This window comes from Bufo bufo, chromosome 5, assembly GCF_905171765.1.
Source record: "Bufo bufo chromosome 5, aBufBuf1.1, whole genome shotgun sequence".
NCBI classification, from domain to species: domain Eukaryota; kingdom Metazoa; phylum Chordata; class Amphibia; order Anura; family Bufonidae; genus Bufo; species Bufo bufo.
In genome coordinates, this window is record NC_053393.1 from 350,001,678 (window position 1) to 350,145,856 (window position 144,179).

The 144,179-nt window shown below is 44.9% G+C and overlaps 1 protein-coding gene across 1 annotated transcript; it reads right to left on the bottom strand.

Moving 5' to 3' along the window:
• Positions 1-10,149: 10,149 nt before the first annotated feature.
• On the bottom strand, positions 10,150-103,652 carry MARCHF11 (membrane associated ring-CH-type finger 11). Its single transcript, XM_040432440.1, has 4 exons — positions 103,426-103,652; positions 39,723-39,878; positions 23,655-23,847; positions 10,150-10,477 (listed from the first exon to the last, which is right to left on the bottom strand). Exons 1-4 carry the CDS (start codon positions 103,594-103,596, stop codon positions 10,152-10,154), a joined length of 846 nt encoding a protein of 281 aa, XP_040288374.1. The 5' UTR covers positions 103,597-103,652; the 3' UTR covers positions 10,150-10,151.
• Between the last annotated feature and the right edge of the window lie 40,527 nt (positions 103,653-144,179).

Here is a 144,179-nt window from a genome sequence, read left to right on the forward strand (position 1 = left end):
GTTTTTTTAATAACAGAATAGAACAGCAGTATCTAACGCATGTATCTCACATTGACAGATGCAGCCAAGGCCGCAAATTTAGTATTGAGCCCAAAATGGGTGTTTTTTTAATAACAGAATAGAACAGCAGTATCTAACATGTGTATATCACACTGAAAGATGCAGCAAAGGCTGTAAATTTAGTTTTTCGCCCAAAATTGGTGTTTTTTTAATAATGAAATAGAACACCAGTATCTAACGCGTGTATCTCACAATGACAGATGCAGCAAAGGTTGCAAAATTCTGTATTTTGCCCAAAATAGGTGTTTTTTTTATATTACAGAATATGACAGCAGTATCTAATGCTTGTATTTCACACTGACAAATGCAACAAGGGCTGTAAAATTTAGTATTTTGACCAATAAGGGTATTTTTTTTAAAGGGATTCTGTCATGACATTTTTGGCATATAACCTAAACATATGACCAGGTCCGTACTAATAACCTGAATACGAAACTGTCCTTATTAAATCTGCCTGTGGCTCTATTAGCTCATAAAACTGGTTTTTATAACCTGTTATTCACCTACCTAAGGTGCCCAAGGGGACGTTGCTTCATACAGTGTGCCCGGCTGCACCCATCTCCGTCTGGTGCCCAGCGCCACCTTCCCAGTTGAAATCGCCGCCTTCCTCACCTCAGCCCCGCCTCCGCAATCGTCCGATCCCTCTTCCAGATCCCGCGCGTGCGCACTAGGCATAACCTGAGGGACCGGATGATTGCGGAGGCGGGGCTGAGGTGAGGAAGGTGGCGATTTCAACTGGGAAGGCGGCGCTGGGCACCAGACGGAGATGAGTGCAGCCGGGCACACTGTATGAAGCGACGTCCCCTTGGGCACCTTAGGTAGGTGAATAAGAGGTTATAAAAACCAGTTTTATGTGCTAATAGAGCCACAGGCAGATTTAATAAGGACAATTTCGGATTCAGGTTATTAGTACGGACCTGGCCATTTGTTTAGGTTATAGGCCTAAAATGTCATGACAGAATCCCTTTAATAACAGAATATGACAGCAGTATCTAACGCTTGTATTTCACACTGAAAGATGCAACATTGGCTGTAAAATTTAGTATATTGCTGTATTTCAAGCTTGTATTTAACAATGACAGATGCAGCAAAATTAGGATTTTGCCCTAAATGGGTGTTTTTTTAATAACAGAATATGACAGCTGTATATAACGCTTAAATTTCACACTGACAGATGCAGCAAGGGCAGTAAAATTTAGTATTTTGCCCAAAAAGGGTGTTTTTTAAAACCCAGAAAATTATTGCAGTATTTCAAGCTTAAATTGCACACAGACAAATGCTGCAAAGGCCACAAATGTAGGGTCTTGCCAAAAATGGGTGATTTTTTTAAACCCAGAATATATTTGCAGTATTTCAAGCTTCTATTTGACTGTCACAAATGTACATATGCTGTGCTGGTGCACAGAACTTGCATAAAATGGCCTCCGCCGCCCACCTAACTAACAGACGGATAAAAGTTATTTTTCTGGGTCACTGGGCTCAGGGCAGGGTAAAAAGATTGTGCACTGCACCCACAAAACAAAATCTAGGTAGATCGCTGAGTTAACAAGCACTTCAGTTTAAAGATTCTGTCCCATAACTCTCCCTCACAGCAGCAGCATCCTATCCCTACACTAATCAGAGTGACGTGCAGCGCTACGTGACTCCAGCTTATATAGAGGCATGGCTGTGATGGCTTCTAAGGGCATACGACTTAAACGCTTGTTGATTGGCTGCTCTGCAGCCTTTCAAAAAGCGCCATTAACTCGCTGAACACCGACCCCGAACTTTTACTGAAAAGTTCGGGTTCGGGTCCAAAAATCCTAAAGTTCGGTACGAACCCGAACTTTATACACTGCGTGCAGAATTATTAGGCAAATGAGTATTTTGACCACATCATCCTCTTTATGCATGTTGTCTTACTCCAAGCTGTATAGGCTCGAAAGCCTACTACCAATTAAGCATATTAGGTGATGTGCATCTCTGTAATAAGAAGGGGTGTGGTCGAATGACATCAACACCCTATATTAGGTGTGCATAATTATTAGGCAACTTCCTTTCCTTTGGCAAAATGGGTCAAAAGAAGGACTTGACAGGCTCAGAAAAGTCAAAAATAGTGAAATATCTTGCAGAGGGATGCAGCACTCTTAAAATTGCAAAGCTTCTGACGCGTGATCATCGAACAATCAAGCGTTTCATTCAAAATAGTCAACAGGGTCGCAAGAAGCGTGTGGAAAAACCAAGGCGCAATATAACTGCCCATGAACTGAGAAAAGTCAAGCGTGCAGCTGCCAAGATGCCACTTGCCACCAGTTTGGCCATATTTCAGAGCTGCAACATCACTGGAGTGCCCAAAAGCACAAGGTGTGCAATACTCAGAGACATGGCCAAGGTAAGAAAGGCTGAAAGACGACCACCACTGAACAAGACACACAAGCTGAAACGTCAAGACTGGGCCAAGAAATATCTCAAGACTGATTTTTCTAAGGTTTTATGGACTGATGAAATGAGAGTGAGTCTTGACGGGCCAGATGGATGGGCCCGTGGCTGGATTGGTAAAGGGCAGAGAGCTCCAGTCTGACTCAGACGCCAGCAAGGTGGAGGTGGAGTACTGGTTTGGGCTGGTATCATCAAATATGAGCTTGTGGAGCCTTTTCGGGTTGAGGATAGAGTCAAGGTCAACTCCCAGTCCTACTGCCAGTTTCTGGAAGACACCTTCTTCAAGCAGTGGTACAGGAAGAAGTCTGCATCCTTCAAGAAAAACATGATTTTCATGCAGGACAATGCTCCATCACACGCGTCCAAGTACTCCACAGCGTGGCTGGCAAGAAAGGGTATAAAAGAAGAAAATCTAATGACATGGCCTCCTTGTTCACCTGATCTGAACCCCATTGAGAACCTGTGGTCCATCATCAAATGTGAGATTTACAAGGAGGGAAAACAGTACACCTCTCTGAACAGTGTCTGGGGGAGGCTGTGGTTGCTGCTGCACGCAATGTTGATGGTGAACAGATCAAAACACTGACAGAATCCATGGATGGCAGGCTTTTGAGTGTCCTTGCAAAGAAAGGTGGCTATATTGGTCACTGATTTGTTTTTGTTTTGTTTTTGAATGTCAGAAATGTATATTTGTGAATGTTGAGATGTTATATTGGTTTCACTGGTAAAAATAAATAATTGAAATGGGTATATATTTGTTTTTTGTTAAGTTGCCTAATAATTATGCACAGTAATAGTCACCTGCACACACAGATATCCCCCTAAAATAGCTAAAACTAAAAACTACTTTCAAAAATATTCAGCTTTGATATTAATGAGTTTTTTGGGTTCATTGAGAACATGGTTGTTGTTCAATAATAAAATTAGTCCTCAAAAATACAACTTGCCTAATAATTCTGCACTCCCTGTAGTTCGGGTTCGGTCAACCCTAACAGAGATGACACGTGTTGGAAATATTTGCATGTCTTCTGTGTTTTGGACCCACTCCTGCTATTGGCTTCCAAATCATTACCAAATCCTAATGCCAAATACTGACAGAGGTCTTATAGATGGTCCAAAGACAGGATCTGTTTTGCGTTTTTAATTTCTTCTGATGGATTAGGAGAGTGATTAAATAAATTGTGATGTCAAGAAGGGCAAACAGAGACACTAGTATCCCCAGAACAGACTGGTGAGGGTGGCACCAACATGAGGAGTCAACACAGTGGCCCAGTCACAAAGTGGTGAGGGTGGCAACAGCATAAGGAGTCAACATAGTGGCCCAGTCACAAAGTGGGGAGTTGGGGAACAACAGCAGTGGCAGTAACAGCACAATATGGTGGTAGTAGGAGTAGATGGCAGCAGAGGCAGCATCAGAATAGTGGCTAAAGCACATGGTCAGAAGTAATGGGCCATTTTTCATAATGTTCTGGTGTGGCACACTGCAGTCCCCCGCCACACTAAACACCCGCACTGATGCCACACTACTGGCCAGGCAGGAAATCTTGTCCAGGGCAAACTCGGCCAGTTGCGGCCATAATTCAAGTTTGGCTGCCCAGTAGTCCAGGGGATCTTGGGTGGCAGGGTGTAGTCCAAGTATGCCACCACCTGCTGGTTCAGGTTCTGCTCCATGTCCTGCTGCTGCTGGCTGGTTTCTTCAGTAGGCGGGTGAAGAAACATGCTAATCAGAGACTGGAGACTGAAGTTACTGCCGACGGATCTGCTGCTGCTCCTGCCGTCCCTCCAGCACTCATTACAATGGAGTGTGAGCACAGAGGGTCCCCTGGGTCAGACCTTCATGAGGATGTGCGCACATAGGCAGTGACCAACTGACTACATATCCTTACAGTAGTTTAGTTCATCATCCCTCTCAGCAGGTGTTGAAAAGGCCCCCATTTTCGCCTGGTAGTAAGGGTCTAACATAGTGGAGAGCCAGTAGTCATACCTCTGCCAAATGCTGATAATGTGGATGTCACTACGCAAGCAACTCAGCATACATCTGGCCATTTGCGCAAAGGACTCATAGGGACTCCCTGCCTCCATTTCCACTGCATATTGTCACAGTGTCACAGTCTGTCAGGGTCATATGCTTGGTCTTCCTCATCTCCCTCCATTTCTGTATACATTTCCACTGCCAGTTTAGCCCCCACAGGACTCAGGTGGCCATGAGATGTAGACGCCATGTCTTCTGTCCCCTGGCCAGCCAGTCACATAGTGGGGAGGTTGGTAACAGCATGAGGAGTCAACACAGTAGCCCAGTCACAAAGTGGTGAGGGTGACAACAGCATAAGGAGCCAACACAGTCGCCCAGTCACAGAGTGGTGAGGGTGGCATCAGCATGAGGAGTCAACATAGTGGCCTAGTCACAGAGTGGGGAGATGGGGGCAACAGCAATGGCAGTAACAGCACAAGATGGTGGCAGTAGGAGAAGATGGCAGCAGAGGCAGCAGTTGTGTGGCATCAGGCGGATTTATCAGCATTTGCTACAGGAGGTGAAGGAGTGGAATTACATCATTCATCACATAGTCCTGGAGACTGACAAATAAAGTGGCCTCCTCAAATGGCCCGAGCAAACGACATGTGTCACCCCAAGTTGAGAATCAAAGTGTAAAAGAATTGTTGATCTATTAACAAGGGGGGCATCCCAATAACAGTTAAATTACACAGCGTATTCTCCCGAATTTGAGAAGCAAGGAGTAATGGAATTGCTTATCTATTAAGCAAGGTGGACACTGTTCAATTAGATAGCTCTGCGGGCTGTCTCCTATGGATCCCTTCATCTTCAGACTACACAGCCTGCACTGTCCCTATGATCTCCCTACAGTGTGTAAAAACGTTCCCAATGATTTCCCTCCACTGTCCCTGCAACAGACTTGTTGGCAGAGGCGGCTCTTCCATTAGGCCACTTAGGCCACCGCCTAAGGCCTCGCGCTGGTGGGGGCCTCGCTCTGGCTCCCACCCGACACCGCCACAAGTACTTGCGGCGGTGTCGGGTGGGAGCGTCCTTAGGTCAAAACATTCAAGGCCCCGAATGCTATTCCCCACCCCCCCTTGTACTTGTCTGTCCACTAATCTGCTAGGCTGCTGCGCTGCGCGGTCATGAATTCAGTCACTTGACAGCGCAACCCAGTCGTGCGGTGCGTAATCCCGCGAGACCGGCGGGAGGTCACGGGTCTCGCAGGATTACGCGCCACAGGATGGGGTTGCGCTGTCAAGTGACTGAAGTTGAACTCATGCCCGCGCAGCAGCCTAGCAGATCAGCGGACAAGTACAAGGTGGGGGGGAAATTTCATAATATGAAGCAGTGTGTGGGCAAATTTGTGAGGCAGTGTGGGGGGACAAATTACTTAATGGGGGCAGTGTGGGGGAGACAAATTACTTAATGGGGGAAGTGTGGGGGGACAAATTCCTTAATGGGGGAAGTGTGGGGGGACAAATTACATAATGGGGCAGTGTGGGGGGACAAATTACTTAATGGGGGAAGTGTGGGGGGACAAATTACTTAATGGGGGCAGTGTGGGGGGCAAATTACTTAATGGGGGAAGTGTGGGGGGACAAATTACTTAATGGGGCAGTGTGGGGGGACAAATTACTTAATGGGGGCAGTGTGGGGGGACAAATTACTTAATGGGGGCAGTGTGGGGGGACAAATTACTTAATGGGGCAGTGTGGGGGCAAATCACTTAATGTGGGCAGTGTGGGGGGCAATTTACTTAATGGTAGGACTGTAGGGGGCAGTATTACTAATGAGAGCATTCTAGAAGGGAATTACTATTGGTGGGACTATGAGGAGTACTATTACTATGGGGGGCACTAATATTTCTTCAGGATAGTATTTGGGGGCACAGCAAGCAGCAGGATAACACTGTGGGGACTCCAGTTGAGGGATAATGATAGAATGTGAGGAAGCTAAGATGTCTGTGTGTCACACTCTGCAGAGACGAGGCGACTGAGAGAAGTGTCCGAACCGAATGGAGAGGATGATGACAGAGAAGATCTACATCCGAGGAGACGTCACCTGGAGGCTCTGGATGTGACAGGTATGTGCTGCTGTATAGCAAGTACAGCACAATGCGGTGTGTGGGGGGAGGGTCGATTTAGAGAACTGGGCCAGGGTTAATGCAAAGTGTTAATATGCACTGTGAATATAAGCCCTGTACTGTGTTGTCACTGTGCATATTAACCCTTTACTGTGATGTCACTGCATATTAAAGGGGTACTCCGGGATAGGAAAATAAATCCCCTATCCAAAGGATAGGAGACAAGTGTCTGATCAGGGGGGTCTGGCCGTTGGGATCCCCCACGATCTCCTGTATGGTACTCCGGATCTCCTTGTGCCCAAAGCGGTGGTCAACACTCCCTCTCCATGTATCTATGGGAGAGCCGCAGATACAACACTTGTGTATCTCCGAGTCCTCCATAGAGATACATGGAGGGGGAGTGTAGACCACACCACCGCTCCGTGCGGTGGTTGACACAGCTTATTTCTTGAGGATTGAGGCGGGGCGCCGTACAGGAGATCACGAGCATCCCAACAATCTTTGTGGGGGCCTCATGTTCGAGTTTCGCCTAAGGCCTCACAAAGTCTAGAGCCGCCTCTGCTTGTTGTGAATCAAATTTTTCTTAAACTTTGGATAGAATTCCACTTTGGACGCTTTGTAAATGCTCAAAACTACCAACTGGGCAAGGTGGTCAGTAGCAATGGCAGACACATTGTAGTTGTGCTGCATTGGGGGGAAATAACACATGGCTCAAATGATCAATTTAATAGTGCAAAACTAAAGTACATTGGCTTGCAGAAGGTGCTGGCAATGTCCAGAAGACATTCTTACATGCCAAGGAACACACTCCTGGACTTTCAGGAACAGAATAGTCTGCCGTTACAGTGCTTAATCTGTGACATTCCAACTTTCTGGAATTCCACCTTGCAGATGAATCTGTACGAGCAGCATAAAGAGGTGAATGATTTTGTTATAAGCCAGGCCACCTGTTGTTTCGATGTCAGGGAGAGGCAGCTCATCAGAAACATACTTGTTGTGTACTGAAGCCCTTCAAAGAGGCCACAAAATGTGTCAGTAGGGACAACTGAGGCATAAACTATGTCATCCACTTTATATTTATCTTAGAGTAGACGGGCACGCTGATGCAACAAAGGACAGTGAATGAAGGACAGCTTATGCATTTTGCTGGCGGCTCTGTAACTGTTGGGGACCCACATGGAGAAAGTCCCATGGAGGTGGAGGATGAGGAGCAGGTGGTGGAGGAGCAATAGGTTGATGATGATGATGACAACGACACCGACCACAATGATCAATCATCTCAGTGGGAGGCGGAGCAGGAAAGAACTGGGTCTTTCGGCAACCTGGCCAGAATGGCAAGCTGTGCTTACATGATAAAAGACGTATAATTTACATGAAGCAGTTTGATTATTACTAGATAGCCATGCTTTTAGACCCTAGCTATTAAAGCAAAATGGGGGAATGTTTTCCTGTTGCTGAAAGGGAGGTCAAATTACATTTTTAATAGGAAAACTGTATGTAGCTTGCCACAGCTTTCGGCAAGCAGGCACCATTCGGCAAGCATGTGTCTGAGGCCACTCTCCACCTCATTCAGAGTCAACCCCCTCCAAGTCTCTGCTACCACAAGCAACAAAAGCCAGCTCAATATCATCAACATGATAGAACAATTCTTTCATGTGCAACAAAAGGCTGACACAAATCAGCAAACTGAGGTGTACAGCCTCAACACCCAGGTTTGGTCCTACCTGGACACTGGCCTTTTTCCGGCGCATACAATGTTCCCAGGCCCCATGAACTTGTGACAGGCAGACTGGACAAGTGGCGCGGGAGCGTTGTGACACCCAAACAGAAGTTCTTCAGTGTACAAAACATCACTTTTTTCAAAATGAATGAGGCAAGGATTTTCACACTCCTCTGGCAGAGGCCAATGAATACATCTGCCCTTACTGACAGTATCCCAACATGCCACTACCGCTGTCCGCCTGCCTACATCATGTTCCGTATTGTATGGCTGCTGCTGCCACCACTACTACAGATGCTACTCCCTGCTGCTAATCCCCTACTACCACTAACATTACAACTATACAGTCCCCACTACTACTAGTACTACTGCTAAACACATACATAGTAGTGCTGCACCCACTCATGTATAGTGTGCAGACACGTAGCATGCGGCACTGGGACGGCAGTAGCGCGGCCGCCCGGTGCTGCTACTAAAGAAGAAAAATCCACGCCCCCTGGGCCGACCAAAGCAGCGTGGGAACCAATAGATCAGGGACACTGCCGGAGATCGGCATGCCCCTACCCCGCCTCTTGACAACGCTGGAGGGAGCGCAGGAGGTAAGTACATAAGGAGTAATCAAGGTGATTACCCTGGTCCAGGACAAAACAATAGCCCTTAATTATCAAGAATGGACCCCAAACAAGGAGGTGGATTAACAAACAGCCTGGCATGATGAAATAATATCAATGCCAGGACAGCCCAAATAGAGATACAGGGTCATAGAATGTCACATAGAAATACAACATAAAGTCACAAGCCGTGACAATATGGGCAGGAATCACATCATACGTTTTTAACTATTTTTATAACCAAAGAGGTTGCGCAAAGGTTATCCACCTGTAGCACTAGCACAAAGAATACCTTTGTTTGGACAACTGGTTGAACTTGGGGAGTACAGATTGGTGTCCAGAGTAAGTGTTAAGTGCTTAGAAACACAAGCTATCACTGAACGTGTCGAGGGTGAGAACGGTATACCACAAAACAATATACACTGAGGAAAGAGTTGAACTTTGTTTAATTGAGACTAGTCAATAGTGTGGCAGAAGATGGTAAACAGGATATTGCTCCATTAACTCCTTATGTCCTATCAAGGATGTCTAAAACGTTTTCTTGCTATTTAGTTGTCATTCAGCTCCAGAAGATGCTTATATTTTTGTCTATGTATATTGCTTGAATTGTAAGGGATCGGGATTTCTGTAGAAGCTGTTTTAGGCGTCAATGAACCCTATGATTTTATCAGATCATGAGTGAATATACTATATAGCCCCATTGGTGTCCCTGAGTAATATGAAGAGGAAAGCAGAAATACCTAAAGGGGTTATCCAACCCCTATAATGGCCCCTCTAATGTCCAGGCACCTCATATACAGTAGATTATACTTACCCCGCTCCCCGGCACCCATGTCGCTCTGCAATGCAAGGAGGCTCATACCCGTTGTGGCCGGAGATGCAGTGGTGGATGTGAGGGGATCAGGAGCGACATGGGTGCCCGGGAGTAGGGTAAGTACCTATATGAGGTGCCCGGGCACCAGGGGGATCATTATAGGGGTTGGATAACCATTTAATTGTAAAAATAGTATAATTAATCAATTATACTTCAACCACATATAAAAATATGCAAAAAGCCAAATAATGCAAAAATATGTTGTTTCTGAAAACTGTATTTTTAATATAACAGCTCCTATAAAAAAGAATTTAAGTTAGAAAATGTTTTTTTAATATATATATATATATTATTTTTTTTAAATACTTTAAAAGTGCTTTGGGTTCATTGCACTAACATTCAAAAACACTGTTCACAGCTAAAGGAATGTTTGTGGTCGTCCTGACTCATTATACGGAAGTCACTCTCATGACAACCTCGCCTGATGTACTGTCCTCTATGGACTCTTCAGGAGGAGTTCTCATTCTGTTGAACAAATGTAGTAATACATATCCACATTGCAGCCTGGGAGAGCTTAAACGTGTTGGATGAACCAAGGTCCTGGGTCGGAAAGCAGTTAATGGTAGCCACAATGTCCTACTGTTTGAAGGCACTGCACGGCTGCTTTCTTCTATGTCTGTTGCTTTGTCATAATTTAACACATCCCAGTGCAAGTTCACTGCTCTCCATCTCCTGAAGACCTTATAAACAGCTGCTCCTTCATGGATAATTAAACCTGGAATCACACACATTTACATATTAATAACTTCTGAGAGACATTTAAATAACCAGTGAATAAACAATTACAATGATTGAGCTGCTGTAGGTCAAATAAACAATAACGATTACAAAAAAATCATAAAATGCAGCTTGACACAATTAACGATGCACAAATCACTGCATAAGACATAAAGGACTGTTTTCACACATGCAAAACTAACGTTGTGGTAAACCTTATTATCACTTATAAGTATCTGAGTGGAGGTGGGGGCACTTCTGGGATTCCCAGCAATCAAGAAAATGGGGTCCTAGAGTCCCATATCGGCTGTCTCATAGAGAATGCATGGAACAGCAGTATGGATATGCAACTGCTGCTCTATTCACTTCAGTAGTGGTTGGATGCCCACCACTGAGACCCCTTATTATCTATCCTGTGGATAGAGTTCTTATGGTGGGACATGATTACAGGGGGATGCCTTCATTCAGGACCCTTATTTATCAGTCACAGCGTCTGCAAAGAGCGCCTTTCACTTTGATGGGAACCTAGTATGTCCATTCCTTACTTATGGCTCTTCTGTTCTCTAACACTGTGCAGTGATTTATATTTTGACCACTGTACGTGGAGGAGACTGTAACTCCACAGAAAAATAGTTTATAGTACCAGTAAAACGTAACGTTTAATTGTACTGTTTGAAAACAAAAGCAAAGTCATCAGTATTTGATCGTGGGGTTCTGATACCTGCAGAGCTGTTCAGCTAGTTATCATTGTTACTCAGGGAGTTGTTACTACTGTTAGTTAGACATGTAGTCCTATGTTAGGCAGCCGTTTTACCATGTGCTTTTAGTGTTAATGCAAATGTTACAGTACATGCTATTCTATACTTTATACTTATACATGTTATTTATATTCTTGTAGTTTTACCAAACGATCCTGTTTTGCCAATTAAACAAACCTGCTGACCAATAAACAAGTTAGACTACAAAGAACAGTCCTCTCATTTGGAAGACAGGAATGGGCTATTCTGAAGCAATGGGCTATTCTGAAGTAGTGTTGGGCGCGAATATTAGAATCGCGAATTTTAATCGCAAATATTGCCACTTCGAGAATTCGCGATTATTTAGAATATAGTGATATATATTCGTATTCTCGAATATTCTAGATTATTTTTTCATCAGTAACCTCCCTTCTTGCTTGTGGGCCAATGAGATGGCTGCAATGTCTTTTTCTGAGCTTAGCAACATCCCTAGCAACCAATAGGAAAGTTGTCTACCCCTTACTAAATAAGAACCTCCCCAGCAGCCCTTGTATGCAGTATTTTGCAGATCTGAGAGACAGCAGTGTCATTGCTGTGCTCTGTGCTTCACTGTTTAAAAACATTAGATAGTTAGTTAGTTAGCTTATATATATATATATATATATATATATAAAAAAGGGAAAGTAGCGGCGGCACTGGAAACAAGCAATATGGGTGCTATGTCCAGGGATATTGCTGCTTACCCCAGATGTACAGGAACGAAGAAAGGACAGCACTCCAAGTAAAAATATACTGGTCTTTAATCACCCATGCAGATGGCAACGTTTCAGCTCCAAACAAGAGCCTTTTTGAAAAAGGCTCTTGTTTGGAGCTGAAACGTTGCCATCTGCATGGGTGATTAAAGACCAGTATATTTTTACTTGGAGTGCTGTCCTTTCTTCGTTCCTATATATATATATATATATACACAGTACAGACCAAAAGTTTGGACACACCTTCTCATTCAAAGAGTTTTCTTTATTTTCATGACTATGAAAATTGTAGATTCACACTGAAGGCATCAAAACTATGAATTAACACATGTGGAATTATATACATAACAAACAAGTGTGAAACAACTGAAAATATGTCATATTCTAGGTTCTTCAAAGTAGCCACCTTTTGCTTTGATTACTGCTTTGCACACTCTTGGCATTCTCTTGATGAGCTTCAAGAGGTAGTCCCCTGAAATGGTTTTCACTTCACAGGTGTGCCCTGTCAGGTTTAATAAGTGGGATTTCTTGCCTTATAAATGGAGTTGGGACCATCAGTTGCGTTGAGGAGAAGTCAGGTGGATACACAGCTGATAGTCCTACTGAATAGACTGTTAGAATTTGTATTATGGCAAGAAAAAAGCAGCTAAGTAAAGAAAAACGAGTGGCCATCATTACTTTAAGAAATGAAGGACAGTCAGTCAGCCGAAAAATTGGGAAAACTTTGAAAGTAAGGGCTATTTGACCATGAAGAAGAGTGATGGGGTGCTGCGCCAGATGACCTGGCCTCCACAGTCACCGGACCTGAACCCAAATCGAGATGGTTTGGGGTGAGCTGGACCGCAGAGTGAAGGCAAAAGGGCCAACAAGTGCTAAGCATCTCTGGGAACTCCTTCAAGACTGTTGGAAGACCATTTCAGGTGACTACCTCTTGAAGCTCATCAAGAGAATGCCAAGAGTGTGCAAAGCAGTAATCAAAGCAAAAGGCTACTTTGAAGAACCTAGAATATGACATATTTTCAGTTGTTTCACACTTGTTTGTTATGTATATAATTCCACATATATTAATTCATAGTTTTGATGCCTTCATAGCCATTAAAATAAAGAAAACTCTTTGAATGAGAAGGTGTGTCCAAACTTTTGGTCTGTACTGTATATATTATGAGGTGGTGACAGTCATGTATGAGGGGAGATATGTGTCACCCAGAATGTTGCAGGAAGCATTTTAAAGCGGCTTGCTCACCAGGAATGTGCCACCAAGGTGTCTGGCCTTGGTGGAGTAAAAGCCCTAGTCTAGGTGTCCACTAAGTTAGCTAGTGGACTCAGAAAATAGATAGTGTAGCTGGTTCAGCTAGTTCAGGGCAGGCTTTTACTGGGAACAGGCAATGTGTTGGGTGGGTGCCTGTTCCCCAGGTTCCAGTCCGGGACTTGAGGCATGCTCATGTCCAGGGATCCAATTTAATCCTGCTGCTGGATCTTAGGTGTGTCTCAGTCTGGAGGAAAGGCAGACAGTGTGAAGTAACACTGTCAGAGCGTGCTACAACTGTTTGACCCAGCTGCGATCTGGATGTACTGGCTGTACTTTTGATGAAAAAGCCTAAATAAAGAGGACTTTTGTTGAACGTTTTGGTGTCCACTGGTCAAGTGAGTACGGTTCCCCACAAGTGGTGGAGGATGCGTGCAAGTGACCAGTGAGGCAAACACTATTGTGCATGCCCTTCATAAAGCCAGCTAATTTTTGCCATAAGACAGCGGATCAAATGGAGGCAATACTACAGCAGCTGGTCCGGCTAATGCCCAACAAGCCGAGTGCAATGCACAACAGCAAACAGCAAACGCCCAGCAACAACAGACAAACAGCCTGTTGATTCAACAGATGGCGGCCATGCAAGAGACCCTACGAACATCCCAGCAAGGAACCCTACCTGCAGTGACCCCGTTTCCGTCTGCTGCCAGAGATAAAGTCTGGTCAGCACTGAGGAAAATTAGTCCTGAGGACGACGGGGAGGCATTCCTCGCGGTATTTGAACGGACAGCGGATCGGGATTACCAGCCGTCTGAACAGTGGGCTGAGGTGGTGGCACCATTTCTGGTAGGAGACGCCCAGAAATCTTATTTTGACCTCAGTCGTGAGGACGCCCAGGACTATGAGAAACTTAAAGGTGAGGTCTTGGCTCGGATGGGGGTTAACACGTATGTGCGTGCACAAAGGGTGTACCAGTGGGCTTTTTCAGAGACCCGGCCAGCCAGGTCTCAGGCATATGACTTGCTGCACCTGGTGAAGAAGTGGCTCCAGCCAGAGACCTTGAGTCCCTCACAAATGATTGAGCGGGTGGTAGTGGACCATTTTGTGCGCAAGCTGCTGAGGGCCATACAGAGCTGGGTAGGCCAAGGAGACCCAGGCAACCTTGATCAGTTGGTTAACCTGGTCGAGCGGTATATGGCGACCCAGGACTTGATGCGGGACTCTGCTCAGTTGAGAGAGACATGCCAGCCCACCTCCCAGCCTAGGGAGCCTGAAGCAAGGGTCCAGCCTTCGATGGGGGGGAACGCTACCAAAACTCCTGTGAGGCGAGTCCCGGGGACCCGCGAGGCCACTGTGATTCGGTGCTGGCGCTGCCAAGGCCCGGGACATGTTGCGGCTAACTGCCCTATGACTTCTGAACCCATGGACTGCGGGTTCGCTCGCCGATCCTCGTTCTATGCACGGCCTGTGTGTATTGCTGACCCCCTGCTGGTCGCTGATACGCCTCCCTTGTGCCAGGTCTCTGTTATTGGGTACCCGGTCAAGGCGCTGCTGGATTCTGGGAGCCTGGTAACCATTGTGCATGAGTCACTGATTTCAGAAGAAATACCAGGAAATCAGAAAATAGCCATAGTCTGTATCTATGGAGACCTCCGGGAGTATCCCACAACGAGGGTTACCCTGTCCGCATCAGGCAGGGAAGTACAACATGTTTTCAGGGTGGGGCGTCATCTCCCTTATGATGCCATTTTGGGAAGAGACTTACCCATGTTCTGGACACTGTGGAAGAACGGTATGCATTCTCTTAGGGGGAAGACTGTCCGGGACCTGAACCCGACGACCCCGATGCTGGGGTACCACCACAGATATAGAGTGCAATCCCGATAGGTTTCTCCTAGAGGTGTTGGCCGGTGAGACGGTAGAGACCCCATTCATCCCGGACCTGGAGGTGTCCCGAGAAACGTTCTGGACAGCCCAGCTCCAGGATCCTACATTGATGCGGGCGAGAGAAGGGGTAACCATAATCAATGATAGCTGTAGAAAAAGTCAGAGTGGCACTGCATATAAACAAAAAACACCCCTTGTCTTATGTTAACACCTTGTCAACTTGGGATAAAGCAGGTAAACTTGCATGATGTGCGCTGCCGGCGGTGCTCTGTTCCACATGTAACCAGACAGTTACGCTTCAATGAACTTGTATATGGGTAGAGATAAAAGGACGGCACTCATCACTTTGCGCTGAGACAATTTTCTTTTATTCTCGGTAGAGAGCGGACAACATATATGAGTGTGTTCCAGCTGAATAGGCGACGGCCGTTTCGCACCTTAGTGCTTCATCTGGCACACTCATATACACTCACCTAAAGAATTATTAGGAACACCTGTTCTATTTTTCATTAATGCAATTATCTAGTCAACCAATCACATGGCAGTTGCTTCAATGCATTTAGGGGTGTGGTCCTGGTCAAGACAATCTCCTGAACTCCAAACTGAATGTCAGAATGGGAAAGAAAGGTGATTTAAGCAATTTTGAGCGTGGCATGGTTGTTGGTGCCAGACGGGCCGGTCTGAGTATTTCACAATCTGCTCAGTTACTGGGATTTTCACGCACAACCATTTCTAGGGTTTATAAAGAATGGTGTGAAAAGGGAAAAACATCCAATATGCGGCAGTCCTGTGGGCAAAAATGCCTTGTGGATGCTAGAGGTCAGAGGAGAATGGGCCGACTGATTCAAGCTGATAGAAGAGCAACGTTGACTGAAATAACCACTCGTTACAACCGAGGTATGCAGCAAAGCATTTGTGAAGCCACAACACGCACAACCTTGAGGCGGATGGGCTACAACAGCAGAAGACCCCACCGGGTACCACTCATCTCCACTACAAATAGGAAAAAGAGGCTACAATTTGCACGAGCTCACCAAAATTGGACTGTTGAAGACTGGAAAAATGTTTCCTGGTCGGATGAGTCTCGATTTCTGTTGAGACATTCAAATGGTAGAGTCCGAATTTGGCGTAAACAGAATGAGAACATGTATCCATCCTCTGATGGCTACTTCCAGCAGGATAATGCACCATGTCACAAAGCTCGAATCATTTCAAATTGGTTTCTTGAACATGACATTGAGTTCACTGTACTAAAATGGCCCCCACAGTCACCAGATCTCAACCCAATAGAGCATCTTTGGGATGTGGTGGAACGGGAGCTTCGTGCCCTGGATGTGCATCCCTCAAATCTCCATCAACTGCAAGATGCTATCCTATCAATATGGGCCAACATTTCTAAAGAATGCTATCAGCACCTTGTTGAATCAATGCCACGTAGAATTAAGGCAGTTCTGAAGGCAAAAGGGGGTCTAACACCGTATTAGTATGGTGTTCCAAATAATTCTTTAGGTGAGTGTATGCTGTCCTTTTATCTCTACCCGTATGTAACCATAATCAATGGCGTGGCTCAGCACCCAGGAGCAGAATCTGTGTTTCCCCACCTGGCTTTTAACCGAGACCTATTGTACAGGGTGGACAAGGTGTAACAAGAGGTAATAGAGCAGCTGGTGCTACCCCAGACTTACCGCCGGATGGTGTTAGACTTGGCCCACACGCATGTACTGGGGGTGAAAAAGACCCAAGAGAGAATATTGCAGCGTTTTTTTTGGGCCGGGAATATATGAGGAGGTTAAGAGGTTCTGTCAGTCCTGTCCTGTGTGTCAGATAACCAGCCCCCAGCCCCATTACCATAGTCCATTAGTACCTATGCCAATCATAGAGGTACCATTTGAAAGGATAGACATCGATCTGGTAGGCCCTATAAATAAGTCAGCCAGAGGTCACCAGAATATCTTGGTGGTCTTAGATTACGCTACCAGATATCCTGAGGCAATTCCACTGCGCCATACATCGGCTAAGCTTATAGCCAAAGAATTAATGGGCATGTTCTCTCGGGTAGGGATACCTAAGGAGATCTTGACAGACCAGGGGACTCCCTTCATGTCGAAGGTCATGAAGGAACTCTGCCGGTTGTTAAATGTTAAACACTTACACACGTCTGTTTACCATCCCCAAACAGACGGACTTGTGGAAAGGTTTAACAAAACTTTAAAGACCATGCTCAAGAGAGCCGTGTCCAAAGATGGGAAGGACTGGGATCTTTTGCTGCCGTATGTATTATTCGCTGTGCGAGAAGTGCCCCAGGCCTCCACTGGGTTCTCGCCCTTTGAACTATTGTACGGCAGACATCCTCTGGGGTTGCTTGACGTAACTAAAGAAGCATGGGAGCAACTGCCCACCCCACACAAGGGTGTTATCGAACACATAGAGAAAATGCAAGAAAGAATAGGGACAGTTCTGCACAACTGGCCCAGAGCTGGGTATACAACCGGGCCGCCCAGGTAAGGACTTTTAACCCGGGCGACCGGGTACTGGTACTTGTGCCCACGGTCGACAGTAAATTCCTTGCTAGGTGGCAGGGACCCTACGAAGTGATGGAGAAAGTAGGACCAGTGAACTACAAGGTATACTAGCTGGGTCGGCGAAGGCCAGAGCAGGTATACCATGTTAACTTACTAAAGCCCTTGAGAGATAGGGAGAGTATCTTTGGGGACCGCCCACTCTCTGTCTTGACTGCGGGGAAGGCTCAGGTGCCACCAGTAATCCCGCAGAAAGTCTCCTCCGTGAAGATAGCAGATGGCCTGTCTACTAAACAGATTCAGGAAGTCAGAGAGTATGTGAGTCAGAATAGGGATGTATTCTCTGAACTTCCTGGACATACCTCCATAGTCCGACATGACATTGTCACCGAGCCCCAGGTCAAAGTTCGCTTAAAGCCAAATCGGGTGCCTGAGGCTCGGCGACAAGCCATCTCTGAGGAAGTGAAGTTGATGTTGCGACTAGGGGTCATTGAAGAGTCTCGGAGTGAGTGGGCTAGTTCAATAGTCCTTATACCAAAACCAGACGGAACGTTACGATTCTGTAACGACTTCCGGAAGCTCAATGAAGTATCAAAGTTTGACGCCTACCACATGCCTCGGGTCGATGAATTGATAGAACGCTTAGGGCAAGCTAGATACTTTTCGGTCTTGGACCTCACAAAAGGGAACTGGCAGGTGCCCTTAAAGGAGGCTGCAAAGGAGAAAACTTCCTTTGTCACCCCCGAAGGGCTGTTTCAGTATAAGATGTTGCCCTTTGGCTTACATGGCGCTCCGGCCACCTTCCAACGGTTATTGGATATCATCCTCCGACCCCATCGTCAGTATGCTTTGGCCTATCTCGATGATATTGTAGCATTTAGCACGGACTGGAAGAGTCACTTACCCAAACTGCAGGCGGTGGTAGACTCTCTCCGGAAAGCGGGGTTGACCGCTAACCCGAAAAAATGTACAATAGGGTTAGAAGAATCTCGGTACCGGGAGTATGTAATTGGACGGAGAGTCATTAAACCTCAGGTAAATAAAATAGAAGCTATACAGAACTGGCCCAGACCCCTTACGACGAGGCAGGTAAAGCTTTTTTAGGGTTAGTGAGATATTACCGGACGTTTATTCCCAATTTGCCAGGTTGTCTTCTCCATTAACGGACCTCCTGAAAGGACGGAAGTCTGTGATGGTCCGCTGGAGTGTTCAGGCACAGGAGGCCTTCAGGTCACTGAAGTCGGTGTTGTGTGGGACCTCGGTCCTAGTTACACCTAACTTCAATAAAGAGTTTATTGTACAGATAGACGCCTCTGAAGTAGGTCTAGGTGCTGTACGGTCTCAGGAGGTTAACTGGGAGGAGCATCCCATTAGTTTCCTGAGCCGCAAACTAATGCCAGCCGAATGCAGGCATAGTGTAGTCGAGAGGGAGTGTCTCGACATCAAATGGGCACTTGAATCGCTACGCTATTATCTGCTGGGGAGGACGTTCCGCCTGGTGACCGATCAATCACCTCTCACGTGGATGAGTCAGGCGAAGGAGAGGAATGCTCGGGTCACCAGATGGTTCCTCTCCATGAAAAATTTTAAGTTTATAGTGGAACACAGGTCAGGGACGCTGCAGGGGAATGCGGACGCCCTGGCCAGAGTCCACTGTATGGCATGTGTTCACCCCCACAGGTTTGAACAAAGGGGGGGAGTATGTGAGGCGGTGACAGGAGTCATCTATGAGGGGAGATATGTGTCACCCAGAATGTTGCAGGAAGCATTCTAAAGTAGCTTGCTTACCAGGAATGTGCCACCAAGGTGCCTGGCCTTGGTGGAGTAAAGGCCCTAGTCTAGGTGTCCACTAAGTTAGCTAGTGGACTCAGAAAATAGATAGTGTAGCTGGTTCAGCTAGTTCAGGGCGGGCTTTTACTGGGAAAAGGGAATGTGTTGGGTGGGTGCCTGTTCCCCAGGTTCCAGTCCGGGACTTGAGGCATTCTCATGTCCAGGGATCCTATTTAATCCTGCTGCTGGATCTTTGGTGTGTCTCAGTCTGGAGGAAAGGCAGACAGTGTGAGGTAACACTGTCAGAGCATGCTACAACTGTTTGACCCGGCTGCGATCTGGATGTACTGGCTGTACTTTTGATGAAAAAGCCTAAATAAAGAGGACTTTTGTTGAACGTTTTGGTGTCCCTGCATCTGTACACTGGTCAAGTGAGTACGGTTTCCCACAATATATATATATAATACAGATAGTTAGTGGGGGATAGTCAGTGTAGGTTAGATCGGGATATAGTTTAGCTGATAGGTTCCAGTGCAGGGTGTTAGGTAGTGTGACAATATTTAGTGCACCAATCAGTAATATGTAGTCAGACCTGCTAAAATTTGAAGTTGCACGTATATGCGCATCATTAATTGCCGATTTGCGCAATCGCGAATATATTGGAGCACTCTATCTGCATATAAAGCTATTGTAATGTTCTGCCGTTCTAACCATTGTCTCCAGTCTCAGGAAACTTCTAGCAGCTTGAAAAATATAGCAACAGTGACCACGCCTGTATTGCGCCCGCAATACGCGCATATTACATTGCCGATTTTCGCAATCAAGAAAATAATCGCAAATTCTCGAATATATGACAAATATTTTCCCAAATATTCACGAAATATCGCAAATTTAAATATTGTCCATGCCGCTCATCACTATTCTGAAGTTGCCTTCTATGAGCCCTGATCTAAATTCTGTTGAACGTTTATGGAAGGAGCCGAAACATGCCGTCTGAAGAAGGCACCCTGCAAACCTGAGACACCTGCAGCAGTTTGTTTACAAGGAGTGGGCCCAAATCCCTTTGGACAGATGCAAAAGTCTCATTGAGAGTTACAGAAATTGCTTGATTGTAATGATTGCCTCAAAAGATTGTGCAACAAAATATAAAGTTATGGGTACCATCATTTTTGTCCGGGCCAGTTTCATCAGTTTGTTTTACAAATTATTCTGTTGAACCACAATTCAAGAGCAATGTCTAATTTTCATTAGTTGATAATTTCTTTAAATTTTTATTTACTTTTGTCAGTTTCAAATTATTTAATTGACAATTGTGGGTTTTTCTTTCTTTAATGGAAGGGTACCAACAATTGTGTCCACATGTGTATACCCTGTTTCCCCGAAAATAAGACATCCCCCGAAAATAAGACCTACCTCTAGTTTTGCCTATCGCTATAATATAAGGCATCCCCCCGAAAATAAGGCCTCCCCGATAATAAAGCATCCCCCGAAAATAAGGCCTCCCCGATTATAAAGCATCGGCCGAACATACCGTAATGCCTCCCCGATTATAAAGCATCCGCCGAACATAATGACTCCCCGATTATAAAGCATCGGCCGGACATAATGCCTCCCCGATTATAAAGCAAGCCACCCCAGAATGTAAGGAGCTCACTGATTGGCTGCAGCCGCCGCCAGGACAAGCTGCCGCCTTCTTCCGCCTGCTGCTCGCTCTGCCCTGATGGAGTCTCACAACTTGGCTGGCACGGACACACAGGGGATGGGGTGACAGGTAGGGGGGGGAATATCTGATGGAAGGTGGGGGATGTCTGGTGAAGATGGGGGGGGGAGACTAAAAACGGTAATTAAAATGACACAGGGTGATCAGAGGGGGGAATCAAAATGACACAGGAGGATCAGAAGGGGGTACTAAAATGCTATAGTAATCCCCCCCTCTGATTCTCCTGTACCATTTTGATTCCCCCTTCTGATCCCCTTGTGCCATTTTAAGTGAACCCCCTCCCCACCCTGATTTCCTTTTTTTTTGTTCAACAATAAATGTGTACCGTATTTTTCTTCATGGAAAAAAAAGACATCCCCTGAAAATAAGACCTAGCGCATCTTTTGGAGCAAAAATTTATATAAGACACTGTCTTATTTTCGGGGAAACAGGGTATATATGAGTATATATATTGTGGGGTTTCGCTCTGGTAGACAGGATTAGTGGATGCAGTATAGAGGCAACAACAAGTTCTTTGGATCAAATAGTTCAGTGTTTTATTCACACTTTAGGCAAGTGACCAAACAAGCAGTCATATTAAAAAAAAAGTCACCTTGCGGTGTTGGTGTTAATTCACGCCATGCGGCAATTCTGCCTCAAAGAGTCCTTGCTGATAGCAGCACCAACTTGTTTTCACGCTAAACAGGTAGCAAGCCTTCATCCAGACACAAGGCTCCCAGATCCCAACACAGAGACCTCACTTCTGAGCTCAGCTGCCTATTTAAGGACAGCCAGGTGCTGCCAAAACCCGGACTAACACTTAAAATCCGGTCCGGTATTTGACCTCACCTGGCTGTAAATCAGCCCAGCAGCACATGCTGGGAGGAAAATACCTGTTTTCGCAGACAAAACCTCTCACTGTGTTTCCCCGAAAATAAGCCCTACTCCAAAAATAAGCCCTAGATAAAGCCGTAATGGCTCTCGAGCTGCCATGGAACTATGGGTGGGCGGGCAGCGCAGGCTTCAGTAAATTATCCTTCAGTGAAGCCGCCAGCCCGTGCATACATCGCGGGACTAAGCAGCACCTGACGGGCGGGCTGGCGGCTTCACTAAATGCTAAATTATGCCGGCAGCCTGCGCTTCCCTTCACTTTCACATTCGGCAGGCTGGTGGCTTCTCTGCATGCCCTCTACTGCCGCCAGCCCGCACGTTCCTATTTACATTAAGGAGGCAGCAGGAGGATCTCCTTCTCCTCTCTGCTGCCTTGAGGAGCTCTCCCTGGTACCGTAGATTGCTGCCTAGGTCCCTTGGGTAAGGACAGCTCAGGGGCAATATACGGTACCAGAATGAAAAATGTGTGGCAAATATGACTATAACCCCCCTCATCCATAGGAATGCACCCATGTACTGCAGTATATAGGTGCATTCCTATGGATGAGGGGGGTTATAGTCGTATTTAATATAAACACTGTCCAGGGACTGTTCTATAATTGGCATGTGTCTATATAAAATATGCTCATGGAGCCAAAATAAGCCCTACCCCAATAATAAGCCCTAACCCTTTTTTTGGAGAAAAGAACAAAATAAGACCCTGTCTTATTGTCGAAAAAACACGGTATATATATATATATATATATATATATAGAGAGAGAGAGAGAGAGAGAGAGAGAGAGACAGAGAGAGAATATTTTAGCATTTCCTAATTTTTCCCTTGATCCATGGTTATTTATTGACTTGCTGTACTAAATGTGAAGCATTACTTGAATGCCCTGCAGTGATCCATGCCCTTCTCATAATGCTTTTTGGTTAGCCTGCCTTGTAATTACTAACAATAATAATTTAATGATGTATTCACTGCCTGGAAATGTCAATAAATGTCAAGCATTGTCTTCCCAGTCTTTTTTCTAATTAATTACATGCATCTACTGAAGTGAATGGCACTGCATAGCTCTCAGCTCATTTATATTAGCATTTCTAAATATTATGCACCAAATAAGCCATAAATAAGATTAAATAAGCTATTCCTTCATATTTTTGATTCTTTTATTTATTTATTTTCAAATCAAATAATGAACACAAAGAAGCTTAAGAATGTGCTTACTGTCATAATATAATATTACCAATTGCAGGTGTTATATTCATACTCAGCAGCTGAAGCAATGATGCTGTCACATGTATACACTCCAATATATTCTAAAATAAAAAATGGAGTCTACAGCTGAAATACAGACCTACTGTATGTGTTTCCAGACTAGAAATAAAGCATGTGCGTCTATTCTTATCTTCCACAGGTTAGAAAGAAGTAGGGGACAGATGGAGGATATGACTGCAGGAACAGACAGGGTATCTTTGTAGTGTGTCACCATGGAAACGCATAATGATTTTGAGATCTTAAAACTATGACTACTATAGTTGTTTTAAATGCATTTGAGTAATAAAAATGGTTGCAAACCGGGACAAAGCCAACATAGGAGGCTAAGCCTTGTACCTTCTAAATCAATATTAAACTAAAATGGGTAAAATAAATCTCAGTGGGAAGATAAATAAATGACTTTAGAAACTTACCTATACATACTAGGTCCATAAAACCGTACATGCCATAGCATATTTGAAAAAGGATGTCTCTTCTTTGCCACACTGCAAAAGGGCTAAAGGCTGACCACAGAAGCCATGTCACACTTGATACTAAGAATAAGGATCCCAGAATGACTGCGATCATTTGAACTTTTTCCACCAGTGTCACAGTAATGCGCTGCCACTGAAATACAAAGAATAATGACCACTTATATAGCAAAGTACTGATTCTACAAATTTTAAAATATTGTTTTTTTATTAAGCTTATAAGGTGTTCTGCACAACGCCAGCCAATCAGAAACAGGCTTACCGGTTCAGGGATAGGGTAATATGGACCAGACTACACTTTAGACATTTTATGCGTAACTTAAAGGGGTTGTCTGGGTTCAGGGCTGAGTCCGGATATCACCTCTTCTGTATATCCTTACTATGCATGAGAGGAGCACTGGAGAATTTCCTTGCTCTGATGATCCCTTTTCGCTTACTGCGTCCCGCACAGCCACTGTTTGTTGTGCCGGCTTCACAACACTATGCTAGGTGATGACTTCTGACTAGCAGTGACACCAGTGACGTCACTGGTACAAATGGGTTTTGCTGATAGAAGTAGTGCTATGTCTTTTGCACTAACTACCTCCACTCAAGGGCTCATGAATTGTTCTATGTAAACTGAGTGTGCCTTTACCAAAAGATAAAATGTAACTTTTATTTAGATACGTTTAAAAATCATTTAGGAAAGGTAATAACAAAAAAAAAAAAAGGACGCAAGATATGGTTGAATAGCCAGGTCTACCTTTTTTGTGTATCAGACGGGGGTCAATATAACTGGCAGTATTCATAAATTACTCCAGTCCAGAACTACTTTCCCTGTCAGTCCCTGATCTTAGGTTAGGGAAACGTAGTATGGCTGTATGTCGGAGCACTCGCCCTGAAAAGAGCGACCCCCAGCCTCAGGATACCTCGGGCCTGGTCTAGAACTTAAACCTCACTTTCTCTTGCTCAAATATTTCATGCTGGATTGTTTCTGCTAGATTGCTTCTACGCGTTTCGCCTAACAAATAGGGTCACTCAGGAAGCGATGAATCTAGTCGCAGCATAAGAATAAGGCAGTGGCAACACGATCGGTACATTACCTTTCTTTTAAAAGGCATAAGTCCTCCCCTTTCTCTGTACGTCAAACATGACTGGGCGGGCAGGGGCGGATCCGTGAGTGCCGTTCTCATTGCGATCTTGCTCCATGCTCCCGCCTCTAGGCAGATGAGACGCATAGGGAAGGCAGATTCAACTCTGTCAGATTCAACTCTGACCCGATCATCAGAGCGATGGGTATATGGGCAGCGCAGGAGCATTCACTATTAAAGGATAACTGTCATATAGTATTTTTTTTTTGCTAAAGTGTAGGGCAAGTGATAGGTAACAATTTTGCAATAGACTTTATTTAGCCAAAACGTTTATTTTTGGTAGAAAACTGGGGCTGAAATGGCCCTTGGCAGCACTCTTCAAAAGAGCGTTGCTAAGGGCCTTCCGTCTCCTATTAGAAAAGGGGAGACGGCCTGTGCAGACGCTCTGCTTCTGCCTCCCGTGCTTCCCTGGGAGACAGAAGGCTGGGCATAGGAGCCTTAGGAGTTAAAATTACATTTATATTCCCCCTTTCTATGCAATCTAATGCTCCGTTACATTCACTGACCTGCGATCCCTGTGATAATTCATGAAGCAGCAGCTGGCTCACTGCGCACAGTGCTTTTACTTCCGGCGGCTGATTCATGAATTATTATCACAGGGATAGCAGGTCAGTGAATGTAACGGAGCATTAGATTGCATAGAAAGGGGGAATATAAATGTAATTTTAACTCCTAAGGCTCCTGTGCCCAGCCTTCTGTCTCCCAGGGAAGCACGGGAGGCAGAAGCAGAGTGTCTGGCTGCACAGCCCGTCTTTTCTAATCGGAGACGGATGGCCCTTAGCAACGCTCTTTTGAAGAGTGCTGCTAAGGGCCATTTCAGCCCCAGTTTTCTACCAAAAATAAACATTTTGGCTAAATAAAGTCTATTGCAAAATTGTTACCTATCACTTGCCATACACTTTAGCAAAAAAAATAAAAATATGACAGTTATCCTTTAACCGTTCCCGCACAGGATCACTCACACTGGATGTCAATGTACTATCACATCATGATCTGTATAGGATGTTCTAGCAGCCAAAATGGTTATTGCAGCGCAGTCCATATTGAATGTTCAGGCAGCCCACCTGGCCGACTCATCATTCATTTCTTTGGGACATTAATGATATTCTGTCAGCATTTGGGGGTCTGTATTCACATATTCATCATCCCACATGTGGTTAAACCACATATGTGGGAGGATGGACCCACAAAAATCGGCATCTTACCAAAAGGACAAATCAGTATTCATGCATACAAACTGCTATAGATCACTGGTAGAGATATCAATAGTACAGCTGTTGTGCACTGGGACTTCCTAGGCCTTGGGAGTCCAGTTGCAATTACTCCTCTTTTCTGAAATGCCATGTCCCCATGATTTTAATGGGTATTAAATGCTATTGTTATATTTCAGAGGAACATATTTATATTTCTGTCTATTAATGATAGAGAAATAGTCTCCATACTCTATCTTATTAACACTCATGTAGACAGGATTATAGAAATGGATAGCATCTCATTCAGTCCATTTGGTACAGTGGATTGCATTGTAAAGATCCATCTTGCCTCCTTTCTCAGGATTCAATTATCCCAGTTACCTCCTCTCCACATCTGCAGAATATGTTACAGTTTTTATCCCCTCCATGTATCATATTTATGTGTCTTGCCACAGACGTGTCCTTTTTGTTTACAAAATCATTATAGTGGTCCAAGATGCTTCTTCTCAATTCTCTTTTAGTTTTCCCAATGTAATCTAATGGACAACTACATTGTGCCAGGTAGCAGTGATGGTCAGTTCCCAGTGTTCGCCTGCGAACACATGCGGGCTGTCATCTTGACTCACAAGTCCGGCGATGCACAGGTATGCCCTTACCTGTGCGCGAGCCGGTCTGAAATTCAAATGCGGTCACCGGGAGCAGGCAGTTCCGAGAACAGCCGCCGGGGACCTTCATCGGGCTGTTCTAGGAACTGCCTGCTCCCGGTGACCGCATTTGATTTCAGACCAGCTCGCGCACAGGCACAGGTAAGAGCTTACCTGTGCATCGCTGGACTTGTGAGTCAAGATGTGAACTCCTTTGTTGCCCTTACTTGGCTACACATCACACATTTACCGCATCTAAACATTAGTTATTACCTTTCCTAAATGATTTTTTAAACGTATCTAAATAAAAGTAAAATTTGATCTTTTGGTAAAGGCACACTCAGTTTACAATGGTACAAATGGGTGTTGTATAGAGCTGCCCTAGCGTGTTGGTCACACATACACTCTACAGCTCAGTTCATATATGGGGCTCAGGGGTCCTTGTTCTTGTGATGTTGAGGGTTTTTAGCTGTTGACCACCAATGATCATACATTTATAACCTATCCCGTAGAGTTGCATTGTTAGATCTTTGCTCACTTACTTCTGGATATTGTTTGAATGAAGTTCAAAGATTAATCTGATTTCAGCATGTTAAAAAATGATAAAAATGTACAAGGGGGTCCTCAGTTTTTTATGTAATATCTAACGTAAATTAACTTAAATTAACACTAATAGACTGTTACTCTAGCCCCCTGCTGGACTTTCCATCAAGGGTGCACATCTGAACACTTGAAAACGATATAAAATGTATACTGCATTGGGTACATTTGCTTCAGTTAGCCTGGAATAGCCTGGAAATGAACAGCAGGCAGAGTCTAATGGTGAATCCTTTGGACTCCACTTGTATCACTGAAGCAAATGTACCCAATGTGGTATATCCCAAGTGGAAAGCCAGGGCTAAACAAGGCCTAAAATGGTTTTCCTGCCAATACATCTCATTTCCATGTGCATGGCATCTTATTCTGCATTTAAAGGGAAACATCTAAATCTGAAGGTGTCGGCCCTTTACAGAGTAATGAGGGGGGAGTTGTAGAGAGCGATGAGGAGAAAGCAAAGCTATTTAATATTCTTTTCTCCACTGTATTCAGTGAGGAAAATAAACTGTCTGATCAAATGCAGAATCTAAAAGTAAATTTCAAATTTAAAGTGCGCTGACCCAGGAAGAAGTACAGAGGCGTCTTAAAAAGATTAAAATAGACAAATCGCTGGGACCAGATGGCATAAAGCCCCGTATCCAAAAATAATTAAGTAATGTCATAGACAGACCCTTAATTCTGATATTTAAGGACTCTATATTGACAGGGAGTGTTCCACAGGATTGTCGCATAGCAAATGTGGTGCCAATATTCAAAAAGGGGTCAAAAACAGAACCTGTAAAACTATAGGTTGGAAAGTTTAACATGTGACATGGGTAAACTGAAGTTTTTCTAAGAGATGCTATCTTGGAGTACCCTCAATGAAAATAAGCAAATAACGCCATATCAGGATGGCTTTATGAGGGATCAGTCATGTCAAACTAATGTAATCAGTTTCTATGAGGAGGTAAGTTCTAGACTTGACAGCGGCAAATCAATGGATGTCGTATATCTGGACTTCTCCAAAGCATTTAACACTGTACTACATAAAAGGTTAGTATATAAAATGAGGATGCTTGGACTGGGAGAAAATTTCTGTATGTCAGGGCTCCAGATGGCGACCAAAATGGTCGCCAATGCGACTTGGAATTGCAAAATGGCGACAAGACTTTGTAGTCTTGTCGCCATTTGCGCCTAAACCCTCCGCTGCTCTGCCTCTAAGAAAAAAAGGCTTTCATCCAGCAGAGACACGCTGCAGCCGTCTGCTGGATGAAGATCCGCTCGCTCACACTACTCGGCATAGAGGGTGGGCGTGGCTTGGGTTCCCGCATCTTGTGCTTCCGCTTCCAGCAGTCTGCTTCTGAATTCACATGACGTCTGTGAGATCCCGGCCCGGAGTCCTGCTGAGTGCAGGAGCGCACGGCGTCATTGGTTGCTATGACGCCGTGCGCTTCTTGCTGCCGCCGCAGTACAGTGATACACTGGTTACCAGTGTATTACTGTACTACGGCGGCAGCAGGAAGCGCACGGCGTCATAGCAACCAATGACGCCGTGCGCTCCTGCACTCAGCAGGACTCCGGGCCGGGATCTCACAGACGTCGTGTGAATTCGGCACTCCTACATCGCAAATCCTGTCAAGCTCCTAGCAGACCTTGGACTCCAGTTTTCCCTCACAACGAACTGATGTGACTAACAAGTTTCAAATTTTGCCGCTTACCCCCTCGCTGCCGGGTTCCTTGGTTTCCAACACCTCAAGTGCCTTTGAATCCAGCCCCATCCACAAAGGCCCCCCTTTTCAGGGACCAGTCCATAGTGTCCTTCCTCCAGACACACCACCTGATCCCCCAAGAACAGACACATTATCCCATCAATAGACCCTTCTGCCTCAGAAACAGAACCAGAGGCGTCTCCACTGAAAAAGTGCAGACTCCTAACATTCCCTCTGAGATCCCTAATGGAGCTTCTCCAAACATTCTCCCCTGGATGGGCTCCCCTCACCCATCCAGCAAAGTAAATCATCCTGAATCAATGGATCTTTCTAAGGGCAAAGAACAGAGCTACAGGTTCAATGGTCGCTCTCGGGCTGAGAGACCTTATAGTCGTAGGTCACGTGGTGATAGGTTATCCAGCTCCAGACACTCAGACTTCGGCCTCTTGCACACGACCGTATGCATTTCGCAGTCTGCAAAAAATGGTTCTGCATAAAATCCGGATGACGTCCGTGTGCATTCTTTATTTTGCGGAACGGATCAGCCGGGCCCCTAATAGAACAATCCTCTCCTTGTCCGTAATGCGGACAATAATAGGACATGTTCTATTTTTTTGCGGAACAGAAGTACGGACATACAGAAACAGAAAGCACACGGAGTAACTTCCGTTTATTTTGCGGACCCATTGAAATGAATGGTTCTGTATACGGCCCGCAAAAAAAACAACGAATGGAATGGACATGGAAAGAATATACACGTTCGTGTGCATGAGGCCTTAGATGTCTTATATGCTCCTAAGCATCCCAGCTATATATATATTTTAAATTTGGCGACTAAAAATTTCATTTGGCTCCTAAATTTTTCAGGTTAGGAGCCAATGGCTCCTTCATATTTTTTTTAGTCTGGAGCCCTGTATGTGGGTAAGTAACTGGCTCAGTAATCGAAAACAGAGGGTGGTTATTAATGGTACACACTCAGATTGGGTCACTGTCACTAGTTGGGTACCTCAGGGGTCAGTTTTGAGCCCTATTCTCTTCAATATATTTATTAATGATCTTGTAGAAGGCTTGCACAGTAAAATATAAATTTTTGCAGATGACACTAAACTGTGTAAAGTAAATAACAGGGAAGAGGACAGTATACTGCTACAGATGGATCTGGATAGATTGGAGGCTTGGGCAGAGAAGTGGCAGATGAAGTTTAACACTGAAAAATGTAAGGCTATGCACATGGGAAGGAATAATGCAAGTCACCCGTACATACTAAATGGTAAAACACTCGGTAACACTGACATGGAAAAGGACTTAGAATTTTAGTGAACAGCAAACTAAGCTGTAGAAACCAGTGTCAGGCAGCTGCTGCCAAGGCCAATAAGATAATGGGTGGCATCAAAAGGGGCATAGATGCCCGTGATGAGAACATAGTCCTGCCACTTTACAAATCACTAGTCAGACCGACCACACATGGAGTACTGTGTACACTTCTGGGCTCCTGTTAACAAGGCAGACATAGCAGAGCTGGAGAGGGTTAAGAGGAGGGCAACTAAAGTAATAACTGGTATGGGGAGACTACAATACCCAGAAATCAATTATCAATTAAGGTTATTCACTTTAGAAAATAGAAGATGACTGAGGGGAGATCTAATAACTGTGTATAAATGTATCAGGGGTCAGTACGGACAGTGGCGTTGCGAGGGGGGTGCGGCCCGCACCGGGTGACACGAGTGATGAGGTGACACCAGTCTGATGGCGGCAGCAGGGCACAGGGAGATGAGCGCTTCCATTGCGCTCTTCTCCATAGTCATCTGTATCGCCGTCCTCAGGACAGCGATACAGATGGATGCTGCGGCTGGGCAGGGGAGGGGAGGGAGAGGTGTGTCCCTTCCCTGTTCCTCTGATAGGCTGCCGGCACTAGGCCGGTGCAGGTGGCGCGATGATGTAATCGCGCCACCTGAGCCATACAGTGCGGGACACAGGCCGGAAGAGGCCTGCATCGCATTGCTGACATGGAGGTAAATATAACAGTTTTTTTTTTTATATATGTACAATACTTTTACTGGCACATGATGGGGGGGGCTCTTGTTACTGGCAAGTGATTGGGGGCATCTATGGGGGCACATTTTACTAGCACATTATTGGGGGGGGCATCTACGGGGGCACTTATTACTGGCACATTATTGGGGGCACTTATTACTGGCACATTATTGGGGGTACCTATTACTGGCACATTATTGGGGGCACCTATTACTGGCACATTATTGGTGGGCACTATAGGGGCATCTACTGAGGCCACAAAGAAGGGGGGGCTCTGTACAGTAGAATTTTACAATGGGACACATTATGGTGGGTACTATGGGGAAGGGGGGAGAGGAGCACTATGGGGTCATCTATAGGGGGCACTAAGAAAGGGTATTTTATACTTGCAAATTATGGGGGACACTGAGGGCATTTACTGGGGCACTATATATGGGGCATTTTATACTGGTACATTATAGGGGGCACTAGGAGGAAGGGGGAGAGGAGCACTATGGGGGCATTTACTGGGGGCACTATATAGGGGTATTTTATACTGGTAAATTATGGGGGCACTATGGGGACATTAGCTCAACTGGGGGCATTACAAGGGGGTATTTTTTGCACTGTCACATTATAAGGAGAATTATTTCTACTGGGGGGGGGGGGGGGATTAGGGTGGGCTTTATTACTCCCCCATGGTATGAGCTCCCTAGTAGCAGCACCAGCCTCTCCCTGCTCTGCTCAAATCCTTATTATAAAATCTTTCTCATTAGGATAAAACACAACATCAGCTCCACTGAGCCCGCGGCCAAAGTGTTGAAGTGGTGTCTGACATCCCCAAGGGCCAAGCCAAGTAATTGTAAGTTTTCATGTGAAATATGTTTATGTTATACACAGATAGCATACACTGTGCCACACAATATACAGCATACCGCTACACTGTGCCACACAATATACAACATACCTCTACACTGTATAGTCTGTTCTATAAGCACCATTGTTTTGTGGCGGCGGACAGAAAATAATCTGGAAGTGCCCCTCCTGAGACCAGGCTCTGGATCCGCCACTGCCCGGTAAGCGATCTGACTGCTAGCACTGACCCCCTCCGTCGGCGATCTGTCTGCTAGCACCCCCACCCCAGTCGGTGAACTGTCTGCCTAGCCCCCCCCCCACGTCAGCGGTCTGTTTACTATCCAATCCCCCCCGTTACCGCTTGGGTCAGTCGGCAGGCTTAGTGAGGGACGTGAAGGGACGTCAGCGGCGCCGCGACGGCAGGGCAGAGCTTGATTGACGTCCCCTACGTGACTCGTCCGCACAGGTCAGATCAAACAAAAAAGCGGTCACTAGAAGAAATTGAACAGCATTTGGTGTCTCGGTTAGTCAGCCAGCGAAAGTGGGGTGCACCTGACCTAGGGGGGGAAAGGGGGTGCTGGGGCTCTAAGCTTTGGGGGGGATCTGCTGAGCTAACAGATGCCCCCCTACGGCAGTAGCACCCCCAAAGCCCCCATATATGGCTAAAAAATTATTGCTTCGGGCGGGGGGCTTGGGGGGGGGGTGACACCATTTTCTACCGCACCGGGTGACACCAGCCCTAGCAACGCCACTGAGTACGGATATCTCTCCCATCATGTGTTTATACCCAGGACTGTGACGAGGGGACAACCTTTGCGTCTGGAGGACAGAAGGTTTGTACACAAACATAGAAGAGGATTCTTTACAGTAAGAGCAGTGAGACTATGGAACTCTCTGCCTGAGGAGGTGGTGATGGTGAGTACAAGAAAGGAATTCAAGAGGGGCCTGGATGTATTTCTGGAGTGTAATAATATTACAGGCTATAGTTACTTGAGAGGGGTCGTTGATCCAGGGAGTTATTCTGATTGCCTGATTGGAGTCGGAAAGGTATTTTTTCACCTAAAATGAGGAAAATTAGCTGCTACCTCACATGATTTTTTTTCCCTTCCTCTGGATCAACTTGCAGGATAACAGGCTGAACTGGATGGACAGATGTCTTTTTTCAAAGTTACAAACTATGTTACTATGTTACTTAACTCCTTAATGACCAGGCAGACCAGGTTTGTCAATTAAAGGGGTTCTCCAGGTATTATTTAATATGCCTGCAAGCAACCCATCCTAGAATCTGACTAGAACTGATTCTGTACAGTGGGGGTGGGGTAACTCTACCCATGCGCCTGTCGCCTCACTACACACTGCCTTTACATTCCTGAGCATTCCAGGATGGCATCATTACAATCTATTGTAGGGCAGGAATTCTACAGTACAATAGCATACATAACAACATTCTTGGAAAATTTCAGGCTGCTCAGCCATGACTTACATATCGCACACTGGACGTCTTCATTACTATCTATTGTAGTGCAGAATTCCTGATCTACTATAGATAGTAATCATGCGATCCTGGAAAGTTTTGTAATAAAAGTTCTGTAATGTCTCAAGGATTAGGGCTGTTTCACACGAGCGGATGCCGTGCGTGACATCCGCTCCGTGAATGACAGCCAAGACCCAATGCAGACTGCAGAGGCACGGAGCATTAACATGATTGATAATGCTCCGTGCCTCTCTGTGATCTCTTTACTTCGAAATCACAGTGACAGTCGTAGTAAAGAGATCACAGAGAGGCACGGAGCATCATCAATCATGTTAATGCTCCGTGCCTCTGCAGTCTGCATCGGGTCTTGGCTCTCATTCACGGAGCGGATGTCACGCACGGCATCCGCTCGTGTGAAACAGCCCTAATAGTTTTTATTTTTCTGTCTTCCTGTATGAGGGCTTGTTTTTTCAGGATGAGTTGTAGTTTTGATTGGTAACATTTTGGGGATCATATAATTTACTGAGTCATTGTTATAATATTTTTCAGGGTATATGCAGTTCGGTATAAATAATACATTATCTTTAATCTGCAAGTCACTACAATCGTGCCAGTATCAAATATGTATATTTCTTATAGTAAAACTGGCAGTGATATATTTACAGGCAACTTATGAGACCATGCCAGAAGCAGATACCCTTGGTAGGCTTTGAGCCTTTGTAAGGTCCCTGGCTGTCACAGTAATGCATCAATACCCTGTGACTGTGAGCCTGTGTCAAACACTTTAGATGCCGGAGTTGCTATTGACCTCGGTATCTAAGGATTGCCATGATCCTACCTCTGATTCTAGAAGTTGAGGCAGAGGCCTGGCTGGCTAATACAGCAGAGCTCCTGCAGCAATCTCGTGGGGACATTGAGCAGTGCTCATAAGATCATTGACTGGTACATCCATCTTGGGTGTGTAATCTAGCACCTGCTCATGACTGATATATCCATCTTGGGTTATTAAGAAGACTACTAAACTGTTTTCAACTAAAAAACAAAATACACATATAATACTGCTACACTTAAAAATCCACTTAGGCCAGTGGTTCTCAATCTACGGTACTTGTACCCAGGCTCGGACTGGCCCACAGGGGTACAGGGGAATCCCCCGGTGGGCCCCTGAGCAAGGTGGGCCCCTAGTCTCCCACCCCCCTGCACAAGTGGTACATAACCAGGGGCGTAGCTATAGGGGGTGCAGAGGTAGCAGTCGCTCCCGGGCCCAGGAGCCTGAGGGGCCCAAAGACCCTTGTGCCACATAAGACACTGGCATTATAGAAAGTGCATGCTGGTCAATTTACACCTCTGGCTGGAGGGAAGGGGTTAGGTGAAGAATTTGGCATAAGGGGGTGCCCTTTCAATGTTTGCCTCGGGCAGCAGGAAGGCTATGTGCTCCCCTGCCCCTTGCCAACAAGCACTAAGAGAATGGGGGCCCAAGCTGAACTCTTGCACCAGGGCCCGTAAGCCTTTAGCTACGCCCCTGTACATAACACAGTAGACTTACTGCACTACATACATATATTCAATGTACAGCACCTCAACCAGCCTAGTTTCATATAAAAAAACTTGTTAGATTATTTATTATATTTGAATGTATCCGTACAGTGGGCCCCCAAAATAAATTTTACTGGTCGGCCCTAGGCTCCCCAGTCCGACACTGCTTGTACCCCAAGGGGTATGTGTCACAAGATGACTTACGCATGATTGCCCTAGCAGCCAGCAATATTTCATTGATGGTTGCTAGGGCCTCTCGGAATTCAACTGTATTGCCATCCACTGGACAGCGATATAGCTAAATGCTATGGCGGGGCATAGGAGCTGATTTCCTTCTGCACCATTGTTCACTCTCATAGGCTACAGGCACTAAGCCTGAACCCTATCAAAAAATTGTGCAGGTGAAGTGATGACGTCATCATCATTATCCCGCTCGAGCTGGGCTGCAAGAAGCCTAGGACGCAGTATAGAAGAGGCCTGTGTCCTGCTCTGCGTTGATGACAGTGTCATGGAGGTGAGTATTTCTGTTTGTTATTTTCATTTGCCACCTTGGGGCAGTACTATTGGGCCTCTATAGGAGGGGTCATTATTATAACTGGGGCAGCACTATTGGGGCACTGTAGGAGTGGGGGAGGGGTCACTATTATAACTGAGGCAGCAGTATTGTGGTACTATGGGGGGGTCATTATTATAACTTGGGCAGCACTGTTGGGGGGGGTCATTATTTTTTTACTGGAGGAGCAATATGGGAACATTAGTAATACAGGCAGAACTATAAAGGGGCATTATTACTAGTAATGGTGCTTTATTACTTCTGGGGCACAATGGGACACATTATTACTATTGGGGGCACTATGACTACTAAGGGTACTCTGGGAGAGAATTATTACTTATGGTGGGACTTTTGGAAGCACTATTGGTGTGGGGCACTCTGGTACAGTATCAGCTTAGTACAGTTATTTTTGGGTGATACTATATTTACAGCACTTTTACTGTGTGGCAATAATTATTGAAGGGGCACTGTCTTTGTGCTACTAGTAGTCTCCCTAAAAATATCTGTTTCTGCAGTACAGTATTGGAGAGCACAATGGGCACAGTATTAAGGCTGACAGTATGGGGTGTTCAGAAGGTGGGTAGGATGATGGATACTAAGATGTCTGTGTGACAAACTCTGCAGAGAAGAGATACAGTATGCCTGAAAGAAGCCATTATGGTGGTGTGGTCCGTATGGAGAAGATGAGAAAAGAGAACATGTATATCACAGGAGACGTCACTGGAGGTGATAGGTATGTGGTGCTGCATTATCCTGTATGTTTGGTAGGTCTGAATGTAATTAAAAAAAAAATAGTCATCCATCATGGGTTCTAATAGGTGACTGTCATTTTGATAGAAAGAATATGAAGGAGCTGCCGCCAGATACTTAGAACAGAGCCTAGGACAGTGGTGTTAGAAAACCCTTACACTTTGTTGTCAGGCAACATGAGGTTAATGTGTATTTGTTGTGCAAAGTATGTATTGCCCACTATGTAATGAGGAACTTGATGGGGTCACTAATGTCAGGACATGGAAGTCTAAATTGATAAAACCATACACCTCACGTTAACAGTAACTCCATCAACTGCCTCCTCACATAGTGGACAACATGGAGTTATTGCGTGTGGTACATGATGGGGTTACTTACTGTTAATGTGCTGCACGTGATGTTATTACTTTAGTACCTCCACATGCCTCACATTAATAATAAGTAACCCCATGATGTACCTCACATTAAACCCGTGTTGCACATTATATGAGGAGGTACATGATGGGGTTACTTACTATTAATGTGAGGCATGTGGAGGTACTAAAGTAATAACATCACGTGCCTCACATTAATACAAAGTAACCTCATCATGTACTTCACATTAACCCCATGTTGTCCATTATGAGGAGGTACTTGATAGAGTCGCTGAAGTAATAACATGTACCTCACATTAAGGGTCCATTCACACGTCCGTTTTTTCTTTCCTGATCTGTTCCGTTTTATGCGGAACAGATCTGGACCAGTTCTGTACCCATTCATTTTCAATGGGTCCTGGAAAAAAGTCAGTTTCCGTTGTTCCGTTCCGCATGTCCGAAAAAATATAAAACTTGTCCTATTCTTTTCTGCAAAAATCGGATCCTGGACCAATACAAAGTCAATGGATCCGCAAAAAAACGGAAGACATTCGTATGTCATTACGTATGTCATCCGTTTTATGCAGATTTCGTTCCTGGAAATTAAATGGCACCTGAGGTAACACATAACTAGACTTTTATTCACTTTTTTTGAAAAAATTTTTTTTAAAAGAAATCCAAACAACTTTATTTGCTTATTGAAATTTATACATGTTTCCGTTTTTTGCGGATCCGCAAAAAACGGATGACATAAGGATGACATACGGAAACATTTTCAGGAACAGCAGATCCGCAAAAAACGGACCGAAAATCGGGATATAGAAAAATACTGACGTGTGAATGTAGCCTAATAAGTGACACCAAGTACCTCACAGTGACACCATCATTTATCTTACCTAACGGCAATACAGGGGTTAATGAATCACATAAACCCCAATGTTCCTCTATGCTGCTGCAGATCATTGGAGAGAGGCACTTGCATACTGTGGCATGCAAAGTATATAAGATGGAAAGCACACAGAGGATATAGGGCATGGGGCACTGATCACTACAGGGATGTGGAGGACACCTTGTCAGAGTCCAGGTCTGGCTCCTCCTGGCACAGTGGTACAGGAAGAAATTGGGCTCCTGGCACAGTGTCTGCTTTGTGCATTAGAAATACCTGCCACCTATGTTAAGTTGGACTTTCCTCATGTACTAGCAGCGTTCTCCTGCCGACTAGGGTTGCACAGGGCACAGCAGGAGAGGCTGGGGCTCGGGGGTCCGTTGCGGTGACTGGGGATAGTCAGGCTGTGCACAGTCATCAGGACTCCCAAAGGCTTCGCTGGTTCCCTCTGTAGTTCAGACCCACACTCAATTTTTTTATTGGTGGCAGTGGCCAGCTGCGTCACAGTGGGAAAGGAGGGATGCTGATGAGAACAATGTGTGCCCCCTGCTGTGCGCGCACCATGTTCTCTGATAGGAACGGATGCTACAAAAGCATCGAACCGAAACAGGTATCAAAGTATCTAAAAAGTGATGAGACGTCGATACCTGGTGCAACCAGTGGGTTGTGCGCATTATGAAACTTTTTGGGCTTGTCCCACCTCTGCTCGTCATAATGACGTCAGTGGATAGTTCCTGCTCCTTGAAACCATCTAGTATCTGCTACATAGTACTATATATAATAGGTTATATTATATGGGAAATGGACACCACTGTATGGAATCTATCATAGGAATCCGTTAAAAGAATAAATTATGAGCTTTTCAATATGGTGTTTATGACGTATCGGTTAAACAGATGCCATTATAACCTATGGGTGATGAATGAGTTAAACACATGCCTAACAGTGGCATCTGTCACCCATAGGCTATAATGGCATTGTTACACAGATGCAGCATAAAAGGCTATTGAAAAGCTCATGACACATATGTTACACTGATGCCATAATAGTCTAAGGGTGATGCCTAGGTGTAGTACTTATCACTCGTGGGCTACAATGGCATCCATTTACGGGATATGTTATGAAAAGCTATAGAAAAGCTCTTGATGTACAGTACAGACCAAAGGTTTGGACACACCTTCTCATTCAAAGAGTTTTCTTTATTTTCATGACTATGAAGGCATCAAAACTATGAATTAACACATGTGGAATTATATACATAACAAACAAGTGTGAAACAACTGAAAATATGTCATATTCTAGGTTCTTCAAAGTAGCCACCTTTTGCTTTGATTACTGCTTTGCACACTCTTGGCATTCTCTTGATGAGCTTCAAGAGGTAGTCCCCTGAAATGGTCTTCCAACAGTCTTGAAGGAGTTCCCAGAGATGCTTAGCACTTGTTGGCCCTTTTGCCTTCACTCTGCGGTCCAGCTCACCCCAAACCATCTCGATTGGGTTCAGGTCCGGTGACTGTGGAGGCCAGGTCATCTGGCGCAGCACCCCATCACTCTCCTTCATGGTCAAATAGCCCTTACTTTTAAAGTTTTCCCAATTTTTCGGCTGACTGACTGACCTTCATTTCTTAAAGTAATGATGGCCACTAGTTTTTCTTTACTTAGCTGCTTTTTTCTTGCCATAATACAAATTCTAACAGTCTATTCAGTAGGACTATCAGCTGTGTATCCACCTGACTTCTGCTCAACGCAACTGATGGTCCCAACCCCATTTATAAGGCAAGAAATCCCACTTATTAAACCTGACAGGGCACACCTGGGAAGTGAAAACCATTTCAGGGGACTACCTCTTGAAGCTCATCAAGAGAATGCCAAGAGTGTGCAAAGCAGTAATCAAAGCAAAAGGTGGCTACTTTGAAGAACCTAGAATATGACATATTTTCAGTTGTTTCACACTTGTTTGTTATGTATATAATTCCACGTGTTAATTCATAGTTTTGATGCCTTTATAGTCATGAAAATAAAGAAAACTCTTTGAATGAGAAGGTGTGTCCAAACTTTTGGTCTATACTGTATGTGCCAAACAGTTGCCATTATAGGCTATAGGTATCTGTCACAGCCTCTATTTAATTTATACATAGGGAGCTTTTCTTGTCATACACATTAAACACAGGCCAAAAACACAATGTGAACGCAGCCTTACATGTAAAAGAGTCAAGCAGGAGTGTTTGTTTCATCCTTGGAGGCAGCTTATCTCCTAGAGAACAAATGATGGGGTGTGGTGATGTTCTAGATGGTATGGACGTAGCACCACACCGTCCATACATTCTGTAAAGATTCCCTACCTGACACGGTTTCTTCATTTTGATCGCTATGACGTGATATCTATAGCAGCATAGTTCACAGGTCCACGATCCCCTTTCACTGATCCATTTTAATAAGCAGAGTTGATGTGTATATCTCACAGATCCATCACAGCGACAAGGATTGAGTAACTCACCCTGGAAGGAGAATCAGCAAGAAATCAATATGTCTGTTGGTTCAATACACGAGCATATATGAAAGAAGTAACAATGTTTCACAAAGTCAAAGAAAGCAAATGATGTGGAACAAGTACGTGTGGTTGCTCACTGTAGAAACCTGAGATTTCCATAACTGCTGTTCCTTTCAATAGCAATATACTGTACTACATAAGAGCAACCAGCTCTCGACCAAAAATGGTGAGGGACTGGTTCTGGGCCCAATGACTAGAATTAACTGATTACACTTTATAATACCTGATTGCCATGTCATAATACTGTAGTTAATAGAAGGACAACATCTCACACATCTTCCTATTTTCTATAGTTTGTGATAAAATCAGCAAGGAAGCCGACTTACTTGTAGAGCTCTGTATCAAAAAGAACACAAATTTGAATCTAGGATTAAGTCTATTTAAAGTAACATTAGGGGTGACGTGCCAAGTGCCAAGTCTCCACAACCAGATTTATTACGGTAGCTAATGCAGGCTGATAAACCGAGTGCATCTTTAGACTGCCTAATCTTAGTTTTTACCACCTATTTGGTGGGTCTACCTTGCACCAGAATTTTGAGCTAATCCACACCCCTTTACTTCCCGTTGTCGGTCAAGGCAAAAAAATTGTCCTCGACACTTAATAAATGAGGCGCACAGCCTCTGTGCCGAATTCTGTTGCATTTGCAATAGTAAATCTGCCCCAATATTTTTGTTTTCAAAGGTTAATCTAAATTCAAATCTAAAAAGAAAAAGAATAATATATAAACCAGCTTCCAACTGCCATGCCTGAGATAATCACAGGAAAATCTTGAAAATTCAACAGATGCCGTATTATGCTGATCTCCTGTAGAATCTCCTGCTTCAGGAAAGAACATTGTGCCTTGTGGAGGCACCAAACAATGGCATACAGTCAGGTCCATAAATATTGGGACATGGACACAATTCAAAATTTTTGGGCTCTATACACCACCACAATGGATTTGTAATGAAACTAACAAGATGTGCTTTAACTGCAGACTGTCGGCTTTAATTTGAGGGTATGTACATCCAAATCAGGTGAACGGTGTAGGAATTACAACAGTTTGCATATGTGGCTCCCACTTGCTAAGGGACCAAAAGTAATGGGACAGAATAATAATCATAAATCAAACTTTCCACTTTTAAATTCTTGGTTGCAAATCCTTTGCCGTCAATTACAGCCTGAAGTCTGGAACGCATAGACCTCACCAGACGCTGGGTTTCATCCCTGGTGATGCTCTGCCAGGCCTCTACTGCAACTGTCTTCAGTTCCTGTTTGTTCTTGGGGCATTTTCCCTTCAGTTTTGTCTTCAGCAAGTGAAATGCATGCTCAATCGGATTCAGGTCAGGTTATTGACTTGGCCATTGCATAACATTCCACTTCTTTCCCTTAAAAAACTCTTTGGTTGCTTTTGCAGTATGCTTTGGGTCATTGTCCATCTGCACTGTGAAGCGCCGTCCAATGAGTTCTGATGCATTTGGCTAAATATGAGCAGATAATATTGCCTGAAACACTTCAGATTTCATCCTGCTGCTTTTGTCAGCAGTCACATCTTCAATAAATACAAGAGAACCAGTTCCATTGGCAGCCATACATGCCCACACCATGACACTACCACCACCATGCTTCACTGATGAGGTGGTATGCTTAGGATCATGAGCAGTTCCTTTCCTTCTCCATACTCTTCTCTTCCCATCACTCTGGTACAAGTTGATCTTGGTCTCATCTGTCCATAGGATGTTGTTCCAGAACTGTGAAGGCTTTTTTAGATGTCATTTGGTAAACTCTAATCTGGCCTTCCTGTTTTTGAGGCTCACCAAAGGTTTTCATCTTGTGGTGAACCCTCTGTATTCACTCTGCTGAAGTCTTCTCTTGATTGTTGACTTTGACACACATACACCTACCTCCTGGAGAGTGTTCTTGATCTGGCCAACTGTTGTGAAGAGTGTTTTCTTCACCAGGGAAAGAATTATTCCGTCATCCACCACAGTTGTTTTCTGTGGTCTTCTGGGTCTTTTGGTGTTGCTGAGCTCACCGGTGCATTCCTTCTTTTTAAGAATGTTCCAAACAGTTGTTTTGGCCACGCCTAATGTTTTTGCTATCTGTCTGATGGGTTTGTTGTGTTTTTTCAGCCTAATGATGGCTTGCTTCACTGATAGTGACAGCTCTTTGGATCTCATCTTGAGAGTTGACAGCAACAGATTCCAAATGCAAATAGCAGACTGGAAATGAACTCTGGACCTTTTATCTGCTCATTGTAATTGGGATAATGAGGGAATAACACACACCTGGCCATGGAACAGCTGAGAAGCCAATTGTCCCATTACTTTTGGTCACCTAACAAGTGGGAGGCACATATGCAAACTGTTGTAATTCCTACACCGTTCACCTGATTTGGATGTAAATACCCTCAAATTAAAGCTGACAGTCTGCAGTTAAAGCACATCTTGTTTGTTTCATTTTAAATCCATTGTGGTGGTGTATAGAGCCCAAAGTGTTAGAATTGTGTTGATGTCCCAATATTTATGGACCTGACTGTATGTAATGCCAATGAGTCTGTAGTATGGCCTGAAGAAAGTGCAACCATTCTGTTTACAGGCCCTGAAAGGTTTTCCGGAACCCATCAACTCACCTTTATTAATCCTCACTTGCCTGCAGAAGAAAGTTTCCAATATACAATAATGCTGCGGTTTGCTCTCCAGTATAAGAATGGAACGGAATGCATTTTGGAGTATTCTGTTCTGTTCAGTTGCATTTTGTCCCTATTGACAATGAATGGGGACAAAACGGAAGCGTTTTATTCTGGTATTGAGACCCTATGACGGATCTCAATACCGGAAAATATTAACGCTAGTGTGAAAGTAGCCTAAAATGATTAGTAGAGTTCTAGAAAACATACCGTACATATACCGTACATATCCAAAATTTCCTGTCGATTTGTGGGGCAATCTGGATTTGAAAAATCTTTTTTATGTCTATATTCTCACAGTTGAATGCACTGTTCAGGGTACAGCATTTCTAAAAAAGGATTTGGGACCAGTAAATTTGACACCCGATAAAAAAAATATGTAAATATGTAAAATAAAGTATCAAACCATTCAAAATATAGAACCTTTTGAGAAAAATATGCTGAAAATAAAATTTGCATTTATACAAATACATGCTTTAAGGCAGATAAGTGGAAATTCTTTAAAGGCTATGTGCACCTTTGGGGGCAATTTTTTTAATGATTGCATTTTACTCCTTTTGGGTTAAAAATATTTTTTTCAATAGGTCTTTATTAAAAATAATGAGCCGTTCTGTCAAAAAGGGTTAACTGTTCTAGCTGTGTGAATCCCACTTTCACTTTCTGCTGGTCAACTAATAAACCTTATCTCTAAGGGTGGGTTCACGTTTTATGCCTTAGTTTGGCGTATACGTTAGAAAAAAAAGATACAAAAATGCAGCACACCACGTTCTTGTATCCTGCAGAGTCTGGTAAAAAAAAAAAGGTATCCTTTTTTTTACAATGGTAATGTTTTTTTTAACGATGGAACTCTATGGTGAACGGATGCCACTGTATGGCATCTGTCTGAGGCATCCATTTAAAGGGGTTGTCCAGGTTCAGAGCTGAACCCGGACATACCCTTATTTTCACCCAGGCAGCCCCCCTGAGGCTAGCATCGGAGCATCTCATGCTCCGATGCTCTCCTTTGCCCTGCGCTAAATCGCGCAGGGCACAGGCTCTTTTGCTTATCATAACACACTGCCGGGCGGAAACTTCTGCCCGGCAGTGTGTTTTGTGATGTAACCGGCTCTGATGGGCGGGCTTTAGCGCTGCCCTAGCCGTTTTACTGGCTAGGGCAGCGCTAAATCCCGCCCATCAGTGCCAGTGACGTCACCCTGGCAACCCCATGGAGAGCCCTGGTACGTCACCAGATCTTCAAAAAATGTCTTTGCCTGCGATTTTTACCGCAGGGCAAAGGAGAGCATCGGAGCTGCTCCGATGCTCAAGTCAGGGGGGCTGCCGGGGTGAAAATGGAGGTTTAATGTATACTTTTTTGTGTACGGTAACCGGATGGGAAAAATGTGATGTGAACCCAGCCTTAATTACTAAAAGGTCATAAACACTTATTTAAGCCACATTCTTATCAGTAAGATAAGAACTGAGCTATAATGAGTGTTTATAATGTCAAAGATAAGGAGCCTGTCAGCTGAGCTACATGACCGAACAGAGTGAAAATTCAGAGCCTGCTACTAGAGTAAACTCAAGGCTGCACAGAGACAGTGGTTCAAAATTTTTAATAAAAAACTATTTAGCTCAAAATGAATGCAATGCAATAATAAAAAAGGAGTCCATAACCTTTAAAGGGCTTCTGTCACCCCACTAAAGTCATTTTTTTTTTTTGGGCTAGTTAAATTCCTTATCCTGCGATATATGAAAATATAATGGTCTCTACCAGCAAGTAGGGCGTCTAATTGCTGGTAGCCGCCGCAAAAAACCGCCCCCTCGTCGTGTTGATTGACAGAGCCAGCCGCGATCTCCTCCTCTGACTGGCCCTGTCAGCATTTCAAAAATCGCGCGCCTGTGTTGATTCGGCGCAGGCGCTCTGAGATGAGGAGGCTCGCCTCCTCAGAACTCCCTCAGTGCGCCTGCGCCGATGACATCACTGAAATAGAAGACGTCATCGGCGCAGGCGCACTGAGGGAGTGCTGAGGAGGCAAGCCTCCTCATCTCAGAGCGCCTGCGCCGAATCAACACAGTCGCGCGATTTTTGAAATGCTGACAGAGCCAGTCGGAGGAGGAGATCGCGGCTGGCCCTGTCAATCAACACGACGAGGGGGGCGGTTTTTTGCGGCGGCTACCAGCAATTAGACGCCCTACTTGCTGGTAGAGACCTAATTTACATATTATAAAAGTTTGTTTTTATAAGAAACTGCTGAAGGAAAGTAAGTAAGACCATTATATTTTCATATATCGTAGGATAAGGAATTTAACTAGCCCCAAAAAAAAAAAAAGACTTTAATGGGGTGACAGAAGCCCTTTAAGTCAATTTACTGTGAAAGCACCTAGCAACATATCTTTGTTGGAAAGTTAAAGTGCAAATAATATAGAAGAGCCGCCTGGATGCTGGTAAGTACTGAATGTGCACTTTGGTCATATTTTTTTTTTTTACACTAAAATCATTTTATGTACAGTACGTATTTATAAAATATTCATTTATCCTCCAGTTAATCTAAATATCACTACATGAGTCACTGCCTTTTGAGACCAAAGCTCTATTCACACCTTGTTTTTTGTTTATGGCGCATACAGAGGGAAAATGTCCAGAAGTATGTGCTGCACCGTACACAATACATGAGTCACCCATGGTCGCCCATGTTAAAGATATATTTACTGTGCAGTATACAATTCTTTACAGATGTCTATTTAGTGAAAAGTGTAGTCAACTATCCTTTTCAAAACAGCAGAAAAAAGGTATGCCGCCAAAAGGACTGTCTTCTGGCAAACGTAGGGTTAATAGGAGACTTTCTGTGCTTCTGGCACAAATGAAAAATGTTACAGTATGTGTTTTTCATATGGTTATTCCCCAAACCTGCTGTGAGCTATAGTAAGATACATGCCAACATTCATTCAGCCCCAGTGATCTGTACTGTGGAGACACCATTATAAAACCACTGCTCCAAGACAAAAAGCATCAGGCAGAGGAACACAAAAACGGCAAAGCCATAGCAACTATGAATGATGTGTAAGAACGTTTCCTATATCACCCTATCATACAAATAGACTCATATTTGCAGATACTAACACATAGGAAGCAGCAATTTAAAAGACATCAATTCAGTGCTTACAATTCAAAGATGAATCTATGCCTATTCTCATGTTATAAAGAAATAATGGGGGAGATTTACTAAGATGAAGCGGTCAATAGCGCCCACTGCATTTAAAGTGTAATTGTCATGTTTTCATTTTTTTTAAAAAGCATTATGCACAAAGCAATCTTTAGTTCCTTCGCATACCACTGTTTTCCTTGAGCTTTTCCCTTAGTTACCGCAGTTTTAAACCCTACAATATGAGGATCTTCTGAAGATGGCTCCTCTGCCAGTTCTCTGAGGCCAAAACTGCTTTTCCTCTCACATACACACTTGCTGTAGCCAGCAGCTTCCTGCCAGCCAATCAGACTAGATTACTGAGAGACACGTCTCCTCACTCTGAAGCCTAATGCAGGCATGCAGTGTGGAGGACCGTCCCTCTGTCTTCTGTTTATACTAAAGGGAAGACAGACAAGCCATAGCAACAGTCTTTTAAGGTACCAGTGGAAAGAGACAGGGGACATTAATGAAAGCTGTTATTTAAAGGTAATACAGATCTTTTCTCAATCATTGACAAACTTACTCAGGTATACACACCTAGCTCTGATAAACTAGCAAAAATATGACAGTTACACTTTAAGTGGTTTAGAGACAGGGAGCTCTCTCTGTCTCCCATTAAAGGAAAGAAACGCTGAACTAGAGCGCATGGACCACAAAGGGCGCACAAAAACAACCGGTCATGGGCAATGTTTTGTTTTCGGCAGTGTTCAATTTATTCGTAAGACAACGCGTTTCGGGGTGTTAAAGTTCCCTTTATCAAGTCTGAACTGGATGAGCAGGGCGAGTGCCGCGGTCATTCACAGAGGCACGTGTAGAACGCTGACCAGTCAGCGGCACTCGCCCTGCTCATCCAGTTCAGACTTGATAAAGGGGACTTTAACACCCGAAACACGTTGTCTTACGAATAAATTGAACACTGTCGAAACCAAAACATTGCCCACGACCTTTGTTTTTGTGCGCCCTTTGTGGTCCATGCGCTCTACGTAAAGTTCAGCGTTTCTTTCCTTTAATGGGAGACAGAGGGAGCTCCCTGTCTCTAAACAACTTAAAGTGTAACTGTCATATTTTTGCTAGTTTATCAGAGCTAGGCGTGTATACCTGAGTTAGTTTGTCAATGATTGAGAAAAGATCTGTATTACCTTATAATAACAGCTTTTCATGGTGGTCCATGCGCTCTACGTAAAGTTCAGCGTTTCTTTCCTTTATACCATTACCCGAGTGGCAGGGTGGCCCCTGCCCAAGGCAATCGGACGAATCTAGGCTGCACCAACCGTTACTCATCCATATTTGACCTTCATTGCAGTTACGTCCAATTGATGCAACCTCAATAGGTGAGCAAACTATTTTCTTTCAGTAGAAATTTGATTTGCTGAACTCACTCACCCTATGAGCGCCTTCTCTATCCCATTGGCCACTATTTTCTGTCTCACATTGGCACCCCACAAATGAGATCTGTTACAATCTGCTGGTGTCTGTTAGTATATCATTAACAGTATAATACAGTGTATTATAGAAGCGATCAAAAGAGCGTCTGTTAAAGTCCCCTTTTGGGACTAGTAAATGGTAAAAAAAAGTTTTAAAAGTTAACCCCCCGTGCCGTACATGTATGGCGCTGGTGGATGTGACTTAAGGACCAGCATCGTACATGTACGGCGGGCTGATCAGCAGCAGGGGTTTGGCAGTTGCTGATAGCTGGACCCCTGCTGTATGCGCCGGCTAACACCGATGCCGGATCATTAACCCTCACACTGCTGCGGTCAGCGCTGACCGCGGCACGTGCGGGATCCTGCCGGGTGAGGGGTGGCCATCGGGTCCCTGCGCTGCTGTGACGGGGACCTGATGCCAGGGAAGGCAGCACAATGCCTTCCTTAGGCATCGTGGCTGCCTTCCATGACAGCCTGTGAGATCCAGCCCCCTGGATCTCACAGACAGGCAGGCTGAAGTGTATTACAGTGTGTAATACACTTACAGCCAATGCATTACAATACAGAAGTATTGTGATGCACTGTAAAGGGGATCAGACCCCCAAAAGTTGAAGTCCCAGAGTGGGACAAAAAGTAAAGTGAAAAAGAAGTTTTGGGGGGAAAAAGTGCGTCTTATGGGGCGAAAAATAATAAATGTAAAAAAAAAAAAGTTGACATATTAGGTATCGCCGCGTCCATAACAACTTGCTCTATAAAAATACCACATGACCTAACCCCTCAGGTGAACACTGTAAAAAAGATAAAATAAAAAGGGTGTAAAAAAAAACATTTTACATCACAAAAAGTGTAATAACAAGCGATCAAAAAGTCATATGCACTCCAAAATAGTGCCAATCAAACCGTCATCTAATCTTATTATACCCTACCTAAGACAATCGCCCAAAAAATTAAAAAACTATGGCTCTCAGACTATGGAGACACTAAAACATGATTTTTTTTGGGGGTTTCAAAATTTTTATTATTGTGTAAAACTTAAATAAAAAAAGGATACATATTAGATATTGCCACGTCCGTAATGACATGCTCTATAAAAATATTACATGACCTAACCCCTCAGGTGAACACTGTAAAAAAATAAAAATAAAAACGGTGTCAAAAAGGCATTTTTTTGTCACCTTAAATCACAAAAAGTGTAATAGCAAGCGATCAAAAAGTCACATGTATCCCAAAATATTGCCAATCAAACCATCATGTCATTCCACAAAAATGATACTCTACCTAAGACAATCGCCCCAAAAAAAAAACTATGGCTCTCAGACTATGGAGACACTAAAACATGATTTATTTTTTTGTTTCAAAAATGCTGTTATTGTGTAAAACTTAAATAAATAAAAAAAGTATACATATTAGGTAACGCCACGTCCGTAAGAACCTGCTGTATAAAAATATCACATGAACTAATCCCTCAGGTGAACACCGTAAAAAAAATTAAATAAAAACGGTGTAAAAAATGCAATTTTTGGTCACCTTACATCACAAAAAGCGTAATACCAAGCGATTAAAAAGTCATACGCACCCCAAAATCGTGCCAATCAAACCGTCATCTAATCTCATTATACCCTACCTAAGACAATCGCCCAAAAAATTAAAAAACTATGGCTCTCAGACTATGGAGACACTAAAACATGATTTTTTTTTGGGGGGTTCAAAATTTTTATTATTGTGTAAAACTTAAATAAAAAAAGGATACATATTAGATATTGCCACGTCCGTAATGACCTGCTCTATAAAAATATTACATGACCTAACCCCTCAGGTGAACACTGTAAAAAAATAAAAATAAAAACGGTGTCAAAAAGGCATTTTTTTGTCACCTTAAATCACAAAAAGTGTAATAGCAAGCGATCAAAAAGTCACATGTATCCCAAAATATTGCCAATCAAACCATCATGTCATTCCACAAAAATGATACTCTACCTAAGACAATTGCCCCAAAAAAAAACTATGGCTCTCAGACTATGGAGACACTAAAACATGATTTATTTTTTTGTTTCAAAAATGCTGTTATTGTTTAAAACTTAAATAATTAAAAAAAGTATACATATTAGGTAACGCCACGTCCGTAAGAACCTGCTGTATAAAAATATCACATGAACTAATCCCTCAGGTGAACACCGTAAAAAAAATTAAATAGAAAACGGTGTAAAAAATGCAATTTTTGGTCACCTTACATCACAAAAAGCGTAATACCAAGCGATTAAAAAGTCATACGCACCCCAAAATCATAGCAATCAAACCGTCACCTCATACCGATAAAAATGAGCCCCTACATAAGACAGTTGCCCAAAAAATAAAAATAAAATATGGCTTTCAGAATATGGAGACACTAAAAAATATTTTTTTTCAAAAATGCTTTATTATGTAAAACTGAAACAAACAACAAAAAAATAGTCATATTTGGTATTGTCGCGTCTGTAACAATCTGCTCTATAAAAATACCACATGATCTAACCTGTCAGATGAACATTGTAAATAACAAAAAAAAAGGTGTCAAAACAGCTATTTTTTGTTACCATGCCTCACAAAAAGTGTAATATAGAGTAACCAAAAATCATATGTATCCTAAAATAGTACCAACAAAACTGCCACCTTATCCCGTAGTTTCCAAAATGGGGTCACTTTTTTGGAGTTTCTACTCTAGGGGTGCATCAGGGCGTCTTCAAATGTGACATTAAAATTATCCCAGTGAACTCTGCCTTCCAAAAACCATATGGCATTCCTTTCCTTGTGCGCCCTGCTGTGTGCCCGTATAACAGTTTACGACCACATATGGGGTGTTTCTGTAAACTACAGAATCAGGGCAATAAATATGTGTTTTGTTTGGCTGTTAACCCTTGCTTTGTTACTGGAAAAAATTTAATAAAATGGAAAATCTGCCAAAAAAGTGAAATTCTGAAATTTCATCTACATTTTCCTTTAAGATTTCCTTCTAAACGTCTAAGCCTTCTAACGTTCCAAAAAAAGAAAATGTAATTTACAAAATTATCCAAACATGAAGTAGACATATGGGAAATGTAAAGTAATAACTATTTTAGGAGGCATCACTCACTATCTGTTTTAAAAGCAGTGAAATTTTGATAATTGTGAATTTTTCCAAATTTTGGGTACATTTCGTATTTTTTATGAATAAAAATGTTATATTTAGACTCAGATTTACCACTGTCATGAAGTACAATATGTGATGAGAAAACAATCTCAGAATCGCTTGGATAAGAAAAAGTGTTTTAAAGTGATCACCACATAAAGTGACACATGTCAGATTTGCAAAAAATGGCCTGGTCCTTAAGGTGAATAATGGCAGGGTCCTGAAGGGGTTAAAAAGTGTATCTTTTCCATTGAAAAGAAAACTTTCAATAGGAAAAAAAATTGCAAACAAAAAAAATACCCTCCACATATTTTTATCGCCATACCCACATTACACAATTATCATGTAATTTATCCCAAAAGGTCTAATAGATCTGCAGATGATGCTGTAAACATGTTTATGCATTATGTACTAGAACATCTAGACTTCCCGGGAACCTATGCCAGAATTCTTTTTGTGGATTTTAGCTCTGTATTTAATACCATAATACCATCGCTGCTACACAGCAAGCTCTCCCACCTACGCATACCTGAATCCATCTGCCAATGGATAACCAATTTCTTAACCAACGGTAGACCGCAGACAGCAGGTTAGACTTGGGAAAACACACCTCAAGCTCTTTGACTGTCAGTACTGGAGCTACCCAGGGCTGTGTGCTTTCCCCACTGCTCTACTCACTGTACACCAATGACTGCATCTCTACAGACCCATCTGTTAAGGTTCTGAAGTTTGCAGATGACACAACCGTAGTTGGTCTCACACAAAATGGGGATGATTCTGCATATAGGCATGAAGTGGGACAGCTTTCCTCCTGGTGCAGCAACAACAACATGGAACTTAAAGGGGTTATCCGAGTTAATAAAAAAAAAACACTTAAAATCCATCAGGATATACATATAATTTGGTTAAGCTTGATTTCATCAAGTTAAAACCCATATTTGCACCTTTTCATGGTTCTGTCATTGCTTTGTTTACATGCTGCAGTACAAGGTGAGGGGGCGTGTAACAACAAAGCCTGAGCTCTGCCTCATGAATATTTCTGGGCGTGAACAACCTGACCTTCCCCTCCCCCTGCTCTGCACTTTGCATAAAAATAAATAAATACACACACAGGGCAGAAGATCTTCCTGTCACATTGCAGCTGTACAGTGTAAGTTAAGTTATTTTACATACATTTCTTTCATGTTTGGTTTTGTTTCTAGTCTAAAAATTTTCTTTCTGTTATTACAGTATATCAAGGAGGACGTATTTGCACTAATTCCAAATTCCGTCACCATAGAAAATGAATGGGTCCGCACCCGTTCCGCAAAATTTCAGAACAAATGCGGACCCATTTGCGGATGTGTGAATGGAGCCTAAGGCTACTTTCACACTAGAGGCAGGATCGATCCAACAGGCGGTTCACCCTGTCGGATCCGGCCAGCCGCTATTTTGCCGTGCCGCTGGACTGCCGCTCTGTCCCCATTGACTATAAAGGGGACAGTGGTGGAGCTATGGCGCAGCACGGCAGTGCACAGCGAGCTGCCGCTTGACTAAAAGTCCTGGATTTTCGACTTTTTAGGGTACTTTCACACTAGCGTTAGTGTGATCCGGCAGGCAGTTCCATCGTCGGAGCTGCCCGCCGGATCCGCCAATCAGTGTGACAACTGACAGCATTTGTAGACGGATCCAGGTGCGGATCCGTCTAGAAATGCATTGCAATAACGGATCCGTCTATCCGCTTGTCATGCGGATGGACGGATCCCTCTGTCAGTCTTTTTCACAGTTTTCATGTTCTGTGCATGCGTAGACCGGAAGGACGGATCCGTCTATCCGCTTGCCATGTCGATGGACGGATCCCTCTGTCAGTCTTTTTCACATTTTTCATGTTCTGCGCATGGGCAGACCGGAAGGGCGGATCCGTCCTTCAGTTGTTTTGCAACGCCGGATCCGCACGGCAGCTCCGTCGTCGGAGCTGCGTGCCTGCTGGATCCGCCGATCAGTGTGACAAGTGACAGCATTTGTAGACGGATCCAGGTGCGGATCCGTCTAGAAATGAATTGCAATAACGGATCCTTTCAGCGGCACCGTCAAATAGCGGCAGGGCGGATCCGACAGGGTGAACAGCCTGTCGGATACGTCCTGCCGCTAGTGTGAAAATATCATTAGCATTATCTGTATCTAAGCAATATCTATATTATTCAAATATATATTCAATATGGATATTGCTTAGATAAATCCATATATTGGTGGCAGATAAGGATTTTATATAGCTGAATAATGATGATGGTGATAATAATAATGATGGCCAATAATTTATTTATATTTCCCAGGGGGTGTTCAATGTGTACTAGTGTGGGGGGGGGGGGGGGGGGGCGCGACCCAGGGCTGTAATAACGATCCCCAGATGCAGAGGGGAACGTTTACAAACTGCCACCTCTAGCCCCAGTGAATGCAGGAGGGACAAACATACCCTGTGCTGCTGGAGATCACCTCGGCTCTGGTTTGTACTGCACATGAGCGATCGCATAGCAGAGCCGAGGCAGTGACAAGAGCTGGAGGGGGGAGGGGGGAGGGCACCAGAGGCTCTGGTCTCGTTTACACAGCCTGGACACTCCCTCAAGCAGAGAGAAGCTTGTAAACGAAACATCAGCAGCAGAGCAGAGCCGAGGCAGTGTGAGGAGAGCTGGAGGGGGGAGGGGGGAGGGCACCAGAGGCTCTGACGTTTCGTTTACACAGCCTGGCCACTCCCTCAAGCAGGGAGAAGCTTGTAAACGAGACGTCAGTGCCTGAGCAGGCTTACTGACGTCAGGTGTAACATGACCCTGAACTGAACTGGCCAAACAGTGATAGATAGGTGATGAAAGTGATTTTAAGAATCTTTCACTGGTCTACAATAAATGCAATTAGAATAGATTTATTTAAGTCGGATAACCCCTTTAATGCTCTTAAGATCTCCCCCCCAGCACCTCCCCCTAATCATAAATGGTAACCCGAGGAGAGTCATTCAAGTTTCTTGGGACCACAATTTCCAACAACCTAAAATGGAACAACAATACTGTCACTATCATCAAGAAAGCGCAACAGAGGATGTACCATTTACGGCAGCTGAAAAAGTTTGGCCTACCACAAAAATTAATGGTGCAGTTCTACACCGCGATCATCGAATCCATCATGACATCATCTATGACTGTATGGTTCGGTTCCTGCTCAGTATTAGAAAAGGTGAGACTGCAGCGCATCATCCGAACAGCGGAAAGGATAATTGGCTGTAGCTTACCTTCCCTGCAGGATCTTCACGCTAGCAGGTGTAGAAAGAGAGCGGCTAAGATTGCCTCAGACCCCTCTCACCCTGCTCACTCCATCTTCCAGCCTAGGCCGTCAGGAGTGAGATACTGTTCAGTGGCTACTAAAACTTCCAGGCACAGGAACAGCTTTTTCCCTCAGGCAGTTGCCTAGCTTGAAAGCATTACAGCATAAAACTGAAAACGAACAGTTCTCCCTGTTTATTGCCACTAAAACTTACATACTGTCCTTGTCCTGCACTATCCATACGGTCTGTCCTTGTACTGTTTTGTTTGTGTCTGTCAAGCAACTGCCAAGTTAAATTCCTTGTAAGTGCAAACTTATTTGTCCAAAAAAAAATTGATTCTGAAAAAAAGGGCCCTATTTGCTGTTTTTTGCTTACACACCACCAAAAAATAAAAAGCTATCAAAAAGTGTTATGTACCCCAAAATGATACTAATGAAAACTACAAACTCACGGTCAGTATTGCTGTTCTTTTCCCATCCCCCAAAAAGAGTTAATAAAAATGTATCTTTATGTACATCAAAATGGTGCCATTAAAAATTGCAAGTTATCCCGCAAAAATCAAGCCCTCCTGGAAAAAAAAAAAAACAAGTGAGGTGCAAAAAGTGTCTAAAACACATAATAAATATGGTATAAAGCAAGGACACCAGTTTCTTGGCATGAATAAAGCCAGAATTCTGGCACATTTAGCTTAGTAAATCTCTGCTATATATTTAATATAAGTTAAACTTAAAGTTTTCAACAATGAATTTTATACAGAGATAGTATTAGACATATACAATAGTAAGCCCATAGTAAGACCCCATCAGACCTCAGATCAGCCCACATAGTGAGACCCCCATCAGACCTTATATCAGCCCATAGTGAGACCCCCATCAGACCTCAGATCAGATTAAGGCTCCATTCACACATCCGCAAATGGGGACGGAATGGAATGGATGCGGACAGCACACAGTGTGCTGTCAGCATTCGCATTTGCGGAGCGCGGCCCTGATCTTCAGGTCCGCAGCTCCGCAAAAGATAGAACATGTCCTATTCTTGTCTGCAGCTTGCGGACAAGAATAGGCATTTCTATAGGGGTTCCGGGCGGGTGTGTTTTGCGGATCTGCAATTTGCGGGTCCGCAACACACCACGGACGTGTGAATGGAGCCTAAAATAAAAACCATCTCTTACCTGTCCTGCGCCACGGCTCCTCTCCACCTCCGGCAGAAGACGCGCTCCCCTGTCTTCCCGACCTGCGCTGCTCTGTCACCTGACTGTGTGCAGCGTCAGGTCATAGTGCGCGCACTACGTCCTGATGCTGTACTCGGTCAGGACAGTGCAGCGCCGGCCCCAGGAATGAAGACCGGGAGGGTGAGTATTACAAGTGCTTGCAGTGCTTCACTCCCTACTCCCGGCACCTAAAGCACACTTCCATTATGGAAGCGCTCACTAACATTCGCTTTATAAGAGAGTGTTTCTTATTAAGCGAAAAATACGGTGTATGTATATATATATATGAGGTGAAAAAAAAATCACTGCAGCTCTCACCTGCCACCTCCCAGTGGAGCACGGAAAATCAGACCCAGACTGAGTCAGGTGCAAACTGTGAAAAAACTAATGGAATCCAGCTCCTCTTAATAAAAAATGCTTTAATCGACTTCCATAAAATCCGACATCAAATAAGACACTTTGCTGTGACGCGTTTCAGGCTACAACATCTTAGCCCTTCATCAAGACAAACAAATAGACTAGCAAGAACAAACCCACTTGATTGAATAATTCTCACCACCTGGAATCAGCACCTGATGGCTAGTCGAATCTGACAGAAGGGAAATTCAGCCAAGTGGAACGGAGGCTCAATACAGATGAAAAATGTGTCATTTATATTGTAGGGTTAAATCATGCTTTTTATTCAATCCCTTTGGTATGCATGTTCCAAGATTAAACATCCAGTATGTTTCTGCAATCTCCCCCCCCCCCCCCCCCCGATCGGTGTGGTAACTCTTTCAATACCCTGCATAAAAAACGCAGAGGTATCGTCTTTATGAACTATCGCAAAGTGTGAAGTGGCTGCTGATACATTGCGCGTTGAAACATGCGGGACATCACTCAAATGTTTGCGTATTCTCACCTTAAGCTGGTTCATGGTACATCCCACATATTGCAATGCGCAAATTCGACAGGTGATGACATACACTCACCTAAAGAATTATTAGGAACACCATACTAATACGGTGTTGGACCCCCTTTTGCCTTCAGAACTGCCTTAATTCTACGTGGCATTGATTCAACAAGGTGCTGATAGCATTCTTTAGAAATGTTGGCCCATATTGATAGGATAGCATCTTGCAGTTGATGGAGATTTGAGGGATGCACATCCAGGGCACGAAGCTCCCGTTCCACCACATCCCAAAGATGCTCTATTTGGTTGAGATCTGGTGACTGTGGGGCCATTTTAGTACAGTGAACTCATTGTCATGTTCAAGAAACCAATTTGAAATGATTCGAGCTTTGTGACATGGTGCATTATCCTGCTGGAAGTAGCCATCAGAGGATGGATACATGTTCTCATTCTGTTTACGCCAAATTCGGACTCTACCATTTGAATGTCTCAACAGATCGAGACTCATCAGACCAGGCAACATTTTTCCAGTCTTCAACAGTCCAATTTTGGTGAGCTCGTGCAAATTGTAGCCTCTTTTTCCTATTTGTAGTGGAGATGAGTGGTACCCGGTGGGGTCTTCTGCTGTTGTAGCCCATCCGCCTCAAGGTGTTGTGGCTTCACAAATGCTTTGCTGCATACCTCGGTTGTAACGAGTGGTTATTTCAGTCAACGTTGCTCTTCTATCAGCTTGAATCAGTCGGCCCATTCTCCTCTGACCTCTAGCATCCACAAGGCATTTTTGCCCACAGGACTGCCGCATACTGGATGTTTTTCCCTTTTCACACCATTCTTTGTAAACCCTAGAAATGGTTGTGCGTGAAAATCCCAGTAACTGAGCAGATTGTGAAATACTCAGACCGGCCCGTCTGGCACCAACAACCATGCCGCGCTCCAAATTGCTTAAATCGCCTTTCTTTCCCATTCTGACATTCAGTTTGGAGTTCAGGAGATTGTCTTGACCAGGACCACACCCCTAAATGCATTGAAGAAACTGCCATGTGATTGGTTGACTAGATAATTGCATTAATGAGAAATAGAACAGGTGTTCCTAATAATTCTATAGGTGAGTGTACACAACATATTCTGTATTGCAGTTAATGTATTGTCGCAATTCATGTGTACTACCATTCGATGTGGATACAATGTTTTTACTAACTGACATATGAGAACAGCAGATGCACTTTTTACGTCCACATTTAAAATTACCCTTTGTAGTCAGCCAAACTGGTTCGCAAATGATATTCTCCGAAAATAAACTGGGACTCACTTTTTGTCCAATAGTCGGTGCTTTCTTTGCTATACTGTACATTTAATACCTGCCTCTGCAATGTCTCCCCAGCCTTCATCATAACCTATGACTGGGAAGTGTTTGCGTAAGATGTTGCAGATAAGGGGATACTGAGCACTATAATTTGTGACAAAAGTCACAGGTTCACTCAAATTTCGAACACAAATTCGATCACGTTTTCTTTTCTTGTATTTTTTCTTATGGATTTGTTTCATGCTTCTAGTTTGAGTAAACACAAGAGAATTCCTATCCATTATTTTCGCATATTTTCCATCGAGTACCCCCTAATCTGCAACCTTGCTGAGATATCAGAAGCTTCCCTTGAAAATAAATCTAGGGTAGAACAATAAGGCCTCATGCACACGACCGTATTTTTTTGCGGTCCGCAAAACGGGGTTCCGTTTTTCCGTGATCCGTGACCGTTTTTTCGTCCGTGGGTCTTCCTTGATTTTTGGAGGATCCACGGACATGAAAAAAAAGTCGTTTTGGTGTCCGCCTGGCCGTGCGGAGCCAAACGGATCCGTCCTGAATTACAATGCAAGTCAATGGGGACGGATCCGTTTGACGTTGACACAATATGGTGCAATTTCAAACGGATCCGTCCCCCATTGACTTTCAATGTAAAGTCAGGAGTTAATATACCATCAGATCGGAGTTTTCTCCAATCCGATGGTATATTTTAACTTGAAGCGTCCCCATCACCATGGGAACGCCTCTATGTTAGAATATACTGTCGGATTTGAGTTACATCGTGAAACTCAAATCTGACAGTATATTCTAACACAGAGGCGTTCCCATGGTGATGGGGACGCTTCAGGTTAGAATATACTAAAAGAACTGTGTACATGACTGCCCCCTGCTGCCTGGCCGGCCGCACTGGCCACCAATGAGTTAACTACAGGGGGGGGGGGGCCCACTGGCCACCAATGAGTTAACTACAGGGGAGGGGAGGGGCAGCACTGGCCACCAATGAGTTAACTACAGGGGAGGGGGGGGGGCCGGCCGCACTGGCCACCAATGTGTTAACTACAGGGGGGGGGGCTGCCCCCTGCTGCCTGGCAGCACCTGCCAGGCAGCAGGGGGCAGTCATGTACACAGTTCTGTTAGTATATTCTAACCTGAAGCGTCCCCATCACCATGGGAACGCCTCTGTGTTAGAATATACTGTCGGATTTGAGTTTTCACGAAGTGAAAACTCATCTCTGAAAAAGCTTTTATGCAGACGGATCTTCGGATCCGTCTGTATAAAAACTAACCTACGGCCACGGATCACGGACACGGATGCCAATCTTGTGTGCATCCGTGTTCTTTCACGGACCCATTGACTTGAATGGGTCCGTGAACCGTTGGCCGTGAAAAAAATAGGACAGGAAACATGGCTCACGGATGCGGCTGCCAAACGGTGCATTTTCCGATTTTTCCACGGACCCATTGAAAGTCAATGGGTCCGCGAAAAAAAACGGAAAACGCCACAACGGCCACGGATGCACACAACGGTCGTGTGCATGAGGCCTTACATCGAGCCCTCAGCATTTCCCCTCTAGGAATGTTTTTGGCTACATGAGGGGGATGGCAGGATGATGCATGAGGCAAAGTGTTGCCCGTGGTAATTTTTCGATGTGTGCAAGTACAAACCCTATGGTCCTCTGGATCTCCCCACAATGAGAGATCCAAGAATACAATAGAGGAAAAATAACTGACCATAGAGAGTTTAATGGAGGGGACGCAGTTATTTAAGTACTCCACAAATGACATCAGATCTTTTACATCACCCTGCCATACCCACAACATATCTTCGATAAAGCGCCCATACAATTTCATGGATGTAGAATATGGGTTACTGTCCGAAAATAAAAAGCAATTCTCCCACCACGCCATGAATACATTGGCCACAGAAGGAGAAAATTTCGTGCCCATTAAAACTCCGGATAGTTGTAGATATCAACACTATCCCCTATAACAGTGACATCTACAGCACCCCGCCCTCAAAACAGTGACCTCCACAGCCCCCCACCCCTTAACACTGACCCCCCCCCAAAGTGCCCCGTCCCTTAAAATTGGACCTCCACCCCAGCCCACCCCTTAACTTTGACCTTTACAGCAGCCTTCCCCTTTAACAGTGACTTTCACAGCATACCACCCCCTTGACAGTGACCTCTACAGGGGCCCGCCCCCTTAACAGTGGCCTTTACTGGATCGGGGGCATGTCTTTTTGAACAGCTCACTCTAAGACAGCAGCACTGTACTGTCTGAGTGTGAGCTGCAGGGAGAAAGTCACCCTCCCTCCCACCTCTGCAGGCAGCTGACAGAAGTTGATTTTTACCTTCATTTTTTCAATCTCTGTCGGCTGAGGTTTGGGAGGGGGCGTGGCCTAACCGGATCAGGAGAGTAGCTTAGACCGGGGGCAGGGTTTTAAATCTTTTGAGGATGGACACATTGTGGCAGGGGGCGTGTCTGGGCTCCTTCCTGCAAGAGTGACGCCCCTCTGGGCACCTTACTGGATCATTTGCATAACAAATAAACTGGATTTTCAGAGGATAAAAACATCTATTACTGGAACGAAGACACATCTTGAAATAAGGTACTAAGTGCTATTAGGCCATGGCTTTACTTCAATAGCGATTATCCTTGTGACAAATTTCTTTTAAAGCTCTCCTACAGCAGTGAAGATAAATGGCTGGGTTGTTATGGAAACCTGGAGTAAAACTGTGTATGTGGAGGCTGGAGGACCTGCGAGCTTCTATTGGCTGATAAGGGTCATGTGACCAGGCTTCTATTGGCTAATGCATTTTTTGGGAATATCTCAGGAACGGTACATCCTAGAGAGCTGAGACCTGGTCTAAAACCTTCCCGGACACCTGATGTACCTGTGTGCCAAATTTAGTGATTGTAAATGCGACGATGCGGATAAGTTGTGTTAAGTCTATTTTTTCCAGATCTTGCGATAATAAACAGTTTTGTATACTGCCACTGTTTGTTTACAAACTGCAACTGTAATATGCCGATACAAATTGCAGTGACCGCTGCAGCCAAACACTGTCTGCTGCAGCGGTCATGTGCCATACACCTGCATCTCTCTATGCATGTCAGGTGTATGGCTACTGCACACCGGTAGAACAGTACACCAGCACGTCTCTATTCACGTTAGACCGGTAGACCTCTAAGGACAGTGTCTTGTGCTGTATACCATCACATCACTGCTGCCGTTTGTAAACAATGAGCAGCAAGAGGACTTTATTTTGGACCACTCGGGGGATTGTCCAAGATTTTTAATTAACTTGAACAACACCTTTAATATGAACCTGAAGGACTGGGAAATAGAAATTAGACTGTATTCTGTCTACAGAATGTATTTGAAACCAATATAGCTGGATAGTAGCCACGGGATAAGATCTGTTTCCTTATTTTATGAAATAAAGAGATTTTATGCACTAAAATTCTTACCTTTAACAACTCAACACTTAGGGAGACTGTTTATAACCACTAATTAAAACAAATAGCACAAACAGTGGATATGTTCTATACATAAGTGTGTTTTCTCGATCATTACGGCCCCTGGGAAATTAGAAACACATCCAAAGTACTCTAAAAGCCATTAACTGGTTGGTAAGGTGCATGGTCTGGCCATCTGCTCTTTAACATGAATAGGAAATGCTGTGATAGATAAAAGAAGCAGGCATGTAAACAACAGTACATATATAAAAGATAACACTAAATCATCATTAAACAGATGTACAAACTGAATGCGCGAATCATTCAGTGAAATGGTTGTTTAGCGGTAGGTCTGTTGCAGGAAGCCTGTAGTACATTATACTAAATGACCCAATTCACCCAATCTCCTGACTACAAATTTTGTACCTAACTAACTGTCAAAAACAGGAGGAAGGAACAAAAACATTACAGTGAAACAGTCATAAAAAAAGTGTTTAAACCTCTCTAGAAAGGGCAGGGAACTTTCAAGAACGAAAAAAAAAACCATTATAAAATGCAAAAAACTAGTTTTCTAAGGCCAAACTTCCGTGTGGATTTATGTGTGTTTTTTCAGCATATCCATAGTAAAATCCGCAATTTCTAATAGCGGATTTTAGGGTGAATTAGGGGGTTTTGCTGAAGATCTTACCCTTCGTTGGAAAAGGGTGAAATCTGCACTTGAAAATCCACACGGCAGCTTAAAGGGGTTCTGCAGTTTGTTTAAACTGATGATCTATCCTCTGGATAGATCATCAGCTTCTGATCGGCGGGGGTCCGACACCCGGGACCCCCGCTGATCAGCTGTTTGAGTAGGCAGCGGCGCTCCAGCAGCGCCGCAGCCTTCTCACTGTTTACCGCAGACCCAGTGACGTCACGACTAGTATCACTGGCCTGGGCACGGCTAAGCTCTGTTCACTTGATACTAGTCAGTTGATACTAGTCGTGATGTCACTGGGCCAGCGGTAAACAGTGAGAAGGCCGCGGCGCTGCTGGATCGGCGGGGGTCCTGGGTGTCAGACCCCCGCCGAACAGAAGCTGATGATCTATCCAGAGGATAGATCATCAGTTTAAACAAAGTGCAGAACCCCTTTAATTTCCGCACGGAAAAAAAAGCCGCAAAGTGTACAGAGAGATTTGTGTAAACGTATACACTTTGCTGGTACTGTACAATGCTGCGTTTTTTCCGCACAGGAATCCGCTTTGAAAAACTGCGCCTATTCTGAAACATGTGCAGGTTCCAAAAAGGGTGGTAAAAGAACATTGCTGCTTTTGTGGCACTGTTGTCCTTGGGCTGTATATGGCGCTGCATTTTATCCCATTCACTATAAAACATAGGGAAAATTACATCAGGTCCACAAAGCCGCAGCTTCAAAAATCCAATATGTTGCTTTATACGATTATGCAACTTATGTGACTGTATTATCTTTTTAACTACAATGGCATATCTGGCTGCTTTGATAGATAAATAGTGATGGACGAACATCTGCTGGGATGGTTCGCGAACGCGATCGCGTGAACGCGATCAAATGTTCGCGAACCGCAAGTTCACGGCGGGTCCCATTTATTTTAATGGCAGGCGAACCTGTAAAACCTTCAGCTCATATTTGCAGCCAAGAAATAATTACTAGAAGTGCACAAATAGTCCCACAACATGGACAGTGACATACCAGATATATTATTCGAATTTGAGATCTCCATTCATTAATTTTTCAATGCAAAATATCGTCAATATAATTTTCACGTATGCGCATGCGCAAATGCACTATACAGTACCCAAATGCACTATAAAGAAAGTATATTGGTTATATAACACCCCTGCTTCAATGTGTTTTTTTGGGGGACGACTGGTATATCACACCAGTAGAAATAGTTTGTTCCAATAACGCTTGTCCCTCTATATACCTGCAGTATCGCAGCAGAACCGCACACAACTGCCGCACAATACAAATGCACTATAATATACTTTCTAACATAGAAAGTACATTATAACATTGTACAAGGAAGGCAATCCATTAGAATGTACATAAAGATAAAACGTAACCTTTAATAATGTTACTATGAGGGTCCATTCACACGTCCGTAAGTGTTCCGTAAGTGTTTTGTGGATCCGCAAAACACGGACACCGGCAATGTGCATTCCGCAATTTGCGGACCGCACATCGCCGGCACTATAATAGAAAATGCCTAATCTTGTCTGCAATTGCGAACAAGAATAGGACATGTTCTATTTTTTAGCGGAAACAGAAGCACGGATGCTGAAGTGTGGATCCGCAAATGCGGATGCGCACAGCACATTCCGGCCCCATTGAAAATGAACGGGTCTGCACCCATTCCGCAAAATTGCGGACCAATTTTGCGGACGTGTGAATGGAAAAGATATCTCTCAAAATGAATATAAATTTAATTATTAAAGTTAAGCAAAAAGCATAGATGTGGTAGGCAATAACAAGTGCTCGGCGGCACTAAATCAGGTGCTCGGCGGCACCAAATCAGAAACCATATGTCCTACCACAATCCGGAGGGTTCCAGTGCACAATCATGATTCCCGGAGGGAAAGCAAAAAAACATCTATCCCTGGGCTAGATGATGATGTGGTATTGAAGGGTGGGCAAAGAACTGTCCCTGATATTGCCCTACAGGGGGGTGTTATTCTGACAGCCTAACCATAGACCACCCGCCCTGATAAGAGCGACCCCGTCCGGAACCTTACCCTTGTTGTGGAAATTTTATTAGGATGTGCATTTAATATATTGTGTATTGTCATCATGTCTCTCAGTGTCAGGGTAAACCATTGGAGTGGATATCTTCCTGTGTATGTCCTGTCACAGCTGCTGGGCGCAGAGGTCTCCATCGGCAAATGGTCCATGTGCTATGCACTGGGCTGTGGGCCGGGGGAGACTGATGTGTTCAGCAGAGCAGTGTTTTGTTGGCTGATGTATGGACGCCGGCTAGGGCCCCCACGCAAGACGTGGATTTATTGGCTTGGTGTGGATGCATTTGTTAAGAGAACAATATAATGAAAGGAACGTGCGTTTGTTGTCTCTAGTGCGCCTGATCAGCCGCTGGAGATAATGACGTTGTCCTGTAAATAAACATGCATGAGGATCATAGGAATTTTATCTGGCATTGATCACTGAGCAAGGCTGGATAAAATTAACTCCAGTGGTAATGGTAGATTATTGCATACATGTGTTTGTTGGCTAGGTTATTCTAAATCAGGGGTGCACAACCTTTTTTGGTCTCAGGGCCGCATTGTCACATTGCTCTATTTCAAGGGGCCGCAAAAAAAAAAAGGTTAATCAGCACTTGTTTGCATCCGCCTATTACACAGGCTGATGCAAAGTAAATGGGGAGGAATGATCGCTACCACAGTCACTGCTCCCTCATTCAGTTCTGTTGATTATTAGCAGCAAATTCCTACTCTACTATTCAGAGCGCCGCCGGCCTGAAGGAGGGGAGGAGCGCGGAGCGGTGACTGACAGAACTGCAGCTCCCTGTGCTCCAACAATGAGCGCTTCCATCTGTATTGATGGAAGCACTCATTGCTTCTGGCACCCACCTAAGAGCGGCACCTGGGGCCGCCTCTCCCTTAGTACGCCACTGCTGCAGAGCGCTCTTTGAAAAGAAGGCATAAGAACTGATAAACTGCACCTGCCTTCTCCTCGGCTCCCTCACTCTCACCAATAGCCAGGGACCCGTCCTGCTCCAGACTCCTGCTATAGTACAGGGGCAGGAGCTGTCATCCTTCCCTGTGTGGCGCTCCAGGAAGAAACACAGCTGATCGCATGATCAGCTGTGTTTCTGTCCAGCAGGACGCGGGCCGCAAACCTTGGCTCTGGGGGCCGCAGGTTGTGCACCCCTGTTCTAAATGATGGTGTCTTGTCTTCCCATGTCATCACTTCCTGCATCCTTGTTATGGGCCAGCCCCTTTTACACCTTTTGTGAGTAAATAAAAGAAACAGACTGGGCAGGGGGAAGGGAGTTGCTCAGAAGAATTTAAGATGGTAACACCTGTGTCTGACTCTGACTGCGGTTGAGGGAATAGGGATTTAACTTTCCTTACACAAAGTTTGATGCGAGCGGATTACAACTATTAATATTTCTACAAGAGTTTGTCGAGCACAGGTAGGGAGATAATTTTTTTCCCCGTTATCAGCAGAACTTAAAGGAGACACAGCTTAATTTTCAAAAAGCAAAAAAGGCCGACATAAGGAAATATCCTTTTCCTTACTCTCATTTTTGAGAAAGTTTTGCTCTTTGTGAACTGAAATCTGTGTACTCCAATCTGCTGATATCAGAAAGAAATCTACTTAAAGAACCTTTTGGTGTATGTGGTTGTTATCTGCTGCGTCAGGGGGTGTAAGGATAAGGTAAGCGCTTTTCCGTTGTGTTGATTGTACGGAGGTTGTATGATGAGATAGTGTGCTGAGCAGTACAGGGTATAATTTGGATTTTCTGTTGCTGGATTTTGTAGACACTATCTTGATTTCCTGTGTGAAGGCCATGTGGTTTGTCGGCCATCTTTAAGTCATGAGGTTTTGTCGGCCATCTTGGTTAGTTTGCTATGGAAAGCAATTTGGTTGTTTTTGCCTGAAATGTTAGTTTTGTCCAGAATAATTATCTTGTCTTTTTGTAACCTTTCTATGTACAGTTTGATTTTGTGTTGGTAAGTTTTGTGCTGGATATCGGTGGAGTGTTTGGTTATGTTATAGCTGAGTGATCAGTCTGATACAGGAATCATTGTGTGAACATTAGTGGCAGTTTAGCGGTGAAATTGTCCTATAGTTGAGGATTCTGCTTAATGTTTGTATATCTGTGGCTGTTACACTGAATTGTAGAATTGTTTGGCATAATTAATACGGGTACTACAGTGTAGAAAGGAGGTGCTTGTAGTTCTGTGCCAAAAGTATTGGGACAACTCCTAGACATCGATAGCAGTGTATTTTTTGTAGCAACCATTGTGGTGTTTGTTTTGCTGTGCAATGGAAAGTATTTTTAAAGAAGTTGCAAAGTTGAAGGACACGGCGGCCATTCTTCAAGCTATGCAGGGATCTACTGATCCATGGCTGCAGGCTCAGAATTGTGTAGCAAACCTGATCGGTACCAAAAAATGGCGCAAAAGGAAAGGCAAGTATTCTCTGATTTTTGCTGCTGGGTGGATAGCGGATAAATATCAGGAGTCTTGTAGGCTGAAGCTGAGTTTGGAAGGAGAAGTGGAAGATTTAAAAGTGGAAATTGTTAAATTGAGAACTCTTGTCCAGCAGGCAGCTGAAGCTAGCGCTAATTATGAATGTACTGTGAGATGTAATACTGAGCTGCACAAGGAGAATGAATGTTTATCTGAAAGCCTGATGCATGCACAGGGTGCTGTAAGGGAATTGTCTGCTCTCTGCAGGAAGACAGAGGATGAGCATTCTCGGTGCTTAGTGCAGCCAGAGTTATTGAAACAACCGTTAGAGAGTTATGTGTCTAGGATTAGAGGAAATGTATGGGCTGTAAGCATGGAGAAGTCCGAGGACTGTGGTTCAGATAGTGGAACCGACTCAGGGATGGAGATGAACAATGTGTCTGACCCTGGAGTTGAAAGTATTAACACAAGGCCAGAAGATTCCTCAGATGAGTCAGTGGTAAGTGGACTCAATACAGATAGTAGTTTGGGATATAGTCATGCTAGGATGGTTAATGTTGTGCGCCAAGTCAAATCACCATGTGCCCAGACAAGGTATTGTGCAGGGAGGCAAGCTATTCATTGTTTTGCATGCAGGGAATACGGGCACATTGCACGATATTGTGACGTTGCTAATGGCAACAGACACAGGTATGTTAAGTACTCCAGAACCACACCTAGAAGTAAAGTGGTTTATTCAGCAAGGTGGGGTAATGGTCCCAGACATGGTTCTTTGCAAAGGCAGAGAACCCAGGGACAGCCAAGGTCATTGATCAATGAAGCATATTTTAAATCCCAATATGAACGGTTAAAATGTGAAAATTTGAAATTAAGGTCTTTATCTAAGACCTAATTTAAATAGAATTTTATGGGTGTCCGGGCAGCTAGGTGACCCGTAGATGAGGTATGGTTATGCCTGGCTAGCAGACACCATTGACAAGGGTCAGGCCCATACTGACAGGAGCAGGGCAGAGGCGGAGCTATGACTAGTGAGGGTTGGAATCCTTTTTAAAGCTTTGGGAGGTCTTGGGGCTCACTGGTTTTCCATTGGATCCGGGCGAAAGGAAATAGGACATGATACTTATGTTTTTTGTTTCCATTCCTTCTATACGCCGGAGTGAGATGTTCCTGATGTCTAATCGACTGAGTTACCGAAGCCCGAACAGACAAGATGCCCTGAAGACCAAACCATGGACCAGATGCAGAGGATTCCAAACCAGCCGACGACCAGCGCGAAACACCACCTCCTGAGTCAGCTCCCGAAGAAAAGAATCTCTGAGTCAAGATTTGTTTTAAGCTACGTGTCAAGATTGACTTTCTGTTTTGTTTTATGGATTCAGGACTTTTCGTAGAAGATCGAGATTTGTCGAGGGACACTGGGGAGCATATGACAAAGAGGAGGGACTGTTGTGGAAATTTCATTAGGATGTGCATTTAATATATTGTGTATTGTCATCATGTCTCTCAGTGTCAGGGTAAACCATTAGAGTGGATATCTTCCTGTGTATGTCCTGTCACAGCTGCTGGGCGCAGAGGTCTCCGTCGGCAAATTGTCCATGTGCTATGCACTGGGCTGTGGGCCGGGGGAGACTGATGTGTTCAGCAGAGCAGTGTTTTGTTGGCTGATGTATGGACGCCGGCTAGGGCCCCCGCGCAAGACGTGGATTTATTGGCTTGGTGTGGATGCATTTGTTAAGAGAACAATATAATGAAAGGAACGTGCGTTTGTTGTCTCTAGTGCGCCTGATCAGCCGCTGGAGATAATGACGTTGTCCTGTAAATAAACATGCATGAGGATCATAGGAATTTTATCTGGCATTGATCACTGAGCAAGGCTGGATAAAATTAACTCCAGTGGTAATGGTAGATTATTGTATACATGTGTTTGTTGGCTAGGTTATTCTAAATGATGGTGTCTTGTCTTCCCATGTCGTCACTTCCTGCATCCTTGTTATGGGCCAGCCCCTTTTACACCTTTTGTGAGTAAATAAAAGAAACAGACTGGGCAGGGGGAAGGGAGTTGCTCAGAAGAATTCAAGATGGTAACACCTGTGTCTGACTCTGACTGCGGTTGAGGGAATAGGGATTTACCTTTCCTTACACAAAGTTTGATGCGAGCGGATTACAACTATTAATATTTCTACAAGAGTTTGTCGAGCACAGGTAGGGAGATAATTTTTTTCCCCGTTATCAGCAGAACTTAAAGGAGACACAGCTTAATTTTCAAAAAGCAAAAAAGGCCGACATAAGGAAATATCCTTTTCCTTACTCTCATTTTTGAGAAAGTTTTGCTCTTTGTGAACTGAAATCTGTGTACTCCAATCTGCTGATATCAGAAAGAAATCTACTTAAAGAACCTTTTGGTGTATGTGGTTGTTATCTGCTGCGTCAGGGGGTGTAAGGATAAGGTAAGCGCTTTTCCGTTGTGTTGATTGTACGGAGGTTGTATGATGAGATAGTGTGCTGAGCAGTACAGGGTATAATTTGGATTTTCTGTTGCTGGATTTTGTAGACACTATCTTGATTTCCTGTGTGAAGGCCATGTGGTTTGTCGGCCATCTTTAAGACATGAGGTTTTGTCGGCCATCTTGGTTAGTTTGCTATGGAAAGCAATTTGGTTGTTTTTGCCTGAAATGTTAGTTTTGTCCAGAATAATTATCTTGTCTTTTTGTAACCTTTCTATGTACAGTTTGATTTTGTGTTGGTAAGTTTTGTGCTGGATATCGGTGGAGTGTTTGGTTATGTTATAGCTGAGTGATCAGTCTGATACAGGAATCATTGTGTGAACATTAGTGGCAGTTTAGCGGTGAAATTGTCCTATAGTTGAGGATTCTGCTTAATGTTTGTATATCTGTGGCTGTTACACTGAATTGTAGAATTGTTTGGCATAATTAATACGGGTACTACAGTGTAGAAAGGAGGTGCTTGTAGTTCTGTGCCAAAAGTATTGGGACAACTCCTAGACATCGATAGCAGTGTATTTTTTGTAGCAACCATTGTGGTGTTTGTTTTGCTGTGCAATGGAAAGTATTTTTAAAGAAGTTGCAAAGTTGAAGGACACGGCGGCCATTCTTCAAGCTATGCAGGGATCTACTGATCCATGGCTGCAGGCTCAGAATTGTGTAGCAAACCTGATCGGTACCAAAAAATGGCGCAAAAGGAAAGGCAAGTATTCTCTGATTTTTGCTGCTGGGTGGATATCGGATAAATATCAGGAGTCTTGTAGGCTGAAGCTGAGTTTGGAAGGAGAAGTGGAAGATTTAAAAGTGGAAATTGTTAAATTGAGAACTCTTGTCCAGCAGGCAGCTGAAGCTAGCGCTAATTATGAATGTACTGTGAGATGTAATACTGAGCTGCACAAGGAGAATGAATGTTTATCTGAAAGCCTGATGCATGCAGAGGGTGCTGTAAGGGAATTGTCTGCTCTCTGCAGGAAGAGAGAGGATAAGCATTCTCGGTGCTTAGTGCAGCCAGAGTTATTGAAACAACCGTTAGAGAGTTATGTGTCTAGGATTAGAGGAAATGTATGGGCTGTAAGCATGGAGAAGTCCGAGGACTGTGGTTCAGATAGTGGAACCGACTCAGGGATGGAGATGAACAATGTGTCTGACCCTGGAGTTGAAAGTATTAACACAAGGCCAGAAGATTCCTCAGATGAGTCAGTGGTAAGTGGACTCAATACAGATAGTAGTGTGGGATATAGTCATGCTAGGATGGTTAATGTTGTGCGCCAAGTCAAATCACCATGTGCCCAGACAAGGTATTGTGCAGGGAGGCAAGCTATTCATTGTTTTGCATGCAGGGAATACGGGCACATTGCACGATATTGTGACGTTGCTAATGGCAACAGACACAGGTATGTTAAGTACTCCAGAACCACACCTAGAAGTAAAGTGGTTTATTCAGCAAGGTGGGGTAATGGTCCCAGACATGGTTCTTTGCAAAGGCAGAGAACCCAGGGACAGCCAAGGTCATTGATCAATGAAGCATATTTTAAATCCCAATATGAACGGTTTAAATGTGAAAATTTGAAATTAAGGTCTTTATCTAAGACCTAATTTAAATAGAATTTTATGGGTGTCCGGGCAGCTAGGTGACCCGTAGATGAGGTATGGTTATGCCTGGCTAGCAGACACCATTGACACGGGTCAGGCCCATACTGACAGGAGCAGGGCAGAGGCGGAGCTATGACTAGTGAGGGTTGGAATCCTTTTTAAAGCTTTGGGAGGTCTTGGGGCTCACTGGTTTTCCATTGGATCCGGGCGAAAGGAAATAGGACATGATACTTATGTTTTTTGTTTCCATTCCTTCTATACGCCGGAGTGAGATGTTCCTGATGTCTAATCGACTGAGTTACCGAAGCCCGAACAGACAAGATGCCCTGAAGACCAAACCATGGACCAGATGCAGAGGATTCCAAACCAGCCGACGACCAGCGCGAAACACCACCTCCTGAGTCAGCTCCCGAAGAAAAGAATCTCTGAGTCAAGATTTGTTTTAACCACTTCCCGCAACTGTAACGCCGAAAGGCGTCATTGCGGCGGCTCCCCCAGGCTACGCTAACGCCAATAGGCGTCATCTCGCGTGAGCCGAGAATTCCTGTGAACGCGCGCACACAGGCGCGCGCGCTCACAGGAACGGAAGGTAAGAGAGTTGATCTCCAGCCTGCCAGCGGCGATCGTTCGCTGGCAGGCTGGAGATGTGTTTTTTTTAACCCCTAACAGGTATATTAGACGCTGTTTTGATAACAGCGTCTAATATACCTGCTACCTGGTCCTCTGGTGGTCCCCTTTGTTTGGATCGACCACCAGAGGACACAGGTAGCTCAGTAAAGTAGCACCAAGCACCACTACACTACACTACACCCCCCCTCCGTCACTTATTAACCCCTTATTAGCCCCTGATCACCCCTGATCACCCCATATAGACTCCCTGATCACCCCCCTGTCATTGATCACCCCCCTGTCATTGATCACCCCCCTGTAAAGCTCCATTCAGACGTCCGCATGATTTTTACGGATCCACTGATAGATGGATCGGATCCGCAAAACGCATCCGGACGTCTGAATGAAGCCTTACAGGGGCGTGATCAATGACTGTGGTGATCACCCCATATAGACTCCCTGATCACCCCCCTGTCATTGATTACCCCCCTGTCATTGATCACCCCCCTGTAAAGCTCCATTCAGACGTCCGCATGATTTTTACGGATCCACTGATAGATGGATCGGATCCGCAAAACGCATCCGGACGTCTGAATGAAGCCTTACAGGGGCATGATCAATGACTGTGGTGATCACCCCATATAGACTCCCTGATCACCCCCCTGTAAAGCTCCATTCAGATGTCCGCATGATTTTTACGGATGCACTGATAGATGGATCGGATCCGCAAAACGCATCCGGACGTCTGAATGAAGCCTTACAGGGGCATGATCAATGATTGTGGTGATCACCCCATATAGACTCCCTGATCACCCCCCTGTCATTGATTACACCCCTGTCATTGATCACCCCCCTGTAAAGCTCCATTCAGATGTCCGCATGATTTTTACGGATGCACTGATAGATGGATCGGATCCGCAAAACGCATACGGACGTCTGAATGAAGCCTTACAGGGGCATGATCAATGACTGTGGTGATCACCCCCCTGTCATTGATTACCCCCCTGTAAAGCTCCATTCAGATGTCCGCATGATTTTTACGGATGCACTGATAGATGGATCAGATCCGCAAAACGCATCCGGACGTCTGAATGAAGCCTTACAGGGGCATGATCAATGACTGTGGTGATCACCCCCCTGTCATTGATTACCCCCCTGTAAAGCTCCATTCAGATGTCCGCATGATTTTTACGGATGCACTGATAGATGGATCGGATCCGCAAAACGCATCCGGACGTCTGAATGAAGCCTTACAGGGGCATGATCAATGACTGTGGTGATCACCCCCCTGTCATTGATTACCCCCCTGTAAAGCTCCATTCAGATGTCCGCATGATTTTTACGGATGCACTGATAGATGGATCGGATCCGCAAAACGCATCCGGACGTCTGAATGAAGCCTTACAGGGGCGTGATCAATGACTGTGGTTATCACCCCATATAGACTCCCTGATCACCCCCCTGTCATTGATTACACCCCTGTCATTGATCACCCCCCTGTAAAGCTCCATTCAGATGTCCGCATGATTTTTACGGATCCACTGATAGATGGATCGGATCCGCAAAACGCATCCGGACGTCTAAATGAAGCCTTACAGGGGCGTGATCAATGACTGTGGTGATCACCCCATATAGACTCCCTGATCACCCCCCTGTCATTGATTACCCCCCTGTCATTGATTACCCCCCTGTAAAGCTCCATTCAGACGTCCGCATGATTTTTACGGATCCACTGATAGATGGATCGGATCCGCAAAACGCATCCGGACGTCTGAATGAAGCCTTACAGGGGCATGATCAATGACTGTGGTGATCACCCCATATAGACTCCCTGATCACCCCCCTGTCATTGATTACCCCCCTGTAAAGCTCCATTCAGATGTCCGCATGATTTTTACGGATGCACTGATAGATGGATCGGATCCGCAAAACGCATACGGACGTCTGAATGAAGCCTTACACGGGCGTGATCAATGACTGTGGTTATCACCCCATATAGACTCCCTGATCACCCCCCTGTCATTGATCACCCCCCCTGTCATTGATCACCCCTCTGTAAGGCTCCATTCAGACATTTTTTTGGCCCAAGTTAGCGGAATTATTTTTTTTTTTTCTTACAAAGTCTCATATTCCACTAACTTGTGTCAAAAAATAAAATCTCACATGAACTCACCATACCCCTCACGGAAACCAAATGCGTAAAATTTTTTAGACATTTATATTCCAGACTTCTTCTCACGCTTTAGGGCCCCTAGAATGCCAGGGCAGTATAAATACCCCACATGTGACCCCATTTCGGAAAGAAGACACCCCCAGGTATTCCGTGAGGGGCATATTGAGTCCATGAAAGATTGAATTTTTTGTCCCAAGTTAGCGGAACGGGAGACTTTGTGAGAAAAAAATTAAAAATATCAATTTCCGCTAACTTGTGCCAAAAAAAAAAAATTTCTATGAACTCGCCATGCCCCTCATTGAATACCTTGGGGTGTCTTCTTTCCAAAATGGGGTCACATGTGGGGTATTTATACTGCCCTGGCATTCTAGGGGCCCCAAAGCGTGAGAAGAAGTCTGGTATCCAAATGTCTAAAAATGCCCTCCTAAAAGGAATTTGGGCACCTTTGCGCATCTAGGCTGCAATAAAGTGTCACACATCTGGTATCGCCGTACTCAGGAGAAGTTGGGGAATGTGTTTTGGGGTGTCATTTTACATATACCCATGCTGGGTGAGAGAAATATCTTGGTCAAATGCCAACTTTGTATAAAAAAATGGTAAAAGTTGTCTTTTGCCAAGATATTTCTCTCACCCAGCAAGGGTATATGTAAAATGACACCCCAAAACACATTCCCCAACTTCTCCTGAATACGGCGATACCACATGTGTGACACTTTTTTGCAGCCTAGGTGGGCAAAGGGGCCCATATTCCAAAGAGCACCTTTAGGATTTCACAGGTCATTTACCTACTTACCACACATTAGGGCCCCTGGAAAATGCCAGGGCAGTATAACTACCCCACAAGTGACCCCATTTTGGAAAGAAGACACCCCAAGGTATTCCGTGAGGGGCATGGCAAGTTCCTAGAATTTTTTATTTTTTGTCACAAGTTAGTGGAAAATGCTGATTTTTTTTTTTTTTTTTTTTTCATACAAAGTCTCATATTCCACTAACTTGTGACAAAAAATAAAAACTTCCATGAACTCACTATGCCCATCAGCGAATACCTTGGGGTCTCTTCTTTCCAAAATGGGGTCACTTGTGGGGTAGTTATACTGCCCTGGCATTCTAGGGGCCCAAATGTGTGGTAAGGAGTTTGAAATCAAATTCTGTAAAAAATGACCTGTGAAATCCGAAAGGTGCTCTTTGGAATATGGGCCCCTTTGCCCACCTAGGCTGCAAAAAAGTGTCACACATCTGGTATCCCCGTACTCAGGAGAAGATGGGGAATGTGTTTTGGGGTGTCATTTTACATATACCCCTGCTGGGTGAGAGAAATATCTTGGCAAAAGACAACTTTTCCCATTTTTTTATACAAAGTTGGCATTTGACCAAGATATTTATCTCACCCAGCATGGGTATATGTAAAAAGACACCCCAAAACACATTCCTCAACTTCTCCTGAATACAAAGATACCAGATGTGTGACACTTTTTTGCAGCCTAGGTGGGCAAAGGGGCCCATATTCCAAAGAGCACCTTTCGGATTTCACAGGTCATTTTTTACAGAATTTGATTTCAAACTCCTTACCACACATTCGGGCCCCTAGAATGCCAGGGCAGTATAACTACCCCACAAGTGACCCCATTTTGGAAAGAAGAGACCCCAAGGTATTCACTGATGGGCATAGTGAGTTCATGGAAGTTTTTATTTTTTGTCACAAGTTAGTGGAATATGAGACTTTGTATGAAAAAAAATAAAATAAAATAAAATCATCATTTTCCACTAACTTGTGACAAAAAATAAAAAATTCTAGGAACTTGCCATGCCCCTCACGGAATACCTTGGGGTGTCTTCTTTCTAAAATGGGGTCACTTGTGGGGTAGTTATACTGCCCTGGCATTCTAGGGGCCCGAATGTGTGGTAAGGAGTTTGAAATCAAATTCTGTAAAAAATGACCTGTGAAATCCGAAAGGTGCTCTTTGGAATATGGGCCCCTTTGCCCACCTAGGCTGCAAAAAAGTGTCACACATCTGGTATTGCCGTACTCAGGAGAAGGTGGGGAATGTGTTTTGGGGTGTCATTTTACATATACCCATGGTGGGTGAGAGAAATATCTTGGCAAAAGACAACTTTTCCCATTTTTTTATACAAAGTTGGCATTTGACCAAGATATTTATCTCACCCAGCATGGGTATATGTAAAATGACACCCCAAAACACATTCCTCAACTTGTCCTGAGTACGTAGATACCAGATGTGTGACACTTTTTTGCAGCCTAGGTGGGCAAAGGGGCCCACATTCCAAAAGCACCTTTCGGATTTCACTGGTCATTTTTTACAGAATTTGATTTCAAACTCCTTACCACACATTTGGGCCCCTAGAATGCCAGGGCAGTATAACTACCCCACAAGTGACCCCATTTTGGAAAGAAGAGACCCCAAGGTATTTCGTGATGGGCATAGTGAGTTCATAGAAGTTTTTATTTTTTGTCACAAGTTAGTGGAATATGAGACTTTGTAGGAAAAAAAATAAAATAAAAAAAAATCATCATTTTCCGCTAACTTGTGACAAAAAATAAAAAGTTCTATGAACTCACTATGCCCATCAGCGAATACCTTAGGGTGTGTACTTTCCGAAATGGGGTCATTTGTGGGGTGTTTGTACTGTCTGGGCATTGTAGAACCTCAGGAAACATGACAGGTGCTCAGAAAGTCAGAGCTGCTTCAAAAAGCGGAAATTCACATTTTTGTACCATAGTTTGTAAACGCTATAACTTTTACCCAAACCATTTTTTTTTTTACCCAAACATTTTTTTTTTTATCAAAGACATGTAGAACTATAAATTTAGAGCAAAATTTCTATATGGATCTCGTTTTTTTTGCAAAATTTTACAACTGAAAGTGAAAAATGTCATTTTTTTGCAAAAAAATCGTTAAATTTCGATTAATAACAAAAAAAGTAAAAATGTCAGCAGCAATGAAATACCACCAAATGAAAGCTCTATTAGTGAGAAGAAAAGGAGGTAAAATTCATTTGGGTGGTAAGTTGCATGACCGAGCAATAAACGGTGAAAGTAGTGTAGTGCCGATTTGTAAAAAAGGGCCTGGTCTTTAGGGGGGTATAAACCTGTGGTCCTTAAGTGGTTAAGCTACGTGTCAAGATTGACTTTCTGTTTTGTTTTATGGATTCAGGACTTTTCGTAGAAGATCGAGATTTGTCGAGGGACACTGGGGAGCATATGACAAAGAGGAGGGACTGTTGTGGAAATTTCATTAGGATGTGCATTTAATATATTGTGTATTGTCATCATGTCTCTCAGTGTCAGGGTAAACCATTAGAGTGGATATCTTCCTGTGTATGTCCTGTCACAGCTGCTGGGCGCAGAGGTCTCCGTCGGCAAATTGTCCATGTGCTATGCACTGGGCTGTGGGCCGGGGGAGACTGATGTGTTCAGCAGAGCAGTGTTTTGTTGGCTGATGTATGGACGCCGGCTAGGGCCCCCGCGCAAGACGTGGATTTATTGGCTTGGTGTGGATGCATTTGTTAAGAGAACAATATAATGAAAGGAACGTGCGTTTGTTGTCTCTAGTGCGCCTGATCAGCCGCTGGAGATAATGACGTTGTCCTGTAAATAAACATGCATGAGGATCATAGGAATTTTATCTGGCATTGATCACTGAGCAAGGCTGGATAAAATTAACTCCAGTGGTAATGGTAGATTATTGTATACATGTGTTTGTTGGCTACGTTATTCTAAATGATGGTGTCTTGTCTTCCCATGTCGTCACTTCCTGCATCCTTGTTATGGGCCAGCCCTTTTACACCTTTTGTGAGTAAATAAAAGAAACAGACTGGGCAGGGGGAAGGGAGTTGCTCAGAAGAATTCAAGATGGTAACACCTGTGTCTGACTCTGACTGCGGTTGAGGGAATAGGGATTTACCTTTCCTTACACAAAGTTTGATGCGAGCGGATTACAACTATTAATATTTCTACAAGAGTTTGTCGAGCACAGGTAGGGAGATAATTTTTTTCCCCGTTATCAGCAGAACTTAAAGGAGACACAGCTTAATTTTCAAAAAGCAAAAAAGGCCGACATAAGGAAATATCCTTTTCCTTACTCTCATTTTTGAGAAAGTTTTGCTCTTTGTGAACTGAAATCTGTGTACTCCAATCTGCTGATATCAGAAAGAAATCTACTTAAAGAACCTTTTGGTGTATGTGGTTGTTATCTGCTGCGTCAGGGGGTGTAAGGATAAGGTAAGCGCTTTTCCGTTGTGTTGATTGTACGGAGGTTGTATGATGAGATAGTGTGCTGAGCAGTACAGGGTATAATTTGGATTTTCTGTTGCTGGATTTTGTAGACACTATCTTGATTTCCTGTGTGAAGGCCATGTGGTTTGTCGGCCATCTTTAAGACATGAGGTTTTGTCGGCCATCTTGGTTAGTTTGCTATGGAAAGCAATTTGGTTGTTTTTGCCTGAAATGTTAGTTTTGTCCAGAATAATTATCTTGTCTTTTTGTAACCTTTCTATGTACAGTTTGATTTTGTGTTGGTAAGTTTTGTGCTGGATATCGGTGGAGTGTTTGGTTATGTTATAGCTGAGTGATCAGTCTGATACAGGAATCATTGTGTGAACATTAGTGGCAGTTTAGCGGTGAAATTGTCCTATAGTTGAGGATTCTGCTTAATGTTTGTATATCTGTGGCTGTTACACTGAATTGTAGAATTGTTTGGCATAATTAATACGGGTACTACAGTGTAGAAAGGAGGTGCTTGTAGTTCTGTGCCAAAAGTATTGGGACAACTCCTAGACATCGATAGCAGTGTATTTTTTGTAGCAACCATTGTGGTGTTTGTTTTGCTGTGCAATGGAAAGTATTTTTAAAGAAGTTGCAAAGTTGAAGGACACGGCGGCCATTCTTCAAGCTATGCAGGGATCTACTGATCCATGGCTGCAGGCTCAGAATTGTGTAGCAAACCTGATCGGTACCAAAAAATGGCGCAAAAGGAAAGGCAAGTATTCTCTGATTTTTGCTGCTGGGTGGATATCGGATAAATATCAGGAGTCTTGTAGGCTGAAGCTGAGTTTGGAAGGAGAAGTGGAAGATTTAAAAGTGGAAATTGTTAAATTGAGAACTCTTGTCCAGCAGGCAGCTGAAGCTAGCGCTAATTATGAATGTACTGTGAGATGTAATACTGAGCTGCACAAGGAGAATGAATGTTTATCTGAAAGCCTGATGCATGCACAGGGTGCTGTAAGGGAATTGTCTGCTCTCTGCAGGAAGAGAGAGGATAAGCATTCTCGGTGCTTAGTGCAGCCAGAGTTATTGAAACAACCGTTAGAGAGTTATGTGTCTAGGATTAGAGGAAATGTATGGGCTGTAAGCATAGAGAAGTCCGAGGACTGTGGTTCAGATAGTGGAACCGACTCAGGGATGGAGATGGACAATGTGTCTGACCCTGGAGTTGAAAGTATTAACACAAGGCCAGAAGATTCCTCAGATGAGTCAGTGGTAAGTGGACTCAATACAGATAGTAGTGTGGGATATAGTCATGCTAGGATGGTTAATGTTGTGCGCCAAGTCAAATCACCATGTGCCCAGACAAGGTATTGTGCAGGGAGGCAAGCTATTCATTGTTTTGCATGCAGGGAATACGGGCACATTGCACGATATTGTGACGTTGCTAATGGCAACAGACACAGGTATGTTAAGTACTCCAGAACCACACCTAGAAGTAAAGTGGTTTATTCAGCAAGGTGGGGTAATGGTCCCAGACATGGTTCTTTGCAAAGGCAGAGAACCCAGGGACAGCCAAGGTCATTGATCAATGAAGCAGATTTTAAATCCCAATATGAACGGTTAAAATGTGAAAATTTGAAATTAAGGTCTTTATCTAAGACCTAATTTAAATAGATTTTTTATGGGTGTCCGGGCAGCTAGGTGACCCGTAGATGAGGTATGGTTATGCCTGGCTAGCAGACACCATTGACAAGGGTCAGGCCCATACTGACAGGAGCAGGGCAGAGGCGGAGCTATGACTAGTGAGGGTTGGAATCCTTTTTAAAGCTTTGGGAGGTCTTGGGGCTCACTGGTTTTCCATTGGATCCGGGCGAAAGGAAATAGGACATGATACTTATGTTTTTTGTTTCCATTCCTTCTATACGCCGGAGTGAGATGTTCCTGATGTCTAATCGACTGAGTTACCGAAGCCCGAACAGACAAGATGCCCTGAAGACCAAACCATGGACCAGATGCAGAGGATTCCAAACCAGCCGACGACCAGCGCGAAACACCACCTCCTGAGTCAGCTCCCGAAGAAAAGAATCTCTGAGTCAAGATTTGTTTTAAGCTACGTGTCAAGATTGACTTTCTGTTTTGTTTTATGGATTCAGGACTTTTCGTAGAAGATCGAGATTTGTCGAGGGACACTGGGGAGCATATGACAAAGAGGAGGGACTGTTGTGGAAATTTCATTAGGATGTGCATTTAATATATTGTGTATTGTCATCATGTCTCTCAGTGTCAGGGTAAACCATTGGAGTGGATATCTTCCTGTGTATGTCCTGTCACAGCTGCTGGGCGCAGAGGTCTCCGTCGGCAAATGGTCCATGTGCTATGCACTGGGCTGTGGACTGGGGGAGACTGATGTGTTCAGCAGAGCAGTGTTTTGTTGGCTGATGTATGGACGCCGGCTAGGGCCCCCGCGCAAGACGTGGATTTATTGGCTTGGTGTGGATGCATTTGTTAAGAGAACAATATAATGAAAGGAACGTGCGTTTGTTGTCTCTAGTGCGCCTGATCAGCCGCTGGAGATAATGACGTTGTCCTGTAAATAAACATGCATGAGGATCATAGGAATTTTATCTGGCATTGATCACTGAGCAAGGCTGGATAAAATTAACTCCAGTGGTAATGGTAGATTATTGTATACATGTGTTTGTTGGCTACGTTATTCTAAATGATGGTGTCTTGTCTTCCCATGTCGTCACTTCCTGCATCCTTGTTATGGGCCAGCCCTTTTACACCTTTTGTGAGTAAATAAAAGAAACAGACTGGGCAGGGGGAAGGGAGTTGCTCAGAAGAATTCAAGATGGTAACACCTGTGTCTGACTCTGACTGCAGTTGAGGGAATAGGGATTTACCTTTCCTTACACAAAGTTTGATGCGAGCGGATTACAACTATTAATATTTCTACAACACCCTATATAAAAATGGCCCTAGTAAGCCGCTAGCCCCTAGGTCCCTGACTTCAAGGTGATCACTATATAGATCTATGTGTTTTTGACTCATTATAAAAGTATATTATAAGTATATCGCACCCCTCTGTGTATCACACCTATCGATAGCACACCTATACCAGTCCTTAAAAAGAATTTTGTGGCCCTATTAGCTAGCGTTTAATGTCCCCAACAGTCTGTCCCTGCTCCACACAGCAACCTCTCCCTACACTGGCAAAACACTGAATGTAAAATGGCGGCCAGATCAGGTTTATTTATAAGGTAGGGGGTATGTCCATGTGCTGAAACGTCTCAATTGGCTGTCCTGTACCACCTGATGGATGTGTCATAGGTCAAAGTTGTTCACGATGTAAAAGAATGTGGCGGGCGCAAATATCTCCATATGTTCGGCGATTCGCGAACACGCAAACGACCGCAGGGCGAACCGCAAGGCCATCTCTATAGATAAACACAGTGGTAAAACCAGAGGTGGACGTGGAAAAAAACTAAAAGAGGCCCCATTCTGTAGGCCGGTCCAAATGGACAGAAGGCAGGGCAGCACAAGAAGGCGAGGACAACACAAGTAGAAATACATTAATGCAGCACAAAATACTGCCCCAGCAGAGCCAAATACCACAGTGCAGAACAAAATACTGCCGCCCCCGCCGCAATAGTCAACTGTATCACAGTCCTGAGGACAGCAATACAGTTGACTTCAAAAGGGCACCTGCAGCTGCTGGGCAATTGCATAAGCACCTGATGCTCCTAGCCTTAAAGGGAACCTGTCACCTCCCAAAACCATCCCAAGCCGCCAGCAGTACCTGCGTGTAGCCAGCAGTGTGTTTCTGATGATGCCTTTCTTCCTAAAAGCAGATGCAGCAAAAGTACTGAAAACATTGTTTTATCCCCTGCCGGCGCGCTTCTCCACACAGGCAGCAGCCTCCTTGCTTCAAGTCACGGTAAACGCGCCCGCTTCCCTGCCCCATCGCTGTGACTGACAGCTGGCAGTTCGGCTGGCTTTGCCGAACTCTCTGCATAAGCGCTGTCAGTCACAGCGAAGGGACAGAGGAGGGGAGCGCGGTTACCATGACTTGAAGCAAGGAGGCCGCTGCCTGTGTGGAGAAGTGCGCCGGCAGGGGATAAAACAAAGTTTTCAGTACTTTTGCTGCATCTGTCTTCAGGAAGAAAGGCATCATCAGAACCACGCTGCTGGTTACACTCAGGTACTGCTGGCGGTTTGGGATGGTTTTGGGAGGTGACAGGTTCTCTTTAATTACTACTGAGAACATAAGATCATTACTTATCCAGCTTGTGGCCATGAGGAGGCCTCGTAGCCCTTTGGGCATTGACCCACTGAGAAATTACTCTGCGTCCCGGTGCATTGCGGCAAACCCGCGCGAGGAGGTACGCAATTGCGTTCAGTTTTTATTGCGCGTGTGCAATGCGTTTTGCACGCGCGTGCTAAAAAACTGACTGTGGTACCCAGACCCGAACTTCTTCAGGTTTGGGTTCGGTGTTGTGTAGATTGTATTATTTCCCCTTTGATGACGTCACTACGATCATCACATGGTCAGTCACATGATCTTTTACCATGGTGATGGATCATGTGACGGACCATGTGATGAACGTAGTGATGTCATCAAAGGTCCTATTCCTCACAGAACAAGACAGAAGAGATGCCGGCTGCGCGAACAAGTGGATTAAGGTGAGTTAAATTATTTTCTATTTTTTTTTTAACCCCTCCAGTCTTATTGTACTATGCATTCTGTATTCAGAATGCTATTATTTTCCCTTATAACCATGTTATAAGGGAAAATAATAATGATCGGGTCCCCATCCCGATCATCACCTAGCAACCGTGCGTGAAAATTGCACCGCATCCGCACTTGCTTGCGGATGCTTGTGATTTTCACGCAACCCCATTCATTTCTATGGGGCCTGCGTTACGTGAAAAACGCACAAAGAGGAGCATGCTGCGATTTTCACGCAACGCACAAGTGATGCGTGAAAATCACCGCTCATGTGCACAGCCCCATAGAAATAAATGGGTCCGGATTCAGTGCGGGTGCAATGTGTTCACCTCACGCATTGCACCCGCGCGGAAATCTCGCCCGTGTGAAAGGGGCCTTAGGGTATGGCCACAAGTTCAGGTTTCTTAATGCAGTTTTGGAAGCAAAAACGAGGAGTGATTTCAAAAAAGAGGAGAAATTGTATCTGTCATTTATACTTGTTCTTCTTTATGATCTGCTCCTGCTTATGATCAGGAAACCTAAACATATGGTCGTGGCCTAAAAAAACTCATTGTTACTTACTGACAGATTTATAAGGATGTGAAGTTGAATTGAAGCCCTAAACCGTAAGGGGACATTGCATGCTCTGCCACATAATGGAATACTATAATGTATTCTGTATACTGTTATTCCTGTACTGTCACATATTATCTTTTTAGCTTTAGCGCCATGTGTATCACTGGTTGTGACATCAGTATGTGCATTATTCTTGTATTATGGTATTGTGTTTAAGAGCCCATGACTTGTGTGGTCCTTAGACATTAGCTGTGACATCCCCATGTTCATTATCCCAGTTCTGTAACTTTATTAAACTGTATTGAACTGATTGTACCTTAGTTTTGAAAATAAAACGTAACTAGGGTAGGCAGACTGTAAGCATAGAAAATCCTGGATGGTCGCCCCCCCCCCACAATTAAATGAGAAGGACACTGGGGCCAACTGTAATTATATAATCCTCTCTCCTTCCCACAAAGGAAGTGTCTAAAGAACTTTTTAGAGAATTTTTGTCTCATTTATTATAAAAGGAAAAATAAAAGTTACATTTTATTTTCAAAACTAAGGTACACTCAGTTTAATATTGAGACCACTGAGGATAGAAAAGTGAGGTCGCACCAAATTTACCACCTCACACTGTGCTTTATTTGGTTTTCTGTAACTTTATATCTCTCCTTTTCTGCCTGTATTATTTCTTTCCTATGACTTCACTATGTACTGTGACATCACTCTTTTGTGTCATTGCTTTGTACATTATGCTTGTTTGATCTGGATGTGACATCACTGTATTTATTATTCCTGTGCAGATATCACATAGCATATTACTTTTTATCTCTGCATTGTGAAATCACTATGTGCAATACGAGAGCACCATCACCAACATGAAAACATTGCTTCCCACGCTCATATAACAGAGCTGTTTAGCTTCCTTTTTTAAATACTGTAAGTGCAATAAAACTAAAAATATGTCAAAATAAAATGCAGACAAATTAGCAACCAAATTTCCAAACAGGTATTTCTCTAGCATCAGCCACTCCATGGGAAATGCAGTATAAAGGCTTGTTCACACGACCGTATGTGTTTTGCGGTCCGTTTTTCATGGATCCGATGTTCAGTTTTTTGTATCTGTGGTGTTTCCATTTCCGTTCTTCCGCAAAAAATCTCTGTATGGTTTCCGGATGCGATCCATTTTCATGGGCAGTGGATCCGCAAAATACGAATGACATACGGATGTGTTCCGTATGCATTCCGTATATTTTGCAGACCCATTGACTTGAATGGAGCCACGGAACGTGTATTGTGGACAATAATAGGACAAGACTCAAAATGTTGTGGAACAGAAATACGGAAACGGAATGCACACGAAGAACCTTTAGTTTTTTTTGCGGACCCAATTAAATAAATGGATCCACATACGGTCCGCAAAAAAAACGGAATGGAAACAGAAAAAATATATGGTCATGTGAATGAGCTCTTACATGTAGGGTTGTAGCGGGTATCGAATTCTTGATACTTTTTCGATACTTTTATGCTGGTTCGGTTCAATACTGTGACAATACTAAGGTGCGTTATTGTGCAGCGCTACCAGGTACACAACTGCCACATGTGATAGTGGAGCCAGGGGAGAGCACAGCCGCAGAGAAGACTGTTGGGTAGTGGGGGTGAGAGAGAGCACTTAGAGGATGGAGCTGTCTGCAGAGCTTCCTCTCTTGCTTGTTGCGGGGAGTTGGTCATTGCACAAGGAGTTTAGACATGTTTAGGCTACTTTCACACTCGCGTTTTGGCTTTCCGTTTGTGAGATCCGTCACGGGCTCTCAGAAGCGGTCCAAACAGGATCAGTTTGCATTCTAATGCATTCTGAATGGAAAAGGATCCGCTCAGAATGCATCAGTTTGCCTCAGTTCAGTCTCCATTCCGCTATGGAGGTGGATGTCCGTCTGATGAAACTGAGCCAAACGGATCCATCCTGACACACAGTGTAAGTCAATGGGGACGGATCCGTTTTCACTGACACAATCTGGCACAATAGAAAACTGATCCGTCCTCCATTTACTTTCAATGGTGTTCAAGACGGATCCGTCTTGGCTATGTTACAGATAATACAAATGGATCCGTTCTGAACAGATGCAGAAGATTGTACTATCTGAACGGATCCGTCGCACAAAACGCAAGTGTGGAAGTAGCCTTAGACTGTTTCATGTGCTGTTCCGGAGAGTCATAGTGCCATCTTCACTATGGTGTGTGTGTCATGGATCTTCACTATGGTGTGTGTGTGTCATGGATCTTCACTATGGTGTGTGTTATGGGTCTTCACTATGGTGTGTGTGTGTCATGGATCTTCACTATGGTGTGTGTTATGGGTCTTCACTATGATGTGTGTGTGTCATGGATCTTCACTATGATGTGTGTGTCATGGGTCTTCACTATGATGTGTGTGTGTCATGGATCTTCACTATGGTGTGTGTGTGTCATGGATCTTCACTATGATGTGTGTGTCATGGATCTTTACTATGGTGTGTGTGTCATGGATCTTCACTATGGTGAGTGTGTGTCATGGATCTTCACTATGGTGTGTGTGTCATGGGTCTTCACTATGGTGTGTGTGTGTCATGGGTCTTCACTATGATGTGTGTGTGTCATGGATCTTCACTATGGTGTGTGTGTGTCATGGGTCTTCACTATGATGTGTGTGTCATGGATCTTCACTATGGTGTGTGTGTCATAGATCTTTACTATGGTGTGTGTGTCATGGATCTTCATTATGGTGTGCGTGTGTCATGGGTCTTCACTATGATGTGTGTGTCATAGATCTTCACTATGGTGTGTGTGTCATGGATCTTCACTATGGTGTATGTGTCATAGATCTTTACTATGGTGTGTGTGTCATGGATCTTCACTATGGTGTGCGTGTGTCATGGGTCTTCACTATGATGTGTGTGTCATGGATCTTCACTATGGTGTGTGTGTCATGGATCTTCACTATGGTGTGTGTGTCATGGATCTTCACTATGGTGTGTGTGTCATGGATCTTCACTATGGTGTGTGTGTCATGGATCTTCACTATGGTGTGTGTGTCATGGATCTTCACTATGGTGTGTGTGTGTCATGGATCTTCACTATGGTGTGTGTGTCATGGATCTTCACTATGGTGTGTGTTATGGGTCTTCACTATGATGTGTGTGTGTCATGGATCTTCACTATGGGGTGTGTGTGTGTCATGGATCTTCACTATGGTGTGTGTGTGTCATGGATCTTCACTATGATGTGTGTGTCATGGATCTCCACTATGATCTGTGTGTCATGGATCTTCACTATGGTGTGTGTGTCATGGATCTTCACTATGGTGAGTGTGTGTCATGGATCTTCACTATGGTGTGTGTGTCATGGATCTTCACTATGGTGTGTGTGTGTGTCATGGGTCTTCACTATGATGTGTGTGTCATGGATCTTCACTATGGTGTGTGTGTGTGTGTGTGTGTCATGGATCTTCACTATGATGTGTGTGTCATGGATCTTCACTATGGTGTGCGTGTGTCATGGGTCTTCACTATGATGTGTGTGTCATGGATCTTCACTATGGTGTGTGTGTCATGGATCTTCACTATGGTGTGCGTGTGTCATGGGTCTTCACTATGATGTGTGTGTCATGGATCTTCACTATGGTGTGTGTGTGTGTGTCATGGATCTTCACTATGGTGTGTGTGTGTCATGGATCTTTACTATGGTGTGTGTGTCATGGATCTTTACTATAGTGTGTGTGTGTGTGTGTGTGTGTGTGTCATGGATCTTCACTATGGTGTGTGTGTCATGGATCTTTACTATAGTGTGTGTGTGTGTGTGTGTGTGTGTGTGTGTGTCATGGATCTTCACTATGGTGTGTGTGTCATGGATCTTCACTGAGGTGTGTGTGTGTCATGGATCTTCACTGTGGTGTGTGTGTCATGGATCTTCACTATGGTGTGTGTGTCAAGGATCTTCACTATGGTGCGTGTGTGTCATGGATCTCTTTCTCTGGTGTGTGTATAGGGATGGTGCGGCACTCTTGTCTACTATGTCTTTTGTGCTTGTTGTTATGGCTTCCCAGCCTTATTTTAGTAATAGATATAAACAACAGCACTCCAATTCTATGCAAAATTCTATCTTTATTTGTAAGGCAACTTCACATTCAAGTGATGTTTCGGTCAAAAATGACCTTTTTCAAACACAGGTTGCCAGAGAAGTAAGTGGGAGATGGTGCATATAGAGAAGCGAGCTTGAGAATATATGAGCATATACATAGGTGTATATACACCATTCTCAAGCTCGCTTCTCTATATGCACCATCTCCCACTTACTTCTCTGGCAACCTGTGTTTGAAAAAGGTCATTTTTGACCGAAACATCACTTGAATGTGAAGTTGCCTTACAAATAAAGATTGAATTTTGCAAAGAATTGGAGTGCTGTTGTTTATATCTATCACTTTCTATGGTGTGTGTCATGGATCTTCACTATGGTTAGGGTTTGTTGGCCAATGGCCATATGTCTGTGTCAGTGGACCTGAGTAAAAGTGTAGAAGACTGTGGGGGTGGGAGCTGGAAGAGAACACAGGGATCAAGAAGGCTGTGGGGGTGAGAGTCGGGGGAGAGTGCAGGGGTCAAAAAGGCTGTAGAGGTGAGAGCTGGGTGGAGAGCAGAGGGGTCAAAAAGGCTGTAGAGGTGAGAGCTGGGTGAAGAGAGCAGAGGGGTCAAGGAGACTGCAGGGGCGAGAGCTGGGGGAGAGTGCAGGAATCACTGTGGGCAGGCTGTGGGGGTGAGACAGACTTTATATATTTTTTTTTTTTTTTTTTTAGCTGTATCAATTTGGTATTGAGTATCTAGATACTTTACTTGGTATCAAAATCAAAATGCTGGTACTGTGACATCCCTAATTACATGGCGGACATTCAGAGTATTCCACAACGATAGAGGCCTTTTGTTCTGGCTCCTAATGGTGTGTGTGCGTATGGACACGAGCAAGGGAGTCGCCTCTTTGATGTCCATAAAAAGAGGTTATATGGACAGGGGTTGTCTTCACCAGACCATCCCTTTAATCTTAAATCTTAAGTTCAGAGCTGTAATAGGCAGAACTAAACGAAGGGCTGAGAAAGAACAGGAAGATTTGGCCAGACATACATCTCTTATATTTTTGCACAATAAAGACAGTAAACCCAGCAATCACAATCCTAGAATGACTTGCACGCTGCACTTGTGCACTGTATTTGCAGTAAATGACTTGTGCATCTTGCATAGAAAAGCTGATATTCTAATTTTCTCCATTACCTTTCTAAAGTGGCATGCATCTCAACCTAATCCAAGCAGCAGAAATGCCCAGTCACTCTGCCTGACTTCACTGAAGACATTGGGAATCACTCCAGAGTACAAATCTAATTTCCAAAGAATACATCTTAGCAGACTACAAAATGCATTAGATTAGGCTAATGCCCAATCATTACCAGTGTTTGAGTCTTTGACTTTATTTTACTTTATTAGAGAGCCAAGAATCTATTTGCCCTGTCTTTTTTACCCGTAAGGATCCCAGTGATGTACCAGCCGGAGGTGATGAACCATAAAACTCACAGTTTATACGTACTAGACAGATTCCATTTGAATACACTGTTCTTCAAAAATTAGAAGTGTTTGTAATTGTGTGGTACTAAACCCGAAAATGCGGGATTGGTTCTTGGAAGTTACAGAGGTAAAAAGTAAAAAAACAAGCAGAAAATTTGAGTCGGTTGAAGGACAACGAAAGAGAAGCATGGAAGGCTTTCACGACGGTGTCAACTACATTAACCATTTCCTGACTGCCCATAGAATATAAACATGTGGGCAGTCAGAATATACTGTACCTCTGCAAGGACGTTTTAAAATATCCTAGAGAGATTGCAGGTGCGCACTAATTGTAAAGCTTCTGGAGCGGGGAGGCTGCTGTCAGTGACAGCAGGGCTCCATATAGAGAAGTGACAGCAGAGCTCCTATAGAGAAGTGACAGCAGGGATCCCTATAGAGTAGTGACAGCAGGGATCCTAAGGAGAAGTGACAGCAGGGATCCCTATAGAGTAGTGACAGCAGGGCTCCATATAGAGAAGTGACAGCAGAGCTCCTATAGAGAAGTGACAGCAGGGCTCTCTATAGAGTAGTGACAGCAGGGCTCCATATAGAGAAGTGACAGCAGGGCTCCCTATAGAGTAGTGACAGCAGGGCTCCTATAGAGAAGTGACAGCAGAGCTCCTATAGAGAAGTGACAGCAGGGCTCTCTATAGAGTAGTGACAGCAGGGCTCCCTATAGAGAAGTGACAGCAGGGCTCCCTATAGGGAAGTAACAGCAGAGCTCCCTATAGAGTAGTGACAGCAGGGCTCCCTATAGAGTAGTGACAGCAGGGCTCCCTATAGAGAAGTGACAGCAGGGCTCCTATAGAGAAGTGACAGCAGGGCTCCCTATAGAGTAGTGACAGCAGGGCTCCTATAGAGAAGTGACAGCAGAGCTCCTATAGAGAAGTGACAGCAGGGCTCCCTATAGAGAAGTGACAGCAGGGCTCTCTATAGAGTAGTGACAGCAGGGCTCCTATAGAGAAGTGACAGCAGAGCTCCTATAGAGAAGTGACAGCAGGGCTCTCTATAGAGTAGTGACAGCAGGGCTCCCTATAGAGAAGTGACAGCAGGGCTCCCTATAGGGAAGTAACAGCAGAGCTCCCTATAGAGTAGTGACGGCAGGGCTCCCTATAGAGAAGTGACAGCAGGGCTCCTATAGAGTAGTGACAGCAGGGCTCCCTATAGAGAAGTGACAGCAGGGATCCCTATAGAGAAGTGACGGCAGGGCTCTCTATAGAGAAGTGACAGCAGGGCTCCCTATAGAGTAGTGACAGCAGGGCTCCCTATAGAGAAGTGACAGCAGGGCTCCTATAGAGAAGTGACAGCAGGGCTCCCTATAGAGTAGTGACAGCAGGGCTCCCTATAGAGAAGTGACAGCAGGGCTCCTATAGAGAAGTGACAGCAGGGCTCCTATAGAGTAGTGACAGCAGGGCTCCCTATAGAGTAGTGACAGCAGGGCTCCCTATAGAGTAGTGACAGCAGGGCTCCATATAGAGAAGTGACAGCAGGGCTCCTATAGAGAAGTGACAGCAGGGCTCCCTATAGAGTAGTGACAGCAGGGCTCCCTATAGAGAAGTGACAGCAGGGCTCCTATAGAGAAGTGACAGCAGATATCTCTATAGAGAAGTGACAGCAGGGCTCCCTATAGAGTAGTGACAGCAGGGCTCCCTATAGAGAAGTGACAGCAGGGCTCCTATAGAGAAGTGACAGCAGGGCTCCTATAGAGTAGTGACAGCAGGGCTCCCTATAGAGTAGTGACAGCAGGGCTCCCTATAGAGTAGTGACAGCAGGGATCCCTATAGAGAAGTGACAGCAGGGCTCCTATAGAGAAGTGACAGCAGAGCTCCTATAGAGAAGTGACAGCAGGGATCCCTATAGAGTAGTGACAGCAGGGCTCCCTATAGAGAAGTGACAGCAGGGCTCCTATAGAGAAGTGACAGCAGGGCTCCTATAGAGAAGTGACAGCAGAGCTCCTATAGAGAAGTGACAGCAGGGATCCCTATAGAGAAGTGACAGCAGGGCTCTCTATAGAGTAGTGACAGCAGGGCTCCATATAGAGAAGTGACAGCAGAGCTCCTATAGAGAAGTGACAGCAGGGATCCCTATAGAGAAGTGACAGCAGGGCTCTCTATAGAGTAGTGACAGCAGGGCTCCATATAGAGAAGTGACAGCAGGGCTCCTATAGAGAAGTGACAGCAGGGCTCTCTATAGAGTAGTGACAGCAGGGCTCCTATAGAGAAGTGACAGCAGGGATCCCTATAGAGAAGTGACAGCAGGGCTGCTATAGAGAAGTGACAGCAGGGCTCCTATAGAGAAGTGACAGCAGGGCTCCCTATAGGGAAGTAACAGCAGGGCTCCCTATAGGGAAGTAACAGCAGGGCTCCCTATAGAGAAGTGACGGCAGGGCTCCCTATAGAGAAGTGACAGCAGGGCTCCCTATAGAGAAGTGACAGCAGGGCTCCCTATAGAGAAGTGACAGCAGGGCTCCCTATAGAGAAGGGACAGCAGGGCTCCCTATAGGGAAGTGACAGCAGGGCTCCCTATAGAGAAGTGACAGCAGGGCTCCCTATAGAGAAGTGACAGCAGAGCTCCTATAGGGAAGTAACAGCAGGGCTCCCTATAGAGAAGTGACAGCAGGGCTCCCTATAGAGAAGTGACAACAGGGCTCCCTATAGAGTAGTGACGGCAGGGCTCCCTATAGAGAAGTGACAGCAGGGCTCCCTATAGAGAAGTAACAGCAGGGCTCCCTATAGGGAAGTAACAGCAGGGCTCCCTATAGAGAAGTGACAGCAGGGCTCCCTATAGAGAAGTGACAGCAGGGCTCCCTATAGAGAAGTGACAGCAGGGCTCCCTATAGAGAAGTGACAGCAGGGCTCCCTATAGAGAAGTGACAGCAGGGCTCCCTATAGGGAAGTAACAGCAGGGCTCCATATAGGGAAGTGACAGCAGGGCTCCCTATAGAGAAGTGACAGCAGGGCTCCCTATAGAGAAGTGACAGCAGAGCTCCTATAGGGAAGTAACAGCAGGGCTCCCTATAGAGAAGTGACAGCAGGGCTCCCTATAGAGAAGTGACAACAGGGCTCCCTATAGAGTAGTGACGGCAGGGCTCCCTATAGAGAAGTGACAGCAGGGCTCCCTATAGAGAAGTAACAGCAGGGCTCCCTATAGAGTAGTGACGGCACGGCTCCCTATAGGGAAGTAACAGCAGGGCTCCCTATAGAGTAGTGACGGCAGGGCTCCCTATAGAGAAGTGACAGCAGGGCTCCCTATAGAGAAGTGACAGCAGGGATCCCTATAGAGAAGTGACAGCAGGGATCCCTATAGAGTAGTGACAGCAGGGCTCCCTATAGAGAAGTGACAGCAGGGATCCCTATAGAGAAGTGACAGCAGGGATCCCTATAGAGAAGTGACAGCAGGGCACCCTATAGAGAAGTGACAGCAGGGCTCCCTATAGAGTAGTGATAGCAGAGATCCCTATAGAGAAGTGACAGCAGGGCTCCTATAGATAGAGAAGTGACAGCAGGGCTCCTATAGAGAAGTGACAGCAGGGCTCATATAGAGAAGTGACAGCAGGGATCCCTATAGAGAAGTGACAGCAGGGATCCCTATAGAGAAGTGACAGCAGGGATCCCTATAGCGAAGTGACAGCAGGGATCCCTATAGCGAAGTGACAGCAGGGCTCCTATAGATAGAGAAGTGACAGCAGGGATCCCTATAGAGAAGTGACAGCAGGGCTCCCTATAGAGAAGTGACAGCAGGGCTCCTATAGAGAAGTGACAGCAGGGATCCCTATAGAGAAGTGACAGCAGAGATCCCTATAGAGAAGTGACAGCAGGGATCCCTATAGAGAAGTGACAGCAGGGATCCCTATAGAGAAGTGACAGCAGAGATCCCTATAGAGAAGTGACAGCAGGGATCCCTATAGAGAAGTGACAGCAGGGATCCCTATAGAGAAGTGACAGCAGGGCTCCTATAGAGAAGTGACAGCAGATCTCCCTATAGAGAAGTAACAGCAGGGCTTCTATAGAGAAGTGACAGCAGGGCTCCTATAGAGAAGTGACAGCAGATCTCCCTATAGAGAAGTGACAGCAGATCTCCCTATAGAGAAGTGACAGCAGGGATCCCTATAGAGAAGTGACAGCAGGGCTCCTATAGAGAAGTGACAGCAGGGCTCCCTATAGAGAAGTGACAGCAGGGCTCCCTATAGAGAAGTGACAGCAGGGATCCCTATAGAGTAGTGACAGCAGGGCTCCTATAGAGAAGTGACAGCAGATCTCCCTATAGAGAAGTGACAGCAGGGATCCCTATAGAGAAGTGACAGCAGGGATCCCTATAGAGAAGTGACAGCAGGGCTCCTATAGAAAAGTGACAGCAGGGCTCCTATAGAGAAGTGACAGCAGGGATCCCTATAGAGAAGTGACAGCAGGGCTCCTATAGAGAAGTGACAGCAGATCTCCTATAGAGAAGTGACAGCAGGGCTCCTATAGAGAAGTGACAGCAGGGATCCCTATAGAGAAGTGACAGCAGGGATCCCTATAGAGAAGTGACAGCAGGGATCCCTATAGAGAAGTGACAGCAGGGATCCCTATAGAGAAGTGACAGCAGGGCTCCCTATAGAGTAGTGACAGCAGAGATCCCTATAGAGAAGTGACAGCAGGGCTCCTATAGAGAAGTGACAGCAGGGATCCCTATAGAGAAGTGACAGCAGGGATCCCTATAGAGTAGTGACAGCAGGGCTCCTATAGAGAAGTGACAGCAGGGATCCCTATAGAGAAGTGACAGCAGGGATCCCTATAGAGAAGTGACAGCAGGGCTCCTATAGAGAAGTGACAGAAGGGCTCCTATAGAGAAGTGACAGCAGGGATCCCTATAGAGAAGTAACAGCAGGGCTCCTATAGAGAAGTGACAGCAGGGCTCCTATAGAGAAGTGACAGCAGATATCCCTATAGAGAAGTGACAGCAGGGATCCCTATAGAGAAGTGACAGCAGGGCTCCTATAGAGAAGTGACAGCAGGGCTCCTATAGAGAAGTGACAGCAGATATCCCTATAGAGAAGTAACAGCAGGGCTCCTATAGAGAAGTGACAGCAGGGCTCCTATAGAGAAGTGACAGCAGGGCTCCTATAGAGAAGTGACAGCAAGGCTCCCTATAGAGAAGTGACAGCAGGGCTCCTATAGAGAAGTGACAGCAGGGCTCCCTATAGAGAAGTGACAGCAGGGATCCCTATAGAGAAGTGACAGCAGGGATCCCTATAGAGAAGTGACAGCAGGGCTCCTATAGAGAAGTGACAGCAGGGCTCCTATAGATAGAGAGGTGACAGCAGGGCTCCCTATAGAGAAGTGAAGTTTTTCACTAATATGTCAGTCCAAGTTACAGTAGAAATAAGCTAAAAAGAATGTAAAGGTAAATGCCCCCCTCCCCCCAAAAAATAAAATAAAATAAAAGGATTTGTAGGATCTTATTGGGGGCGCAAAGTGTAAAATAAATAAAAATAAAGGAAAAATTAATTAAACAAATAATTTTAAAAAACGCACTCCACAATGCAGCTTAACCCATACCTCCCATATATCAAAACATTCATTGCTGCCTTTTTTTTTTTTCCCACAGCAACCAATCACAGCACAGCTTTCATTTTACCAGAGAAAATTAAGAAATTAAAGCTGTGCTGTGATTGGTTGCTAAGGGCAACACAGACCATTTTCTTGGACACAGTTTTGATAAATGAGGCCTGTTTGGTTAAATAAACAGTTACATGTGAAGTGTCTTTTATCCAACATGGTGTACATATAATCAGCTATCAGCTTATCTCCGTTTACAAGATTGCTACTTACCAGTTCCCTGCTGCTCCGATTCTGAGCTGCCTCCACTGAGTCCATGTTCTGGTCCCGCAGTGCTGACATCCGGCGCTGCATAGACATGGTCACATGCTCCGCTACAGCCAATGACTGGCTTCAAAGGTGACATGCTGCTTCTGGCCACATTACCACTGAAGCCAGTCATTGGCTGCAGCAGAGCATGTGAACATGCCCATGCAGTGCTGGATCTCAACACTGCGGGACCGGAACATGGACACAGCTGAGGCAGCTCGGAGAATGGCTGGCAGATTCTGTTTAGAGAGCCAGGCTGCGGATAACTAAAACTCAGTATTCCTGGAGAACCCCTTTAAGCCCTTTAGGGTATGTTCACCCATGGTGGCGGACACACTGCAGATCTGCCACAGCAGAGTTGAAGGCTGAAAATCTGCAGCGCCGAACAGCATTGGCAGAGTGGATGAGATTTTAGTAGTGAAAACATCTGCCGTTGAAATGGATCCCGAGTACGGATTTTAAAAGCGCTGCATGTCAATTGATGCTGCTGATTCCCCTGTGGCTGTCACTGTTTGCAATGCATGGGGTGAGATCTGCAGTGAATCCACATGTAATTCCACTGCACAAAGTCTGCTCCATGTGGCTATTTCTGCAGGGTGGAACTGGTGGTGGAGAAATCCACAGATTTAGCGTGGACTATGCTGCGAATTTGACCCTGTGAACTCAGCAGCATAAATGGGTATTGGCAGCCGGCGGCAATAAAAGCTGATCCCCAGGCACTGGAGCTGTAACAAGTGAGCACCAGACATGGGAGCCTTATCAAACTGGTGTAATGTAGAACTGGCTTGGTTGCCCATAGCAACCAATCAGATTCTACCTTTCATTTTCCAATGGAGTTGTGAAAAATGAAAGGTGGAATCTGATTGGTTGCTTTGGGCAACTAAGCCAGTTCTACTTTACACCAGTTTTATAAATCTCCCCCATTGTCCTGGGTCATCACACGGCTTATAGAAGAATGTATGCCGGTGCAAACTGAAAATCCAGCTCAGATCAGAATATATCCATATCCTAAATTACGGACAGGTCCACTATGGCTGGATGTGACTGGCTGCCTCCCTCTCTATAACAATGTCTATGCCCACAACCTGCTGCCAGCCTAATGAGAAGGGGGAAGGATTTCCTAACTTACAGCGTGCCGTAAATTCTGTTTAGAGGGATAACAAGTGCTGACTATTCCCTCCATACCTGCAGCTACACGGGCACAGGCTCCGCAGCTCACAGACATCTCCTGGAAAAACACATTACATTCACCCAGAATCAGATAAATATTCATAGCGCTTTCATTTCCTGTAGAGCTGAGAATTCATCAAAACACAATGCATTACTGCACGAATATTCCATGTCTATTATCTAACGATCTTTCTTTCTGTCTATCTATCTAATATCTAATCTACTGTAGATATTACTATCATGTAAATATATCATGTAAAATACTATCATGTAAATGAGGCCTAAAACTGCATGACCCAGTCAACCCAGACAATAAAATGTGACACAGACATTAAGTGTCCTAAAAAGCAAATAAAAACTCAGGAAAGGGTCACAGCAGGACAAAGTAAAAGCATTAGAACAGTATAAACTTACTTCAACGTAAGGCTTATTCGTACTATGAATGAATCAAATGTGGCTGTATACCGGTTCTTATACATCACTATAGTAATAAATGCCAAATGAAACTGTCAAAGAACTTCCCTTTTCCATCTAACATCTAAGATCTGGGAAGTCAGGTGGTTGGCCAAGACCTGAGGAGCTACAGAGTCTCTTGTAGGCTTAGTGAGCTGTCTGTGGTGCTGAACCTTCTCCACAGTCCCTGAGACTGATTCTTCACATCACCACAGTTCACTACTGAGGCTCTGGATCTATACACCAGCAGATGGACAATCTCAACAGCTGTTACTTCTAGCATGGTTCATATTCAGAAGATCATCATACTGAGTCATGGCAAAAACAACAGTGGAGCTTCACTGCAGACCCCTCAGAAATATCGATATTTCTTTGATTTAAAACTACATCCGATTTTGAAACAAGTACTAAAAGTAGTTGAAGATAACCAAATCAAACAAATGAATAAAAAAATATTGGACCTGGTCCTTTATCTATTGAGTAAAATGAACCAGTACCACGTCTGTGAGAGACAAAAGTATGTGAACCTTTAGGGTTAGCAGATAATTTGAAGGTGAAACTAGAGGCAGGTTTTTTCGATTAATAGGATGACAATCGGGTGTGAGTGGGAGACCTGTTTTATTTAAAGAACAGAGGGGGTCACTTATGAATAGATATACGCGAAAAATTTGCGGCCAAATCTGCGACTTCTTCCCCATCCGCGCCAAGTACGGCAGTTCTAAAAAAAGGGACCTGGTGTGGGCGGGCCAGCAGGACCGTCTCATTTATAATTTTCAACGCCTATTTAAGGCGTAGATGATCTAAATCTACACCAGCAAGAGAGCTGGCGTATATTTAGGCCGGCGGTGGATGCGCCTAAGTTATGTAAAGGCTGGTCTAAAACGTTGATCTTAATAAATGACCCCAAGAATCTTTAAAGTCTCATCTTCACAGCATGTGTTTGTAGAAGTGTATAATGGTATCATGGCTCGAACAAATGAGATTTCTGAGGACCTCAGAAGAAGAGTTGTTGATGCTCAAAGTCTACAAAACTATCCCTGAAGTTTGGACTCCACTAATCCACGGTCACACAGATTGTGTTTAAATGGAGGAAATTCAATACAAGGACACACAGGAACCCTAGGTAACATCTAAGCAACTAAAGGCCTTTTTTCACATTAGCTAATGTTAATGTTCATGAATCCAACAATGGTGTACATGACATCATTGTAAGGAGAAAGCTGCTGCTCTACAAATAAAAAGAACATTGCTACCCATTTGCAGTTTGCTAGAGATCACCGGGAAAAGCCAAGAGGATATTGGAACAATGTTTTGTGGATAGATTATACCAAAATAGAAAAAATAGAGCTTTTTGGATTGAATGAGCAGCATTATGTTTGGAAAAAGGAAAACACGACATTCCAGTGTAAACCTTATCCGATCTGTGGTGGTATCATTATGGTTTGGGCCTGTTTTGCTGTATCTGAGCCAGAATAGCGTGCCATCACTGATGGAACAATAAATTCGGAATTATACCAGCAAATTCCAAAATCAAATGTCAGGAGATCTGTCTGTGAGCTGAATCTCAAGACAACGATAAGCATACAAGTCATTCTACCAAAGAATGGTAGGAGAAAGGAGAATAACGTGCAAGGTGTAGATTTATCAAAACTGGTGCAAAGGGAAACTGGCTTAGTTGCCCCTAGCAACCAGATTCCACCTTTCATTTTTCAGCGCACCTTTGGAAAATGAAAGGATCAATCTGATTGGTTGCTAGTCCTCAATAAATAAAGGACCACGTCTAATATGTTACACTCATTTGCTTGATTTGGTTACCTTTAGGGCTTGTATGAAAATCTGAAATAGTCTTAGGTCCCATTTATGCAGAAATATAAAACATTCTGACGGGTTCACAAACTTTTAAGCACCACTGTAGGTCAGTGTTGTAGATAGATTGGATAGACATGAAATAGATATGAGACAGACAGACAAGTAGACACATGTTAAATGTGTGGATAATATACAGGGCATGTGGGATCTGTAAATACAGTGCTTTCACAAAGTCTTCAGATTTATTCACTTTTTTCATTTTGTTATGTTGCAGCCTTGTGCTAAAATAAAAATAAAAAATTTCCCCCATCATTCTGCACTGGATACCCCATATCGAGAAAGTGAAAAGTGATGGTTGACCTTCTGGAAGTTTCTCTCATCTGCACAGGATCTTGGGAATTCATCCAGAGTGACCATTGGGTTCTTGGTCACCTCTCTTACCAAGGCCCTCCATTACTTAGTTTGGTGGGGAGACTAGCTCTAGGAAGAGTCCTGGTAGTTCCAAACGTCTTCCATTCAAGAATTATGGAGACCAATTTGATCTTGGGAACTTTCAGAGCAGCTAAATATTTTGTACCCTTCTCTAGATCTGTGCCTCCACACAATCCCGTCTCTGGGCTCTACAGGCAGTTCTTTCCTCCTGGTGGTTTGTTTTTTGTTATTATATGCTTTGTCAGCTGTGCGGCCTCATATAGACAGAGGTGTCTTTCCAAATTATGTCCAATCAACTGAATTTACCACAGGTGGTCTCCAGTAACGGTGTATCAAAGATGATAAGAGAAAAGGGAGGTCCCCAGATCCAAATTTCAAGTGTCAAAGCCAAGGATTATTTCTAAAATTCATAGTTACATAGTTAATACAGTTGAAAAAAGTCCATCAAGTTCACACAAGGGCTGGGTGGGAATGAGAATTCTATCTGCCTTTCTCATTATGGGGTATTCGGTGCAGAATGATGGGAAAAACTTCATATTTTTTATTTTAGCACAAGGCCACAACATAAAATGTGAAAAAAGTGAAAGGGTCTGAAGGCTTTCCAAATGCACTGTACACTATAAATATACAGTTGTGTTCAAAATAATAGCAGTCAGACATCACTAACCTGACCAATCACTGTTTTTGGTAGAAATTATATTTCTACATGGCAAATAATTTACTAGCAGGTGTAGTAGAGTAATAGAAACCCAACAGACCCAACAGTCATGCCATGCATGCTGCTGATTCTCTATAATTCAATCACTTATTGAAAGGGGCATGTTCAAAATAATAGCAGTGTGAAGTTCAATTTGTGAGATCATTCATTCTTTGAAAAACAGGTGGCAATTATTGCCCTTATTTAAGGAAGGAAGGCAGCAAATGTTGTACATGCTGGTTACAGTGCATTTCTCTCTGAAACTCTGAGGAAAATAGGTCGTTCCAGACATTGTTCAGAAGAACAGCGTACCTTGATTAAAAAGTTGATTGGAGAGGGGAAAACATATAAAGAAGTGCAGAAAATAAATAATAGGCTGTTCAGCTAAAATGATCGCAAACGCTTTAAAAAGGCAGCCAAAACCTGAAAGACGTGGAAGAAAGCGATAAACTAACATTCGAATGGATAGAATAATAGCCAAAATGGCAAGGACTCAGCCAACAATCAGCTCCAGGAAGATCAAAGAAGTTTCCTGTGAGTACTGTTACAATTAGAAGACGCCTATGTGAAGCCAATCTATCTGCAAGAAGCCCCCACAAAGTCCCACTGTTGAAAAAAAGACATGTGCTGAAGAGGTTACAATTTGCCACAGAACACAGTGACTGACCTAAAGAGAAATGGCGCAACATTTTGTGGACTGATGAAAGTAAGATTGTTCTTTTTGGGTCTAGTGGCCGGAGACAGTTTGTCAGACGACCCCCAAACACTGAATTCAAGCCACAGTACACTGTGAAGACGGTGAAGCATGGTGGTGCAAGCATCATGATATAGGGATGTTTCTCATACTAAGGTGTTGGGACTATTTATCGCATACCAGGGATCATGGATCATTTTGAATACATCAGAATACTTGAAGAGGTCATGCTGCCTTATGCTGAAGAGGAAATGCCCTTGAAATGAGTGTTCCAACAAGACAATGACTCCAAACACACCAGTAAACGTGCAACATCCTGGTTCCAGACCAACAAGATGGACGTTATGGAGTGGTCAGCCCAATCCCCGGATCTTAATCCAATAGAAAACTTGTGGGTGACATCAAAAATGCAGTTTCTGAGGCAAAACCAAGAAATAGAGAAGAACTGTGGAATGTGGTCCAATCATCCTGGGCTGGAATACCTGTTCACAGGGGCCACAAGTTGGTTGACTCCATGCAACACAGATGTACAGCAGTTCTCAGAAACAGGGGTTATACAACTAAATATTAGTTCAGTGATTTCAAAGGAAAGCAAAATCTTCAAACATTTTTCAGTTTATATAGTGAATGTTTGAGTTTGTAAAGAAGAATACAAACACTGCTTTTATTTTGAACAGTCTAATATTCACTTTTCTTAAAAAAATTTTTAGAGGAACAACACAAATTTGTTTTGATTTGGAATAGAATGTGTAGTGTTCCCAATGCATTTGTGTGTATGGAAATAAAAGGATTTTGAGCTTTATTCACTTTTTTAAACACACTGCTATTATTTTGAACACAACTTTACTATAAGTTTACATTCCAAGGTACACATCACTATATTACCGCCTCTGTAGTGTGTCGGCTCTGGATGTGTATTTGTGGTATGTTACCGCCTCTGTACAGAGTCAGCTCTGGATGTGTATTTGTGGTATACTACTCCCTCTGTACAGTGTTAGCTCTAGATCTGTAATTGTGGTATATTACTGTCTCTGTAGAGTATCAGCTCTGGATGTGTATTTGTGGTATATTACTGCCTCTGTACAGTGTCAGCCCTGGATGTGCATTTGTGGTGAATTACCACTCTGGATGTGTATTTGTGGCATACTACCCCCTCTGTACAGTGTCAGCTCTGGATGTGTATTTGTGGTATATTACCACCTCCGTAGAGTATCAGCTCTGGATGTGTTTTTGTGGTTCATTACTGCCTCTGTGGAACGTCAGCTCTGGATGTGTATTTGTGCTATATTAACACCTCTGTACAGTATCAGCTCCGGATCTGTATTTCTGGTATACCACTGCCTCTTTACTGTATCAGAACTGGATGTGTATTTCTAGTATATTACTGCCTCTGTACATTCCAAGGTCATCTATAGGCTACAGATATATACACATCACTATATTACCGCCTCTGTAGAGTGTCCGCTCTGGATGTGTATTTGTGGTATACTACTCCCTTTGTACAGTGTTAGCTCTGGATCTGTAATTGTGGTATATTACTGCCTCTGTAGAGTGTCAGCTCTGGATGTGTATTTGTGGTATATTAGCGCTTCTGTAGCGTATCAGCTCTGGATGTGTTTTTGTGGCATATTACCCCCTCTGTACAGTGTCAGCCCTGGATGTGTATTTTTGGTATATTACCCCCTCTGTACAGTGTCAGCCCTGGATGTGTATTTGTGGTATATTACAGATCTGGATGTGTATCTGTAGAGTGTCAGCTCTGGATGTGTATTTGTGGTATATTACCCCCTCTGTACAGTGTCAGCTCCGGATCTGTATTTGTGGTATATTACTAACTCTGTACAGTGTCAGCTCTGGATGTGTATTTGTGGTATATTACCCCCTCTGTACAGTGTCAGCCCTGGAAGTGTATTTGTGGTATATTACCACACTGGATGTGTATTTGTGGTATACTACCCCCTCTGTACAGTGTCAGCCCTGGAAGTGTATTTGTGGTATATTACCGCTCTGGATGTCTATTTGTGGTATACTACCCCCTCTGTACAGTGTCAGCCCTGGATGCGTATTTGTGGTATATTACAGCTCTGGATGTCTAATTGTGGAATATTACAGCTCTGGATGTGTATTTGTGGTATACTACCTACCCCCTCTGTACAGTGTCAGCTCCGGATCTGTATTTGTGGTATATTACTAACTCTGTACAGTGTCAGCTCTGGATGTGTATTTGTGGTATATTATCGCCTCTGTGGAGTGTCTGCACTGGATGTGTATTTGTGGTATATTACCCCCTCTGTACAGTGTCAGCCCTGGAAGTGTATTTGTGGTATATTACCGCTCTGGATGTTTATTTGTGGTATACTACCCCCTCTGTACAGTGTCAGCCCTGGAAGTGTATTTGTGGTATATTACCGCTCTGGATGTGTATTTGTGGTATACTACCCCCTCTGTACAGTGTCAGCCCTGGAAGTGTATTTGTGGTATACTACCGCTCTGGATGTGTATTTGTGGTATACTACCCCCTCTGTACAGTGTCAGCCCTGGAAGTGTATTTGTGGTATATTACCGCTCTGGATGTCTATTTGTGGTATACTACCCCCTCTGTACAGTGTCAGCCCTGGATGCGTATTTGTGGTATATTACAGCTCTGGATGTCTAATTGTGGAATATTACAGCCCTGGCTGTGTATTTGTGGTATACTACCTACCCCCTCTGTACAGTGTCAGCTCCGGATCTGTATTTGTGGTATATTACTAACTCTGTACAGTGTCAGCTCTGGATGTGTATTTGTGGTATATTATCGCCTCTGTGGAGTGTCTGCTCTGGATGTGTATTTGTGGTATATTACCCCCTCTGTACAGTGTCAGCCCTGGAAGTGTATTTGTGGTATATTACCGCTCTGGATGTGTATTTGTGGTATACTACCCCCTCTGTACAGTGTCAGCCCTGGATGCGTATTTGTGGTATATTACAGCTCTGGATGTCTAATTGTGGAATATTACAGCTCTGGATGTGTATTTGTGGTATACTACCTACCCCCTCTGTACAGTGTCAGCTCCGGATCTGTATTTGTGGTGTATTACTAACTCTGTACAGTGTCAGCTCTGGATGTGTATTTGTGGTATATTATCGCCTCTGTGGAGTGTCTGCTCTGGATGTGTATTTGTGGTATATTACCCCCTCTGTACAGTGTCAGCCCTGGAAGTGTATTTGTGGTATATTACCGCTCTGGATGTGTATTTGTGGTATACTACCCCCTCTGTACAGTGTCAGCCCTGGAAGTGTATTTGTGGTATATTACCGCTCTGGATGTCTATTTGTGGTATACTACCCCCTCTGTACAGTGTCAGCCCTGGATGCGTATTTGTGGTATATTACAGCTCTGGATGTCTAATTGTGGAATATTACAGCTCTGGATGTGTATTTGTGGTATACTACCTACCCCCTCTGTACAGTGTCAGCTCTTGATGTGTATTTGTGGTATACCACTACCTCTGTACAGTCTCAGCTCTGGATGTGTATTTGTAGTACATCTGATGGATCACTGGTCTTTTCTGCAGCATGTGTGTATAGTTATGCCATACATGTCAGGCATGTGGCTGGTACTATAATAGGGCAGTCAGGCATGTAGCTGGCACTATAAAAGGGCAGGTCAGGCATATAGCTGGCCCTAGTATAGGGCACGTAGCTGGCACTATAATAGGGCAGGTCAGGCATGTAGCCGGCTCTATAATAGGGCAGTAGGGCATGTAGCTGGCACTAGTATAGGGCAGTCGGGCATGTGGCTGGCACTATTATAGGGCATGTAGCTGGCAGTATAATAGGGCAGTAGGGCATGTAGCTGACACTATTGTATGGCATGTAACTGGCACTATAATAGGGCAGTAGGGCATGTAGCTGGAAATATTATAGGGCAGTAGGGCATGTGGCTGGAACTATAATAGGACAGGTCAGGCATGTAGCTGGCACTATAATAGGGCAGTAGGCCTTGTAGCTGGCACTATTATAGGGCATGAAGCTGGCACTATAATAGGGCAGTAGAGCATGTAGCTGGCACTATTATAGGTCATGTAGCTGGCACTATAATAGGGAAGTAGGACATGTGGCTGGCACTATAATAGGGCACTCGGGCATGTAGATGGCACTATAATCAGACAGTAGGGTATGTAGCTGGCACTATTATAGGGAAGTAGGGCATGTGGCTGGCACTATAATAGGGCAGTAGGGAATGTAGCTGGCACTATTATAGGGTATGTAGCTGGCACTATAATAGGGCAGGTCAGGCATGTAGCTGGCACTATAATAGGGAAGTAGGACATGTGGCTGGCACTATAATAGGGCAGTCGGGCATGTAGCTGGCACTATTACAGGGCATGTAGCTGGCACTATAATAGGGCAGTAGGGCATGTAGCTGGCACTGTTATAGGGAATGAAGCTGGCACTATAATAGGGCAATAGGGCATGTAGCTGGCACTATAATAGGGCAGTGGGGCATGTAGGTGGCACTATTATAGGGCATGTAGCTGGCACTATAATAGGGCAGTGGGGCATGTAGGTGGCACTATTACAGGGCATGTAGCTGGCGCTACGGGAATGCCCGGTCCCGTCCGCTATCAGATGTGATGAGCATGATGTGGCAGCTCTGCCAGTCCCAGTCGTCATGTCGCCAGGCTCCATTACCTGCTCAGGCCCCTGGAAGCAGATCTTGCAGGTCGGCGGGCTCGGGGTGTCACTGCTCTCCACACTGTCCGAGTCGGTCCTGGTGTCCGGGTGGGCGTCCTCCTCCGCCGGCTCCTGTTTCCCATCCCCCGGCTCGTCCTCAGGCTTGTCAGCCCCCCGCTCCTCCTGCATCCCGGCGGCAGAGGGCTGGTGCCCGGGGAGGATGTGTGCGGCAGCTGTGTGCGGGCACCGGGGTCACTGTGTGTCCGGCTCCATCACTGGAAGAGGCTGCGGCTCATCTGCTGGAGACATGAGGAGGAGGAGACTCCAGTGAGAACCACTCACTGCGCTGCGCCACATGTGTACACGGACAGACACCCCCCCGGTGGGTGCCAACCTGCCCCTGCTACCTGCCTCTGAGAGGAGCCCTCCCTGCCCGCCCCCATGCCAGCCATATTCTGTATAGCAGTACGATTCCCCACATCTATGGGCTACATATACCAGCTGGAGCAGTAACAGCCATGTACCTGGCAGGCACCGGTGACTACCGCGGGGGCGTGTCTCACTAACTGTCACTTACACAGACGTCATCAACTGTTTACCTGAGGGGCCATCAGCAAGAATGCGTGGATGGATGGATAGATACATGATAGATAATAGATAGATAGATAGATAGATAGATAGATAGATAGATGATAGATAGATAGATAGATAGATAGATAGATAGATAGATAGATAGATAGATAGATAAGAGATAGATAGATACATGATAGATAATAGATAGATAGATAGATAGATAGATAGATAGATAATAGATAGATAGATAGATAGATAGATAGATAGATGATAGATAGATAATAGATAGATACTAGATAGATAGATAGATAGGTGGATACTAGATAAATAGATAGATAGATAATAGATAGATAGATACTAGATAGATAGGTGGATAGATATTAGATAGATAGATAGATAGATAGATAGATAGATAGATAACTAGATGATAGATAGATAAATAGATACATGATAGATAGGTGGATAATAGATAGATAGATAACTAGATGATAGATAGATAGATAGATAGATAGATAGATATTAGATAGATAGATACTGGATAGAGTCACATGGTAGATGAGGACGTTAGGGGTAGATGAGGACGTTAGGATAGAGTCACATGGTAGATGAGGGTCAGGCCTTCCTCTCTGGATATCTAGATACTTCTGGATTGTTTTCTGTACTTTATACCATTAAAGTGATCTAATAATAATTTCTACAGGCCTCTCATCCAGTTGAAGCCGATGTTCACCTTTAAGGAATGTTTTAGCATTTACAGGTGACCCGGTAGTGGTGTGACCGCCCGGTGCAGTGCTCAGATGTCAGTGACCTATCAGCCTCTTTTTATTTATGGCTCTGGATGTTTGAGAGCTACAGTAATAATATATGACAGGAAGCAATAACTGCTTCCTGCCTCATGTAATTATCTCTGGAGTCCTGGATCTTTCCGAGCCATCATTGAAAGTGGCTGACTGGTCCTTTATACCTTCATTGTGGTGGAGAGCATAGAACATCAATGGCCCCACCCACGGACGCTGCATAGAAAGCCTAATGTTTGTGAATGTATATATATATAGAGCGAGAGAGAATCCCATTATTATGACCACCAGCTAATATCCACAGTAACTGCTGTGTGCAGCATAGACAGTACCTAGACGGGCTGAGGGTAACACAATAATGTCCTGGTTGGTTGTCACAGGTATCTGGAGCCATGCTGACAGCAGTGCATCGCACAGCTGCTGGAGAGTACGTGGAGGAGGATCCATAGAGTGAACATGATGATCAAGGTGGTCCCAAAAATGCTCAATTGGGTTCAAGTCTGGGGAATTAGGGGGCCAGAGTAGTCATGGCCATGCTCTTCCAACCAATGTCAGACATTTCTAGCCGTGTGACATGTCACATTGTCTTGCTGGAAGATTCCAACCGCCCCACGGAAGGCAATCAGCATGTAGGGTTGAACGTGATCTGCAAGGATGGGTTCATCCCCAAATCAGTCAAGAGTGCCTTCCACATGGATGAGTGGCCCAAAGAATGTTACAAAAACATCCCCCAGACCATAACACTGCCACCACCAGCTTCTGTTCTTCTAGCAATGGTTGCAGGGTGTTTGTTCTCTGATATTTCTCACCTGACACGCCAACGCCTATACGTTCAATGAAGCAGTAATGTGACTTATCGGAGAAGGCAACACTTTGACAATCAGCGCAGGTTCAATTCCGATACTGCTAAGTGAAGCCCTTTCTGCCAATGCAACTTCATTAGCAGAGGTGCAGTGACCATCCATCTGCTTTGGAGCCCCATACTCAGTAAGTTTTGCAGAACTGTTGTCTTAGATGCCCGTCTGGTAGACCCTGGTTCATTTGGGCGGTGAGCAGCTCCACTATAGCATGTCATCATCCCTTACTCACCTTCATAGCCGACATTCACCTCTCACGTCAATGGCACGTTGTTCTCCACAGTTTTTACATCACTTATTCATAATGGTGCAATTTGTCCACTCAATATTACTACTTCAATTAAAAATGTAGGCCTCTCCATGTAATATAATTCCTGTTCAGTGTATTGATCTTCCTTTCTTTGTGTTCACTGATAACAAGTTAGAGAGGATCAATTAACACTCTCTGCCAGACCATTAGTCAGACCAGGATGGAGTTAGATGGTGACTCACACCCCCCAACAGTGTGACTGCTGGCCAGAATTCTTTGATGTATCGTACTACACCTCTGAGAACTCTCATTTATGCCTCATTCGCACGTCCGTGTTTTGGTCAGTGATTTCCATCAGTGATTGTGAGCCAAAACCAGGTGCGGCTCTAAACACAGAACAGGTGCAGATCTTTCTCTAATACCATATGTCTGTGGAGGCTCCAATCCTGGCTTTGGCTCACAATCACTGATGGAAATCACTGACCAAAACACTGAAGTGTGAATGAGGCTTTGCTAGAGCAATATGTGATGTAAAGAAAAGTCACGCAAGCGCCAGAGACAGTGGGTTACAACAATTCCAAACTTTAATTGTCAAGAAACCGGTGGTGGCAGCAACCAATACTCAGCAGAGAGGCACAGTCATCAACAGTTTACAGCAGAGATGCTGGATGGTGGTGGTCTTCAATCTCAAGTACTCAAAGCTTGAATACTAGTGGAGAACCTCTGTACCCCTCATGATAGATTGCCTCCTCGGAATTCTACAATGGACTCCCTCACTTCACAGGGCATACCACTGGGCACCATAGACTCGCAGGACTTGAACTGCAACTTTATCCACAACCCTACTCTAATTTGGCAGAAACAGGGTGACCTACAGTACTTTTCCTAACGTCCACCCAGTTGGTACATGCAGATACTTCTCATGCCGACAAGCTTGGTTGGTACCTGTCCCAATATGGTGACTATCGGCATCCTACTCCAAGTGCCGCTGTATCGCACCACCCCTGTGAACACCACCACAGTAACAGTAATGCTACAGGGTGGCAACGAACCTAAAAAAAAAATATTGTATATATTGCTTGCAAGCCTATTCTAACTGTTTAAGGCGACTTTGCGTTGTTAATTTCGGTGTTGAGATTCGGCAGAGGATCTCAATACCAGAATTAAACTGATCCGTTTTGATTTTGCATATCAGGATGCATCCGTTCCATTAGGATGCGGTAGTGTGAAATCAAAACGGAATAAAACGGATCCGTCACTAAATACATTGAAAATCAATGGGTGACGAATCAGTTTTTTAGGCTCCTAAAAAAAACAGCTCCATCACCATTAACTCACATTGTTTTCAGTGATAATTCCGTTTTTTTAATGTTTTTATGACTGGACACAAAACTGCAGCTTTGTAGCGGTTTTGTGTCCGGTCACAATACGGAATGCTGCCGGAACGGAAGACATCCTGATGCATCCTGAACGGATCTCTTTTATTCAGAATGCATGGGGACTAAACGGAAACGTTTTTTCCAGAACTGAGATCCTCTGCCGGATCTCAGTACCGGAAAACACCAACGCAAGTGTGAAAGTAGCCTTAGCCTATTATGGCTGAGATCCGCATATCCATCCAGCATTACAGCGAGTTCAGACGATTCCGTTGCCTGGGCCATAGGATAGGTTTTCCGATCTCAGCCATGATGGGCAGAGATGTCAATAAACTTTTAATAGCAATCATTTTTTTCAGCAGAGAAAATAGGATTTACACAATATTGGACATTTTTTGATTTATTGTATATAACAAATGCAAAAAATGTCCCGTTTCTTTAAAGGATTTTCAGGGGACAGTGAAAGCTGTTGAATATTCCCTATAAAGAGGTCCACAATCTGTCATTTTGGTAGTGACGGGTACACATGGCTATTTGTCATTGGGAGATTAAACAGGATTAAGTCCACTAATCCTTTCGAGTACACGGAGTGCGGTTACAGATCATTGATTGTATAGCTGAACTAACACAGCTGCCATACCTGGATAAAGAGAGCGGGCAATTACACCGACGACGACGGTATAGACTGTTTATGTAAGCTCTCTGGCTGCAAATGGATAAGGCGCTAAGATGTTCTGACTGGTAATTCACTTTTTCTGACAATATTGTGAAAATAATATGTTGTAAATGTCAAATCTGGTGGATTGGAGATAGTTATGGAAATGGTTCAATGTTCTGCCCTATTATTCTGAATTTCAGTTCCAATTTAACAAATGGAGTAGAAATGCAGAAGGAATTCTCCGTTCACTGAACTCTCTGTATGCAGCACTAGGACAATGTAAACCCACATTTGTGTGAAATCAATAGATTGCAGCCTACAGATCAATGGATTATTAAGTCCATAACTTACAATATGGGCAGCTGACACAAAAATGTCAGGTCGCATCGAGCAGTTTGCAGTTAATTTGTACTGAGCAACCAGATTTCCGTCATTCAGGACCTGCTTTTAGTTATGTTTAAAGGAGAACTCTGTCTGATGGAGGGTTTTATATATGGTTCTGTATAAATAACAGTTCCTCTTGTGCTTTAAGGTATTTCTCCGTGATTCTGTGCAATTACAGTAAGTCCATCTGTCTTCCAAACTGGTTCAGCTTTCTCAGTAGAGGACATCAGTATTAAAGGGGTTATCCGAAACTAACAAATGCAGCCCATATGCCATGTGCCCCTAACACTGAATATACTTACCTGGCTCCCCGCTCCCTGCGCCGCTCCTGGTCCCCGCACAGCAGCATCTGGTGTCGGAGGGAGCACCCAATGGCAGGCGGTGACAGGGACGAGCCTCATTATGCAGCCAGCCAGAACCGCAGGGGCGACACGTGAGGTGCACGGTGGGCCGATGAGAGAAATAATAGTAAAGTTCATCGGTTTACTCACGGTTAGCAGAAAGCCTCCCTGGGCCGGCAGCACAGTGTGGAGGAAGACAGCACGAAATCCTCCGGGGCACGCTCTGTGGTAGGGAAGCACCAGCCTAGATGGAGGTTGAGGTGCCCTTGATGGCAGTGGTGTTTAGGGTGCTTGTGGCGACTGGGTCCCTTGGTGGTATTTGTCGTGACGCCAGTACCGTTAATGGTGGTACAACCAGTTGTAATTAAATTGAAGAATGAAGTAGACAGTGGTAGGATACAACTCACAACTTTTACTGAAGTTGGTTCCAGTTGCGGCATATACATCAGACAGAATACAGTCTTTTGTTCTTTAGAGGAATTCTGTTGATCCACTGTTAATAGGTTTGGCTGGGTTTTTGACTCAGGCTGTTGTTCTGTATAAGTATTTCTGGTAGTGGACTTTTGCTTCAGGTCCCTTGTAAACCAGAGTAATTTGGTGAGGTTGCCTGTAATGCTTATTTGGTATGCTTAGTCCTATTATTTCTGTATCTTCCAAGCCCTTGAACAGGTAGCTAATCTGTATTCTTCAATGTATGGTGAGGCTGCCTGTAGCTAGATTGTCCTCCACCATGTGCAAAGGTGCCCAGTAAGCCTTAGGTAGTGGCTGTTATCACCGATGTCTCTCTTTTAGCTTGGTTTTCTTCCAGGGACGCAAACACTATCCTCTGGTTGTAGGATGTAGGAACTAAGAGGATTACAGGAGGAAAACGCTCTCCTGCGCCTCATACCTTGGCTCTACCTCATTGCTGCATCAGACTTCACCCACTACTCTGTGGTGTGTAGCCTCAGCTTTACAACTGTCTCTACTCCTCTACCCTCCTTCTCCTCCTCCTCTACACTAGGCCTGACTTAAGTATTTATATAACCTAAGTGCTATCCCCATCTAGTGGTGGGATGTATAAATTACACCAGACCAGCCTATGAACAGGGATACAACAGGTGTTGTAATACAAAATGACATGCAATATGGTAATGCCGTTTCACAGTAATTTTGCAGTTCCCACGTGTCCTGAGTGGGACGCTGCATACCCCCATGGTAAAACATAAGTCGCCCTCGATGTTGGTAGTATCTGAAGCTGTGGATCTCTAAGCCGTTTCCTGTAATACACCAAATACACACCACAAAATATGCACATATGGATATAGACATTGCAATGCATTATCATGACTCTTCGATAACCCCCTGTAAATAAAGGGTTATGCACAAAAATACATTCTAGGCAAATATATAATATATCACATAAATGTTTTTTTTCTTTTGGTTGATGCTTTACGGCCAAAAATGGTAATTAAATAATGATCTCACATGAGGGCAGTAAAGTCCATGATACGGGTTTAAAGGTAAAGTCCATACCTAAATTGGGGTACAAAACATGTATAAAACTTTTTAAAGTGCAAAATTTTTGTATAAAAAGAATGAGCACAGAAAAGTCTTTAAACTTTAAACGTTTCATCAACATAGTCCTGTATTGGTCACGTCCACACACACACAGGGGGAAGGATAGTGACCACTGCGCTCACCCCTGGCCATGCCTACTTGCCTCACGAGTCCTGATGACAGGGGGACAACTGGACGACAGTCCCTTACTTCGGATATGTGCAGGGAAGACAGACAAGACAAAATACGGAACGTGAACGGACCGGGTCAGAACCAAGAGAGCTACGCAGTACAGAGGATAAAGCAAAGAATGGTCAGGAGAAGCCGAGGTCAAATACCAGGAGAGTAGAGAAGTACCAGAGGAGTCCGCAAAGAGTAGTCAGGTGGGAGCCGAGGTCAAAATACCAGGAGGGATACGCAGGACAAAGGATCATCAGGGAACAGGATCAGGTGAGTATTCAGTAGTCCAACAAATCGCCAGAAACCTAGAATTAACAGGCAACCTGTGGCCAACAGGCTGTTAAATACTGACTAGCTGGCCAGCGTCACATGACCCGCAGCAGGAAGTACAGCCACGCACCGAGTGCCCAGCTCGGTGCTCAGACCCCGCCTAGTTGCTGGAGAAACTGGGGACGCCGGCTGCGCGGAGGAGACATGCGCGGCCGGTCCGTCCCGTCCCCTATCACCAAGGAGACGAGGACGCCGTGCGCGTCCTCGCTCCTGCACAGAAACGGGACGCCGGCGGCGCTGAGGAGAATGAGTGCCCCAGCGTCCCGTGACAGTACCCCCCCTTTTATGCGGGGCCACTGGACCCAAGACTTCAGGCGATGGTCTTTCAGGGTGTTCTAAATGAACTTTTTAAACAAGTCTAGGAGCATAAACCTCCCTGGCGGGAACCCAAGATCTCTCTTCGGGTCCATAGCTCTTCCAGTGAATCAGGTACTGTAAGGAATTACGCACTCTCCTGACATCCACTATCTTAGACACCACATACTCGACAGCATCAATAACAAGAACCGGCGGAGGCGAGGCTTTCAATGGTACAACAGGTTCAAAATATTTTTTAAGTAGACATTTATGAAATACATTATGAATGTGGAACGACTCGGGCAGCTCCAACTTAAACGATACCGGATTAATCACCTCCGTGATCTTGTATGGTCCAATAAAACGAGGAGCAAATTTTCTGGAAGCTACCTTGAGAGATAGATTCTTGGAGGACAACCATACTTTATCCCCAACCTGAAAGTTCACCCCTTTGGAACGTCTCATATCGGCCTTGAGTTTTTGAGAACTTTGAGCCTTTTCTAGGTTTAATTGAACCCGGGCCCAAACTGTGCACAGTTCGGAAGAGAGTTTATCCGCTTCAGGGTTAGAGGAGGAGACGGACGACCCAGAATGAAAACGGTAAGACCCCAGCAGAGGAATTAACACGGTTATTCAAAGCAAATTCAGCCAACGGAAGGAATTTGACCCATAATTGCTGGTCATCAGTGACATACAACCTCAAGAATTGTTCCACAGACTGATTAAGGCGTTCAGTCTTCCCATTACTCTCAGGATGGTAGGCGGAAGAAAAAGACAATGAAATTTTACATTTTTGACAGAAGGCCCTCCAGAATTTGGACACAAACTGCACACCCCTGTCAGAAATAATATTTTCCGGGATGCCATGGAAACGAACAATCTCTCTCATAAAAATAGACGCCAGGGTTTTGGCATTCGGAAGTTTAGACAGGGGAATGAAATGAACCATCTTGCTAGACCTATCGACCACTACCTAAACCACAGTCTTACCCTCCGCCAGCGGTAGGTCAGTTATAAAGTCCATCGAGATATGGGACCAGGGTCTACTGGGAATGGTTAGGGGTCGTAGGTTACCAGCAGGGCGAGTCCTAGGTGTCTTAGACCTGGCACAAACCTCACAGGCTGACACGTAGGACTTGACATCCCTGGTCAGAGTGGGCCACCAATAAGATCTAGAAACCAGATCCTTAGTGCCCTCAATACCAGGATGTCCACAAAAGGCAGAATCGTGACACTCACCCAACAGCTGGAGACGAAATTGTACGGGAACAAATAGCGAGGGTTGCTCTTGGTTACACAGTTTATGAAAGACCCTGGGCAGGCGTACAGCAGTGATGGAGAGGCTGGCACAGAAGTCCTCTGGGCCACTCTCAATGTATAGGGACCAGGCCGGTGGTAACTGCGCTTGACAGACCTCTGGTTTACAAACAAGTCCCGGCTGGGAGAATAGTCCTTGATAAAACCAAGCCCCCGGGTCTTGTCAAACGTCACCACTACCCCCATCCTCCTTTCCAGGCGGGGTTGAGTATTGGCGTGGCGCTCATAGACTGTCTTGGCAAGTTCTTCAAAGTAAATCTTCTTGCGCGTAGTCTTTTGTATGGCCGCATCTCGTATCTCAGCCATCAGTGCCGACCATTGCACACTGGGTCGGGCAAAGTCTTTCCATGAGCCGAAGTATGGCTCGGGCTGCGATCCCTGTGGCAGGCAGGGTGGCCTCTCCGGTCCCGGAGTATAGGCCGGTGGTGCTTCTTCCTTCTCCAGCATGGTAGATTCCATAATCGGAACAACAGGCGAAGCCATCAAATCAGAGCAATCCTCACTCTTCAGCATGCTCGATCCTTCTCTGGAGAGCGACAGGGCGGCACACATTATCTCACCCAAGACCTCCCACTGCTCCGGGAGGCCGCCCCCTAGGTACTCCAACATGGGGGAGGCGGAGTCCATACTGGCAGACATGCAAATAAGTTGATAAGGCGGTGGCGCGGACATATAGTTTTCCCGCTCTTCTAGCAGAAGGCGCCAATTTTTCCCGCCTACACAAGACAGAGACGACGCAGCAATAAATCAGTCAGCTTAGGCTGCCATCTTTAAGTATAACGCTGTCCATTCACTGACAGCAAGCGGTGACTTAGAAGCGGCAAACAGTCCACAGCAATAACATTTTCACACCGCGATTTTTACAGTTCTTGGCCCAGCAATTTTGCGAATAAAACATATAGGGCTTTATCACTTTATGGCAATAACGGCACACAGTTTGTATTCCACAATGGCGTAGGAATGATACGTAAATCCTGTTCGTGACGCCAAAATATGCAGTACGCAGCCCTTCAGGGTATTGTGATGGTGAGGTCACGGTTAATAGGCAAACGAGGGTTTCTCTTGGTTACTCACAGTTTATGAAAGACGTACAGCAGTGATGGAGAGGCTGGCACAGAAGTCCTCTGGGGCACTCTCAATGTATAGGGACCAGGCCGGTGGTAGGTGAGGTGCCCTGGATGTTGCAGGTTTAATGTGCCGGTGGCAAGGTCCCTTTAAGTTTGTGACGCCAGTGCCGGTAACGGTGGCACACCGATTTGTAATAGGAATAATTGAGGAACACGACGTTGTGGTGAACCAAAACTTCCTTTTACTGGAAACAATCAACTATTTACAGTCTTTTGTTCAGTTCCATATGTCAGCAGCAGTCACAAGCAGGCTTATGCAAATAGCAGGCACAATGTTCTTGCAAGATACTCAGAGGGTTAACACACTTACAGATTACTCTGCAATTTTCCTCAGAAATCCTGTCTGTCTTTATCCCAAGGCCTGTACGCCCTATTATTGGCTTTATCCTTGGTTAGGGAAACTTCCTCAGGTATATGTCCTTGCTTTCCTATAAAATCCTTCTGCCCTTCAGCTCTCTTGTCTGGCTGGAATACTGGCTCTGCTTTGCTCAGTTATGGGAACTTGTTTCTCAGGAGGCAGGCTCCTCTCCTGGTTGCAACTAGAAGCCTGGGCTATCTAGCTGCATATCAGAGGCTGGATCCCAGCTACCCTCTGCCTAGGGTGCCCACTGACTTCAGGAATCCACAACTCTGACTGAACTCACCCTCTCTGGTCTAGACCTGGCAATATATCCTAGGGGGTTCCCTAGCTCCATCTACAGTCTGGGAGGAGGAATTACACCCCTAATAGGCCTGGTACTCAGGAGATACACATAAATAACAGGAATAAAATGACATTATACATTAAAATGACATATAAAATACAATGGCCCTGGTCCACAGGAGGTGGAGAACAACGTGGCCTAATTGACCTTTGTGTAGTGCCCACATTTACCTAGTGGGACACTACAGATGCCGGTGCCAGATGTTGTTCAGCCTTAATGCGAGCCGAGATATCCTGGGTTAGAGCTGCTAAGAAGATGTTTGCTGGTAGGATGGATTCAGGCGGTGCTTCTGTAGGTTGAAAAGCATGGAAGCTCCGAGATAATGCGTCTGCCTTCACATTTTTACTTCCCGGCCTGAACGTAATGGAGAAATCAAAACGGGTAAAAAACAGAGCCCATCGGGCTTGCCGGGGATTCAACCTCTTAACAGACTCAAGAAACATTAGGTTTTTATGGTCAGTGACAACAGTTACCCGATGCCTTGCCCCCCCCAAACAATGCCTCCACTCCTCAAATGCCCATTTAATAGCCAGCAGCTCCCTATTCCCTATGTCATAGTTTCTCTCCGTGGGAGAGAATTTCCTGGAAAAGAAGGCACACGGTCTCAGGTTAGTGAGGCTAGCAGGACCTTATGAAAGGACTGCTCCTGCGCCGTCCTCGGACGCATCCACCTCCACAATAAAGGGTCTCTCCTAATCAGGCTGGATCAGAATGGGAGCGCTACTAAATGCCTTTTTTAAAGTTTCAAATGAAGAAATGGCCTCGGTAGACCAATTCTCCAAATCCACCCCTTTCTTAGTAAGGTCGGTCAATGGTTTAGCAATTACAGAAAAATTCATAATAAATTTACGATAGTAATTAGCGAAACCCAAAAACCGTTGTAAGGCCTTTAAGGATGAAGGCCTTACCCAATCCTTAATTGCCAAAACCTTACCAGGATCCATCTTAAAGGCGTGAGGAGTCAGAACATGCACTAGAAACAGTATCTCCTGTACACCAAAAACACATTTCTCTTGCTTAGCGTATGGCTGATTCTCCCTCAACACTTCTAATACTTGTTTGACATGAGACACATGAGATTCGAAATCAAGAGAGAATATCAAAATGTCGTCAAGATAGACAATAATAAATTTACCTAAGAACTCCCTCAGAATATCATTCATTAAGTTTTGGAACACAGCTGGGGCATTGCTGAGTCCAAAAGGCATCACCTGATATTCAAAGTGTCCTATCGGAGTACTTAATGCTGTCTTCCATTAGTCTCCCTCCTTGATCCGGATTAGATTGTATGCCTCTTTCAGGTCAATCTTAGAAAACCAGGTTGCCCCCAGAACCCGGTTAAATAAATCCGGAATCAATGGGAGAGAGTATCTATTCTGGACAGTGATTTTATTTAATCTCCGGTAATCAATACAAGGCCTAAGACCACCATCCTTCTTCTTACCAAATAAAAACCCTGCTCCCATAGGAGAGACTGAAGGTCTAATATGCCCTTTAGCAAGGCTCTCCTTAATATAATCTTCCATAGCCTTGCGTTCGGGCTTAGAAAGATTATAAATTCGCCCCTTAGGAAATTTGGCACCCTCTATTATCTCTATGGCGCAATCATAAGGTCTATGGGGGGGTAGAACCTCTGGAGTAGGGGATGAGAATACGTCAGAATATTACTTAATGACTGAGGGTAATGTATTAGACCTTACTGAAACCCCAGCCTGGACCACGGATAAGCATGAGTCACACTTAGGTCCCCATTTCACCAACTCTCCTTTGGACCAATCTATTGTGGGGTTATGTAAACGGAGCCAAGGCAACCCTAGTACCACCTCAATCGGTAGGTTCTCCAGGACCAAAAGAGAACATCTCTGAGTGGCACACACCCACGGTTAGAGAAATTTCTGAGGTACATGACCTCACCGTACCACCAATCAGGGGACTAGCATCAATAGCCATGACATGGAAATGTGTAGGTAAGGCAAACATTCGAATTCCCAATTTACTAGCATATTCAAAGTCAATAAAGCTGGCCACTGAACGGGAATCAATAAAGGCCTTACCCGGCCACTTATTAACCCCCAGAGAAATTGTTATGGGTACCAACAGTTTACATTTAGAAAAATCAGGGTGTACCTGGTCTTTAGGTTGTCTTGCCTTAGGAGACTTGTCAGAGAGGACCCTCTTAGGACACTTGTTGATCCAATGGTCCGGATCTCCACAGTAGAAGCACTCTGTGCGTCTGCGACGAAGATTACCCCGGGTCATGCCAACCTGCATGGGTTCCTCGGTGGAGACCTCAGTGTTGTCCCTGGAAAAGGCCTTTGGCTGGACCACCATCTGAGAACAGAACTGTCGTTCTTGTGGTCTTTCTCTAACTAGTCGATCAAGTCGGACAACTAGGGTCATCATCTCCTCTAAGGTCTCTGGAATTTGATAGCTGACTAATAGATCCTTTAAATTATCAGACAGACCGGACCTAAACTGACTCTTCAGGGCTGGTTCATTCCATCCTGAGGGGACACACCACCGTCTGAATTGGGTGCAATACTCCTCCGCAGGGAGATGGCTCTGAACCAGTGCCCTAAGAGCCGTCTCGGCTACCAGGGCCCTGTCTGGTTCGTCATAGAAGGTACCCAGGGCCTGAAAAAAAACCTCCACAGAAGTAAGACAACTGGCGCCAGGAGGTATTGAGAATGCCCAGTCCTGGGGATCACCTTGTAGTAGAGAAATGATAATACCCACGCGTTGGCTCTCGGGACCGGAGGACACGGGGCGCAAACGGAAGTAGAGTTTGCAATTCTCCTTGAAGGAGAGAAACCTCTTCCAGTTTCCAGAAAAGGGTTCTGGGAGCTTGATCTGGGGCTCAAAATGTGGACTGGAGGGCTGAGGATTGGAAGAACCTTGCCCTAACTCAAAAGAACTGAGTTTCTCTCCTAGCTCCTGCACCATCTGTGTCAGGTTAGAGACATGGTCAGTCAGGGTCACAAGAGGATTCATGATACAGTGGTTATTGGGCCTGTTAATCTGTAACGGTCGCGTCCACACACACACAGGGGGAAGGATAGTGACCACTGCACTCCACCCTCACCCCTGGCCATGCCTACTTGCCTCACGAGTCCTGATGACAGGGGACAACTGGACGACAGTCCCTTACTTAGGATATGTGCAGGGAAGACAGACAAGACAAAATACGGAATGTGAACGGACTGGGTCAGAACCAAGAGAGCTACACAGTACAGAGGATACAGCAAAGAATGGTCAGGAGAAGCTGAGGTCAAATACCAGGAGAGTAGAAAAGTACCAGAGGAGTACGCAAAGAGTAGTCAGGTGGGAGCCGAGGTCAAAATACCAGGAGGGATACGCAGTACAGGAGGAGCAGGCAAAGGATCGTCAGGGAACAGGATCAGGTGAGTATTCAGTAGTCGAACAAATCACTAGGAACCTAGAATCAACAGGCAACCTGTGGCCAGCAGGCTGCCTGTTAAATACTGACTAGCTGGAGTCATGTGCGACGTGGCCAGCGTCACATGACCCGCAGCAGGAAGTACAGCCGAGCACCGAGTGCCCAGCTCGGTGCTCAGACCCCGCCTGGTTACTGGGGACGCCGGCCGCGCGGAGGAGACATGCGCAGCCGGTCCATCCCGCCCCCTATCACCAAGGAGACGCTTCTGCACAGAAACGGGAAGACGGCGGCGCTGAGGAGAATGAGCTCCCCGGCGTCCCGTGACAAGTCCCTTGATAACCTGAAAATGGGGTAAAAAGGGGTTAAATAGCATAAAACACACAAAAGAAGTGCAACTGTGATTTTTCTTCTTCTGGATTCAAGTGGAGTCCATGATGGAGTCCTTGCAAATAAAAACACAGAGGAGGGCTCAAAACAAAAACAAGAAGAGAAGTCCTCTCAAAACAATGGCAGCTCCTGCTACATATAAGTGTTTGGTAAACGGCCTACTTTAATTGTAGGGATCTGAACAGGACGACACATCCGTATGGATTGGACTTCCAGAATCCCATGAATCAGGGGAAGATCCCTCTGGTTTTCCCTCCATTATCCGCTGTTTAGGAGTGGATGGCAAGTTCAGCTTCTTTTTCACCTCTTCAAAGATAGGGGGTTGCTCTTTTTTAATGCTGTAATCCAGCCCAATTGCAGGGTCAATCCTGGTTACAGGGTTTGATTCCTCTGGGGGATTTTTCATTACTGAAGGATTCGCTGGTTCACCTTTATAGGTTGGGATAGTGAATCCCTGATGTTGTTGTACAGCTGTACTTAGGCCTTTTGGCTCTGGCCTTTTTCTCCTAACCCGTTCCCTCTGGGGTCTAGGTTCACTGACAGGATCTTTGGTAACAATGGCGGGTTGCCATAGAATGTTGGTGCCCGCAAATCCCGTATTGGTTTTGAGTGCTAGGCGGCACATACTTTGCAGCAGGCCGCACGGGGGCGGTAGAAGGTTCTTGTTCCAGATCCTCCTCAGACTCAGAGTCTTTGGCAAACTCCTGGGTCTCCGTGGGCTGTCTGGGTCGACGTACCGCAGTAGCGTATGGTCCACGTGTACCTTCTGCAGGGGTGGACTCAACTGTCTCATTGACGTACTGACTATGTAGCCAACTAGGGAGCTCCTTCCTCTTTACAGACCTGCGATTCACATAATAATCTCTGTTGGTTTCCAGATTACGGATAAACCCAAATCCTCGCTGCTTACAGAAGTCAAGAACTCGCCGCAATCTCCGTACCGGAACCGGGAAGTCCTTTACAGGTTCCTCCAACAACTTGCGAGTCAAACCTTCATTATACTTTTTACAAGCATGGGTGCGCGGGAGTAGAGGCGACTTGATTTCCGCGGACAACTTGGCCCAAATTTCTGTCTGCTCAGTAGTGGGCCGCGCCATTGTGCAGAAATCAGTAGCCAGACCGGACCTTTCGGCATATTTCGGAGGCCGGTTTCGAGGCATTGCGGCTACGTGCTGACCTGTACTGTAATCCGCCGATTCAGTATTGCGATCCACACTGCGTTCCCTCCAGTGGCGATCCCATAAGTCCTGGACACGGACCTGCAGTTCAGGAGTAATAGGCGTAGGAGTCCATGTCGGTGCGGCGACAAGGTCCCGTTCGGATCCAGTCTCTTGCGCAGAGCTCACTCGCTTCTCCGCCATGCTGCTTCGGCAATACACCTCTCTCTCCAGGAAGCAATCAGCGTCTCTCTTTTCAACGTGCGCACGCACGTCAAGCTCTTCCTGAGTGCTGGGCCCGCCTCCTAGGTCTGTATGAATGACAGGGGCGACGCAACCATTATCCACCGTACAAGGGGCGGTCTCAGGGAATCTGGAGCAACAATGGTCAGTACTCCGATTGGATTTGGTGGTTTGGTGACACACAATACTGGAGCAGTCTTTTGTGCATTAAGATATTCATAAGTGGCTGTGTTTTTGTCGCAACATCCAACAGGTGGGCACATTGATATTCCACACATGGTTCCACCAATTTTATTTTTATGGTAGAACTCTTTATTATGCAGAGGAGGCGGCGCTGCGTTTGCATATAGGTTCGACCTCCCAGAATTGATACAGCAAAGGTAGGACAGGCTGGCCGGACAATTTTGCATAAATGGGCGGCACTAGGTTTTCCCGCTCTTCAGGGGGTGTCGCTAACTTATCCACAGTGATGGCGCAGTATTTTTTTTTCAAACAAGAAGTCCTCCGGCAGCCATCTTAAGTGCATAGAAACAGTCTATTCAATGACAGCAAGCCGTTTTAGTAACACACAAATGTGATTTTCTCACTTTTGACACTGCGATTTTTATGCTGATGATTGGTATAACACTTCCATGTAACTTCCAAATACTTTAAACAGTTCTATGGCCCAATACAGTGTGCAATAAGTAAAAGTCTCTCAATAAGGCAAAGGGGCTTATTCTCATAAGACAGTCTTTCAAATAAGGCGCAGGGGTTAATATCCTGTTCGTGACGCCAATAAAATTATGCAGCCAGCCAGAACCGCAGGGGCGACACGTGAGGTGCACGGTGGGCCGATGAGAGAAATAATAGTACAGTTCATCGGTTTACTCACTGTTAGCAGAAAGCCTCCCTGGGCTGGCAGCACAGTGTTGAGGAAGACAGCACGAAATCCTCCGGGGCACGCTCTGTGGTAGGGAAGCACTAGCCAAGATGGATGTTGAGGTGCCCTTGATGGCAGTGGTGTTTATGATGCTTGTGGCGGCTGGGTCCCTTGGTGGTATTTGTCGTGACGCCAGTACCGTTAATGGTGGTACAACCAGTTGTAATTAAATTGAAGAATGAAGTAGACAGTGGTAGGATACAACTCACAACTTTTACTGAAGTTGGTTCCAGTTGCGGCATATACATCCAGACAGAATACAGTCTTTTGTTCTTTAGAGTAATTCTGTTGATCCAGGTTTGGCTGGGTTTTTGACTCAGGCTGTGGTTCTGTATAAGTATTTCTGGTAGGTGACTTTTGCTTCAGGTCCCTTGTAAACCAGAGTAATTTGGTGAGGTTGCCTGTAATACTTATTAGTAGAGATGGGACAGGGGATTCGTCGAATCCACGAATCCCTTGAATCTTGCTGAATTCGTGGGATTCGTGGACTCGAATCCCGACATAATTTGCCTGAAACTAATCCGACGAATCCGGTGGGAGGGACTGGGGGGCGGACCTGGGGGCCGGTGCGTTCACTGTGCTCCGGCCCCTCCGCTCCAGTAGTTATAAAATGTGTAATTCTGATTAATAATCATGCTGCCCCCTCTGTCTGTAGTACAACATTCAATGAATCTTACTTACAGGGCAACTGCTATCGTAATGCAGGCCGGCCGGGCAGACGAGCGGCAGCGTCACTGACTGACGTCACCTGCTTGCGCCGCCTGCTTCATTCATAAAGCAGGCGACGCAGGCAGGTGACGTCAGTCAGTGACGCTGCCGCTCGTCTGCCCGGCCGGCCTGCATTACGATAGCAGTAGCCCTGTAAGTAAGATTCATTGAATGTTATACTACAGACAGAGGGGGCAGCATGATTATTAATCAGAATTACACATTTTATAACTACTGGAGCGGCAATGGGGGGGTCTGTGGATGACACTGTTAAGGGGTGGGGGGTGGGTCTGTGGATGGCACTGTTATGGGGTGGGGGGGTCTGTGGATGGCACTGTTATAGGGTGGGGGGCTCTGTGGATGGCACTGTTATAGGGTGGGGGGGTCTGTGGATGGCACTGTTATAGGATGGGGGGGTCTGTGGATGGCACTGTTATAGGATGGGGGGGTCTGTGGATGGCACTGTTATAGGATGGGGGGGGTCTGTGGATGGCACTGTTATAGGATGGGGGGGTCTGTGGATGGCACTGTTATAGAATGGGGGGGTCTGTGGATGGCACTGTTATGGGGTGGGGGGGTCTGTGGATGGCACTGTTATAGGGTGGGGGGTCTGTGGATGGCACTGTTATAGGGGGGGTCTGTGGATGGCTCTGTTATAGGATGGGGGGGTCTGTGGATGGCACTGTTATAGGATGGGGGGGTCTGTGGATGGCACTGTTATGGGGTGGGGGGTCTGTGGATGGCACTGTTATGGGGTGGGGGGGGTCTGTGGATGGCACTGTTATGGGGTGGGGGGGGGTCTATGGATGGCACTGTTATGGGGTGGGGGGGGGTCCGTGGAAGGCACTGTTATGGGGGGGGGATCCGTGGATGGCACTGTTATGGGGTGGGGGGGTCTGTGGATGGCACTGTTATGGTGTGGGGGGGTCTGTGGATGGCACTGTTATAGGATGGGGGGATCTGTGAATGCCAGGGGGAGAGGTGAGAGGCACTATGATACTACTGGCACATTGGGGGGAGGCACTATGATACGGGCACATTATGGGGGGAGATGGCACTATGATACGGGCACATTATGGGGGGTGGTGGCACTATGATACGGGCACATTGGGGGGGAGATGGCACTATGATACCGGCACATGGGGGGAGGAGAGAGGCACTCCGCACTTGATACTGGCACATGATTAGGGGGGCATCTATGGGGACACTTACTGGCACATTATTGGGTGGCACTGTGGGGCCACTTCTTATTGGCACATTATTGGGGGGCACTATGGGGGCATCTACTGAGGCCACAAAGAAGGGGTATTTTATATGGGGGGCTCTGTGTGGTACTAGTATTATATGGGGTATTATCTGTTTCTGCAGTATAGTATTGGGGAGCACAGCGGCACAGTATTGGGGGTGGTAGGATGATTTGTCGAGAAGATGGGAGGATGATGGAAAAGTAGTAAACTAAGATTTTTTTTTGTCAAGCTGCAGAGACGAAAAATGGCTGAAGAATGGTGTCTGGTCTGAAGGTCTGAAAGGAGAAGATGAGGAAAGAGAACATCTACAAGAGACGTCACTGGATGTAAGAGGTATGTGGCTGTATTACCCTGTATGTTCTGTAGTGATAGGAGCAGGGGTCATAGCAGGGGTCATCGCGGTCATATAGGGTGCGACCGTGACTGGGAGGTGGAGGTTCAGACAAACTGACGCGGTCTGACTTTGTTTCTTACACCGTGCATTCACACAATTATGTACAGGATTCGTAGGATTCGAGATTCGAAAGATTCAATATATTCAAGAACCTTTTCGGATTCGGATTCGAAAAAAATTGGATTCGTCCCACCTCTACTTATTAGTATGCTTAGTCCTATTATTTCTGTATCTTCCAAGCCCTTGAACAGGTAGCTAATCTGTATTCTTCAATGTATGGTGAGGCTGCCTGTAGCTAGATTGTCCTCCACTGTGTGCAAAGGTGCCCAGTAAGCCTTAGGTAGTGGCTGTTATCACCGATGTCTCTCTTTTAGCTTGGTTTTCTTCCAGGGACGCAAACACTATCTGGTTGTAGGATGTAGGAACTGAGAGGATCACAGGAGGAAAACGCTCTCCTGCGCCTCATACCTTGGCTCTACCTCATTGCTGCATCAGACTTCACCCACTACTCTGTGGTGTGTAGCCTAAGCTTTACAACTGTCTCTACTCCTTTACCTTCTTCTCTCTCCACTCCTTCTCCTCCTCCTCTACACTAGACCTGACTTAAGTATTTATATAACCTAAGTGCTACCCCCATCTAGTGGTGGGATGTATAAATTACACCAGACCAGCCTATGAACAGGGATACAACAGGTGTTGTAGTACAAAATGACATGCAATATGATAATGCCGTTTCACAGTAATTTTGCAGTTCCCATGTGTCCTGAGTGGGACGCTGAACTTAGTGTCACCCACGATGGTATGGAGGCTTGTCCCCATCACCGCTTGTCATTGGCTGTGGCAGTGCAAAGACCAGGAGCGGCGCGGGGAGCCAGGTAAGTATATTCAGTGTGAGGTGCCCGGGCATATGGGGGGCATTTTTAAGTCTTGGATAACCCTTTTAGCAATCCGTTGAATTGCCAGGGTACCACAAACGAATCATGTAGATGGACTGTAATTTGTATGGTATTGGTTATTATTAGTCAAGGGTTGTTCAAAGAAACACATTTCCCACCAACACCTGGACCTGAGTACTTCTGTAACTTTATATTACTAAACATATGTGAATAGCACCATCTGCTGTTTTTTTTACTTTCTCCATCCACCTCAGTAGCATCATTGAGGTGGTCACACATGTTTAGTTTCCTCCTTCATCTGCCACCAGCCATACCTACTGTTGACAGTTACAGCTAGAGAGCAGCAGCAGAAAGGACATGCCTCCCGAGAAAGGACACGTCCCTTGAGCTGCCAGCTTAAAATAAATGTACTAGAGGAATTGGATCAATGAATGAGAAAATCTCTGGATCCCTGTAAGGGCTGGTTCTTTCTTTGTTAGAAATAGGTTGAACAGACTGTATCATGTACAAGAGTGAAAGGCTCATGGGCCCTGGTGTAAGAGTTCAGCTTGGGGCCCCATTCCCTCAGTGCTTTGTGGCAGGGGTGCACCTAACCTTTCCGCTGCCTGAAGCAAAAATTTAAACGGTCTCCAACTGTTAATAACATACTTGGAAAACATTGCATACAGCGCTATAAAACACACAGGGTAATACAGCGTCACATACCTCTTATTTTCAGTGATATCTCCTCTTTCCTTATCTTCTCTATTCACACCGGACCGCCATGATGACTTCTTGACAAACAGACATCTTAGTTTCCTACTTATCTATCATCCTCCCACCTTCTAAACACCCCATCCTGCCACCCCCAATATTGTGCCCACTGTGCTCCCTAATACTGTAGAAACAGTCCCCCTGAAAATACTAGTGCCATGCAGATAGTGCCCCTACAATAATTATTGGCACACAGTGCCCTAAAAAAAAAAAAAAACAGCGCCCAACAAATAGTGTCCCTGACACTGATAGTGTAAACATAATGTTCGCCCAAAATAATTTTGCTAAGCTGATACTGTGCCAGGGTGCATCCCCAGAGTAATAGTGCTCCCAAAACTCACACAAGTAGTAACAATTATCTGCCAGAGTTCACTTAATGTTAACAATAGAAATAATGTCCCCAATTTAACCCTTGAAGTAATAATGCCCCCATAGTGCCCATACTAGTAATCATGTTCACCATAGTCAGCAGTAGTAATAATTCTCCTTATAATGTATGTCTGTAGAAAAATACCGCCTTATAATGTATGCCAATGCAAAAAATACCCCCTTATAATGTGTGCCACTGCAAAAATGCCCTCCCTTATAATGTGTACTAGTACAAAAAATGCCCCTTTCTGCCAATGTTCCCATAGGGCCCTCAATAGATGCCCCCATAGTGCTCCCTTCACCCCCCCAATGGTGGCCCAACAGCATGGTGCTAAATAAAAACCAATAAACTCAAATACTTACAGTACCTCCATTCAGCTGTCATGCTCTTCCGCCCTGTTTTGTGAGCTGTACGCTGCTCAGACGGTTCCATGATGATTACGTCATGGCACCTCCTGTGCCGGCTCTGACAGGCTACAGGTGCTCCTGAAGCCTATCAGAGGGAATAGGTGGGGAAGGGAGACAATGCTCCTTTGCCCCACCCCAGCACCTAACTGTATCGCCACCCTGAGGTGGTGCACCACTGGCAAGGGGGGCCCCGTGGGCCCCCATGGCTCAGGAGCCTGGTCTCAAGTGAGACTGCTGAGACCCCTATAGATACGCCCCTGGTCATGTACTATATGATGTCTGATTTTCATTTTTGACATTACTCAAGGGATAACCCCTTTAATACTGCCTTATTCCGAGCTACATATACTGGCCCGGGCAGGTCTCTTTTGTAAAGGGGTTGATAGTAACAGGACTTTATCAGCATAAGCACTTTCCTAGGGGGCATTGCTAGCTCAAGCAAGTATGGCACATCCTATTAGGGGAAGAAGGGTGGGGTGGGGGTCTCCATACCTCAGTCTACTTATGCAAGGATGCCATCTACAGCCGTTTGTGGGAATGGCTTTAATGGAGAGGCGACGGCTGGACAGAGAGGGGGATTTTACAGCTCCTTCTCTCCCTCGTCCTGCCTCAGCGGCATCATCTTAATAAGCTCTTTGTAAAATATAAGTATTAGAATATTATAGTCCCTTTAAGTCCATAATAGACATTTTCCTTTTATCATCCTTTGAAAATGTGTTGTAGCTGTGACCTGCCGTCTCTATGAGCTAATGTCATTACATTTCGGATGCTTTCTGTAAAGTGTCTCTGACTAATATATTTAATGGCCAGTCTGTCCCTGTTCCCTGTTGTGCACAGAAAGCCGGTGACATCAGTGCAGGGCACGTGGTCTTATAAGATCAGTCACAGAGGTAACATTTACAATAATGATTAGAATATATTCCTGTTTGCTATTCAATATCAATAATGACTATATTCAGTTATGAAGAATGTCTAGATAGGAACAGAAGCATTGACTGAGCACAACAGTCAGTTCTTACATTATTAATGTTAGATATTCGTATAATCTTGTGGAAATTACACATATTTTAAATAAAGGCATCAAACTATGGCTTTTAGGTGCTATGAGCCTTTACTTAAAGGGTTTGGCCCATCTCACACATTCGTGGCATATCGGTAGGGTATGCCACCAGTGTCAGGTAGAACTCTAGAAAGGGGCCCACAAAGTGAATGATGGCGCACCGTGCTAGCGTAGCCACCCTCCACTCACTTCTATGGAAGTACCGAAAATAGCCAAGCGCCAGCCCAGCTATCCCCAGAACTCCCATTGAGGTGAATGGATAGGTGGCCGCGCTTGCGCGGTGTGACCTTTCTAGAGATAGGTGCAAGTCCCATCTCTGACCGATATGTGTGAGATGGGTCAACCCCTTTCATAAAGCTTAAAGGGTGGTCCATCTCAGTCATCTAGGGCTTAGATTGGAGTACCCAGCTTATGTGGTGGTCAGAGGTGGCTGGGATTTCTTAAACAGTTGGGCGGCTGTGCTGCACTGTTTCCTTATCTCCCATAGAGGGGAATGCGAGCTATAGAAATGGCGTGCTATGCTGTTTCCGTAACTCAGGACCTAAGATAAGAGAGGAGCTAGCTATGCTATGCTGTTTCTGTAACGCCTATTTACTTCTATCATACAGCACGCTCAACAGTTTTTCTAACACCCACCACTTGCCGCCTCAATCTCAGCCATAAATATCCTTCTAAACGCTGTATAAGGAAGAGCTTTTTTAATACTTTGGAGGACATTCACAAAGCAAAGGGGCTTTTGTGGTGTACATAGTCGCACAATATTGCACATGCCATATGTTTACCATAATTCGCAATTTTTTTACACTTCTCTGCACTTCTCCGAAGTGGTGAGAAAGGGGCGGGGCTCAGCAGAAGGGATGCCAGATTTACTAGAACTTATGTCAGAAACTGCTCTAAGGTAAAGCTGAAGTCTGTGCCAGCCCCTGGGTGGTGTAGACTTCAGTTTCTGGCTCACAGCAGGGCAGAGATGTGCCTACATTTTTGAGAGGCACGCCAGCGCAGGGAGATTGAAGCAGGGAAAGCGGCTGCTTTGGGGCCCAAACTCAGAAGGGGCCCAACCAGGAGGAGGACTATATTTTATAGTCAGGGCCCCCTCAACAGTATTATACAATGCATTATATACAGTTACACTGTAGTAATCGGACTGAGCGAATGCCGGGCCTCGCCTGAGAGAGCGATTTTGACTAGCCACAGGAGTGGGGGTTGTGAAGAAGTTGCTTGGGGGGAGCATTCAAAAATTTGTATTCTATCAAAATCCTTGTATTCCATCCATCATTCTAAAGATACAGTATATACAGTTACATAGTAGTAACATAGTACATAAGGCCGAAAAAAGACATTTGTCCATCCAGTTCGGCCTGTTATCCTGCAAGTTGATCCAGAGGAAGGCAAAAAAAAAAACTGTGAGGTAGAAGCCAATTTTCCCCACTTTAGGGGAATAAAAAAATTCCTTCCCGACTCCAATCAGAATAACTCCCTGGATCAACGACCCCTCTCTAGTAGCTATAGCCTGTAATATTATTACGCTCCAGAAATACATCCAGGCCCCTCTTGAATTCCTTTATTGTACTCACCATCACCACCTCCTCAGGCAGAGAGTTCCATAGTCTCACTGCTCTTACCGTAAAGAATCCTCTTCTATGTTTGTGTACAAACCTTCTGTCCTCCAGACGCAGAGGATGTCCCCTCATCACAGTCACAGTCCTGGGGATAAATAGATGATGGGATAGATCTCTATACTGACCCCTGATATATTTATACATATTAATATATCGTCTTTTTTCTAAAGTGAATAACCCTAATGTCGATAATCTTTCAGTTTAGCTCGATTTACCATAATTTACAGGATAATCGCCTTGTGTAAAGGCACCTTTACTTACTGCCAGATCAAAGATATCACTAAGATAAGCCATCCACATCCTATCGGTGGGTGCCCCCATATATTGGCAGAAGAAAGTGGCAGCAGTGCTGAGAAAGAGCTGTGCTGCTGTGACTCCTGTTTGTCCAATTGTAGTCATTCTAGAAAAAAGCTCCCGTCAGATCGAGCACTAATGGCATAATGTAGTGATGTGCTGTCAGAGCGTGCACTGTTACAACCGCTATGCCTGCTCGTATTTCCTACATTGCAATTTTGGAGGCAAAGGAAGAGGGAGTGAACATTGTACAGTATATCAGTGTGTCGCTCTGGAATTGGGAACTTATACTATTAAACACAATTCTGATTAATATTAATGATACCAGACACATGCGTTTTCATTCTGCTTTTATTTATGTGGAAAAATTAGACTTCATTAGAACACTGCCCAGTAACTGTCATTTATCAAGCCTTCTGCAGCAAGAAACATCTTCTCTTCTGTGGTCTCCAGCAATTAATATAAATGTTAAAGTGAAGCTGATTATTGTCATAGCCTTTAGCAGAACCTGCAAAACAATGCGAATGTTAACAATTCATCTGAACCATTTACAGATTTGTGGTAAAAATGTATGCTGGCGCAGTTTTCCTACAGCATTAAATCAAGTGATTTCACCCCATTATGTTTAAAGGGCTTCTGTCACCCCACTACAACTCATTTTTTTTGTGTACTTATAATCCCTATCCTGCGATATATCTATACATTATGTTATTAATCATTTTCGTTCAGTAGATATGTCAAAAAATGTACTTTTATAATATGCTAATTACCTGTCTACCAGCAAGTAGGGCATCTACTTGCTGGTAGCAGCCCCAAAAAACCACCCCCCTCCTCATGTTGATTGTCAGGGCCAGCCGCGATCTCCTCCTCCGACTGGCCCTGTCAGCATTTCAAAAATCGCGCGCCTGTGTTGATTCGGCGCAGGCGCTCTGAGATAAGGAGGCTCGCCTCCTCAGCACTCCCTCAGTGCGCCTGCGCCCATGACGTCTTCTCTTTCGGTGACATCGGCGCAGGCGCACTGAGGGAGTACTGAGGAGGTGAGCCTCCTTATCTCAAAGCGCCTGCGCCGAATCAACACAGGCGCGCGATTTTTGAAATGCTGACAGGGCCAGTCGGAGGAGGAGATCGCGGCTGGCCCTGTCAATCAACAGGAGGAGGGGGCGTTTTTTTGCGGCTGCTACCAGCAAGTAGACGCCCTACTTGCTGGTAGACAGGTAATTAGCATATTATAAAAGTACATTTTTTGACATATCTACTGAACGGAGATGATTAATAACATAATGTATAGATATATCGCAGGATAGGGATTATAAGTACACAAAAAAAAAAATGAGTTTAGTGGGGTGACAGAAGCCCTTTAATACACAGACCAATGCAATATGTATGGTGGATGAACGATGAAGTTTGCATATTGTTAATAGTATATCTCTCCACAGGGAGATATACTGCTGACAGACAGTGATTTTCATGTTAAAATAAAAGATATTAGCCGATAATTGATGGGCCGATGATCGGCCAATTGAACATTCCTATAAATGCTCAGCTCATTCCTGATCATTGGTCTATGTAAAAGGTCCTTAATGGGTTTGCACCAAGATGTGAACATAAGGATCATATTGGTGCGGTTCCAACCACTGGGTCCTCCACTGATCAAGATAATAGGGGTCCTGGGTCCCCTGAATGAACAGAGCCACAGTCAAGCATGCATGCTGCTGCTTCATGTATTTTTTATAAGATTGCCAGTGCGAGCCGCATACAGGAGCAGCAGTATGCATGTTCAACCATTGCTCCATTCATTTGGGGGACTTGGAACCCCTGTTTTTGTGATTGGTGGGAGTCCCAACAGTCAGGCAACACCCCACTCTAATCAGATGCCTATCTCTTATAGTATTCATAATGAATATTTTAAATCTTGGTACAAATCCTTTGGAAAAGGTGAAATACCGCTGATCCAGAATCTTTTCTGCTTGGATCGTGAAGGGGTTTTATTTCGAGGAGAGAAGAGATATTGGGATCATTGTGATTAAAGTTACCTGTTAGGCTACTTTCACACTGGCGTTTTGGTTTCTATTTGTGAGATCCGTTCAGGGATCCCACAAGCGGTCCAAAACTGATCAGTTTTGCCCTTAATGCATTCTGAATGGATAAGGATCTGCAAAGAATGCATCAGTTTGGCTCCGTTCCGCCTCCATTCCGCTTTGGAAGCGGACACCAAAACGCTGCTTGCAGCATTTTGGTGTCCGTCTGACGAAACTGAGCCAAACGGATCCGTCCCCATTGACTTACATTGGTGTTTTCAATATGGCACAATAGAAAACTGATCCGTCCCCCATTGACTTTCAATGGTGTTCAAGATGGATCCGTGTTTGGCTATGTTAAAGATAATACAAACGGATCTGTTCTGAACGGATGCACGCGGTTGTATTATCTGAACGGATGCGTTTGTGCAGATCCATGATGGAACCGCACCAAATGCGAGTGTGAAAGTAGCCTTAGTAACAGGGCTGCATGCATGTAAGGCTACTTTCACACTAGCGTTTTTTGCGGATCCGTCATGGATCTGCAAAAACACTTCCATTACAATAATACAACCACATGCTTCCGTCATGAACGGATCCGGTTGTATTATGTCTTCTATAGCCATGACGGATCTGTCTTGAACACCATTGAAAGTTAATGGGGGAACAGATCCGTTTTCTATTGTGCCGTTTGGCTCCGCTTCGTCAGACGGACAGCAAAAAGCTGTGACAAAATAAGCAGTCATAAACAAACAAAAAGCCACCTTGCGGTGTTGGTGGTAATTCACACCATGCGGCAATTCTGCCTCAAAGAGTCCTTGACCATATGCACCAACCTGTTTTCACGCCAAACAGGTAGCAAGCCTTCATCCAGACACAAGGCTCCCAGATCCCAACACAGAGACACGGCTCTTGAGCCCAGCTGCCTATTTAAGGACAGCCAGGTGCTGCCAAAACCCAGACCGGCACTTAAAATCCGATCCGGTATTTGACCTCAACTGGCTGTAAATTAGTCCAGCTGGGAGGAAAATACCTGTTTTCCCAGACAAAACCTCACTGTGTCACATACCCGCCCCCCCCTTGTTCAACCCTGAGGGGGTGAACACAATCAAGACAGTGTACCCGGGACAGGGCATCCGCGTTTCCCTGTAACCGGCCTGCCCTGTGTTCCACCGAAAACGTAAAGTTTTGTAGGGAGAGAATCCATCGGGTGACCCGGGCATTTCTGTCCTTGGCATGGCTCATTCACTTGAGAGGGAAGTGGTCAGTCACCAGGCGGAATTTTCTCCCCAATAAATAGCAGAGAGACTCGAGTGCCCACTTGATAGCCAGGCACTCTCTCTCCACTATACTATACCGGGTCTCGGCTGGGGTAAGCTTACAGCTGAGGAAGACAACGGGATGCTCCTCCTCGTTGACTTCCTGAGACAGTACAGCACCAAGGCCTACTTCGGAGGCATCAGTCTCTACTATAAAATGCCTTTTGAAGTCGGGCGTCACCAAAACCGGGGACCCGCACAGGGCCGACTTCAAAGCGGAGAAAGAGTCTTCCACCCGATCATCCCAGAGAACCATCATTGACTTGTGTCCCTTCAAGAGTCCTGTCAAGGGCGCGGCTAGAGTAGCAAAGTGGGGAACAAACCTCATGTAATAGCCCAGTATTCCCAGGAATAACTTTATTTGCCTAGTGGTGACAGGTCGGGGCCAATTCCGTATCGCCTCTATTTTGTTCACTTGGGGTTTGATGACTCCACGTCCAATGACATACCCCAGGTACTTAGTCTCTTCTAACCCTATCGCACATTTTTTTGGGTTAGCGATTAGGCCAGCTTTACGTAGGGACTCCACTACAGCCTGCACTTTGGGTAGATGACTTTCCCAGTCGGTACTGTGGATGACAATATCGTCCAGATAAGCCGAAGCGTACCAACGATGTGGACGAAGCACGATGTCCATTAGTCACTGAAAAGTGGCGGGGGTGCCATGCAGACCAAAGGGTAAGACCTTATATTGATACAGCTCCTCAGGCGTGATGAAAGCAGTTTTCTCTTTGGCAGCCTCCGTTAAGTGCACCTGCCAGTACCCTTTCGTGAGGTCCAAAACAGAAAAATACCGGGCTTGTCCTAACCTCTCGATGAGCTCATTCACCCGGGGCATGGGATACGCATCGAATTTGGAAACCTCATTAAGTTTTCGAAAGTCGTTACAAAACCGCAACGTCCCGTCCGGCTTGGGTATCAATACTAAAGGACTAGCCCACTCATTTTTTGACTCCTCAATGACGTCTAGCTGCAACATTACCTGTACCTCCTCTGATATGGCCTGTCGCGAGACTCGGGTACCCGGTATGGTTTTAATCTGACTTTTGCCTGAGGCTCAGTGACAATGTCATGCTGGATTATGAAAGTGCATCCAGGGAGGTCCGAGAACACATCCATGTTCCGATTAACGAACTCCCTGGCCTACTGAGTCTGTTTAAAGAGGAGGCTGTCAGCAATTTTTACTGTGGCAGCCGCCACTCTTGCATCAGACAGAGGGGCCGGTACCTCTTCTCCTAGAAAACCCGTCCGTGGGCTGTCTTCTGTACAGGTTTCCCTATCTTTTCACGGTTTGAGTAAATTCACATGGTAAACCTACTCCGGCTTTCGCTGCCCTGGCTGGTATACCTTGTAGTTTTTTATATCTCCAAATTTCTCGAGTACATCGTAGGGCAACTGCCATCTAGCCAGGAACTTACTGTCCACGGTCGGCGACAGAACCAAAACCCGATCACCCGGGTTAAAGATCCGGACCCCAGCCTGCCGACTCTGGGCTCGCTGAGCTGCCTGCATATGCTCCCTAACAAGAGGCAACACTGTCTCTATCCGATCTCAATTACACTTTTATGTGGAGTGGGTTGTTGTTCCCATGCCTCTTTGGCCACATCCAAGAGACTGCAACGGTGTCTGCCATATAGCACTTCGAAGGGCGAGAACCCAGTAGAGGCCTGGGGTACCACTCGCACTGCGAACATTAGATAGGGCAGAAGGAGGTCCCAGTCCTTCCCATCTTTAGCCACCACCCTTTTCAACATATTTTTTAATGTTTGGTTAAACCTTTCTACTAGGGTTGAGCGAACCGAACTTTTGAATTTTTTGACCCCGGACCCCAACATTTCAGTAAAAGTTCGGGTTCGTGTTCGGTGTTCGGCGATTTAATGGTGCTTTTTGAAAGGCTGCAGGGCAGCCAATCAACAAGCGTTTAACTCGTGTGCCCTTAGAAGCCATCACAGCCATGCCTACTAATGGCATGGCTGTGATTGGCTAGTGCAGCATGTGAACCAGCCTCTTTATAATCTGGAGTCACATAGCACCGCACGTCACTCTGCTCTTACTAGTGTAGGGATAGGATGCTCTGCTGTGAGGGAGAGAAAAGGAAAGAATCTGATATCACATCCCAACTTATTAACCACTTACCGTCACACTAACGCCGAAAGGCGTCATCTCTGCGGCGCTCCCAGGTCACACTAACGCCGATTGGCGTCATCTCGCGTGAGCCGAGATTTCCTGTGAACGCGCGCACACAGGCGCGCTCGTTCACAGGATCGGAAGGTAAGCAAGTGGATCTCCAGCCTGCCAGCGGCGATCGTTCGCTGGCAGGCTGGAGATGTGATTTTTTTTAACCCCTAACAGCAGGGGCGTACATAGATATCATTGGGCCCCATAGCAAGAATCTGAATTGGGCCCCCTAATTCCACCCGCTACCCATCCCACCACCTGCTCTTGCATGTTTTCCATTTTTTTTTTCCGTTGTTAATTTTTTTTTTTTTCTTTCGTTAAGGCGTTTATTGTACAGGTTATTTATTAAAATATTTTAACAGTGCAGACATTTTCGGGTGCGGCAATACCTAATATGATTTTTTTTATTGTTTATATATTATTATATGTAAAATTGGGGTGATTTAAACGTTTAATATATCAGTGTTTTTTATTTTATATTTTTTTCACTCTTTTTTTACTATTAATCTATAAAAAAAAATTGCTATTAAGTGTGGGACCTGAGGGGTTAAATTACGGGGGGCGGTGCACTGTCCTGAGTCATCTATATAATAATAAGCCTTATAGAATAGTGTTCCCCAACCATACTTTCTGCTGCCCTCTTCCCCCCACTAACCATCCGCCCATGACACAGTACTCTAAATTAGCAATTTAACAGCAGAGTTCATTGGGGGGGAGGGGGGGTACTCCTCCTGAGTCCTCTATATAATAATAACCCTTATAGAACAGTCCCCGTCCCCCCCCCAACCCTGCAGGAACTCTGCTTGCTGCTCCTGCCCTTTTCCCACCAATAGCCATCCCTCACCACCCCCCATGAACTTTTTTAAACGTAGAGTCTGTCACTCACTGCTGTGAGTGTACAACTTACTTTGTCTTTGGTGGCAGACTGGCAGCGGCACACAACAGGTCAGGGGCAAGCCGACGATGCTGGGGGCTGGTTGGAGTTGGGTCTCAGTGGAACTGGTGGCAGTATGAGGCAGGTGGTGAGCGCGGTAAGCACAAGACTGCCACCCTGCCCAACCACCCGCCTGCACAGTTCTTCTCTGATCTGTGACCTGTCTGCTGAGCCTGTGACTCGCACACTGGCCAATCAGCAGCAGGAGCTTTGTACCACTAAATGCTGATTGGCCAGTTCAGTGCGAGCGCCCAGCAAACAGAGGAGAATGAGCGGCTTTGCAGACTTGCAGTATGTCACTGGCTGGGTCGGGTGGGGAGCCTGAGCAGAGGGGAAGCGGGGCCCGCCCAAGCTCCAGATGGGGACTCGGGAGTCGGGACAGAAGACTGTAGCATTGATAAATACATAACTACAAACATAGGGGCGGGGCCTTCCATGCACTTCGGGCCCCCCCTTGCCACGGGCCCCATAGCAGCTGCGTGCGCTGCCTATATTGGCGGTACGCCACTGCCTAACAGGTATATTAGACGCTGTTTTGATAACAGCGTCTAATATACCTGCTACCTGGTCCTCTGGTGGTCCCTTTTGTTTGGATCGACCACCAGAGGACACAGGCAGCTCTGTAATAAGTAGCACCAAGCACCACACTACACTACACCCCCCCCCCCCGTCACTTATTAACCCCTTATTAGCCCCTGATCACCCCATATAGACTCCCTGATCACCCCCCTGTCATTGATTACCCCCTGTCATTGATCACCCCCCTGTAAAGCTCCATTCAGACGTCCGCATGATTTTTACGGATCCACTGATAGATGGATCGGATCCGCAAAACGCATACAGACGTCTGAATGGAGCCTTACAGGGGCGTGATCAATGACGGGGGTGATCACCCCATATAGACTCCCTGATCACCCCCCTGTCATTGATCACCCCCCTGTCATTGATCACCCCCCTGTAAGGCTGCATTCAGATGTCCGTATGATTTTTACGGATCCACTGATACATGGATCGGATCCGCAAAACACATACGGACGTCTGAATGGAGCCTTACAGGGGAGTGATCAATGACGGGGGTGATCACCCCATATAGACTCCCTGATCACCCCCCTGTCATTGATCACCCCCCTGTAAGGCTGCATTCAGATGTCCGTATGATTTTTACGGATCCACGGATACATGGATCGGATCCGCAAAACACATACGGACATCTGAATGGAGCCTTATAGGGGGGTGATCAATTACAGGGGGGTGATCACCCCATATAGACTCCCTGATCAACCCCCTGTCATTGATCACCCCCCTGTCATTGATCACCCCCCTGTAAGGCTGCATTCAGATGTCCGTATGATTTTTACGGATCCACGGATACATGGATCGGATCCGCAAAACACATACGGACATCTGAATGGAGCCTTATAGGGGGGTGATCAATGACAGGGGGTGATCACCCCATATAGACTCCCTGATCACCCCCCTGTCATTGATCACCCCCCTGTCATTGATCACTCCCCTGTAAGGCTCCATTCAGACATTTTTTTTGGCCCAAGTTAGCGGAAATTTTTTTCTTACAAAGTTTCATATTCCACTAACTTGTGTCAAAAAATAAAATCTCACATGAACTCACCATACCCCTCACGGAATCCAAATGCGTAAAAATTTTTTAGACATTTAGATTCCAGACTTCTACTCACGCTTTAGGGCCCCTAGAATGCCAGGGCAGTATAAATACCCCACATGTGACCCCATTTCGGAAAGAAGACACCCCAAGGTATTCGCTGAGGGGCATATTGAGTCCATGAAAGATTGAAATTTTTGTCCCAAGTTAGCGGAAAGGGAGACTTTGTGAGAAAAAAAAAAAAAAAACAATTTCCGCTAACTTGTGCCAAAAAAAAAAATTTCTATGAACTCGCCATGCCCCTCATTGAATACCTTGGGGTGTCTTCTTTCCAAAATGGGGTCACATGTAGGGTATTTATACTGCCCTGGCATTTTAGGGACCCTAAAGCGTGAGAAGAAGTCTGGGATCCAAATGTCTGAAAATGCCCTCATAAAAGGAATGTGGGCCCCTTTGCGCATCTAGGCTGCAAAAAAGTGTCACACATCTGAAGAGAAGTTGGGCAATGTGTTTTGGGGTGTCATTTTACATATACCCATGCTGGGTGAGATAAATATCTTGGTCAAATGCCAACTTTGTATAAAAAAATGGGAAAAGTTGTCTTTTGCCAAGATATTTCTCTCACCCAGCATGGGTATATGTAAAAAGACACCCAAAAACACATTGCCCAACTTCTCCTGAATACGGCGATACCACATGTGTGACACTTTTAGATGGGCAAAGGGGCCCACATTCCAAAGAGCACCTTTCGGATTTCACAGGTCATTTACCTACTTACCACACATTAGGGCCCCTAGAAAGCCAGGGCATTATAACTACCCCACAAGTGACCCCATTTTGGAAAGAAGACACCCCAAGGTATTCCGTGAGGGGCATGGCGAGTTCCTAGAATTTTTTTTTTTTTGTCACAACTTAGCGGAAAATGATGATTTTTTTTTTTCTTACAAAGTCTCATATTCCACTAACTTGTGACAAAAAATAAAAACTTCCATGAACTCACTATGCCCATCATGAAATACCTTGGGGTGTCTTCTTTCCAAAATGGGGTCACTTGTGGGGTAGTTATACTGCCCTGGCATTTTAGGGGCCCAAATGCGTGCAAAGTAGTTTGAAATCAAAATCTGTAAAAAATGGCCGGTGAAATCCGAAAGGTGCTCTTTGGAATGTGGGCCCCTTTGCCCACCTAGGCTGCAAAAAAGTGTCACACATGTGGTATCTCCGTACTCAGGAGAAGTTGGGCAATGTGTTTTGGGGTGTCATTTTACATATACCCATGCTGGGTGAGCTAAATATCTTGGTCAAATGCCAACTTTGTATAAAAAAAATGGAAAAAGTTGTCTTTTGCCAAGATATTTCTCTCACCCAGCATGGGTATATGTAAAAAGACACCCCAAAACACATTGCCCAACTTCTCCTGAGTACGGGGATACCAGATGTGTTTTGGGGTGTCTTTTTACATATACCCATGCTGGGTGAGAGAAATATCTTGGCAAAAGACAACTTTTCCCATTTTTTTATACAAAGTTGGCATTTGACCAAGATATTTAGCTCACCCAGCATGGGTATATGTAAAATGACACCCCAAAACACATTGCCCAACTTCTCCTGAGTACGGAGATACCACATGTGTGACACTTTTTTGCAGCCTAGGTGGGCAAAGGGGCCCACATTCCAAAGAGCACCTTTCGGATTTCACCGGCCATTTTTTTACAGATTTTGATTTCAAACTACTTACCACACATTAGGGCCCCTAGAATGCCAGGGCAGTATAACTACCCCACAAGTGACCCCATTTTGGAAAGAAGACACCCCAAGGTATTTCATGATGGGCATAGTGAGTTCATGGAAGTTTTTATTTTTTGTCACAAGTTAGTGGAATATGAGACTTTGTAAGAAAAAAAAATCAAAAAAAAAAAATCATCATTTTCCGCTAACTTGTGACAAAAAATAAAAAGTTCTATGAACTCACTATGCCCATCAGCGAATACCTTAGGGTGTCTACTTTCCGAAATGGGGTCATTTGTGGGGTTTTTCTACTGTCTGGGCATTGTAGGACCTCAGGAAACATGACAGGTGCTCAGAAAGTCAGAGCTGCTTCAAAAAGCGGAAATTCACATTTTTGTACCATAGTTTGTACCCAAACCATTTTTTTTTACCCAAACATTTTTTTTTTCAAAGACATGTAGAACAATAAATTTAGAGAAAAATTGATATATGGATGTCTTTTTTTTGTGCAAAATTTTACAACTGAAAGTGAAAAATGTCATTTTTTTGCAAACAAATCGTTAAATTTCGATTAATAACAAAAAAAGTAAAAATGACAGCAGCAATGAAATACCACCAAATGAAAGCTCTATTAGTGAGAAGAAAAGGAGGTAAAATTCATTTGGGTGATAAGTTGCATGACCGAGCAATAAACCGCTAAAGTTGTGGAGTGCCGATTTGTAAAAAAGGGCCTGGTCTTTAGGGGGGTATAAACCTGTGGTCCTTAAGTGGTTAACTCTGCGATCTACAGCAATTTTGTTTTGTGGGTGCAGTGCAACATTTTTGTACCATGCCCTGAGCCCAGTGACACAGAAAAATGAGTTTTATCCGTCTGTTAGTTAGGTGGGCGTCAGCGGCCATTTTGTGCAAGTTTAGTGCACCAACACTGCATATGTGCCAGGGACAATAATTTTATCCTGTTCTTTTAGTTCAGTGAGCAACATATACCCATTTTTTAAGTGCACCTGCACTGCATATGTGACAGGGGAGGGGAAAATAATATAGGTAATCAGTCTGTGAGTTCAGGGACCCAGGGGGTGACAGTAAAAAAATTTGCAGTAAAGTACAATCCAAGTAAATCCATCTGTTAGATTCTGTGGGGACAAATAATAATTTTTTTTGCTAAAAAGTACATTTGCGCCCTGCACTGCATTTGTGATAGTGAAAGAAAATCTGTTAAATCGATCTGTTTAATTGTGGGTGAAAAAAATCTTATTTTTTTCCCCCATAAAGTACCTTTGCGGCCTGCACTGCAAATCTGATAGTGAAATAAAATCAGTAAATCCATCTGTTTAAGGCCTCCTGCACACGACCGTTTTTTTTGCGGTCCGCAAAAACGGGTTCCGTTTTTCCGTGATCCGTGACCGTTTTTTCTTCCGTGGGTTTTCCTTGATTTTTGGAGGATCCACGGACATGAAAAAAAAAGTCGTTTTGGTGTCCGTCTGGCCGTGCGGAGCCAAACGGATCCATCCTGACTTACAATGCAAGTCAATGGGGACGGATCCGTTTGACGTTGACACAATATGGTGCAATTGCAAACGGATTCGTCCCCCATTGACTTTCAATGTAAAGTCAAGAGTTAATATACCATAGGATCGGAGTTTTCTCCAATCCGATGGTATATTTTAACTTGAAGCGTTCCCATCACCATGGGAACGCCTCTATGTTAGAATATACCATCGGATTTGAGTTACATCGTAAAACTCATATCCGACAGTATATTCTAACACAGAGGCGTTCCCATGGTGATGGGGACGCTTCTAGTTAGAATATACTACGAACTGGGTACATGACTGCCCCCTGCTGCCTGGCAGCACCCGATCTCTTACAGGGGGCTGTGATCCGCACAATTAACCCCTCAGGTGCCACGTATCTTAGCCCCCTGTAAGAGATCAGGGGCTGCCAGGCAGGAGGGGGCAGACCCGGCCCCCCTATTGTATTATCATTGGTAGCCAGTGCGGCCCCCCCGCCCCCCCTCCCTCTATTGTATTATCATTGGTGGCCAGTGTGCGGCCTCCCCCTGGCCCCCCTCCCTCTATTGTATTATCATTGGTGGCCAGTGTGCAGCCCCCCCCCCCCCCCCCCTATTGTAATATCATTGGTGGCCAGTTTGCGGCCTCCCCCGGCCCCCCTCCCTCTATTGTATTATCATTGGTGGCCAGTGTGGGCCCCCCCCCGCCCCCCCTCTATTGGGTTAATATCATTGGTGGCCAGTGTGCGGCCTCCCCTCCCCCCCCGATCATTGGTGGCAGCGGAGAGTTCCGATCGGAGTCCCAGTTTAAATCGCTGGGGCTCCGATCGGAATCAGAATATAACAGCAGTATTTAACACTTGTATTGGACTCTCAGAAGTGCAACAAAGGCCGCAAATGTAGTATCTTGCACAAAATGGGTGTTTTTTTAAAACCACAATATAACAGCAGTATTTAAAGGCTGTATTGGACTCTCTAAAATGCAGCAAAGGCCGAAAAGGTACTTTATGGAAAAAAAATATGATATTTTCACCCACAGTTAGGCCTCCTGCACACGACCGTTGTGTGGACCCATGGCCGTTGTGCCGTTTTCAGTTTTTTTTCGCGGACCCATTGACTTTCAATGGGTCCGTGGAAAAATCGGAAAATGCACAGTTTTGCAGCCGCATCCGTGATCCGTGTTTCCTGTCCGTCAAAAAAATATGACCTGTCCTATTTTTTTGACGTACAACGGTTCACGGACCCATTCAAGTCAATGGGTCCGTGAAAGAACACGGATGCACACAAGATTGGCATCCACGTCCGTGATCTGTGGCCGTAGGTTACTTTTATACAGATGGAAGGGGTTAATTGTGCATATCATAGCCCCTTATAAGAGATCGGTAACCATGGCAACCAGGACGCTACTGCAGGCCTGGTTGCCATGGTTACTTAGCAATATTACAATATTAGAAGCATCATACTTACCTGCTGCGCTGTCTGTGACCGGCCGGGAGCTCCTCCTACTGGTAAGCGACAGGTCTGTGCTGCGCATTGCTTAATGATCTGTCACTTACCAGTAGGAGGAGCTCCTGGCCGGTCACAGACAGCGCAGCAGGTAAGTATGATGCTTGGAGGTGCTGGCCTACCCTGCAGCCAGTGTATTGTCTGAACGTGTGTTTAGCACGGCAGGGGGCGTTATCACAGACAAGCGCAGCAGCCTGTCCACATCCAATGTGGACAAGCTCACATTCATTAAAATGAACCAGGCATGGATCCCACAGGACTTGTCCGTACCTTCTGCAGAATAGACATGTATAGCGGCCTCACCAAGCCATTGCTATATTCCAGCGCACATTGTTTTCTTTTTTATATTTCCCAATGTTTTGGGGTGTACCCTAATTTAAACAAAAAAATTAAAAAATTAAAACCAAACACAAGTGTTGACTACCTCCTCCTCCACTGCCGCTTCCACCTACACCACCATGTCCACCGCCTCCTCAACCTCCTACTCCATATGGACCTCCACCTCCTAGATCATGATTATTATTTTTATTTACGTATTTTATGTTATTTTAAGTCATTTCACTAATTCGTCTGTTACATTGTTGTGTGACATTAAACAATTTTTTTTGCTGTGATATACCCCTGCTCTACATAGTGGAAAGAGAAATAAATTTCACTAATTCGTCTGTTACATTGTTGGGTGAAATTCACCAATTTTTGGCTGTGATATACCCCTGCTCTACCTAGTGGACAGAGAAATACATTTCACTAATTCGTCTGTTACATAGTTTTTTGTCTTTTGTGCTAGAAAGTACATTTGTGTCCTACACTGCATTTTGGACAGTATGAATGGTGAGGCAAGAACAAGTACAGGCAATAGTTGATTGGGTGGCTGACAGTGCCTCCAGTTTCTTCACCTTGTCTCCCACACAGTCCCCTGTTGAAAGATCAGAGTTGGCACCTACAGCCCATGGCCATCTGTCTTTCAACTCACCCCCTTGCAAATCAGGCAAGCACTCTGAGCCCCAAGTCATGCAGCAATCTCTTATGCTTTTTGATGACTCTGCTGGCAGGGTTTCCATGGGCCATTCACATAGCCCTGCCCCAAAAGTGGGATATTGAGTTCACTGATGCCCAACTACTTATGTTTCAGGATGAGGACATGGGAAGACCACCGCAGCATGTCTCTGATGATGATGAAACATAGGTGCCAACCGCTGTGGCTTTCTGCAGTCTGCAGACCAACAAGGAGGGCAGGGGTAAAAAATTGGGTGGAAGATGATGTGGAGGATGATGAGGTACTAGACCCCACATGGAATCAAAAAGGGGGAGCAGGGTGCAAAAGAATCTGTTACATTATTGGGTGACATTTTACCATTTTTGCCATGAATAAACCCCTGCTCTGCATAGGTGACAGGGACCTAAATTTCCAAAAATCGTCTGTTACATTCTCAGGTGACATTTTACCATTTTTGCTGTATACAAACCCTTGCTCTGCATAGGTGACAGAGACCTAATTTTTGCAAAATCGTCTGTTCAATTGGTGGGTGACATGAACACAGTTTTGCTGTGAATAAATCCCTGCTCGGCATAGTTGACAGGGACCGAAATTTTTTAAAATCGTCTGTTCCATTGGTGGGTGACATTAACCCATTTTTGCCAATGAAAAACTCCTGCTCTGCATAGGGCACAGGGACTTAAATTTCAAAAATTTGTCTTTAATTGACGCCCGCCCCTGCTTTCATTCGATCCTTCCGCTTTAACAACTTGTCCCACATTTTCGCTCGATCACATTTCCCTTGGATGTGGTATCCCTTTCTCATGCTCCCTCTCCGGCATGGAACCCGGATTCCCCATTACCCGTGATCACCATAAAGATATCCAATTGGATCGTGGATGTCACGGGGACATGCGATCAGGCAGAAGTTATCTAGAGTCAACAAAGCGGCAGCAGGGCCTCTCCTGTCTAACGTTTCCTAATCCAAAATACTGCAGTGACATTCCCTGTGATCTTTTATTAATCATTCCAATAATAGGGCATCTTAAGAGTCCTGCATTGTTTTTTATCGTCACTACGTCCCCGAGTCGGGAGTGGGTAATTGCAGCCGCGCCCTACTTTACTTGGATGCTTCTGCTTCAATACCTTGTCCCACATTTCCGCTCGATCTCATTTCAGCCATTGACCTCCCTTGGATGTGGTATCCCTTTCTCAGGCTCCCTCTCAGGCATGGAACCCTGATTCCCTGTTACCCGTGATCACCATGGTAGGCGCATAAAAGAACATTGAAAGTTGATAGGCAAGATATCCAATTGGATCAAGGCCGTCACAGGGACGTGCGACATGGTGTGTACACGCCTACACGTGCTGACTGATGGGTCTGCCCCCTTCAACTTCTGGGTCTCCAAATCGGGCACATGGCCTAAGCTTGCCCTTTACACCTTGGAGGTGCTGGCCTGCCCTGCAGCCAGTGTATTGTCTGAACGTTTGTTTAGCATGACAAGAGGGGGTTATCAAAGAGAAGCGCCAATGTGGACAAGCTCACGTTCATTAAAATGAACCAGGCATGGATCCCACAGGACTTTGTGCAGAATAGACATGTATACCGGCCTCACCCAGCCATTGTTGTACTCCAGCGCACTTTCTTTGTTTTATTTTTTATATTTCCCAATGTTTTGGTGTCTACCCAAATTTGAACAAAAAATAATAAAATAAAATACAAAACCAGTGTTGGCTACCTCCTCCTCCTCCACCGCCGCTTCCACCTACACTGCCACATCCACCTCCTCCTCAACCTCCTACTCCATATAGACCTCCTCCTCCTAGATCAAGATTATTATTTTTTATTTTTACATATTTTATGTTATTTGAAGTCATTTCCCTATTGACATTTGCTTGCAGAGCACTTGTCATGCTCTTAACCACATTTTGCAGCCCTCTAACCCTTTCCATGACTTTTTTAGAGCCATTTTAGTGCTCCAAAGTTCGGGTCCCTATTGACTTGAATGGGGTTCGGGTTTGGGGTCAAGTTCGGGTCCCGAACTCGAACTTTTTTGCGAAGTTCGGCCGAACCCGAACATCCAGGTGTCCGCTCAACTCTACTTTCTACCAGACCGTCCGTTTGCGGATGATAAACGAACGTCCATAGCTTTTTTATGTGCAGCAACTTACAGAGTTCCCTCATCACCTTGGACATAAAAGGGGTCCCTTGGTCGGTCGGAACCACTTTAGGTAGTCCTACTCGGGAAAACATCTCTATTAATTCCTTAGCTATGAGTTTTGCCGAGGTATGTCACAGTGGCACCGCCTCCAGGTACCGAGTGGCGTAGTCTAGAATGACTAAGATGTGTTGATGTCCTCTGGCGGACTTCGGTACTGGGCCTATGAGGTCCATAGCTATTCG

Excerpts from the sequence above, each read along its gene's own strand:
- MARCHF11 (XM_040432440.1), bottom strand. The coding sequence starts at position 103,596 with ATGCAGGAGGAGCGGGGGGCTGACAAGCCTGAGGACGAGCCGGGGGAT. Across the intron at positions 23,848-39,722 it reads AAATGAAGAAACCGTGTCAG|TGGCAGCGCATTACTGTGAC; the intron begins GTAGGGAATCTT and ends TTTGTATTTCAG. Across the intron at positions 10,478-23,654 it reads TATGGACCTAGTATGTATAG|GTTTAATTATCCATGAAGGA; the intron begins GTAAGTTTCTAA and ends GTGTGATTCCAG.